Raw genomic sequence first — 102,061 nt, forward strand, 5'->3', positions numbered from 1 at the left:
CCAGTTTGATTTGCACTTCTATTAATTTGCTGTTTTGGATTCCACATGCCATGTTTGTTGTATTTTTGGAAGAGAAATATGTTTTGTTTTGAGATTGTCCTGCATTCCTGCCTTGCGTCCACTTTTTTTTTTTTTTTTTGCCATCACAAACTTCGACGTGTGACATTATTATTATCATCATAAAGGAGAGATTTGCCTCTGCGTTTGAATGAGGGTGTCCCCCTGCGATGAAATGTTTTCAAAGCTTTATTGCCTCCTCCTCCTTCGAGAGTGGCTTAGTCATCTTTAACACCTCTGCAGTGCCTACGACGTGAACGCAAATGAACCGCCATTGCAGAATCTTAACTAACATCCTGGAAGGACAGTAAAAAAAAATAAAATAAATAAAAATACAGCTGTGAGTGGGCGCCGAGTGGGCTCGTTTAACATAAACTCCCTAGAAAAGTCAACTGTCACAAAGCCGTTTATTAAAAAAAAGTTTATTGTTGTCATTTCAGCCATATAAATACATTTAAACCACTTTATTAAAAAATAGGAGAAATAATTTACAATTCTAACAATGTGCTAAACGCAGTGATTCCCAAATGTAAAGAATGCTAATTTAAATGTAAAAGTATTTTTGACACTGATTTCAAAAATCCTATAGTGCGAGTTTTTTTTCTATCACATCAATGTTTTTGGAAATATCTTTGTTTTTAAGTTTGACCAATGAAATTTTGCCCAATACAAATTTTACAATGCAATGAAATTTATAGCTACAACATTTCTGGAAAAAAAAATCCACCTGTTTCTGAACCTAACCCCTAATTGATAAGTATTACTAAATATACTATTAGGATTCTGAAAGTCTGATGAACTAGAAAATAAATGAGGGCAGATTTGGAATCAGCGCAAAAAATTCATTTTAAAGTTGATTTACATCTGCGATTTAAAAAAAAAAATGTAAAAATGCGTTGACCGGTGTAATTAAATTAAATTTCAGTGCACTGTAGCATCCTGAATTAGAAGTTTTAAAAAAATGCTATATGCTAGCCTTGTTAGCCTGTCCAGACGTTTCCCATTTTGTGTTAGCATTAAGCTAGCACATGAACTTCTGTGGCTCTGTAGTTGTCTAAGTTTTATGTTACATTTGAAAGTAAACTTCAACTGGGGTCACTGTTGCGACATTTTCTGAAGGTAGTGTGCCGTGAAATATTTTCAAATGTAAAATATGGGTCTGGCTTAATAAAAGTTCGGAAAACGCTGCTCTATACAGCTCAATTCTAACAAGTAAATATAGACAGTATTTTTGCCTCCCATGGGAGGCGCTTCCAAAATCACTGATTTGCATTTGAAAACATTGACTTCGTTTACATATTACACACATTAAGGACGTGTCTTTAAAACAGAAGTGTCAAACTCAGGGGTTGTCGAACTTTATGTCTGGCGGGCCACAATGGGTTCTAAAATTTGACAGAGGGCTCGGATCAGGAGCGGATGGATGGAGTTTTTTAGTGACCTCACTTCATCGGAGAATAATAATACATTTAATTTTAAATGAAAGTGAACAAAAGCATGACAACAATATGTTTTTGAAAAACCACAGTATTTTGATAATAAAACGTTAACAAGGTTTATTCATATAATTTTTTCCAAGTTTAGCAGGCCGGATTAAAACGTTTAACGTGCTGCATGAGGCCCTCGGGCCGTAGTTTGCCCACACCTGGTCAAACTCAACAACCTCGGGGTCAGAACTGGCCGACCACGTCATTTTTTTTGGGGGGGGGGGGACGGCTGAGGTGGTCGAGTGAAGGTTCAACCGGAACGCAAGCGAAGCAATACTGTGCGTCTACAAATTTCTTCAATGCTTAAGATCTGCTCAAAATGTTGTTCTAATGAAATCTGGTTTGAAAATATTCCTGTTGCTTTTCATAAATTTCAAATTTTAGTCTCATCTGGCCTGTACTTTGCCGCTTTTAATGTGTTTTGTTTGTTTCATCATTTTAAAAGTTTGTGTCCTATTTTTTTTTTCAACCAATCAAGCAGAAAGATTTTGCTATCCAAACAAAGTTTGCATTTTGGTGGAAAACAGGCACCAAAAAAATAAAATAAAAAAATTCGCTTCATATTTCACAGACACTAAAAACATTTTAGAAACCAAATCGCTTCTTAAACTGAACAAAATTTTCATACGGCAAATCATTGGTTGTCACAAATTTTCATAACCTTTTATTTCAAATTCTATTTCTTTTCAAATAAATAAATAATTGTGTTAATTTAATAGCATCATTTTCCAAGTCATTTTTCATTTACTGTCACAATAATAAATTAGAATTGATGATTTGATTGGGGATGTTCGATACCACTTTTTGTCCGACTGATAACAAGTACCGATACCACTAAGATTCATGATACATCTCTTTTCAATTAACAAAACGATATCCAAATGTCAACAAAGACCTTTCGGTTTTTCGGACTCACATGATGATTCATCGAGTGTAGAATCAACTATTGGCAAGGAAGACTTATTCTTATGTCAGATTTTTTTTTTTGTCTTAAGTATCAGTGGCTGGTATCGGCATCCTCCACGAGAATCCATACTGAAATAATTTGTTTAACTGTGGCCTTTATAAACCTGACTGGGTTTTTCCCAGCGATACCGCCCCTCTAAGGGAAATCAATGTGGCCCATCATGAAACCAAGTTTGACACCCCTGCTTTAAAACATCTGACAAACTTTGTACAACCGCTTCAGTCTACCAGGGTCTCCACACGGATTTGGATCCATTTAAGGGCACACATCCCGACGCATCCTGCATCTCCAATTCTTCTGACGAAGAAACGTGACTTTGTTCCGACTCCTCGGAAGACGAAACCTGACTTTGCTCCGAGTCGGTGTCCTCCAGGTCTGAGCAGAGGTCGTCGCTGGAGGCGGAGGAAGAGGAAGGGGCCGGGGACACCAGCGAACCCGGCGGCAACGGGGCGGCGGAGGCCGGCAGTGAGCAGGAGCCGCCGTGGCGGTCTGCGTCCGAAAGCGTGGCCCTGAGGCGGTCCTGGCCGTGCAGGGGCATGCTCTCCAGAAGGTGATTGAGCAGATCGGACGCCACCGTGGGGTCCATCCCGGGGCAGCTGGACACAAAAGTGTGCACGTCGTGCATACATTGGATGTAACCAGCCGCAAATCGCTCGCACGCCTCTCGATTGACGGCGTCCACCTCTGGTAAAAAAACAGAAACAAAAAGGTTCATTGCTTGGAATGCTCTAGCATAGGAATGAGCAACTGCTGGCCCAATTTAAAAAAAAAAAAACGCTTTATTAAAAATGATTTTCCTCATATAAAAAACGTTTAAATATGACTTGGTCAACTATGCAATTAAACTAACAAAATACAAATGGAGAAGACTCGCAAGTGGCTGCTGTCAGCCGCAATTCACACTCGGGCGCTCTCAGGCACACTAATTGGTCGAACTGACTCCAGCTCCTTATGTCACTCACTAGGCCACGCCCCTTAAATGCACATATACAAAACACAAATACTGGAAAGCGCAAAGTAATTAGACTTTATAAAAACTGTTTATTTAGATTCTCTAGAGTTATGGTAAGAATGTAAAAATGTGTAACAGAAAATGGTGGACTTTTATTAGTGCCAGTTCATTTCATTGGTGGAAACTTTTTTGATACATTTGTAAATTGTGAAAAAAAAAATCATCCTATTTTCTTTTATTTTTAGCGATTTGAGTATTTGATATTTGTCTTGTGAAGCACTTTGTGTCCACTCGTGTCCACAATACATTTAAAACTAGGACATTATAATCCCGAAACCTTTCGAGTCAAGTGACCACAATTTAACTTATATTTTTGTGTATGTGTGCGTGTACAAAACAAAAAAAATTGTTAAAATGAGAACTCTGCGGTTTATATCACTCCTCACGGAAGGACGTGCAGCAGTGGTACACCTGTAGCCCCCGTGCCTATTTCGTGTATCAATGCGCTGACCATGGGAACTAGCTACCAACGCTGCATTTGATGGAACTGGGGAATAGGGAATTCTTATATAATTTTAGTGTACGCACATAAATGAAAACGACGACAGTCGAAATTCAGGTATAATTTTAGGCGAAATTCTACGTTTTCGACTTACCCCGATGTCGTCAAAACTTGAATATTCACGCCATCTTCTCGCAAGCCACCTGGTCGGTTGTATGTAAGTTTTTCACAATCCCAGGTGCTATTGAACGCAGCATTTAGACATTTTTTGGGGGGCAGTGGGTTACCAAGCTAGAGCGAGGCAGCAAACTCGACAAAAACGTGACAATTTACGACTATAATAGCACTACGAAATTTTAACACGACCCACTAACATATACTATCAACGGCACTACGTTTAGGTCTTTTTTTATTACCTTGATCCCGGTTTTGCAGGATGCTCTCCACCCGTTTGACCGTCATCTCCAGCACTTCGGCGTTTTCCATCTTCGAATGGAGCTGCGGCACGCGCACGCACACACATTAGTCACTTATAGCTCATTAAAAAGGGAATAGCTGACTTTTTAAGATGTGCTTCTTACCTCTGTATCCGCCATGAGAGCCCTGAGTTCATGTAAACTGTCGTTGATGCGAGCTCGTCGCTTCTTCTCGACCAGAGGTTTCCTCGTCTGGAAGCACATCATTGTTATTATTATTATTATTATTAGCGCCACCAAAATAACGATGACACTTAAAGTAAATCGTTTCCCCCCTATGATGTATTATTATTTTAAATATTACCTTTCTGTCAGATTTCAGTCCGCGAGTGCAGTGATCAGTCGGTTTGTGCTTGCGAGTGCGGGCCATTCCTGACAAAAAAAAAAAAAAAGACGAGAAACGTTGCAACTGTCTTTCGAAGCCCCCCAAAAGACGTTGGAGCTCCTCAATGGGGAGGCAGATGGCTCGGCCAGCAGACCTGGCTTCGTTTTAGTGCTGCCAATGGAGCGGGGGGTATGGGCTAGGTATATATGACGCCTGATTTCCATATGAATAGGGCGAAAAAAACACAAGGGGTGTTAATAAGAAGCCCCCCTGATGCCATGGTATGATTTTTTATTTTTTTTTTTGCGAATCTGTTCCCCTCAATTTACTCATTTGTACCCTGAATGTATTAATCTGTGGACAGTATAAAATGCTTCATGTAAAAAAATCATACTGTCAGAAAACTATGTGCAGTTGTGTTCATAATTCAAATCATCTCTATTTATGCCCCCTTCAACCTTGGAAAATATCAGAACAATTACCGCCGTATTTTGGATTTCATAGGCATGAAGACTTTTTTTTGATAGATGTTCACTATCGCTAAATGATAGAAAACTACGAGCAGCCTTAGAAAATTGGAATGCATTTTTTAAATTTGACAGTTTCTAATACATTTGAACATTACAAGATATCATTTTTTCTTTCTAATTTCTCACTCATGCACGAGATTTAAAACAATATCACCTGCGGTGCTTTTTAAAGGAAAAAAAATCTATTAAAAATTCCAGGCTTTAGCCACAATGAGTACAGTATAATTTCCTCATGGTTGTCACCACAGGTTTATTATTCATTTTATTTTCCTTTTTTTAAATTCCACTGACTGCAATGTATTTCATAAGCAAGCTAGTGTGAGCTGCTGTAATATTATGATATTTGATTGCATTAGAGATGCAAATCTGGCACGATTGATTTACTTTGAACAAAGCTGCATTTCCGGATGATGACGTTTGATCGCTAAACACGGAACACTACCATATCTGGCTTGGCTTTTCAAAACAAACGCTCACAGTGGCGTCAACTAAACCAACAACGTCTTTTAATGACTTTTACTGATTGAAGCAGTCGATTACTCTGAAAAAATCCTCTTAAAATCGTAAACAGTTGTGTTCCGCGTCGAATCAAGCGAGTTATGTCGACATAATGCTCTTATTTCGAATGCTACGGGATAGCTCGTCCATAATACGCACTCTTCTGCGTTCGTCAGTGACGTTATCGTGACGTCACGGAGTACCCGCCGATGGGTATAAAAGCTGAACCGGACTTCAGTTGTCAGCAAACTGAGCAAGTGTACCCCGAAGGAAGAGCACATCTAAACAAACAAACAAACAAACAAACAAACGGAACCCAACCTCAAACAACTCCTAACGTAGGCAGACCTGACAGAATATTCAAAATGGTGAGGATATCCTTCCACCCCAGCTCATCTGACAAGAGGGATAAAGATGCACAAGAAGTCACTTTCAGCGAGCTTGTAAGTTGCCTAATTTTTTCCCCCTCTTTGTCGAAGTGACTGATAATTGTTGTCTGCGTTTGGATGCAAAGTCAACATTCTACTTTTAATAACCATGTTAATAATGACTATAATAGTATTATTATTAATAATAATAATAAGAAGAAGGCATGTGAGATTTTTTTTTCTGATTAATATTTAGGCGAGAGTTGTCGAGAGTGATGACAACAGAGATGTATATTACTGTGATCATGATCAAGGGAAATAATGAATAAATAAATAAAAATGGACTAAATCTGGCTGTGGGGTTTGTTTTGGACATATTGTTTGTAGAGTTACCGATTAAAAGATAGTGGAAATTACTGATTAATTTTGAAATGGAGTTTATTATCCTCTGATGCGATATTTGTATTTGATTATGTTTCTTTTATACTGTGTACATTTTTTTCTTTGTATATAAAGGTTCATTTTATTCTTGATTTTTAGTCAAACATTTTTATTATAAAGCGTGACCGTGCTTTTAATTTGGCATTAACACCAGTTTTTGTTATTTTGTTGCTGTTTTTTTTTTTACTACCAAATAAGTCGTCATTAAAAATATTTTAATACAGTCTATGTGTTTGTGAATTGTATATAATGAAATTTGCTTCATGTATTCATTAGTGTTTATGGTTTTAATATTTATATTTAACTATATTATTTAATATATTATACATTTTTCCCCCTTAATTTCTGTCATGGAACCAATTAGTAATCTTATTTTTGGTTAAACAATATATAGTGTTATAGCATTCATCTTGTTTTCCAGGTTTCAAGTTTTCCTTTTCTTCGACATTTTTTTTCTTTTTGGAGAGCAAAAACTGTACCTTACTGAAAGGTTTTCGGCTGTCACTTCAGCCTTTGTCAGAACTGTTATTACACTTGCATTTTAAATTTTTGCTCTTAGCTAGAAAAAAAGTTTTTTGTCTGAAACCTGGTTAAAATATTTTCCAGTATCTCAGTACGGTACATCGTGTACATTTTGTATCGTTCATTCCTTGTAAAGACTTTGATGTCGAGCTCAGTGGGTGTGGCAAGTGTAAAGAATGTTTTGTCTAGTGACACTGCCTTACCTTTTCCTTTGAAATCCATACTAATAAAGTACTTCTGTGATCCCCGCTTATTATTGCACATACAAGAATCATACGAATCACACCAGTCCCGTGTGACGTGAAGGCGCTAAAAATATGACGACGCGCACGTCTCAGAATAGGCCTACTCCAAAAGGCCTTACGTCGGAGCATCCTCTTGCTCCGACGTTCGCTCCTCGCCATGGCAACGGTAGTACGCCGAAGATGGCGGATTGCCTGTGAGATAGTGGGCGAGCATCTGGCGAGTCTCAGCCCCCCCCACTCCACCCCGGTCTTACGTCTGTCAGATCTCTGACTCACGACTCGCCGACGCAATTCACTTGTCGGGACTTCCTGTTGAGTGGTGGTCCCCGGCTCCGTTAATGACTACAAAATGGAAATGTGCCATTTTCAACCAAGAATGCCAAAAAGTTTCATGAAGCTTCATTTATCCATCACGAGATTACTTAACAAAAAGACATTTTGGACAATTTTACATCCCTTCAATTTAAAGGGGAAGTGAAGTAAAAAAAATGTTCTTAGACCTCGAGTCTAAACACGGCATTGTGATTAAGATTGTACCTGTTGAATATGAATTAAGCAGCAAAATCCGTTTTAGGAAGCAGCCATTTTGCCACTTGTTGTCGACTGAAATAACTGTGCCGAAGGGCTCAGCCTGTGATGTCATTTTCAATCAACAGGAAGTGACAACATGTCCGCCGCGACATGGATAAAAACGAGTGGATTTTTCTGCTTAATAATTTTTTGGGCATATTATTGGAAAAAAAACATAGTTGACTTCTTGAAGCACCAAGTGAAACTCTCACGTAACATGTTGTTGAAATCGAGTTGGAAAACTCAACTCTTAACAAGTGCAGCAAAAATAAAAATATTTAACTGCGAATGGATGTTTTTAGAATTATTTAAACAATTAGTGAGTTATTGAAATGTCAATATTGACTTACCTGAGGTAACTGAGTTCTTTGGCAAATGTGCGTGTATTTGTCAATTCTGGAAGTATACATTCCGCCATAGCGAAGCACCTAAAGGCCATTTTGTCTGTGCAATAGGAACCGGACGAGGAGTCTAGGCCAAACCGGATCAAGAAGTATTTTTCAGTTCGCCTGTGCACCATCGTGATTTCCGTGCTGGTCATCGTCCTTGCGCTGATGCTTACCTCCATCTACACCTACCGCTACTACTACCCCGCTCAGGTACCTTTTGCATCACGACGTCCCTGCCTGCGTCCCTCCCGAGGGCCTACCAGGCCAACCTTGTTTGTTCATCACCAAGTGGCGTTTGGTGTCGCTAGCCATTTCCCTTTCTTATTGATGTTTTCCTTTTTAAGACAACCCAGTTGATGGACGACCTGCCACAGCCAACAGAAACCAGCTACATCCATTTGAATGTATGTCTCATCCATCCTTCCATTCTTGTATTCATCCAATCCATCCATCATCCCATCAATTGCAATCATCTTAATCTTCCATCCATCCACCACCCACCCGAACTCATCCAGCCAATCCATCCATCCATCCATCCATTGCAATCTTAAATCTTCTATTCATCCATCCACCATCCCATCAATTGCAATCATCTAAATCATCCATCCATCCATCCATCCATCCACCCACCATCCCATCAACCGCCACTTCTACCCTGCTCAGGTCCCTTTTGCATTACGACGTCCCTGCCTGCGTCCCATTCGAGGGCCTATAAAGGCCACCTTTGTTTGTTCATCACCAAGTGGCGTTTGGTGTCGCTGGCCATTTCCCTTTCTTATTGATGTTTTCCTTTTTAAGACAACCCAGTTGATGGACGACCTGCCACGGCCAACAGAAACCAGCGACATCCATTTGAGTGTATCTCTCATCCATCCTTCCATTCTTGTATTCATCCAATCAATCCATCCCATCGATTGCAATCATCTTAAATCTTCCGTCCGGCAGTCCATCCATCCATCCATCGCAATCATCTTAAATCTTCCATCCATCCATCCACCATCCCATCAACCGCCACTTCTACCCTGCTCAGGTACCTTTTGCATCACGACGTCCCTGCCTGCGTCCCATTCGAGGGCCTATAAAGGCCACCTTTGTTTGTTCATCACCAAGTGGCATTTGGTGTCGCTGGCCATTTTCCTTTATTAATGTTTTCCTTTTTAAGACAACCCAGTTGATGGACGACCTGCCACGGCCAACAGAAACCAGCTACATCCATTTGAGTGTATGTCTCATCCATCCTTTCATTCTTGTATTCATCCAATCCATCCATCCCATCGATTGCAATCATCTTAAATCTTCCGTCCGGCAGTCCATCCATCCATCCATCCATCGCAATCATCTTAAATCTTCCATCCATCCATCCATCCATCCATCCATCCATCCATCGCAATCATCTTAAATCTTCCATCCATCCATCCATCCATCCATCCATCCATCCATCGCAATCATCTTAAATCTTCCATCCATCCATCCATCCATCCACCATCCCATCAACCGCCACTTCTACCCTGCTCAGGTCCCTTTTGCATCACAACGTCCCTGCCTGCGTCCCATTCGAGGGCCTATAAAGGCCACCTTTGTTTGTTCATCACCAAGTAGCATTTGGTGTCGCTGGCCATTTTCCTTTATTAATGTTTTCCTTTTTAAGACAACCCAGTTGATGGACGACCTGCCACGGCCAACAGAAACCAGCTACATCCATTTGAGTGTATGTCTCATCCATCCTTCCATTCTTGTATTCATCCAATCCATCCATCATCCCATCAATTGCAATCATCTTAATCTTCCATCCATCCACCACCCACCCGAACTCATCCAGCCAATCCATCCATCCATCCATCCATTGCAATCTTAAATCTTCTATTCATCCATCCACCATCCCATCAATTGCAATCATCTAAATCATCCATCCATCCATCCATCCACCCACCATCCCATCAACCGCCACTTCTACCCTGCTCAGGTACCTTTTGCATCACGACGTCCCTGCCTGCGTCCCATTCGAGGGCCTATAAAGGCCACCTTTGTTTGTTCATCACCAAGTGGCATTTGGTGTCGCTGGCCATTTTCCTTTATTAATGTTTTCCTTTTTAAGACAACCCAGTTGATGGACGACCTGCCACGGCCAACAGAAACCAGCTACATCCATTTGAGTGTATGTCTCATCCATCCTTCCATTCTTGTATTCATCCAATCCATCCATCCCATCGATTGCAATCATCTTAAATCTTCCGTCCGGCAGTCCATCCATCCATCCATCGCAATCATCTTAAATCTTCCATCCATCCATCCATCCATCCAGCCATCATCCCATCAATTGCAATCTTAAATCTTTCATCCATCCACCCACCCATCCAAATCCATGCATACCGAAGGAAAAGCGTGATCTTATTTGGCGTAAGTTGCCATAGGCTGACTTTGGTGTGTGTGTGTGTGTGTGTGTGTGTGTTGTAGCAAACAAAGGATGTGTTCAAGTGCCACGTTCAGTACAGCCAACACAAAAAACAGATCCAGATCGACATGGAGGTGGCCATCTCCCTGGAACACAACTACCAGTACATCAAAATGTCCATGAATGAGTTTGGCAGCACCATTGACATCATCCACGACTTTGAAAATGTGAGCGCCCGCCCACCTCAGCAAGCTTATTCTTAGCGGCGTACATATTTCTGACATGCATCAAAATGTGTCTCAACAGAGCAAGACGGCTTATTTTGACGTCGAACAGGATCAGTGCTTCGTGACCCCGCTGAACACTGAAATGGTGAAGGCGCCACAGAGCCTTTGGGAATTGTTGATTTACACCAAGGTAAGACGGCGCGAGACGGCTCACGCGCAAAAGATGAGCCTCATGTGAAGATGCGTCGTTGCTGTTGGATGAATTTAAACTTCTGAATGCTGGTCATAAGACGAGTCAATGCATGCCGTTCGGCTCACTTGTTTTGGGAGTTTGGTCATGTGACGTTTGCGAGCTGAGCTAATGTGATGACATCATCGACAGCCGGTGGCAAAATGGCGGGATGAAAAGTGCTTGAAATGATTGCCTGATTAACCCGTTGCTAATCACGGACATCACGTTCCATATTTATATGAAACATTGCCATCTTTCAACACGAGTTTAAATATGACAACCCATTCATTTGACCTTTTTGTTGTTGCGCATGAAGAGGGAGATGTACTTACCGGATAAGTACAAACTCGAAGAGGTGATGCTGGTGGGCGACCAAATGACCAGCGACGGGCTGAGCCCTGCCATCCAAGCCTTGTGCCGCGGCATGGACATCTTTGAACTGCAGCGCTCAAGTGGATCAGGTGAGTGCCATAGCACACAACACGTGCGCCTTGTCAGGTTGGACTTGAATGATGGAGCACATTTTCATTTAGCTGGAAAATTGTATTTTTTTTTTTAATTCCTTAGGTAAGAAATTAATAAAAGTATGGAAAAAATTCAATTGCAGGGCACACAAAGACAGTCACACAGAATCACATTTAAAAAAAAATGGAGTCAGTAATTCTTTTTTTTAAAATTCCCTCTGTAATGTAACATTTTAAACAATTCAGATTGACTTTTTTTTAAATACAAAGTGTAAATTGTAGATTTCAAAAACACTATAAAAAGTCATAAAACTAAATTAAGTTTTAAAAAATAAATGTTTTTACACCTTAAATTCGCGGTTAAAAAATGTCTCAGCATCTGAATTTTTGGGGATTTTTTTTTCCTGAGATGTATTATTTACGTATGGTATATGTGAAGACTTATTTACACGTCCGCCTCGCAATTCAGTCGTGCAGGGGTTTAATTCTGGCTCGTACCCCGAGAGCAGGGACCAATTGTACCACTTAGTCACCGGCAATCTGAGCTGGGTGCATATGAAGTGAAAAAAAAAAAAACTCGCATGACTAAATGTAGATTTCCTGTTGTAATGATTTTGGCAGCCATATTTAGTTCTGACTGAGTGAGCGAGTGAGTGTGGGCGCAAGCCTGGGAACTCTTTGTGACTCAACTGGCAGCAAAAGTGAGGAGGATGGAAGGAGGCATGAGTGTCTCTTGGCCTTTGATTAGCGTGACGGCTTTTTGAGGCTGATGCATCGCACTTCCTTCCACTGTTGCACAAATAAGGACTGAGGGGGAGGGGGCGGGGAAGACACCGCCGTCATCCTTTTTATCGATTTTCTGAAAACGCCTCAAAGCAAGAAAGCATAAGGAGATTTCTTGAAAAGTGTCATTATCTTGATAATTGCCTCGAGCAGTACTGAACGGGTCCAGTGATTGCGTTCCGATTAAGTGCCATTGCTTACTCACCCACAGGTTTGTGCTGATCCAATTCAAAATCCCTCATGTAGGCATGTGACGATAGATATCGTTATCTATCGCGATATTTGGGTGAGTGATATCAATAGAAAATGGTATTGAGACATTATGATCCCCAAAAAAAAAAATCAATGGAGCAGATTGGACCGATCACGGCCCACAAACTCCCTCCCATTGAGGAAATACACCCTGAGGCTTACGCATGCGCCGCTGGGCTAGCATGACTTAAAAAAAAAAAAAACTAAGGTGGACTTACCCAGCCGACTTGAGGAAACGTCCCTCAGTTGCATCACACGGGAGCTCCGGAGTAGAGAGGCTTGCTTGCTTAATAGTTAAGCCGATAACAAGCAACCCTCGCCGGACACGCACGGGACGAAACGGCCCGTCGCTCCAACACACGAGAGCTCCGTTGCAAGGGAGACCGGTGTGCATTGTACATTTTTAAAATAAAACAAATCGGAAGCCCTTTTGAGCCCTTTTCAGTTTTTTATGTTCAATAGTGTAATAATAATATAATAAGAATAATTAATAATAGTATAATAATAATGATAATGAAATAATAAAAAATGAAAACAAAATAATAATAAAAAATCAAAAAATAAAATAATATATTTTAAATTGTATCCAGTCAAAATTGTATCCAGTTAAAAAAAAAACCTTATTTGGGTTACTTGTCTCAGTTGATGTGTGTGACAATATTATGTTATTATTCTTATTTTTATTAATAATAATGATGATGATCATAATAATAATAATTCAATATATATCGATATCGACCATACATGCGTCACGATATAGTTTTCAGCCATGTTGCCCAGCCCCCTCATGGCAAAATCACAAAACTGGCAGATTCGGAAAGTCGGAACCCTTAATATGTGTGAATATGCCATACTGTATATACACTGAAAACCCGCCAAACCAAGTTTGTAACATTGTGTTGTGTTTTGTTTTGTAGCTCAGAGTAAATACAACTGCAAGGTCATTTGGCACTTTGAGAACCGTTACCTGGTGTCCACAAACATCTGCTGGCCTTGAGTAAAGAAAAACGACGCGGACATCGTAACTCTGACGACACTCCTAAACTGCACTTTAACCCTTGTCAAATTCAACTTTTCTTTTTTCTCGCCATTGCAACACGTTTGCAATAGTATGTGTGTAACAGCGCGGTTGGCAGAAGAACGGTTAGCGCATCTGCCTCACAGTTCGGGGCTGCGGCCTTCCTGTGTTGGAGTTTTGCATGTTCTCCACCGTGCTCGCGTGGGTTTACTCCGGGTACTCCGGTTTCCTCCCACATTTCCCAAAAAATGCAAATTAGGTGCGTGGATTCTTGCTTGTCTATACGCCCCACGATTGGCTGGCGACCGGTCTGGGGTGTCCCACTTCTCTCTCAAAGCAACCCTGGAGGATAGAAAACCAATGGAAATTTGATTTCAATCTCAATTGCAACACAAATGATTTATTTGGAATTTTACCGCTCAACTGCAATTTTGAATCTGATGGTTTGGTGAGTGCGTACACGTTTTTGACCGTATTTTTTTTTTCCAAGCACATCATGCTTTTTGACATTTTTATTTTTGTTTTTTAAGTGCAGTGTAGTGCTTACATAATATGGATTTACACATGAAAACCTGATGTGCCACAAAAAAAAACAAAAAAAAAAACGGCACATTCTGAATCTGCACAAAACTAAAAGTTTGAATTGGTTTTGGTCAACACACACCGGCAAAAAACTAAACAAAAAAAAAACATACCTCATGTAGTTTAGATGTTGACGTGTACAGTAAATGACCTTCGATTGTTACCAAGCAATATATGAATTACAGCAAATTTTCTACATTGAATCAGGTGTTACACGTGTATTTGAATGAGTGTGTTTAGTTCAACGGCTTTTAGACTGTAAGCAGCAGAAGAGCTTTAGAGCATCAGGAACCGTCTGAAGCTTGTTACTGATTTTACTGTTATTACAATTTTCAAATGTTTTGTAAAATTCCTTGACGGCATGTCTGAAATCACTTGTCTATTATCTTCCCATCGTGTTTTTTTTATTTAAAATTGTATCCAGTTTTAAAAAAAAACATTTGGGTTACTTGTCTCGTGTGAGAATATTTATGTATTTGACTGTACTTGCTGCTTTAATAAACTGTTCAACTTTATTTGTCTTGATTTTTGATAAGTTAAATTATTACAATTTTGTCGAAGTCTGTTGCCTCCCGTAGTGCGTGTGACTCGAGGTGAAAAAGCAAACGGGCAATTTACAGCCCCACTGCACAAGGAACCAATCAGACGGTGCTGTGGGCGGGTCAATCTGCTTCTGCAAGCAGGGCCACCAGCACAGCAGCAAGAGACGTGTACTGCAGCAAGCCAAAATAAACCAGCTTTTTATTTTTCGGCCTTGAAAGTTAAAAAAAAAAATGCCCGATGGCGATAATCGGCAAAATACCAAATATTGGCCCCGATAATCAAGAACTCCATACCTGGGAACTGTTTTAAAATGTGAAACCAAAGTACATACAAAGTCTTCTTTAAATCTGTAAAATGAGCAACGCTTTCTCCGTCGGGGGAATCCTGATATTAACACTCAATATTTGACGGAACAAGCAAAAATACACACTCACGCACACACACGCGTCCAAACACATTTTAGGAGGCTGTGAATTTCCTGAGCGTGATGACAACGAGCGCCAGGAGGACAGACGCTCCGAGAAAAACTGCGATGACGATGGCCGTGATGGCACCCGGTCCCAGGACACCTGCACACGCACACATGAGAATTGGTGAAGGTTGTTGTAGTTAAAAGCTCACAAAATAAAAAGTGAAAAATCATTTTAATGAAATACATTAAAAAATAAAAAGATAACTAACAGACTACATTTTGTGTTCATAAAATGAAAATTAACTATTATTTTTTTTAAATCTTGCCCTTTAAAAAATATACCATATATTCATAAAAATTTTTAAAAACCTGCAACCAAGCATTTCTGTGCCGCCATCTAGTAGCCAAAAGTAGAACTAGACCACAAACAAAAGTATCTTATAAGTGGACCCCCTGATTTTAGAAACTTTGACATCCGCACTTGACAAAACGCCACTTTTTTTTTTTTTTTTTTTTACCTTCCTCCTCATCCACGGCGAGGCCTTGCGTGGCGTCCTCATAGTCGAAGGTGAAGGCCTGCTCGGTCATGTGATGAAGGGGCTCCTTGGTGGTGGTTCCAGTGGGGGCCACGTCCGCTGGCATCTCTCCTGACATGATGTCTTGGTTGTCCCTGGGTGGGTCGACGGCCACTTCTGCAAAACAGCAAAAAATAAAAAATAAAAAAATAATAATTTGAAGGTGAGTTGATATAAAGCGTGATTATCGTTGGTCCGTTCGAGTGGTCCATAAGGGTCTTCTGTGTCCCCCAACGGCTGAGGAGCGGCAGTATAAAGAAGTCTTTGTAGGGAGGCAACATTTTGTCCGTTTGAGCTTCAGGTGGCCTCCTGACATGTTTTTTTTCAACGTTCCACTGAACCTCTCGGACTGGCAAAAAAAAGCTCGTTCAGTCTGGGCGATGAAGAGGTTAAGCAACATGAAAGCCTTGAAAGTGGACACACTGGACACTTCATTAGGTACACCGCCATGTTACCTAAAAGCAGTTATTCTCAATCTGTGCTCCCGTTTCTCTCAATTGGGTCAAAAATGATTTATTCACTGCAAATTTATGTACCTATGCCAGCAACAAATTTGTATTTTTATAGTGACGGACAGAACAATTAAATGCTCTTCCACTAGATGGCAGAATGTAGAACGTGTTCAACTAACCAGGGTAATATTTCACACTAAGTACAATTGCGAGTAAATTGTGACGACATCATCCTCATTTGAGTAAATAAATACTTCATGATTTTTTTTTTTGGAGGAACAACACCTCCGGCTTGTTTATCAATACTTACAACAATGCTTTTGAGTCAAAAGCAATTCAGTTAGAATTCATCACTCTAGCGCCACCTGCTGGATTTGGTATCGCCCAACTTGCCCCTAATGTCAAATGAATGAAAACGCACACAACTATAGAAACAAAGTTTGTCCACTCACGTACACAAGCCGATCCATTCACGCGCACTCAACACAGACCTACAAAACCATCCAAATATGTTGACGCTGGGTCTTGTTCAACATTGACTCTGTGGGCCTGAGAGGCTTTCACTGAACTCTTTGCACTTGTAAAAATAAATAAATAAATAATAATAAATAAAACGCTCGGTACTTAGGTCAACGTCCCAGTTATCAGAATGGGTGTGAAAATGAGTTTTGACTTTTTTGTTGACGTACATTTCAGTCTGCACTTTTTTTTTACTTTGATGTAACAATTTTAACGACCTGCTCAACGACTCACAAGAATACACGAAGGAAGCACGCGTTGCCTTACTGACACACTTGAACAATGTCATTTCTCGGATGCTGCGGAAGCTGGCTGCTGTAAGATGCGGTCGCCAAAAGGTCAGTAAAAGCCTACTAGAACATCAGAGCTTTATTTGGGGTGAATCCAACTTATTTTAAATGCTGACAACAATGTAACATGGGTTTCATACTTAATTGTTTTAAATAATTGTCTTAATTGTCTTAAATAATTGGATAAATCAGGACATGGCCACACCCCATTATAGGAGGGTGTGAGCACTTTTGCAACCACAATATATCAGTTCTACCCCCCCTTTCGAATGTAATGATTTGAAAAAAAGTTGGGGAATAATTGACGTTGGTCTCACATAAGTTCACAGAAACCTGCAATTGAACAGGGGTGTGTAGACTTTTAATAACAACTTTAAGGAGGACTTTTGCCACCTCTGATGGTAATTCAGCAGAAATGGATGCCAAGCGGCGTCTTTTTAGCTTGCTGAGTATTTGTGTTGACCCAGAAGTTTCCTGTCCCCGTAGCAGGACGGGAGGTTTTTGGAGGCGCGGGCCTCGGGCCAGAAGCGCCATCAATGAGGCGTTCAGGGCCCGCGTACAAAAGACGGCTTGTGCTTGCTGGGCCCGCGACCGGTAACAACCAGCCCGGCCCAAAGCAGAGAGCGGCCAGGTTCTGTTTGTCAAACAAACTTGTTGATGGAGCCGTTTGCTAAAGGCTGACTAACTGGAGAAGGCAACAAGCAACGACATGGACGCGTGTTTCCACGAAGGATCACAAGGGCAGATGTTCCACACTGGTTTAGGGAGAAGAAAAAAAAAAAAAGCTACGTGGGAGGTAGTCAAATGTAAATCTGATTCAGTGTTAATTGTTAATAATTAAGTGTTAATTAATCTGGTCCAGCTTCACTCTATTATGCTGTACTTTATGAAAACTTCGTTAATCGCGTGTGCCTACCTTGGCCACTAGGGGTCAGTACATGCAGACAAAAATGAAGCGTCACCACAACTCTCAGTGTTTCACAAAGCTGCAATAATATTGGCCCTTTTTCCACGCGGAGGATAAAGAATACATGCCAGTGAGTGTTGTTATATCAGTCTACATGTGCTGCGCTCGCGTTTGTGTTCAAATATATACCATCTATTTTTTTTTTTAGATCTATAAAATTTGATGTTAAAAAAAAGTTACTTACTCATTAGTCTTGCATCAGTTGAATTTTTAATTTTTGTTTCGGACAACTTCCGCTTGAATTTCTTTTCAGGAAGTCCGAATAGCCACCTGAAGTTGCTGTTAAAAGAAAGCAGCTTTTGGGGAGGCTATTTGGACATCCTGGAAAGAAATTAAAGCAGAAGCTGTCCAAAAAGTTGAATGGATGGATGCAAGACCCGCCAAGCTGCCATCAAATTAACTCATTACCAGTAAATAAAATGGATCTTTGACGTCTTTATCCGTCAATGGCAGTAAATGAGTTAAGAGGTCCAATGTTCAAATGGAACTTGACCTGTTGACATGTTTTGAAAATGAGAACTGCATAACAATTTGGAATTGAGCATTTGAACAAAAAAAATCTAATTTTCTTTTCCAAAAATTAACAAATACTTATCACTGGGAGGCATGTTTAAAAATATTCAAATTATTCTCCCAAATTTGTATTGATAAAAATCAAAGAAAAACAATTTTTTTTTTTTACCTGAGCGCACGAAAACCACCAAGAGGCTCATGAGGACCAGGACTCTGCAGGTGCTGCTGTGGACCATGGCGACGACGACGACGACGACAAAATCCTCGACCCGATCTGCCGTGATTCAAAGAAGCGGAGCGCAAAGGAAAAAGGATCTGAGGAGCCAAGGTGAAGGCTTCCGCGAGGTTCGGGTAAGAGCAGAGTTGAGTTTGGGAAGGCTGCAAGGGCGGGACTCGGCGTGTCTCCGACTGTCTGGACAGTGCCGACTTTGTGAGTTCATCTCAGTAGCGCCCACCCACTCCAAGCTCCTCCCGGCCACACAGGCGGCTGAGACGTAAACACGACGACCCCCGGCCGGCCTTGAACAGGTCACGTCACCGATGCTTACGATGATGGCCGCTGACACTTGCGGAATATCTGACAATTTTTGCTCAGAGGAAAAAAATCTTACAACTGATATTTGACTTTTAGGTGCACGATTGGGTCAGTTTGACCAAACCAAATCTTCAATTATTTCACTGTGTCGAGAATTGACAAGATTCACTTTTTCAGTTGAATATCTTTAAGAAATTAAGTTTCAGGCCAGATGGAAATTAGAGATGCAGCCGCATTTCATTTGCGTCCGAGCAGAACATGTCACAATTTTTTTTACATGAGTGGGCATTAATTTATATAGATTACATTGTGCGTCACGTCATTTTTTTTTTTTTTAAATCAGAGATGCAAGTTAACGTTTCAAGACTATTTTTATGCACTGGTTGCGAATGTGTCCTCATTTATTCTCTAGAACAGGGGTGGGCAAACTTTTTGATTGGCGAGCCACAATGGGTTCTAAAATTTGACAGAGGGGCTGGACCAGGAGCAGATGGATGGAGTGTTTTGGTCACCTTATTCCTATTTTGAGGGTAAAAATAATTTTTTCCCCCCTCAACTCGCATTAAAGAAAGCATCAATGGAAGTTAATAATATTTTTAAAAAATGACAAACAATGCCAACATTTGGAAGCACATCAGATTTCAGAGCACAGCAATAATAAAAAGTACAACTCCAGCAGATCATCTTCCATATATTATAATACAGATGCAAGTTGAAAGTTTATTTTATTAATTTTTTTTTTAAACAGCCTAGTATTTTACAAGAAATAGATAACTACTTGGGACTTAGAGCATGTCCTTAAAACAGGACATAAAGTAGGCACCGATCCTTGGGCTCAACTTTGCCGTGTCAATCCTCGAACAACCGGCATCATTTAGGGGTGGGGGCTGGGGGGCAAAAATAATGGAAGAATGCATCGTGATGAGGGGGGGGGGGCAAATTCAGAATCAATAAATAGAAGAATGGATATAATCTCGATAGCTTTCCCCAACAACACTTTTTTAGGGGGAAAAAGAAGAGGCCAAATTGCAAGATCATACTTCTGCTGGCTGCGGCAAAACACATTGATTGCATTTCCCTAGTCCGATTTGATGGAAGAAGAAAAGACCCCACAGCCTTAGATGACACTTGATTGGATTTTTTCTATGCTTTGGATTGATATTGCCAGATAAGTTCTGGGGATGAGTGAGGTCCAAAAAAAAAAAAAAAAAAGGATGAAACGTATGGCAGCCGCGGTTGCGTGAGGGTTGGGCTTCGAGTCAGTCCGTGGTGGTTTTGCTTGGCTGCGTTCCCTTAAAAATCCTCCACAGTCTCAATCTCCCCCATGTTCAGTCTCTCGGACGCTGCGTTAACAGAAAAACCTGCGGGCAGGAAAAAGCATGACAGAAGAGTTGAGACGTTTTCTCCACTTGTGACGAGCTGCGACGGGCGCTTACCTAGAAGGCTCGGATCTGCACGGACCATCTTCTGCTTCTTCTTCTTCTTCCCTGAGCTGACCGTCTCAAAGCGCTGCTGCTGCTGCTGCTGCTGCTGCAGATGTTGTTGTTGTTGTTGTTGCTTCTGTTGACCACTTGTGTGGTTGGCCTGGTAGAGCGTTGATGATCCCGTTCCACCCCATACAGAATCCTTGACGGGAACAAATATTATAACGTATTTACAGTCAAACACTGCAGGTTTGATTTGTTGACCATCTATTTTGATGTACTTTTTAAGTGGGCACCATAATGCCGATTTATTAAAAATTGACAACGGATGACCCGATCATTTTTTTTTTGTACCAGAGTCCGAGTCACCCGATTTTGAGGCTCTGCTAATAAAGAGTCTCAATTCCATACTTTGGCAATGTATTAAGGAGGAAAAAAAGAGCACATCCATATTGTTTTAAATTTTTTTATATGGCAAGTGGTTCAAACCAATTAAAACAAAGCGAAGCAAACAAAAAAAAATTTTTTTTTTGGAATAGGGCTCTCAAAATTACCATTCAAGGACGGCACAAAACTCCCTAACAAGAAAGTAACACAACGTGCAAAAACTAATTTTGTTCATTTTTACTGAGGTGCTGTTTGTCCTGCATAACATTCCAAATCCACCCCCCCAAAAAAAATTGCAGTCTAAGACAGTGGAAGCACAACTCAGAAATGTCTGCCATCTAATGGTGAGGGGTCATATTGCAACTTAAACTACATTTGACCCGAAAAAACTCCAATATTAAAACATCACACGTGTAACCTAGTATGCAAATTAAAGCATGTTTAGTATTTTGTCTATTTGTGAAGCCAATTTTTCCCCCACACAAAACTCTCGCTCACCTGCTGCTGTTTCAGGGCTTGCGGCCGGTTCTGCGGCGGTGACGTTTTATGTTGATTAGCGTTCTGTTTGGCACGCCGTTCCAGGAACTGCTTGGCAAAGTCGTTGGCCTCGGGCGTGTCGCCCAGGTAGGCCCTGACGTAGTCGTGCACCTCGTACGACGAGTCCACTTCTTTTAGGAACGACGCAAACGTGGGAACTGCGGCCAAAACGTGCGTGTAAGTGACGATTCCGCATCTGCGCCGCCCCATTTTTTTTTTTTTTTTGCACAACTATTTACCGTCCAGATTGTTGGCCGTGTTGAGACTGTGAAGCGTGCGCTCACACCACTGCATGAAGCCATCCTGTTGGCTCTTGTTGACCCCTTGGAACAATTTGAGCAGCTTCTCTTCCTCCTCCACCTTCTTGTTTGCTCGCCCACTCACGGAATTACTTGACATGTCCAAAGCAATATTGAAGACACAAAATAAGAGAAGAACGGGCATGACTCACATGTTAGCGTAATAGACAGTGGATTATAAAAGTTTACAAACTGCTGTTCAAATGCCATGTTTTGGAGATTACAAAAAAAATGAGACCAAGACAAATAATTTCAAAACTCATTCCACGATTACCGTGACAGAAAAAAAAAAATTGAGAGGATGAGCTTTGGTTTCATCTGATCATCTCGCAGGGTCCACCGAAACCAATTTTACTTTAGCTTAGAGTCACATCCAGTTTTTATTATCCATAAATTCTTTTAAAAAAAAATTTGCATTTGAATGGGGGTGTGCAAACTTTTGCTATCCACCGCCCACGGGCAAATTTTGGCCTCTCCGGCTCCTACCTGAGATTGGCATTGCCCTTGTTTTTCTGCGCATTTGCTTTCCTGGCGGGCGGAGGCGGCTGGACGGCCTCCTTCACAGCTTCGTCCCAGAAGCCCATGTTGGAGTTGTGCGTGTCGCCCCAGATGCTGCTCGAGTCCGACGCCCAGTTTGAGCAAGGTGTGATGTTCACGGAGCCCCATACGGAGTTGCTCAGAGATGTCTGGATGAGAACGAGACACTCTTTAAAAATAAATAAATAACAATTAGATGTTCTCCCGTACGACACGTTTTACGCACAGTTCTGTTCTGCTGCCGGGCCGGCTGGGTGAAGATGTGATTTTGCTGCTGCTGCTTCTGCTGCTGCTGCTTCTGCTGCTGTTGCTTCTGCTGCTGTTGTTGTTGCTGCGGCAGCGGCTGCTCCTTCCTCTGTATCATCTGCTGCGCTTCCTCCTTCTGAATCTCCAGCAGGGACTTTGTCGCAGGCGCTTGCTTGGCGGCGTGCCCCCACCCCGACAGCTTGGCCTGAGCCTGCTGGGCCTGCTGCAGGGCCTGGTGCTGCTGCAGCTTCAGGAGCTCCTGATGCTGACGTTGTTGCTACAAAAAAAAAAAAAAAAGGTGGGCGGGGGGGGGTTGGGGGGTGTTAAAATAAAACCAATAAAAAGTGATGGGGATGGTTTTACCTCTTCTAGTGCTTGTCTTTCTCGTTCTTCTTCCAGTTTCTGGATCTCAGCTAGTGACAAGGCGTTCTGGTTCTTGTTGCTCGTGTTGGCAGATTGGTGACCCCACTTCGATGACTGGGGGAGCTAGAGACAGGCAAGAGTCGGCTGAAGGTGACAAATGCTTTAATCCAGCCTACTCAGCATTTATTTCATCATATGGGCACCTTTTTAGAAATAAGTCCAAAATTTCAAATACATTTTACAATTTGGATTTCATTAACTTTTTTTTTTCCTACCTCATCTACAAATGACCTGCTCACCTGTCCACCATTAATAATGTTGTGTACTTTTTATTTTTCATTTCCAGTGCATCAAGACTGCCGCTGTTGAGTGAGGCTAGCTCGTACAGAAAGGATGGGTGAATATAGAAATTAAAAATGCTAAAAAGAATAAATGTATAAAAAAAAATGTGGCCCTTGAGGTCAAGCGTTTGCCCATTCCTGTTCTAAATGAGCAATATTTTTTTGGTGTAAATGACACATCTCCTTTCTGACTATTCCACACAGAATTTGGCAGCACAAGTCTTGAATTTTCAGAGACAATTTTCTTTGTGCTCATACAGTATAAGGATAAACTTCACAATTTTGATTTCTATTTTTTTGTTTTAACCAAATGGCCTGTCCATGAGCTAAGGAACATCATCTGCCTTTTGCAGCCACCCAGTAAACCGTTCAGAATTTGGACAGTACCCAAACCCTGGAATGTTCCTACTCCGATCTTTGAGGTCTACCGATTGAGCGAGACTAAAAAATGACTTCACATCTTTGCTACTTAATAAGGACTTTGGCAACAACAAAACGTACCTTTTGGGTTTGTATTTGTTGCCGTACTACTTTCTGCACTGCTTACTGTCGCGCAAACACACTTCACCTTCATTTGTGCAAGCTGCTGCTGCTGTTGCAGTCTCCTGAGCGCCTCCTGTTGCTGTTGCCTCTGTCTCTGCAGCTCCTGCTGTCTCTGCGCCTCCTGTTCCCTCCTCTTTTGCTCCTCTTGCTGTTGTTGAGCTGCGGCGGCCGCAGCTGCAGCCGCCGCCGCAGCCGCCGCCGCCTCGGCAGCAGCCGCCGCCACCGCCGCCGCCTCCTCTGCTCGCTTCTCTTCCTCTCGCCTCCTTAATGCCTCCAGCTCCTCTTGTTTTCTGCGCTCCTCTTCCTGTTTAACGTCAGACGTGGCAGGTGAGTGAACAAGCCCGCTCGCACATTGAGCAATGCGAACCAACGAGATGCGACTGCGAACAAATTACAGGCGGCGACACTACAAAATGCAGCGACAATAAAAAATTTGCAACCTCTGGCGTTTTGAATGTGAAAAGTTTTGAAGCGACTTGCACATTACTCAGAAAATATTACAAATACTCTGCTTTAGCGTTGAATTTGAGGACAAACCTAAAATGCACTAAACTTTACAGGCGAGTTCGATTTGACGTCTATCATTTTCAAATACACATTCAATGTGCATTTTTTGCACAACTTGCTCTTCTCTAAAAAAGAGCTGAACGGTGTGAAACGGGAGCTTGAGCCATCAGATTTTTTTTCAAGGACTCCCTTCGCTCCTCGTCAGGGAACAGCGAGTTGTGCGCAAAGAGATGCAACACTGAACAGTCGCACAAGTGCATTCGAAAAGCTTTGACAAGGCGAGCGGCTGGCTTGACCTGTTTGCGAAGGAACTCCTCCCTTTTCTTCCTCTCCTCCTCCTCTCTTCTCCTCTCCTCAAGTCTTCGCAGGGCTTCCTCCTGCGCCAGTCTCTCCTCCTCCTCCTTTTGTCTCCGATGCGCCTCCTCCTGTTCTCTCTGTCGTCGAAGAGCTTCCTCCTACAGACGCACGCCATTGGTTGTCGGTCTTATCAACACCCCGATCAAATGTTTTGTGGTCAATCTCAGAAAAAAAAAAAAAAAAGCTTAATCACTCAACCTGTTTTTGCCTGGCCAGCTCCTCCTCCTCCAGGCGCTTGCGCTCCTCCTCTTGACGAGCCCGCAGAGCCTCCTCCAGACGCTTCCTCTCTTCTTCTTCCCTTTTGGCTCTCATTTCAGCTTCGCACCTCTCCAGTTCCAACTGGCGGATAAGACGAGAGGAGAACAAGTGTTGTCTGAAAGTTTGACGGTAGTAATTGTTACACAGTTGCGACTTTCGTTTTTTGTTTGCAGGCAAATCATTCCATACGCAAAAGTCATTTTGTGCGCCATTTAAATGACTTGCGTGCATCAATCACTTGGAAGTTTTGGCTATTTGCGGTAGGGCTCACTCTCGGTCACACATGAATAGTAGAGTACTGTCATCTGAAGCTCAGAAGTGAGAATACAAATCACCTTTGCAGCTTTTGATTTCTCTAACTGCTGCATCTGCTCGATGGTCGGCGCCTTTGCCATGGAATCTATGGGCAAGTCCCACACACTGTTGCCATCCCATGCTGTTGAGACAGCAAAAAATAAAATAAAATTGTGACACCAACTGGTAAACGACTGTTTTCATACTTCAGTGAGATTGACTCACTGCTTGGCGGCGCTGGCGGGAGGTTTGGTGTGCAAGAAACCTGAGGGGACGGGTTCTGCATTTCCCATACAGAACCCGTGTCGGGTACAGATAGGGAACGCGTAACAGGAGGTAGAAGGCTCTCCGAAGTTCTGCAAAAATGGATGAAAACAGGAGATTGTTGCGACAGAGTGACGTGAGAGTTATGCTAGCGCAAATGTTGAAGCGGGGGCGAACCTTATCTTGAGAGCCTGGTATTGCTGTTGAAGCAGGTTGAGCTGCTGTTGGTGTTGCTGCTGCTGTTGAAGAGGAGCCGAGCTCAGCACTGCCGCCTTCTGCTGGGCCAAGGCCTGAGCATACTGCTGCCTAAAAGGCCACAGCAAAGACACGTCACCCTTTAATACAAAGCTGTACGTGCTACTCTTATTTTCGTCTACCATTACTGATTATGCAATCTCCTTCTCGGATTCTGTTTCATCTGTCTTGCTTGAACGAGATCGCCATTTTTTTTTTTTTACATTTACTTGGGTCAATACACTGAAGTAGCAGTACTCTCTTACATGTACAATTTTTGTCTCCTCTACCCACACCTGCGGCTAGTATTGGTTATTAACTCATTCACTACCAGCCGAGTTAAAAAAAAAAAAAAAAAAATTGGTCTTTGACGTATTTAGCCGTCAATGGTAGTGAATGAGTTCATCGACTAGCAGAATAATTATTGCTGTCTGACAGGAGGACCTTACCTTAAGAGGTATTGATATTGAAGTTGCTGTAACTGGTAAAGGTTGAGCGCAGTGAGCTCCTGTTGCCTCTTCAACCTCTCTTGATCGGCGTCACCCTGCATCAGCATCATACACGCGGTGGTTAACAATCTAAAAGGAGATCTCAGTATCTAGGTGTGTCTCGAACGCAATACACAAATACGATGAGAAATACAATACAGAGAAATTTTGCAAAAATCTGGCAAAAATCAAAACTTGAAGAAATAATGGAAAGAAGAAATAAATGGATGATGATAAAAATCGACCAACTGCAAAGCAGATTTTGACAGAAAGAGGACAAAAGTAATAGCATATTGAACTCTTCGAAAGTTTGTGAAATCAGTTTTAAGATCCACATTTGTTTGTATATTCTCCGAGAAATTTCAATCACTTTTCTGCATGAAGCCTATTTGACTTGTTTTGATGAGCACACATAATTACACAGTAATTAACATGTGAAATCATCCTGTGCTGTGGTATTTAAAACCCAGCCCATTTGTGAACACGCACCTGTAGAGGTGGAGGCGCTGGGCCCGGCGTGAACGGGACTCTCCCCCAAATTTTCATCATCTCCCCCAAGGCCTGGAAGATGTCATCGCAGCCTCTCTTAACCAGGAGAGACATGGTGAAGTAACCTGCCTGGAACCATTCTGCCATCTCCTGGTTGCTGAATGGTCCTGGAGACCCAAAAAAAATACAGGAGGATGTTCAAGCTGGCTCTCGTGTGCATCGTTCTTATCACGTCCTGCATTTGCTTACCCTGTATCTCCCCTTGTGGGTCTTTGTAAAACCACTTGAGTGCAGCCTTGTGAGTGAGCGGCAGCCCTGCAGGTTTGGGCTTTTCAGAGGTTTTTGCTGTAATTCTGTCGTCGTCCACCACGCCATCCTGGAGGTAAGCCACCATCTTCTCTGCCTCCTAGGAGATAGAGTCAGTGAGCTTTCAGGCCAATGTTGAACAGAGAGTGCCATCTACAGGAGTCCAAAAATACTACAACTGCTTCATGAAGCAGATTTGAAGCTTCGTTTAGCCATCACTAGCGCACACACGTCACAAAAACGATACGGACGAACAGACAGAACTCCATCTAAAATTGAGGAGCCCTCGGACAGGATTACATTAATTACCTGCTCAAAGTGCTTCAATCCCTCATCTTCATCCGTGTCCTGTGGTACGATGGTGGGCCTGGTTATTGGTGCTAACAAACTTGAAGAAAAGGGCAGGGCGTTGTTCAGAGCCACAAGAACCTCCATGGGCTTCTGCATGGCGGACGAATGTGTGCGACCGTCTGGGAGGAACAGACAAACACCATGCGGCACTCTCAGTATTTTTTTTTTTAACAATTCTGTACAGTCAAGCTCAAGAAGAAACGTCACCTGTGAGGTTGGAGGAAATCCGGGACAGGGGTATTGACATGCTGTTGGACAACGGGACATGCAGGGGAACTTGGCAGGGTTCTGGCGGTCGCTCCAGGGGAGGTTGCCTGTCGGCCGGCCTCTCGGATTCCTCCGTTCGGTTGGGATGGCTCGGCGACACGCACTTGGGAGTCGTCTGCGCCTCCGGGATTGACGGGACGGTCGGTGAGGGGACAGATGGCGCCTCTTCGGACACTCTGCTCACCCCCGTAAATACTAAGAGTAGAGAGAGATGACATTGTAAACAGGAGCGTAAACGCCACTTGTTCTTGTTGTGGTCCAGATTGCCGCAATTTGATCCCAAACAAAAAGACACGCACGGGCTCTCTCGGTTTCTTTCTCTCATGGTGTGCTGGGCACAGTAATGGGCTTTGAAGCAACACTCGCTCTTGCTTGGTTGATTAAGTGGGCCACTCGCTTTTTGTCTGCGGGTTTCACTCAAATGTTTTCACTTTCCATTTGGCTATGCTCGCTCAACTAAAGCTCTTGCAGCAGTTACCAGTGAAAATGTTTCTTCGCATATTTCAGCTGGCGACCCCGCACGCAGATTCTACTGGGTGTGACAATGAGACAAGCTCAATTTGAAAGGGTCCAACCTTTCCGGTCAGAATCTTGCTTGGCCCCCGTTTCTGTTTCTTTGGTCTCCTTGCGTTGGCTGTCTTCCTCCTCTAAGGCTTCCTCACACTCTTCCAAGGGTTTAAAATCCAACTCTGCCTCCTCCAGGATGGGCTCTTTGGAGGCTTGCTGCTAAGGCGACAGAAGGTTACACTCGCCGTGGAAAACGAACGCAAAGATAATCCATTCATAGAAAGCCGCTGATCTGGACAGAAGGTCCCCGCTTGCCTTGAGTGAGAGAAAGGCCCCCGATGAGTCGAAAGTGCCCGCCTCCTCGTCCGCATCCTCCAGACACCACTCCGGCAGAGCGTCCCTGTCGTCGTCCAGGCTGCCACTGCCCGAACGCGTCCTCCTGTAGCTTCGTTCGTCTTCTCGCGAGTCAAACGGGACGCGGCGCCGCTGCTCCGGATGCCACACTGAACTCCGAGGCCCATCTAAGCGTAAAGGCAAAGGCGTCAAAACGGATCGCCGCAGGTCAGTGGGGTCGCAAGTCACTGCCTCAATGGAATCCTTCCAGCCCCCCTCGTCAACGTCCTCACCGTTCTGATCGTCACGAGAGGTGCGCCAATTCTCACTCTCTGAGCGCGTGAAGTCATGTTTCCTCGACGGGCCCGCCCCAGCATTGTCGTAGCTGTTTCGAACTGCGAAAGAATGAGTCAATCGGGAAGCTGGTTAGAGGTGAGGCAAGTTCCTTTTCGTCAGGCATGGTCCGACTGAATGAAACAACTTACCATGATTCATCTGGAAATGTCCTGGGGCAGCATCTACATGGAAATAACGAAAAAGAAAATAGGTGTGTTGGTCACCATCAAGGTACAAAGGGATTATTTGAACAAGCGATTTCGACACTAACCTGGGTCGTTCCGTCCGGGCTTTTCAAACCTTCTATCACCTCTGTTGGGAAAAAAAAAAAAAAGATAAAAATTATTCAAAATGTAGTGACAGGTAAACGAAGCTTGAAATCTGCTTCATGAACCACTTGTAGTACTTTTGGACTCCTGTAGATGGCACTATCTGTTCAACATTGGCCTGAAAGCCATTTTTTTTAAAGCCTTTATTGAAACCAACAGTGCCATCTAGAGGACTCAAAAATACAACAACTGGTTCATGAAGTAAATTTGAAGCTTCATTTTCCCATCAGAAGCAGAATGTGTTTGCTAACTCACCAAGATGATAAATTATTAAACAGTGCATTCAACTTTTCTCATTTGTATGACTGCCTGTATGCGTTGTCCAAACTTGAAAGCACAAATCCATGTCAGTACCTTTCCTCCCAGCTCTGGGAGCGATGCATCTCCCTGACCCCGCGGCCAAAACCTTCCACATCATCAAAACTTCTTTGGTAAAACCCGCCGTCTCCTCTTCCCCGGCCTGAAAACAACCGTAGACTCAAGATTCATTCAAGAATAACGACATTACTGTGGAAATAAAATCAGTATTTCTGTATTGGAGGCACATCAATGCAATCAGAAGAGAGGCCAACGGAGCGCCACTTGTCTTGAATCGGTGGGAACCTTCAAACCAAAGGCATGTCAACTATTCGCAGTTGGCACAGGCGCGACTTTTAAAGTCACGTGGAAGGGAACTCTGCCGCAGCCGTAAAATTAGAAAGCAAATTAGGAAACGCTTACCTCTACCCCTTGAGGTACTTCGGCCTCGAGACACCCCCACGACCGGACCGCCTCCTCGCCGCAAGGCACTGTTTACAGACATGGAGAAATTTCTCTGCAAGAACAAACAAAAGGGGTAAGACCAATTGGCAAGATATTTTTTTTTTTATGCAACGTGTATATTATTGATGCTTTGATTTGTGCTTCATTCAGGAACAATCACAATTTTTTTTCAAACCGATGGGGAGGGACATGTCTGTACATGCGCTGAAGGAAAATTCTGGAGCTAAAACAGGACATAAAAGATGCATTGATTGGTTGGGACAGCAACATAGTTTTAACAGCACATGCAGGAAAACACTAGAAGTTATTATGTTAAAATGTCAGTGCCGTGCACAAGCTTGTCATCTGACAGAATCAATATTTTTATTTTGATATTTCATTCCTATTATAGCATCTAAGAGAAAGGAACTGGAAACGGTTTGGGTTTCCCAACGTCACCACAAATTGAAATGTAAGCTTGAGGATGTGATTTTTTTTTTTTTCCGTTGCGAACGGACACATTTCAGGACAGGCAGACCTACCTGTTCTTCCTCTGTAAAAGAAACAAGTGCCAGAGGCGGCAAAGGCTCCTCTTGACATATGGGCAGGAACTCCTTATCATGCAAGGCTATGGGGATCTAGCAGAAGATAACACAGAGATCTATATAAAAAAAAACCTATGAGTGTGAATGTGTTTTAAAAAGTTCAAGTGTGTTCAAAATATGTGGGAGGGGTAAACTATTGGGGTGAAATAACTTGGATGGTATTTCAATATTGCAAATTTGCAATAGCAGGTGGGCCTGGGTCGCATCTGATAAATGGGGGCTGATCGCGTTTGCAAAAGGTGACGTCGGCTGAGGATGTCGTGTTTACCTTGTTGTCTTTTACATAAAGTGCTAACATTTCTTCTCTTCCGTATCGATAGTCTGCAAGCTTGTACTTTGGCAACGCAGGCGAGAGAGGTGGCGAGGCAGCGGTGCTGCTGCTGCTTCCTCCGCCTCTGCTGCTTCCACCTCCAGACAGGGCACGGAGCCTGCGCGGAGCCAAAAGGTTTGTGAATGACTGAAAAGAAAAGCTGGAGGTGGCGCATCTTAACATTGAACACTACTTTCATAACAAACAAATTACGCATATTGATCCCAAATGTACTACTTTACCATTCTGGTCCAAAGTTAAGTGTCTGGGTCTCGGCCATTTTTCCTTGAAGGTCTATAAATGTAAAAAGAGAAAATGAATCAATCAAACGCTTTGACGCTTGAGTAAGGTTTTACCCTTGGTTGTCAAGAACAGGGAATGTTGTGTCACACTCAACCAAACTTTGTTTCACTTTAAAGATATTTTGTCAGCTGATTTCATATGTCTCAGCCCCCCCCCATGACAGAGCCCACACATCTCACTGACACACACACAACAAGTGTACAATTTCAATGCGCTAAAACTATTTTCGCTCTTGGAGTGTGGGCGACTATGTTTGACACCTGTAATTGACAAGAGAAATCGTCTTAACTTCAAGTACACGCCGGAGTGTGATAACACAAGGCAAGATAAGTCATCAAGTCGTTTTTTTTTTTTTTGCGTGTCCACTCAAGTTATCACATTTTGAAGGCATGCAAAATGAGGACAAAAATGGAAAGGGGGGGGGGTGCAACAGTCGACTCCCTATCCCACTCACCATATGGGAAGCCAGGATAAGCCACGTGTAAGTTGCTACTTAACGCAATAAGTCCGGTAGAAAGGTGACAAACAGAGATAACATGAGGGTGCACGGCGACGACAGTTTTTTTTTTTTTTGGGGGGGGGGGGGGGGGGGTTATGTGGACACGCCCGCTGTCCAGTCATGGTTGCATACATTTAAGGAAACGCTACACCATGAATGGCCGCCCAATAACAGCAAAGTTGCTCCGATCATAAAATCTCCAAGTGACACGTTTGGGAAAACCACCCAACTGGCCGAGTTCTACCCTGATAAAGTCCACCGAGTCATGAGTAAAAAACCACTCGGTGTCGGGGGTAGCGTGGTGACGCTGACATTACTTCACCAATGGTTCATTTAAATTCGTCACGTTAGCAACATTTCCAGTCGACGGCCCGTCAAGATAGTTAGTTTGCGTGTACGACAATGCTGAAGGCATCACTAAAGTATGCGTTGGGGTGAATTACTTCGATGACGATGTAGCTGTATGTTTTTTGGCATACACTTTGATGGCACACTACAGCTAACTCTTGCGTTAGCCGCCGTGCTAAAAAAAAAAAAGAAGCTAACTGCAGTTGGCCAAGTGCACACAGCGTTAAATCACAGCGGAGGAGATTCGAACAGCCGCGGTGATAAACACACACGTAACCACTCGCTCATCCACCTCGACATGTTGTCATCTACCGACGATCGTAACAATAACAATCGCGATATTGCCACCGCGGCGCAAGTTAATCCTCGAAAAGCACAAGCACTTGTGGCTAGCATGCTAACAGGTTAGCTCACTAGCTTTTTTTGGACGGAGGCCTCCCGGAGTAAACATGAAGGAGGCTTCGTTAACAGTCCCACTAAGAAGCAGCTTGATGTTGGCTTTACGACGTGGCACTTTACTTTCAGCAGTCTCGTGCTGGTAGGACTTTTAATTTTGGCTGTCTTACCTCTGCTTGATGTGACAGCGCAAGGTTTTGAATTCGAGTTGTGTGTGTGTAAGATCTCTCTCTCACTCGCTCTCTCACTCGCTCGATCTCTCTCTCTCTCACTCGCTCTCTCTCTATCCCTCCACCCCCCACGTTTTCTGAATCCCACTAGAGTTCTAGGTACGATACGTCCCACTGAAAATGATTGGCTGCTACATTTCGACAGAACACGCCTTATTCGCTACGCGCATGAAATATGACCATTCCAAATATACAGGGCGTGTCCTACGAAGATGCAGCAGCCAATCACACTGTAGCAGCGCGTGCCCTGTAGAGAACGCCAGTGGGATCCAAATTAACGCACCCCCCCGCTCTGCTACAAGATGGCTGCGTAGGGGGAGTCACATGATTTACAGATAAAAACCCGTACATGGCGTGAAAAGAAAATCTGCTCACCTCAGTACTACTACACGCGTGTGTATAGGAACTCTTCATTTATCACATGGCAACTATTATCACGTGGGATGAAATTAAAATTGAAGCTGATGTTACACGTGGAAAGGGCCTAGGTGTTGATTAGGCTACTGAAATGACGGGCGTTGTTTCAAATGTCCTGAGGAAGCAATGACCCGGATGAACGAGAATATTCACAAGTGTCACCCCAGATAGTTATGGTGGATTGTAGGCCTTATATACATTTAAATTACAGTATGCCTTGTACTAAAGTTTTTAACTGCTGTTGGCAACGCGGTGACACAACAGGCTCGTTGGTCTAGGGGTATGATTCTCGCTTAGGGTGCGAGAGGTCCCGGGTTCAAATCCCGGACGAGCCCACCTTTTTTTTTATGCAAGGACAATTAATCGTTTCTGACGCAATACAGCCATTTCTTAAATTTGGGCTAGAATAATTGTCAATTTAGGTAAAATTCCGGTATACGGATGGGTGCGTAAACTGTTACATGTTCTAGTCTGTTACGATCGTAAGCAAATGTAGTAGTAAAGTCATTAATCCAGTTGTATTAAAAAAATAAATAGTTGTATTAAAAAAATTTATCGGACGCAAATATAAACAAATTAAATAAAGAAAATCGTACGCAAGGGGGTAATGGGTCTGTCTTGTGTTGTTGCGCCGCGTGACGATGTACTCTTGCACCATCAGATAGTATTAAATGAAAGAGTGTTTTTTTTTCCATTACTACAGAAAAAAAGCTATGACCCCGACGTGATTTGAACACGCAACCTTCTGATCTGGAGTCAGACGCGCTACCGTTGCGCCACGAGGTCTTTCTTCACATTACAGTCTAATATTTTTTATATTATATTTTACATAACTGCGCACTAGTCATACGAGTGCCATCATAATATAATGTTCGGTTACGTTTCAGTTTTAGTTCGTGCGTTTATTATTCACCTTGTACTGTATATTGGGAGCCATTGCGTATACGTAGTCTTTACAGATGCAGTTACAATTTCTGTCCACTAAGTAGCAGTAATCCACACTAGTCGGTAGAGATCTGCGAAAAAGAGCATCAGGAGAAGAGTCACCATCTTTGTAAACAATGCGTTGAGAGAAGCTTGTACATTACACGAGACGAAAGTAACAACACAGTTCATTTCCTTACACAATATTTTTTACAAGGACTGCCGAATGTGATTTTCTTTTATACGGATTATGGTCATTTATTCAAAGTCGATTACTTCATAAGCGCTATAACGCCATGGTTGTGGGTTCAACCCCCATACTTGGCGTAACGGATGTAGCATTCATTTGAAAACCTTGATGTCTAGCTAAACGTCCCGGTGCTGATATCGTCGTTTTCCCTCTGTAAAACAATCAGCCCATTAGTACAACAACCGTGCCTCGCGTATACCTTTGAGTAGCTCGGTACTGTGGCGCACACACTGTTGGGACAATCAAAGCCATGGGTTGCGTCAGATATCTTCCTGGACTCGCGCACCATTATGATGGCATATAATTTTGCCTCACGTGTAATATGTCGCTCTCTTTTAACCTTTATGCAAAATGGGAGGAAAATGTAAGAAGACAAAAGCTTTGCGTTGGCCGGGAATCGAACCCGGGTCAACTGCTTGGAAGGCAGCTATGCTCACCACTATACCACCAACGCATGAAAGATTGCGTGGGAAACGTTCTTTATAATACTATACTTACGGCAGTCGCGTGACGATTTTTTAGAAGCAAATCCTAGAACCCTGACACACACTATTATTTTCCCTACAACAATACTTTTTTCACTGTCTCAAATCCGTGGTAGTCTTGTAGTTTGGGACACTCTTGTGCCAAAAGTGACAATGAGGTCCTACTACGCCCTCTGGTTGTCAACAAGGCGCTGGACGATTTGAAGCGGCTAAAGCGGTTATCGTTATTCCATTTAGGTGTATCATTCCATACTTTGCCTGATGAGTTAAGTTAAATTGTAACATTGCCATTGGGCCACGAATGGAAATGTGCACATATCATATCATTAATAATAATTTTTGAATACATGCCTATTGAGAAGCTCGGCTTTATGCTTTCCCATACTGACATCTCATAATAAGGACAAAAATGATCTCAATGTTTCAATGGCTTCATGGCTGCCTGTATCATGGCTCAACAACCTTTCTCTCTTTGGCCATTTTCACCATTGCCTCCTAAGCAGTAATGGAAATGTAAAATAACATTTAATAAATCATGTATTACACTTCCACGCCACCCGTGACCCAGTTGCACAAAGAATTGGGCTATAGCAGTTTTGATGCGGTTCAGCTGATGACTTATGCAGAGCAGGGCCTCTCTGCACAATCCAGCGGATCAGACACAACTGCCGGCTGCACTTGTCTTTGGACGGAGGCTTGACAGGTGCGGCCTAGTGCAAACACTAATGTCTTATTTTTAGTGTATGTGGCTTACAGGCTCACCATTCTCTGGTGTTATACGAACTGATGCTAAGAGATCAGAGTGATGACTTGACCAAGCAAAAGATAATTCAGCGTCTTGAATCTTAAGCACAACATGCACAAATTTGACTCTCTTCTGTGAAAATGAGGGAAATACAGCGTGCTATTATACTTGCAATTTTTGGTTCAGACTGTAGATAGAAGTGGTGAGTCAAATGTTAACAAATGTGAATGACAGTTTTAAAAAAGGCAAAGGAAAATCAATTACTAATAAGTTAATAATGCAAAATTTAGATTTACTTTCAGAAGTGTATTAAGGTAAGAATAGTTTTATTATTATTGTTATGTTTTGCAATGGTAATATTGCATTCTGAATATTTTTGGTAATTAATTTAAATGCATGAAACAGGCAGAAAGAAAAATATGAACTAATAACTAGCCTGTGTATTTTATGTTTGACGCTTTACACATGCTTTAAACCCTTTAAAACAAAAACTAAACAATAACAAAATGTTTAAAAATGTTATCATGGCCATGCTTGATGTGATTAGCTAGCCCACACATGGCAGATGAAAGCTTTTTTTTTTCTATCTGCTCCTGTCACATATGGAAAACAAAGCAAATGAACCACAATGACACTTCTGCGTGAAAAACAAAATGACTATGGGCATTATTTTGGATCCGTTTGTCTTTGACATGCTCAATAGTGCGATTGTGCAGGTTTTGAAATATAGTTAGTGTCTGTGTGCGGGTGTGCAAAGGAGCGTACATCACTGTGACTGGTCCAGCATGTGTTCTTTCAAGTATTTTAACCTCTGACTGATACAACATTTTGAGATTAGCAAAGGTTGTGACCAAAGGTCATGTGGAGAGTTCAGGAGGAGTTGAAAGAGCAGACTAAATCCAGATACTCATCATGGCCGGACTCCTGAAGCAGAGAATAAATGTGAATATCTCTCTTTTTTTTTTTTTTTTACATTGCAGTGTTGCTAACTAAATGTCATTAAAGGGGAAGTATTTTTGAAGTGTCTGTATTCAAGATGATTACAATGTTAAAATCATTCAATACGAATTTACAAACCAAATGACAATCAAACATGCGCTACCTCGGCCACTTAAAAGCAGAAATGTTATTGGACGGCTGAACGTGTGAGAGATTAAGAACCTTTATTTTTCAGGAGCTCTTCACTGCATCCTGTCTTAGTTCTATTGTGTTCTTTTCTTAGAGTTAAAAGGAAACTGCGACGTCTGTGTTTGGACCAGTGGCGAACAAGTGAGATAGCGTACACAGAAATCAAGCAGCGAGACAGGAAGAAACAGATGGTCTTCAACAAACATAGCACAGACACTGTTTGAAATTTCATCTGTCTCTCTTAGTATTTGGGGGGGGGGGTGAGTGTGTGTGCCCCTCTGTTCAGTGCTTAGAAGCAATCAAAACTTTGCTCAGATAATAGATCAACACATGCGTGCTCACTGGCTTCTCTGGATTTGTTCCAGTGGACCCTGGACTGTGCCACCTCCTGCCCGCCTATGAGGCCTCTCGGCTCACGATTGGAGAATAAGTCAGAAGCAGCTGGCACGGGCAATAAGAATTGAAAAAAAAAAAAAAAAGCAGTAGGTATCGTTTGAAGAGTGCAGCCGGGGAGTCTGAACATTTGTATTAAGGCTGAGCAATGAATCAAATTCAAATCAGCAGTCAGCAGTCAAATGCAATTTTCAAATCGCAAATGTTGGAAATTTGAAAGAAAAAAAAAGCATATTTTATGTGTTTATTTATAGTGTCGAGATAAATTCCGTGCTGAAGAAGTCCGGTCCACATGTTTGTTACCAAATAAAAAATACACTGGAAGAGGACTGTAAAGAAAAATTAGATATTCAATAGAAATCGCAATTTGGAGGGAAAAAAATCGGAATTGTTCTGGCCTAATTGTCACACAGATAATTGGCTTTGCAATTGATGTTTGGAATCAAGATACAATGCACTTTCTTCTAACAAATACCATTTCTTTAGAGGTTGTCAAATTGATTCAGAATAATGCCATTCCTTAAACCAGGACAAACGCAACTTCTAGTGGAATTTAATAAGCCTCTCTTGAGCTCTTCATATGAAGCCAAGCAACAAATGGCATCTTTTGGGGTTTTTTTGTTTTTCATTTCAAAAGTAATTAAATCCATTCCTGTTTACACAATGTATTTTGTATTTTCCTCCTCATACAAAGTAATTGCTATATGATTGCTGTCAAAATAAAAATATATAGCTGCTACCCTATAGTGTGCACGATAAAGACGTTAAAACTGTGGATTTTTCAGGTCGAAATATCTTCCAATAGGATCCCCTTGAAAGACTAACGTGCCTGTCCGCGCTCTGTTCGTGAAGAAATGTTTCAGTAACGATTGAGCGGGTAACTAAATATTCAAAAACAACATACGTAATCCCAGAGTACATTGCTCCACTGTCTGCATTACCTAATCCCAGAAAGCACCGCGGTGGGGGCGGGGCCACAGCCTGTTGTCAGAGCAACCCCCATGTCAGTAGATCGACCCCGCCCGACGAATGCGCTCTAGCCAATCAGAACGCTTAGAAATGACATCATTGTTATTTTCAGGGGAACTGCAGCTCAGAGGTGGATAAAGTTCGTCTCCACGTTGGAAGTGATCGAAAGTACTATCCCAAATCAGGCACTGTTTTCTCTCTTTAAGGAGGAGCATCAATCGAAAGAGGATTATTTTGGCGGACATTTTGTTGGCAGTGGCGAGGAAACGACGCCTTTTTTCTTTCTTTTTCCTTTTTTTTTTTACCCGACGATCGCGCGGTTCAAGAGAGACAAAAGTTTTCACGGGACGCGAAGTTGTCAAGTGATTTGAACTTCAACAAAAAGGCGGACTCTGTCACAAGGCCGAGAGATAGCAAGTCATATGTAAACAGTGGATTGTTTTCAAGGTGAGAAGTCATCTCGTAAAGTGACACAAACTTCATGTCCGGGAAAATGGAAGCGACGTTCTACGACGACGCCTTGAACGCGTCGAACCCTCACCACGACGGGGCAAGAGTGTACGGCTTCAACACAAAAGCCCTCAAACAATCCATGACTCTGAATCTAAACGACCCCCGAAACTTCAAACCCCAGCTGGGTTCCAAGGCCCTGGACATCCTCACGTCGCCCGATGTGGGTCTGCTAAAACTGGCCTCCCCGGAGCTGGAGCGGTTAATCATCCAGTCGTGCACGGGCCTGACGACCCCCACCCCGACGCAATTCGTCTGTCCCAAGAACATCACCGACGAGCAGGAGGGCTTCGCCGAGGGCTTCGCGAAGGCGCTGGCTGAGCTCCACTACCACCAGATGAGCGCCGCCCACTCTGAGGCGCCGCCGACCGCCGGCATGGCATCCGCCTCGGCCGCGTCCGATACCGGCGAGAACCCTTACAGCTGCACGGTGCGCCCCCCGGAGCCTCCGGAATACACTAACTTGGCCAATTTCAACCGGCCCGTACTGAGCTCCAACGACAGACCCCCATCCACCGCCTGCTACCCGGCGCCCCCACCCGCTCCCCACGTGGACCACCAGGCTGCGCTCTCCAGGCTCCGCGCCCTAAAAGAGGAGCCGCAGACTGTGCCCGAGATGCCCGGAGAGACGCCGCCGCTCTCCCCCATCGACATGGAGAGCCAGGAGCGTATCAAGGCGGAGAGGAAGCGAATGAGGAACCGGGTGGCCGCGTCCAAGTGCCGGAAACGGAAGCTGGAGAGGATATCTCGTCTGGAGGACAGGGTGAAAAACCTCAAGAGCCAGCACACGGAGTTGGTGTCGTCTGCCAACATCCTGCGGGACGAGCTGGCTCTGCTTAAACAAAAGGTCATGGACCACGTCAACAGCGGCTGTCAGCTCATCTTGACGCAGCAGCTCCAAGCTTTCTAGACTCCCTGCGGGGGTGCTGCATGACGGGACATGTCTTGGGGGACCAAATAACTCTGAGTGGCCGGAGGACGTCCAAATGATCGTCAGCTCAGGCGCTTTCTCCTTCCAGCTTTTCTGCAGAGACACTGATTTTTAATGATGAATGATGCAGAACCTGGGCCACACGCAAACAAAATATGACATCATATATGTTACAAACATCCTTTTAAGAGGGGTTCATAGACGCCATCCAGTATGTGGGAGCATCCGCAGACCCTTTACCAAGCCAATATGATGCTATGATGTCAAACAAGCTGCAATAAATAACACATTAGATGCACTTGTACAGAAACACTAACATGGTCTAACCTTTGACGCACTCAGGTGTGAAACGTTTACTGACTTTACCTGCCTTACTTACTCTTAATCCTCACATTGATGCAACTTTTGGGATGTAGGTCAGGTGTAACTAATGTTAGACATTGAATATTTCTACGCTGTTTTTGAGCACTTCACAATTGTACATATGACAAAATAAAATGTTGGACTTGACAATGCTTTTGTGCGTTCTTAACAAACAATAATCGCTAGTAGATTTGAGATGTTTGGATTAAGTGGGGCAGAAACCTTTTTTTAATTAACAATACTTTGTTCAAACATCTGTCATTAACAGTCATAAATGGGAGAAAAAACAAAAAGAAAAAATGCTAGTGGACTAAAAATTAAGAAATTGAAAACACTAAAATGAGATCACCAGGTATAGAAAAGATGTAAGTCTAATTCTTTTAAATCGAGAAAAAAACCAAAATCTTTACAATAAATTCTATGAGGCCCCAATAGACAAAATGGTATTCTGATTAATACTGTCTTTGTGTAATAGAAAATTATGCAGCAAAATCCACCAGTTTTATCCACAACAGAGGGTGGCCATTTTTCCACTTGCTGTCGACTGGAGATGACGTCACAGTCGCTCGGGTATTGACCATTCACGGCTCGTGTTTTCATTTTCAGTCCACAGCAAGTGGCCAAATGACTTGCCTGTGAGACTGATAAAAACAGGTAGATTTTCCTGCTTAATTCATGTTCCACAAATGCAAAAAACACCAGAATACCGTATTTTGCTAAGTGGGGGCACACAGAACAGAATAAACATTGTGGGGAAAAAAACATATTTTTCTTTTTCATGTTTCATAGCTAAACTTAAAAAAAACACTGAAAATAACTTCTATAGCGAAAGGTCAAAGTTACAGAAGATGTCACACAGGGCGTAGTATAGTTTAATAATTCAACTAAAAGGATCTCTCTGGGTAACAAGTGGGAAACAAAGTGAGTCACTTCCAGTACAGCGAAGGATTGGAAGTCGACGCAGGGACTGATTGGACGACCGCACACCGGAAGTGGGGGGCGGCATGCCATATTTGGTAAGAGGCTCTCGGCACAGTGAGATGACTCTTCTGAGTCACTGTCCCGTAGGAAGAAAATGGTGGGAAAACAAACTAACTTACTTTAGTTTAAGACAGAACGACTGTTGAGACATACAACGTAAACTGACCTTGATTGTATTTGTTGCAGATACAAAAAAATAGCTTTGTACAAAACAAATTTATATGCAAAATATTAACATGCACTGGCGCTGCACACACACCAGGCCAGCAACTGGGTCACGTAAATCAAACAATGTATACATTTTCAGAAAACTAGAAACATACATGGAGAAAAGACAAGGAGTGCAGCAGATTCTGGGCTCTTTTAAAGAACCACGTGCCAACACTTTTAGGACTGTGTTTGAGTGGCAGGTCATGAAAGGATAATTTGAACTGTGCTTTGGGTAAATTTGTTTGCACATGGATTTGGCTAATGAGCCTTATGTCGCAACACTTTTTATTTCAAAACTCAAACCCCCCCCTCCCCCAAGTACAGTACTTGGTTTTGTTCAAGTACACTGTAATGCCTGATGTTTCGATTTGGTTCAGTGTAATATACACTTGAATTGCGCCATAATTAGTACCTTTTATCTCGAGTCACTATGAAAAGGGTTCAGGAATAACATGACACTATTATTTAGTATCAACATTTGAAGGTTACATTTTGGACTTTTAAAATAGCACTCTGGAGATTATACTCATATTTCAGGTGGCATCAAAAGCGCGTGTGTCATCTACGGCGTGTGTGTCTTCGGCTCCAAAGCCCTGAAAAATAACTCTTCCCAGCCTCAGAAGAAGCTACTAAATTCTAAAAGTAAACACTTTCAACTCCAGTCTGCAATTGGTTTCCAAAAAAAAAAAAAAAAGCAGCGAGAGCACACTGAAAATCTGCCAGCACCAGGCTAATACACAGTCGCGTGTTCACCATCCAATTGCTTTGTTTCATCGTGGTCCATTGATCCTCTTTCTGTACAACACAAATTCGGTGGTATTATTTGGACACACTACTTCCCATCCATTTCCACCTGAGAGCTAAATTCATGTTCCACGTTTTATGCATCCTGAGTCCATGGACTGTATGTTGATCTCAGCTGATGAGCACACCGTCTTTGGTGGCAAGTCGCTGCCTGTGCACGTGGTCCTGCTCGAGTTCTTCATGGCTGGGGTGCCAAAGCCGCGACAGGATGCGCTCCATGTTTAGGGCATACATGGTGTGGGAGGGCATCACCCCGTGGTGAACCTGCAGCAGACAAATATTAAAAAAAATAAATAATAAATAATGTCATGCAAGTTGATTAATTACAGACCACGATTAATACTAATACCATAAAAAAAAAAAATCATGAACCGTAAAATCAATTTTGAAGCAACATTTAAGTCACGTTTGGCGATACTTGTTGTCTTCTATGTTTTTATATTTTATCATTTATATATATTTTTTTATATTATTTTTTGTGTTTTATAGATGAACACCGGATGCGTATATTACAGACGATAAGACTGCTTTCGCTTCTCTTGATACAGTAAGTTTGTCAACCGGCCATATACAGCAATACCAAACAGCATACTTCCACTTGTACCGCGGGATGAGACAGATAAGCACGCCGCCTCTGTTGCTAAAATACACTGAGCGTGTCATGCCATGTTGCCGTGAGCGGACGGGAGGTGTCATGGAAGCCGGGTCAAAATGTGCGCACACGGTCCTCTCGTTAGATGGCCGTGAACGTGGCAAAGTACACATTCAGTCTCGGATATTTACTCATTTATTGAGACAGGTAAGAGATTAAAAACGATGCGTGGCACCGACGGGATTCCATCCATTATTAAGGTCTTTTAAAACAATCTCCAATATCACATTCGTGCTGTGCACTATTTGTGTGTAATTATTATTATTATTATTTTTTATATTTAGATTTTAAATGCTGTACTTTTAATTAACATGGATGCAGGAGTCTGACCTGTAAGGCCTCCAGGAGGTCAAACATGGTGACGGGTGGGAGCGCCGTGTGGAGGCTGGGGGCAGAACAAGCTAACAAGTGAACGGCTTGCTGCTCTGCTTCATCCGGCGAGATTTGAGGCGGTGGGCCAGCGGGGAGAGAAGCACTTGGAAGGGGGCTGAGAAAAATAAACAAATGGATCAAATTACAGTGTTATACAAACCAAGATGAAGCGCATGGCTCCTACCATTCCGTGACGCTGTGATAGGCCGCAAGGCTGTTCTTCAAATAAGGCTGCGGTGTGACATCGCTGCCGAAGGCGTAAGGAAAATGGCCGTCCCGTAAGCGATACGCTTTCCTTCGGGAAATCACTGCAGTCAAAACGTCTTTCAAATGGTGCTGCAAATAAAGCCGAGAGGCAAATCAGGTGTTGCTCTCCCATTCGCATGAACAATATTTTCAGCAAATCATCGAACCAAATAGAGATGTTCCAATGCAACATGACAAAAAGTACATCTTACATTTCTCAAATACCAAGACTTGACACAGATTCTAGTAGTAATATACTGTATATACCGGACAGTTACAGTATCCCCTCTCAACTCACCTCCACGGCATAGTTCATTGCGCTGACTGCATCCTCCGTGATATTATCCAGGCCAAGCTCAAAGGCTGTCACCATCATGCGGGCTTCCAACTGACCCCGTGTGGGCAACAGCAAAGTGTGGGCGCTAAGTCTGAGTTCTTCATCCTCACCGACGGCCTCCCGTGGGCTGAATGGTTGTGCGGCGCTCAAAGGATTCTGAGGCTGGAAACGATGCTGAAGGACCAAACCGGATGCACACATATAGGTCACATAAGTAAACCAATGCGGTTATTCCGAAAAGTAATTCATCATATTTCTTGTATCACGCCAGTACGTAGTGGGGTGTAACTAAACATACCCAGGGTTTAAAAACGGATCACTCACGTCAAATTTCTGTCGAGAGGAACATTTCTTCTTTCCTTTAGGTTTGCCAGGTTTTGAAGCAGAGCCACCTTGCCATTGTAATTGCCCGGCGCCCTCTGGAGGAAAGAAAACAAATATAAATTGTGTTCCTCATTTTCCAACCTGAGGCAGTGGCGTCTCAACTGCCATGATACCCATTTCTTTCAGCTAACTACATATGATAGCAGCCAAAAGCTGCCCATCTAATGAACATTATGGCATAGAAATCAAATGTGAGTTGACATCACGGCAAATATGTTCATGTTGCATTAATACAGGTTGGTTTAAACCACGTTCCGTGCATATGTAGATCATATAGCCCCAACATAGCATTCCACAAATAAATAAATCATTAATTAAACTAACCAGGAGTGGAGACAATGATCTGGCAGCGAGTCAGAATTGCCAAGAGAAAGTCATTGTGAACATGGACTGCAAAGCGAGAGAATGAGAGGAGAGAGTTATTTTTGAAGAATTGCTTTGGTATTTTTATTTTTTTGTGTGTGTTGGTATAAAACACCATATTAATTAATAAGCAAACCATTTTCCTGTGCCAACAGGCGTCGTGCCTCAATATCAAACTCTTCTTTACTGATCTTCTGCTTGAACCACAGTTTCAAATTCGCCCAGTAACTGTATGAACAGCAAACAATCAACACACAACTTAACTTAACTCATCACATCAACACACAGTTTTGAACGACGCGATCAGACATATGAATGTAACAATTATCTTACTACTGTAGTTCTAGTTTACAGGACTGTAGACCTGTAACTGCAAAAATTATTATATTATCGGAATTTTACATTTCCAAACTGATCACTTTTGCATTTACCAGATTTATTTCACACCGGGTTATATCTCGTATAAAACACACGACGAATGAAGCAACGACGCCGACGTCAATGCAAAAGCTAGCCACACACACATTTATACACAGCTAAGGGAAGGGTTAAATGACTTCGAATTTCACAAACGACCCAAACAAATGCTCACAACACAAGAAGGAAAGTATCTACTCACTGTTTTACATTATCGCCAATTGCATCAGTTAAATTCTTCTTTGCTACTTCAAGCTCGCTAGCATGCGACGCCATAGCGCTCATGGAGCGATGCAATTACGTCATCACCCTGCGACCTTTTTAAAGAGGAAAACAAAAAACTTTATTGCCAAAATGTAGCCGTATTTTAAGAACGACTTTTACAATTCGGGGGCAAAATTGTTACCCCGAAGAAGTATTATAAATTTACGAATCACCTTTTCACGTTATTATTTCTAGTATATGACGAAGCAAACCCTTATATATTTATTTATTTATTTATTTATTCATTTATGTATTCAACATAAGTAGTCTGATCATGTTATCTTTACATTTAAATGTGATATGAGCAAAAAAATAAAAAATAAATAAAAAGACACGGAAAACGTATAAAACCAACAAACCACTAGATGGTAGCAAAAGCTCTGTTTTCTCTCTCTCTCTCTCTTTTTCTCTCTCCTACCTTTAATATTTTATCATCGGTTAGGCTTAAAAATTAGGTCGAAAATATGCTTTTAAAAATTATGATGTCTTATGTGCATATGCAATCTATGTTCTCTTGCGTTGATTCCATGTTTTGGATCTAATAAATGAATCTCTCACAGACCTCAATATTTCTTTGCATGCTTTCCTGATTTTGGTCTATATTATTTATGTTAACATTTTACGATTAAAAGTTACGTTAATTGGATGTATTTTGTCCCAATGTACAACATAAATATCAGTGGCGATGCTCACGGAAACTGTGTTCCAATATAATGGAACATTTAAATTATCTCCACAACACAATGTTTCTTGGCTGCCATCTTGTCCAGCTGTTGGAAAATATTATTTATGTTGTCGGTCAAATAGTTTTTGAGCTTTACTGCTAAACTAGATACGCAAAACAGGATTTATTATTCCCAGATGCTCCCCCAAAATATCATGTCAGAGACCACATCTTAGTTGTTCCAGTGGAAACAAAACCATTTGGAAAAATATAATTGGTCAAATATGTAATCCTGTCTAGCGAATAAAGAGTACAACATATTTGCAGATGTGTCAGCATGTGTTGATTATGTCTGTGTTGCATCTTGTCAATACATTTGATCCCACTATAAAACCTGTTTGTCTTCTTTTTAATAAGGAACAACTATTTGTGGGAAGGCAATTGGAAAAAAATAATCTATACAAATGTCCAACATTTTTGTTTGTTTACGGCTGAATTACTAAGCATGATGAATCCAAACTAACCACTTATTTTGTTATTTTTGCCTCTGCCGCAAGTGGTTTGTGGATTCCGTTGAATAAACAGTTGACTAACTAGCACGACGTGTTGTTTGGTGCTTGTAAAGCCTTCAATAATCCATCCATCCATCCATTATCCGCCGCTTATCCGGGGTCGGGTCGCGGAGGCAGCAGCTTCAGCAGGGAAGCCCAGACTTCCCGCTCCCCAGCCACATCTTCCAGCTCTGCCGGAGGCATGCCGAGGCGTTCCCAGGCCAGCCGGGAGACGTAGTCTCTCCAGCGTGTCCTGGGTCGTCCTCTGGGCCTCCTGCCGGTGGGACATGCCCGGAACACCTCCCCAGGGAGGCGTCCAGGAGGCATCCTAAACAGATGCCCGAGCCACCTCATCTGGCTCCTCTCTACGTGGAGGAGCAGCGGCTCGACACTGAGTCCCTCCCGGATGGCCGAGCTTCTCACCCTATCTCTAAGGGAGAGCCCAGACACCCTGCGGAGGAAACTCATTTCGGCCGCTTGTATCCGAGATCTTGTTCTTTCGGTCGCGACCCACAACTCGTGACCATAGGTCAATAATCTCTCACACAAACAGTGTAATGGAATTTCTAGCTCCCATAAAGCTTATTTTGTGATTGAGGGACTAATGCTGACTTTACAGTGATCTGAGTGTTTATGATGTGTTCAGGACAGAAAATACAATAAGCCAGCATGTCCTGTCATGTAACAATGCAAACTATGTGAACAACTTCTCACTCACAGACATGTTTCAGTATGGGCCTGCTGAACCTCGAGCGGCACGCTTCTCACGTCTGCAGTGGTCTTCTGTTTGTTTGATCTGCTTTGTATCCGTCGCTTGGTTAACGTATCCCGACAATTAAACAAACCCCACGTTAAAACAGTCTCATTTTTACAATCTCAGCACTGGCAACACGGAAAATCACTTGCACAAACTGAGAGTGGAAACTGCATCAGTCTGCGGCAGAGCTGAGCCTTCCCAGATCCTTTCAAATGGTTATCCATTTTAAACAAGTGTCTGTTCGGCTTTAAATAAAAAAAAAAAAAAAGGGCACATAGGAAAGAACATTCTTAGGTGGTTTAACTGCTTTGACTAGAGGCATAAATTAGTCGTGATGCTTATTTTCAGTGAAAACAGCTTCACATCCTGTCTGTTGATGATACAAACTTAGCGTTTTTAGACCAATGAGTCAAAGGCAGATGTCAATTCGCAATGCAGCACGGAGCCGTAAAGATCCTTCATAACGACTCTTCCTTGGGTGATGCCATTCCCGTGGTGGGAACACTGAAGTATCACTAAGTGAGCGCTCCTCACTTTTCCAAATTGCTGTTGGAAGGTCCTTGAAGATCCATAAAACAAAACCACGAGGGGGCAATTATTTTTTTTCGAGGACCTTCGGCGGCAGTTCTCACGATGACATTCTGTTGAGCAGCAATTTGGGGAAAACCGACATGAAATTAACATGAAAAAGAACTTTATGATCTCAAATCAGTTAAACCTAAATTATCCATGCCAAATTTTCAATTAAAGTGAATTTGAATTGTGTCTTTCAAAGGAAAATGGTGGAAATTAAGTCTTTTTGCCACTTTTATGAGTCACTTTCAGCCAGAGGATAAAAAAAAAAACAGGTTATGAATGACTTTACACTAATATGCACAAAATGAATAAAAAAAACACAATGTTGTGACGAGTAATATAAAAATATATTTAAAAAAAGTAATAAATTATTGTGGCTATGAGTCATACATGAACGAATGAATTGCCGTTTTCCATTTCCCCACAAAAATGTGTTAGCCCTCTGAACGAAATATTATTGCGAAATATATCTGTCTTCCATCGACTTGCTCCTGCAACAACAAGGATCGCACCACCACGAGTGTTGAACAGAATTCCTCATCTCAATAAAGTCAAGCACAGAATGTTCCACAACATTGCTCTGACAACTTTCTTTCCATGAAGACAATTTGTTTCTTCCACTCCATTTAATACAGCCATTCATCTGCACGATTCGCATCCACAAGATAAGCTCGGAATGTGCGTGTCATCTCAACGGAGAATAAAACACATGAACTGGAACTCCGTTTTAGAAAACGGCATAAATGGCAAGAGCTGATCACTAGAGTTCAAGCAGTTTGGCGTGGAAAGAATGTAAATGTCTGCGTATTTAAAAGGAGGCGAGCGAGCGAACGTGACTAACTTGGAAATCTGGCCTCATTCCATCCCAATACACCCCCCTGCTCTTTTTTCTCACTCCAAATGTGTTCCTCATTGTTTGTCGAAGGGCCTTGTAACTCTTAAAAGTCTGCAAAACAACACACAATTCCACCAATGCTACTCCGGGAGTCTCAACAAAACCAAATGGTTGATCCGAGTCAAATAAGCCACACATGTCCATATGTGAGAATGCACATCCTTTCCCTCAGGACACCGGGCCCTTTTCACTGTTATGATAAGTTAATTATTCATATAAATTATAGTTTGTGCTCTAAGTAGTTCAACATATCTCACAAAGGTCATATTAAGTGTTAAGAGTGGATTTCAGAGGGGGGGTGAGTCAAAGTAAAGCTCTAATTTCCAGTTTCCAGGAACTATGGCACATACACGTAGCAAAAATGTGTGTTTCCTACAAATGTTTATATTGGCGGTGAGGTAGGAAGAGCAGCATTAAGATTTGAATCCTTACGGCTGCTGTTTGGATGTCGCGGGGATAAGGGAAACAAAGGTTGGAGAATGAAACGTTGCAATATGGAGTTGCATAACATTAATTAAACTGCACCTGCAGTTCTTAAGTTTCCTTCACATATGTAATTATTGGTTAAAGTAACGATACATCTTATAAATACGCCCCAATAACCCTTTTTCTGTTTCTATCGTGATATACATGTACATTTAAACAGAGCAGTTCAATGTGGAGAAAAAAAAGGAGGGATCGCTAGTGATGGGAAAATGAAGCTTCAAATTTGCTTCATGAACCAGTTGTGGTATTTTTGAGTCCTCTAGATGGCACTGTTGGGTTAAATAAAGGGTTTAAAAAATGGCAAGTCAGCGAGCTTTCAGGCCAATGTTGAACAGAGAGTGCCATCTAGTGGAGTCCAAAAATACTACAACTGCTTCATGAAGCAGATTTCAAGCTTCGTTTACCCATCACTAGGGATCGCTATACACTACTGATGTTGATCTGAAGCCTCCTGCCAATGACGACTTTTGACGTCAAACTTTAAAAATGAGCTTCAAGTTTGGTGAGTGGACCAGCACAGTCCAACGTCTCATCATCCGTCAATGGGCCGAATCATCAGACGGACAGACTTCATGGAGTAGAAACCGCCGCCGTAGTCAGCCCAGAAGATCCCGTCCTGGAATTTGCTTCTGTAGACACCGCCGCTGTACCACACGCCGTTCAGATTGGCTTGGCCGCAAGCGTTGTACCACCAGCCTCCTTTGTGGAAATGGGCACAGTTACCTGCAATGGGGGAAGTCGGGGTGAGAAATAGTACGCAATTTGTGAAATTTTCTCTGCACTTGTAGTGTGGCACAATGGACCTTTCTTTGAGTTTTGGCCTCAACCGGTTACGACGTTGGAATGACCAAAAGAGCAGTTCGAATATAGGAACAAGGCTTTTTTTTAAATTTCGCAATTATTTTCTGTTACCCCCCAAATAGCAAGAAGAAAAAAAATCGGCCCCCCAACACCCACTCTCCGCCGCAACTATAAATAGCATTTTTGTTGCAAAACAAACCGACTCCGTAGAGTTAATACTCGCTGCGCACAATGAGAGCGCTACTGCCAACTACTGGAGAGGATGTGCAATTGCACTTAATTGTAATACGGCGGGGAAAAAAGCAGGTTCTCAGGCGGGCTTGTTTTTTTTTTTTTTGTTTTTTTTTTGACATCTTTGATCCTGTAATCCATCTTCGTTGTGTTGTACTAGCCCAGGCGAGGACAAACTGCGGCCCGGGGGCCACATGGGGCCTGTTAAACGTTTTAATCCGGCTACTGCTTCCGAGTGTCCTCTCAAATGTAGCGCGTACAAGTCCGGGAGATGCCATCCAAATATTCCAGTCTGCCGAGCATTTTCAACGTTTTCCATCCTACCGAAATGCCGTTGTTTACATTTGGCGCAGTGCATTGTGGGATATGTGACGTCAACCCCGGCAAGACTATTTTAGCGTCTTTAGAAACAGACGAGCAGATTAAGGTGAGCATTTTCCCGCGTACCTGAGAAGGCGTCCTTGTCTCGATCCAGAGTCGTGAACTGTTTGCCGTTGTGGCTACTGAGGGAGTCGCCGGCATTGCCCCGATAGGTGCCCAACCTGAGACGGTAGCCCTCGCTCTCGGGCTCGAGGTGGAAGCTACTGTACTGAGCGTACACCTTCTTGTCCATCCAGTCTTCCAGCTCCACCTGAAGCTTGTAGTCGCCCTGACGTCCCAGCTTGTAAATGCCTTCCAGACCGAGCCAGTACTCCCCATCCGTGTTGCCAAAGCCGCTCTGAGTGACAGGAAGAGTAAAAGGAAAGTTCTTACGCACTTAAAACTGCGTTAAAAGTAAGCCAAATTGAGTGAATGAGCAAATTCTTAAGTGTCAAACTCTGGCCTGCGGGCCAAATTTGGCCCACAGTGTCATTATATTTGGCCCGCCAGGCTATACCAAATGACTACTATATTATTTTACATTCTATATGATAATAGTAACATTCAAAATGATAATTGTAATTTTAAAAACTAAAAATTCTATTGGATTAATAAAACCACTTATAATAAAAAAAATCAATTAAAAAAAATCTGCATTTGTTTTTGAAAATTAAATTTTTTTAAAAATATTGTTTTTGAAAAAATTAAATGCTGGCCCGCGATTTTGTTTAAGTTTTTCATTTCGGCCCACTTTGTATTTGCGTTTGACACCCCTGAGCTAATCCTTTGCTGGGTCCAAAAGGGACCGAGCAGATGCTGGGTGATTTATTTGAGCATTGGGTTGAGGATTTGTCATGATTTTGACCCAACAATGAGTAACCTTGGGTTTACAACCATGGTTAAAAAATAACCCAATCTGCTCAACTCATTCACTGCCATTGACGGGTAAAGACGTCAAAGATCCCTTTTTTTATTATTATTTTTTTTTACTTGGCCGGTAGTGAATGAGTTAATATTCACAGCTACGGGTGAGTGTGTTTGGAAAACAACCAGAATTTTCATGTGTGTGTACGTTGTGTTCAAGAGTAGTTCCGAGCCACAGGAACTAATTAGGGCTAATCAGAAACAAATGTTAATGTGGTAATTTGTTTGTTGATTTATATCATGTTGATCATTTTTTTACGCACCCTCGCCACCCCAAAAACCGTTACCGCTTTTCACCATCAGCGAAAAAAGATATCCATTCAGCAACTCTCCCCATTTCCTTTTTATTCTTTACAAAATGTCCTCAAGTTTTCTGGCTGTGACACAGGAGGAACACAAGCTCTATTCTATTATTTCTGCGTGTAGAAGATGTGAAGAATTAATTTGGGGAAAATAACCGCCAGTTCTTTAAATGCGAGTCCAGTCAACCACGATGGACATCGTCAATCATAATCACGGACGGGAAAACTGGCTTGAACAATCTGGAAGTCTGGCGTTTGCCTCCACAATATTTGTACTCAGTGGAGACGTTTGAGGTTTATGATTTTGATGAATGATGGGGACTTACAGCGCCCCCCCCCCCCCCGCCCCCCCCCCCCTTGGGCTGCGTGTGTGTGACTGTTATGCCTTTGTGGGACAGCGCGGAGGCAAATCAACGTCAAAGAAAGAGCAATTTAACTCCCACTTTGACATTCTCATGTTGAATGAAACACCAAATGTCCAAGCAAGACTTGCAGCGGTGCTATACGACACCTATTCCTCACCGATCTTTGACGAAAGGGCCCATATGTAGCGGTATACGCGAAACCAACCCGCCATCCGTTCAGGAAGGCATCGCACTAGTAGCGGTTTTGGAAAGAAAACCCCGACAGATTGAGCTGTGGAACATATCTTTCCAGCAGGCCAGCTAAAGTTTCAACATGGAAATCTCAAAACGCAAAAGCCTGGGATGAATAACACCGCTGACGCTGCATTTTTGTTTTTTTTTTACAATAAAAACACAAGGATTCTGACCTATAGGAAATAGTCCGCCCCCACAAGGTTCCTGCGAGTCCCATAAAAGCAACACTGTTATGATATCTCCGGCTGAAGTAGTCTGAGGTTGAGGAAACACCAAACAGTGTCAGCGTAATCACCTTGTAATTTTCCCAGTTCCTGAAGAAGTTAACAGAGCCGTCTTTCCTGCTCAGAATCACGGTCCAGCCTCCGTTGTCCATATCCTGCTCACACCAGACTTGCAGGGACTTCTCGGCCTCGTCAGGTTTGATCAGATACATGCCGCTGGTCACGTGGCCGGCCTCTTGAGCCTCCAGACAGTCTCGGAATGGACCTGAAGGGTAAAAACAAGTCAAATGCTTGACAATGTCTTCTAAATCCATCGACCGTATATTTTGGACGCACTTTAAAGTCCCGAAGATCCCCCAAAACAAACGAGGCGCCTTGTCATGCAATGTGCCGAATGTATAGATTGAGCAACTCTCTCGACCATTGAGCCTGATCCCCTTGGGGCATTTCAGAGTGCACGTTAGCACACCCTGCTGGCCAAAGTCTGACACAGCTATGCCTTGAATTGAGTGTGACAAATACATTATGTGAATGCGTTTTTTGGTGATGGTGCAGGAGAAAGCTGGACAAAATGGCAGCTGTCCACGATGTCGTAGTCTGTTTGATCATTTATGTTATTGTAAGCAAGAAACATCACAGGGTTTAGACTGAAAAAAAAAAAAAAAAAAAAACACTGCCCAAAGGACACCACTCACGTTCCTCTAAACAGCCATGTGATTGGCTGAGGCTGACTGGCTCCCAAGAAGCCTCTTTTTTTGGTGTTATTTTTATTTCTTTCGTGGATATGAATGGCATGAGAGATGCATTTTGGATCAACATGCCATTAGCATTTGATCATGTCAGTCCAGTTTTTAAGACTTGGGTCGAATCCATCCGAAGTCAGCGATTGTGACCACGAGCAGCTTTAGTGGTTCACAAAAGAAGAGAAATCAATATTTTTGGGAAGGGAAAAAAAAATGAATCGGTTTCCACAATGGGCCATCTTAAAGGCATCCGAGCACGCCGGCTTTCCAGAAGAACCATCCGTCTTCGATATAGCGGCTTCCCCCTCACTAAACTGAAATCGTATACTAATCTGTTGGAGTAACATAAACAAGATGTGATCTTGGGCTTTTGCGAATTAGGCCACGTGTAATTTGTTCATCTGCAGCGATTACACGACACCGTCTCGTTTACGTTTTGGATTTTCTTTTCGATTGTATATCTCATTTGCGGCTTACGTAGGATCATTCTGAAGATTTTCACTCCGAATCCCACTGAATGAGGATTGTCATGTTTTTTTTTTTTTTGACGATTCATGCAAAAACATTGCTTTTTTTTTTTTGGACATCTGGTCGAGCAGCTTGCCGGAGTAATAGTTGCGGGAAAGCAAAGACTAATTAGGTCACTTTATTAATTAGTTCGCCTCAGTCCTTCCTCAACTACCGTATACACTATGTCTGTTTTTCATCAAGACGATTCCTGTAGCTCGGGATTTTCAATTACAATCATGTGCGTTACAGTCAACAGGAAAATAAACCCGGTGCGACTAATGATACAATAGCAACGTAAAGATTGAGAAAGAGTGTGTTGACTTCTCTTCATGGCGTAGGTTGTGAAATATTAAGAAGTGGATTTGGTATAACAGAGGCACTTAGTGGTTTGAAGGCGATCATGGCAGTCTGGGTTGGGTCCATGTCTGCAGTGCAGTGGAACCCAGTAGGATCATTTCCATATACAGCTGCACAGAAACCTTACACACGTTATTATTCTTGGGTGAGGGGGAGCGAAATGTGCAAGGAATTTCTGTTGATGAGCAAAATGGAGCTGGCGAGATTTTCTTTGCTTTGCTTTAAGTCCCCAGCCTCACTTGAGACATTACAACATTTTTTTTTCATTTCCATACGGGTCTTTTAGACTTTGTGTTGAGCAAGGACTCCGACTGCAGCTGAATTTGCAGATCTTTAACCTTTGAAAAGGGGGCCAGTGGACCACCTGCAGCTGAACTCAAAGTGAGTGTGTAACATTTTCTTACGGTTGACCTGCAAAGTTGTGAATGCACTGCAAATGAATGAATAAACCCAGAGAAATGCTCGGTTCAGTTCAATAAGGGGCAATCATAATGCGTAAAAGACTGACGGACTGACCAAATGACGATTGTTTGTTCGGTTTAGGGCTGTCACACTTAAATCGTTAACGCCGGAGATTAATTTTAAAATGTTTAACACATTTACAGATTTTTTACTTCCCCAAAAAATTTGCATACTTTGCAAAGCCAAATTCAAATTAGCTGTACATCAGCTCAGAACAAAACACCATGCTAGAACCCATCCCAGCTAACTTCGGGCAGTCGGCGGGGATTTTATATTAATTCCAACATAGTTCTAGTAAATATCTGTTGCAAGCTTCACCAAAAGAAAAGTGTGATTAACAGCAATTAATTCCGGGAATTTTTGCAATTAATCAGTGATAAAATTGAATATATATTTATTATATTGATTTATTCATTATTCATTTGCAGTACTGAGTTCTTTCATGATGTTAAATAAATAACATTTCCAGAGTGTACGGCGCACCCGCATTAAAACCGCAGCAGCTCTTTTTTGAATAAAAAAATAAAATAAATAAAAGATTTACAAGCCGCTGTTTTCTATACTGGAAAAAAAATCATCATTTACTGCATGTACAGAACGATTTTTTACTATGAATGCACATAAAGGTGGTGCCTTTTAACACGGCAACAACTTTGCTAATTAAAACAGAAGACCCAAGAGAAAAAAAAAATCGAGATTTATTTTGCATATTTTCTGAACTATAGAGCGCCCCCAGTGGTGAAAGAAAGAAATCCACAGAAAAGCCGCACCGCTGTATTAGCCGCATGGTTCAAAATCGAGGTAAAAAGTAGCGCCTTATAGTCCGGAAAATACGGTACAAATCACATTGCACAGTGCGCCGTTCTACATCGAATTAAATCGTTCCACTTTCAAATGATCCGTCCTTGAATCGTATCCAGACAGCTGCAAATGATAACGATCATTTTTCTCATTTCTGCTTTCATCCTCACTCACCTTCAGCACTAAAATTCGTCTGAGGGGGTTTCTGGACCTCCAGGGTGCTTCCCGTTGGTGACGGCCCCGATCGAGAGCCCCTCTCTCGGGCAAAGCTTCCGCTATTATCCCCTCGGATCTCGTTGGTGAAACGCGGGACGTTAACGGGAATGTTCTCAGGCACCACGTGCACCATCGGCGGGCCAAGAGGTGGCGGCTCTTGTCTGCGATCCTGCATCTTCATACAACTTTCTTCCAGAGCTCCTATCACCACCGACTGGTTGTTCACCATGGCTGAGAGGGCGGCGTATTTGGCTTCCAGTTCCTTGTAACGGGACGACAGCCGCAGCGACTCAGCGGTGGCGTTCAAGATGCGCGTCTCCAACTGAGCCAGCTCCAGAGAGTTATCTCGCTTCCTGATGATCTCGTGCAGCAGCTGCATATAGAGCTGGGTCACCCTGGAGTTCATGTTCCTGCTCTCTTTCCTCAGCAGCTTCATCTCGTTCACCAGGTTCCCGTCCACATCCACCACCAGTTTCAGAGTCTCCATCTCACGCCTTTGCTTTGACAGAAGGTCGCGCACCGCCGCCACGTCGAGGCGAGTCACTCGGTCTTTCTCCGGGACTGGACCTCTGGCTGCGCAGATGGGACCTGTGATCTTCTGCTCGGGAACCAGGAAGGTGTAGGAGCACCTGCTGTTTTCTCCATTGGCCTCCGGAGCTCTCCGTGCCCGGGAGAGGATTGGATTTGTGACGAGGGCTTCACTCTTGCTCCAGAGGCACAGACCAAACAAAGTAAACAAGCTCCACATTCCAGGTCCCATTCTTTCGCTCTTGACTTATCACCATAAACGACGATTTCTGTGAAGACAAAGAGAAGAGAAGATATTTTGTGTCAAGGTTTTATCACCTTATTGTGAGGAAATTCCACCCTGTCGCTCACATGTTTCTAATTTTTGTGCGTCACCGAGCCCCAAGGACTCGAGTTGCTATTTATAACATTCTCAGAAGCATTTCAACTGATTCCTTTTTCATAAATGGCCTTTTATTTTCCTAAACCAGCTGGGTACTTTCCAAATACAACTCATTAGTGGTTTCGCTTTAGTCAACCAGTTGTTTTCCACTTACACTGTTCACATAAAAAAGTGCAAAAAATCATACGTTTCTTTTTTGACAAATGTATTGTAGCTTCTTTAAAAGACCACGTCAGAATTCCATTCAGTTCTCGACTTTTATTTCTTACAGAAAACAGCTCTGTTGGCCGTAACCGATCAAAAACCGGGCAACTCACTCCGCCGTTTTTAACGGATCTCTCTCTCTCTCTCTCTCTCTCTCTCTCTCTCTCTCTCTCTCTCTCTCTCTCTCTCTCTCTCTCTCTCTCTCTCTCTCTCTCTCTCTCTCTCTCTCTCTCTCTCTCTCTCTCCCTCTCTTTCTCTCTCTCTCGCTCGCACACACCTCCAGTCCAGTGAGTTACACGATGCATTCACAGAAATCGGACACAACACAACTCAGAGAAACTCAAACGTCAACACGAGAACAGTCAACCCAATTCGTTACAATATTTTACGCACTGAAAATAATTGCAAAGGCAGTTATGTGAAACTCCAATTCCAGCTCATATGGTAAAACCTTCAGTCGGTGTAATTAAAAAGCACCATGGAAACGCAGACCCTCTGGTTCATTTGTGGTTACGCTCGAGACATCACAACCACCCACCTAGCAAAAATTGTCAAGATTCATAGTTTCTTTGCATTTGCTTGTGGGCTCTCTTTAATTATAGCCCTCGCCACGTCGGTTTCAGGTGTCCGGGTGCGTGCAAGGGCTGGGATCTGAGCGTCAATTTACCTGCGATGAGAATTAGCATGCTGACGGAAAATAAAAGTCAGTCTCTTGTGGATTCACGCAGTAAAAGGAACACTCGCACCCCGTTCAATGTGTGTTATTCCATCTTGGCTGACACTAATAAAAAAAAATCGGAATTTGTGTAAGAAATTGAGGAAATTGATGGGTTTTAGAAGAAGCGGGAGGAGGAGGAACGACTGATTTATGAGCGCTGCATTATTGAGTCAATGTTTGGCAGGAGCGCGTGTGTTCTTTGGTTCTTATTGCTTTTGACGGGCTATCAAATGGAGAAGAAGCGGGTGACGTTCAACTATGTGAAAGTAAAAGCTGTTTTCCCTCCAATAAGCAGGCTTGGCTCGGAAAGTAGGGCTAATGGGCCGCCAGCTTTGCGCTGATCTTGGCACGACGGGCCGCATCCATCCAGAAGGCCGTCTGCTTGTCTATATGGCCAACGTGATAAAGGGCACGCTAAAAAAAGGGGCTGGATTGTTTTCCTAACCTATTTGCTGAGGATTTTTTTAGAGCATTGGGTTACTTCAGCCCAAGGTTGGGTTCATTATTTTGACCCAGTAGATTGGATTCAAGCTTGGATTCGAAGATGTATCGTTATTGAAGCTAAAGTTCACTCTGTTGACAGCACAAACTGTCCAACAAGTATTTTTGTTTTTAGCGGACACAAATTCAGAAATCTCTCTCCTTCCTTCTTTGCTCTTTATCAACATGTGAATCGTCGATCTGCTGAACGTGATGATGTCACGCAATACGCCCTTTCTCACGAACACGGTTAACTGCCACTGCCCCGTGGTGGCTGAGAAAGTTGCCGCTTTCAAAAACGCTGCACATGGAAGTGAATACATTCTACACATGAATGCTTTCCGATTTTATGAACATCACTGTAATCTGATTACTTGGCTGGTAAAAGTAACACGTTCGATTAGCCATTACTTAAAATCGAGTAATGAGTGCTTTTAACCCGTCAGTTTTAAGAATATAAAGGCATCGAAGAAACACCGCACAACCTACTTCTCAGTGGCGCTCCAAACAAGTCCGACAAAGAGTAACAACAAATGCCCAAAAGGGAGAAATAAATGAGCTCAAGACTCAGACAAGAAAGTTTGGTCGGATCATTCCTGTGGTCACCGCTTGATGTGTGTGCGTACTGATGAGTCTGCACCACACTTAATGGGAGAGATCCCAAAGCATTACAGAAGCTCAAACTGCAGCTCAGGAAGAAATAATACTCCTTTTGTCAGCGTCACTGGAAAAATATGCTCTCCTTCATGTCAAGATTTTGTGTGTGGTTTAAATCACAACAACTTAGTCACAGAAGGAAAGTGTCCACGCACGTACAGACATTTTAAACAAGTCCCCGTGGCTGTCACATATGGTAAACAATAATCTGCTTGTTGTACGGGATTATAAACAATCCCAGTCGAAGGAAAAGACACTTTCTGGAAAATGGGCCATGTGTCAGAGCTCAGAAACGCCTTGGCACTGTCAGTCCGATAATTTCACCCGCAGGGTACTTTTTCCCCCTGTCTTTCTGCAATCATCATTCGGCCGCCCGTCTGCCCGAGTTCCGAATATGAATCTGACAGGAGCGACGATGGGCTGTGGATCTCATCGGGACGTCTTTTGACCTCCACGCCCTCTTCGCTGTCATTCACGCCGGCGAGGCCTTTCACGGAGCCAGCTGCCTTCCGTTCTCGCGGCGAGACCTTTTCGCGCCATATCAATCCAGCCATTGCAAATAAACATGCCAAACTTTACAGAGGTGGCTTCTTCTGACCACTGGCTGACAAATGTTGATGAGCCTGAGTCGGTTCCAGCAAACATATGGCACAAAATATTACTTTCCAGAGAATCCTGGTTTTCACATCAAACTTTCTTGAGGTTATTGACCGTGCCAATTATCCCACAGTTTTTTTTTTTTTAACTTGGAACAGACAGATTTAATCAGTCTGTTTGGATCCTGAGGGATGACATTTGAGCTTTGTACATACTGTTTATGATGAGGAGGTCTGCAAGCAGACATGCAGAAAGAATGTCAAAAATAAATATAAAGCCGCTTCCTCAAAAAGAGGCTCCTGACTTTTGACGTTTATGTAAAAAAAAAATGTCTCGCACACTTAACTCATTGACTCCCATTGACGGCTAAATACGTCAAAGATCCATTTTTTTTTTTTTTTTACTCTGCTGGTAGTGACTGAGTTCAATGACGTCTTACCTCTCTCGGTTGTCGCTTGATGCAGGTTGAAGGATGCAGGCCGCTGTCTTAGCTGCGTTGAGTTGTCATAGCCTCCATGATCTCCTCACGCTCCCTGAGTCTTTGCTCTCATTGACAATGAAGGCCCGCTTCCAGTCGAGCCGGCGCGGTGGGAGAACACCAGAGGGTGGTCCATGCGCAAAAAGAGGGAGGCTGATGCTTTGGTTTTTCTCAGTAGTCGCAGGAAAGAGGAGGCTCGGCCCTGCCTTCTCGCACTGATGTCATGTCGAGTTTTTAGAGCACGAGCCACTCCTCCTTATAAAAAAAAAAAAGAAAAAGTTTGCCCACAATTAGAAAAAGGTGAATACAGTTTTTTTTCATCCTTTCCTCTTTCTTCCTTTTTTTTTTTTTTTGCACAATTCTAACCAACGTGAATGTTGACAGTCCGGTAGCTTGAGGATGATGATCAGACGTATGTTTCGGATTTATTCTCACCATAAGCGACATGTTTGCGCATCTTGTGGTGGCCCAAAATGCTTTTATGGCGGGATTCAAGCGAGAACGACTCCCCTTGAGATAAATGTTTTGAAACTTTGATGCATGGGGAAGCTCGGCATGAGGCGACGTATTTAACCATGTGGGAGGACAGCTTTTTCACGACAGGATGTTTTTATTTTGGTAGTGTGTGAGTGCACGGAGCGTGGGTGCTTGTGCGTGACCCACAAAGGGGATTCGTTTGTTTATGTGTGTGAGTGATTGGGAATAATCCTCACTTGTTGAATGGATAAATGTTTGACGTGAAGTAAAAGCAAATAAAAGTGTGTGTGTTTATGTTTGACCATATGCATTGAAAAAATATGAGGCTGTTCGAGCGGGATGTGAGACAGTGCTTGGGGAAAAAATGGTGGACGTTCAGCAGAATTTTTCATTCGGCGTACGTGTATACTAAATCGCGATCCAATACAAAAGGTCAAAAAGCATGTCTTAAATTCTAATTTTGTTCAAACACAACCCTCAGAGCAATTTAGCCATTAGCCCAGCCGTGGGCAAACTACGGCCCGGGGGCCACATGCGGCCCATTAAATGTTTTAATCCGGCCCGCCGAACTTGAAAACAATTAAGTGAATAAACCTTTTTAATGTTTTATTTTCTAAATATTGTGTTTTTTCAAAGACATATATTGTTGTAATGCTTTTGTTCACTTTCATTTCAAATTAAATGTATTTTTTTGTCCAATCAGGTGAAGTTACCAAAACACTCCATCCGTCTGCTCCTAGCCCGGCCCCTATGTCAAATTTTAAAACCCATTGAGCCCTGTCAATCAAAAAGTTTGCCCACCCCTGCTTTAGCCTCTTCCTAAAATTAGTTTATTAAAATTTATGTATTCATTTTTAATGTGTTTATCTCATCATGTAATCGGTTAATTGAAGCTTTGTAAACAATACAAAAAGCAGTACAATAAACCACCTAAGAAATCAATAATTAATTTGATCGTTAATTATAATTGCATTCATTATCATCAAAATATAAAACGATAATGAATAATTTTATTGCGGATAGCGCAGCTGGTGGACAATTGTTAATTCTTGTAAATAAATGACAGATCACATTGTTTTGCTGCACGAGAGGAAATTTATTTGATAAATGCAGAATTGATACAACGGAGCTGCTTGAATTCGGACGCTATCCCACTAACAAAAAAAAAAAATTGAATAATTTCGAAGTTTGATTGCATATTCAGAAAAAAACAAATCGCAAGGGTACAACCATTGGTCCCCCTTGTGGTGAAACTTGATCAATACTTTCCCCACAATTTATGAGAGGTATTGTCCCTTGTTTTTATTCAACACGTACGCACGTGTGCAAATCCAGGTGCGGGAAAGAATGTCGCCAAGTGCTAAAAATAGTCTGAAGCGACTGAGAAGCTCACTGCGTGACGTCACGCCAACCGACCAACAGGCAACACTCGCCCGGCTGACCTTTGACGATCAGACGTGTCGCCACTTCTTCAGCTCATTTATTTATTTTTTTTTTTTTACCACTTCTCTCTGTTTCATACGTTCGTGGTGGATCACAATGACGCCTGCCGATGTAAACAAACGCAAATAACGTCGTTGCCCATTAGCGTGTTGTTGTTGTTTTCTAATCTCGTGCGGATTTTTTTTTTACTCCTGCGGCATGGTGAGTTTGCCCATGCCACTGTTTGATTTTGTTCATGTAAGCAACATTTGTTTTGTGCACTCGAATTTGCAGAGATGTGCGGGATTATGTGATTGAAGTGAGCTTTACTGCTGCACTTGAGTTCTTGTCCTGGGGATAAAATTAGCCTGGTGCTGCATCTTTAGTGATCTTGTGTCATTGTACTGTGAGTGAGTTGTCGATTCAGATCATAAAATACACACACACGTTTTAGACATGGAGCGGAGGCCGCTGGAGAAAAAATGGAAACAAAAAAAAATTAAATTAAGTTGCCGCCGTCGAGTGGAAGCGCATTAAATTGTTCTTCCGGTCACGATACATAGCTGGCAGAGATAGAAAAATTAAATGCATTATTTGTAGTTTATGATGAATATGTTTTGGACTGATTAATTATTCACGACCAGCTAAGTAAAAAAAAAAAAAATTGGAACTTTGACGTCGTTAGCCGTCAATGGAAGTAAATGAGGAGAAACTGGATAATCTCTTCGGGCACGCTACGCAGTAGTTGTGGTTCTCAAGTGTTGTCACTCTGGGACCAGCATTTGAACGAACATTTACAAAATGACCAAAGAATAATTATATATCAAACAGTAAATAAAGTTACATTGTATTATATATTATATTTTGTAATTACAATGTTATTACTACAAAATTATTTAAAGTAGTCTGGAAATATAAAACGAATGAAGCGTAAAAACTGTGCATGCTTTCTTGTACCACTTATTTTGTTTGGCTTTCTGTGCGTCGTTCGTATAACCTCATAATACTCGGTAGCGTCGTACAACCGAGTTCACGCCTTTATTTTTTGCTTTGCAGCCCACCAAAAATTTGGTCCAAGCCTACTAGTTGAAAATCACTGATCTGCAACCATTCAGGATAGGGAATTTGCACCCTGACAACACACAAAACATCTGGTTTCATTTTTGGACGTTTTGCGCACGTCATAATGTAAACAAATAGTAGTCGCTACAGCGGGGAGTTCCTGTAATTTGTGTTGTGCAGGTTTCTATTCTCGACAGAGATTTTACAGTTTTCATTGGGGAGAATATGACCAAAAAATAAATAAATAATAAATCAGGTTGCAGTGTTGGTCCCACACCAAAATGTTGCTTTGAGCAATATCCCGGCATTCAAAATCTAATTTCATCCTTTGAGATTGCGCAGGTGTACCCGTGTGGCTGTTTATTCCCGCACATGTTGCATGACACTTGCACTTGCCTCAGGACTGGGACGGCCCCCAGACGCTGTGTGAGCTGTGCTTGGCTCAGGTGTGCTGCAGCCTGGATGAGCTGTGCAGCAAGCGAACAGATGGCTCTCTGCTCCTCGGCTCGGCGGCGCTCTTCCCTCAGCAGGTCGCTGACCAGCTTCTGCACAAGATGGCCTCAAAAGGTCAGTCTGGAGCAGTCCAATGACGACAACCGAGTTGTTGTGCATTCATTTATACAGTACTGTAGTGACGGGTAAACGGAGCTTCAAATCTGCTTCATGAAGCAGTTGTAATATTTTTGGACTCCTGTAGATGGCACTCTCTGTTCAACATTGGCCCGAAAGATCACTGTCTTGCCATTTTTTTAAACCCTTTATTTAAACCAACAGTGCCAAATTTGGCCCGCAGGCCAGAGTTTGACACCAATGAAGCACATTTACTAACCTTCTTTATGAAATGTGCCATATAAATAAAATTGCCTTGCCTTAAGTAAGCACATTTTATTTACTAACCAGAAACAGGCCACTTAAAATGAATCAGCGGTCTGGATCCGGCCCCCGGGCCTTGAGTTTCATACCCACGCTCTAAATAGATTGGAAACATTCTCACGCTTTTTGCTTATCTAGGAATACTGAATGACCAAACCATTGGGATTTTCCGGGATCACAAAGAGCTGCGTTTGAGCCGAGCCTGCATGCGGCGCTGTCTGGTGTCTGCGGAAGCTTTCCGACTGGCCATCTGCCCTCACCGGCTTCAAGAACTGGATGCATCCTGGACTGCTGGCGACATCAGCGCCGCTAAAATCATCTCCAGCTTGGCATCCAACCCCAAGTGCACATCCAGCCTGCACAAATTATCCCTGACCGGCCTGCGTCTGGACTGGGCCTCGCTGGAAGAAGACGGCGTCGGCGTCCGCTCTCTGACAGGCCTGCGGACGCTCAACCTGGCCAGCACCGACCTGACTGACGTCGTCTTAGAAGACGTCTGCACTCTCCCGCAGCTGGAGACCTTGGACATCTCCTGCACTGCCATATCGGACCTCACGCCACTCCTTCGATGTAAGCGGACGCTCCGATGTTTGATTGCCCATCGCCTTCGGCGCCTGGCGATGACGTCGGCAAGTTTGCTGTCCGTGCTCGGTCAGCTTCGCGCTGTGAGACATTTGGACTTCTCCGATGACCATTTGACAGCGGAAGAGGGCGAGTGGAGTGACGGAGATTCACTTGTGCGGCTTCTGCGGGCCGGGCCGGAGGTTCTACCCTCTTTGGTTTCTTTGGACGTGTCAGGCAGGAGGAGAATCAGTGAGGCAGCTGTCAGTGCCTTTGTGGAGGCGAGGACGGAGCTGGTCTTCTTAGGTCTGCTCGCTACTGGAGTTAGCTCCTGTGGTGGATTGTTGTCGCAAAAAAAAATCAAAGTAAGAATGTGCTGCCTCACTTTTTAATTTTTTTTATTTTTTTTAATTGAATAGATTCATATGCTTCACCATGGCGCGTCATTCTGCTCGGTGCATTTCCTGTTTGACTGACAACGCTGGTGTGCGTGTGTTTAGGTCACCGGGGAGGCTAATGAGAAGCAGTTGTGTGAGGCCCTGAGAAGGTACAGAGACAGAGAGTGCTTCACCCGAGAGGCCCTCTTCCATCTCTACAATTTTACCACCGACTCGCACAAACCACAACCAGAATTGCTGGAGGTGATGTAGTCCCCCCGTTCGTTCCCGTCGCTTTCTGCTCGGGCCACTCGAAGTCAACATAGCTCACCGTATGAGTCATTTTTGTGAACGTCACCTGAGGCCATTTTGATTATTAGCCGGCCACAATCTGAACACCTGCCCATTTTGTTTTGCTAAATATAGAGATTGAGACTGCCGACACCATTTTACATTCCGCGATTGATGGCCGATTCGTTCATATCTAAAAAGTACAATGACACAAAAGTCTCACAATTCTTCACAATTCTAAATGTTGCTTTTTATTTGAGTCGGTATTTTAAATGTGTTGGGCAAGCTTGGCATTTCTGCGCATTTGACTGAGGATGGTATGATAAACAATGACTTCTCAGCCATGTGCTTTGCTTTGCGCCAAAGTAAAGATTTTGATTGACATTGACTGTAAGAATGAAACGTGCTTTACCCAAAACGATCTTTTCAGATTATGTATTTAGATCAATTGTTCGTAAAAAAAAGCATAGTTAACATAAATGAATTGTGGCAAAGTATCAAAGGATTTGAGAAAACTGCATCAATGTGAAAATGACATTTTTGTTGCTCTGCCCTTCCACCTGAATTTTCGAACCACTTTTTGCTGTTACGATCCACTTGAATTGCGTCTAAGTGGTGCAGTACCCAAACAGACCAGCAGATGGTGCTGCACCTAGGGCTACAGTGGATGGCATGGCCGAGCACAGCAGATGGACGCTTTTAGAATTGTTTGGCCCTGGTAGAGGATTTATTATCCTCACTTTGGATCTCGTACAGCGACTATCTGTCTTCAGATGGTCCTCACATGCTTACCCGCAGGCAGTCAAACGTGAGAACGCAGTTGAAATGAATCAGCCAGTTGCTGATTGTGCTGTTGTATATCTTGTAGCTGGTGCTGAAGGCCATGCAGAGTCATCCTGCATGTCTGCACGTCCACCTGGTGGCCACGGCGTGTGTGTTCAATCTCACCACTCAGGATCAAGCCGAGGCCATGTCTGTGGGGCTGCTCTGCTCCACCGTCACCCAGCTGCTGCACAGCATGAAGACCTTCCATGAACATACGCAGGTGGCGCTTTCTGTCTGTCTCTTTCGGTCCGTCCGCCTGCCTGTGGAGCCACAAGCCCACATAAAGTAAAAAAAAAAAATAAAAAATTGGACTTGTGGAGACGACACATAATTAGACTAGTGGTCCGCAACCACTGGTCCGCGGGGCCGTACTGGACTGCAGGCCGTTTAGATCCAGGCCGCACATATAGATTAAAAATGTATAGAAATAAATAAATAAATAAATGAATAAATTAAAAAAAAAAAAAAAAAATATATATATATATATATATATATATATATATATATATATATATATATATATATATATATATATATATATATATATATATAATTTTTATAGTACATTTATATTTATTTATATTATTTCATTATTCTTCTCGAACTAAAATAACCTTTGTCACAACTACATCACTGGTTGTGTTTCTTTATATTTCAGGTCCAAAAGAATTGTCTCCTGGCACTCTGCAGTGACTATATCCTTCAGGACGTCCCCTTTGACACGTCAGTTTATTTTCATTCCTTTCCATGAAAATATTTGGAGCTCATGGATGCACGGTAGCCCAGATAATCTCAGCAATCTTTGGCCTTTATAGACTGCTTTTCCAGATGTATGATTAGAGCGCAGGAAATGTCCTCACGGCTTGTGTGCATATTTTTGCCGGTGTATTTGTGTTGCTCATGCGTGCTGTGATTACGGTGCAGGTATTTAGCGGCCACGCTGGTGATTAACTGGCTGAGCAGCCATGAGGATCCCACTCTTCAGAGGATGGCTGTCGCTGTCATCTCCATTCTGGTGGCCAAGGTCAAGTGAGACATTAGCGTACGGTAGAAACACATTCGAGCACCTGTCGCTTCCTGACTCCTGTTTGGAGCTCTTCAAACGACAGTACATCAGACAACTGCAGGCTTGAACTCATCCCAGTTAAACTGACCAATTCCCCTGTGGGATCAAAGAAGAGCTTATTTTGTTCTTGTAGAAGTTAGTCGGCTAACGGTCAACAAATTCTTACTGCAATTTTAAATTTGAAATGCGAGTTAACTTTTGTAGATGAATATGTAAGATTGTGATGTGTTATGTAAGGGTTAAGTTCAGCGACAGATGGATTTTTTTTTTCTCTGAAACGTCGTAGCTATAAATTACAAATCAAATCAAAAATTGGATCAAACTTAAAAAACAAAAAAAAAATGAAAATATCTCAAAACCTTGACGTGCAAGGGAAAAAAAGTAAATATATTTATTAAATTAGTTGCAAAAATATGTTTAAGGAAAGTGTAATGAAACCATTAAAATATATTTATTTCATTTTTGCAGTTATCCACAGCGGAAGTTGCAAAGCTTGGCGAGGATGTCTTCATAATGAAAGTATGTTTGCACTTTTAGTGGATTTTAAAAATCTCCACGCACGCCTATTCAAATGACAAAAAAAAAAAAAAAACATTAAAAAATTAATTAATTAATTAATTTGACCTGTTTGAGAGGGGTAGAAAAAATAAACAACTGACATAATTTTCTTTCGGCCAATGAAGTTGTACACGTTAATATTTCACATTAATGATGGAACATGTTTGGAAATGTTTTTCCTTGGTCTCGTTTTTTTTTTTTTTTTTTTTTACATTTTCCACACAAAGAGGGCATTGAAACAAGGGTGTGTAGACTTTTTATATCCACTCTAGTTCTCTCTTTTCTCTCACCTGCTTGATTTCCATTCACCTACTGCATCAAGGCGTTGACCCGTGCGCTCGTCCTTCTCAGCTCGCTGCACCTGAACATCCTTTCTTCTTTATAAATCTAAAAACAATGAAAATACTATTTTGATGACAAAATATTCCCTGTACAATTCCCACCAGTGTTGTATTTTTTTTTTCTTCCCAACAGCAGTTGTTGGCTATCGTACAGCAAAGGGCCATGTTCGGAGTGGTCGACTCCACTCTGAAATTTGCTCTGAGAGCTTTGTGGAACCTGACAGACGAAATGCCCGTAGCGGCCCGCAACTTCATCGAGTGTAACGGTTTGGAGTTGTACGAAGAAGTTCTGGAGGTAGAGATGCCGGAACGCACAATGCAACCTACAAACTGCAAATGACAAACACAAATTTAAATTTTGTTGAGACCTTTACTTTAAGTATTTAGTCAACTGACATTCTGGTTATTGTTTATATACACACATTTTTTTTTATGTTGTTTGAAAAAAAATTACTATTAGGTGTTCTTCCAATGCGCAGAATTAAATTTTATTTAAAACAACCATCCTTCTATCTCTCTCTCTCTCTCGCAAACATTTGAGCCTTGACTCGCAAGAACACTCATTCATGCTTTTTTTTGTTTGTTTTGCAGTCCTACTACAATGAATCTTCTATTCAGCAGAAAGTTCTCGGGCTCCTGGTGGGTTCAGCTTGAATTGCGATACGACTTCAAAATGTGGCTGATGTGACTCCATGTCATCTATTTCCATTACGTCTTTAAAAAGTTTTGCCACTATGTTACAGAACAACATAGCGGAGGTGGAGGAGTTGCAAACGGCGCTTATGGAGGGAGACCTGTTGGAGCACATCCTCAGCCTCCTGAAGGACACCGACATAGAAATGGGGGTCCGCTACTTTGCTGGGGGGGTTCTTGCTCACATCACCTCCAGACCAGAGGCTTGGATCCTGGATGAAAAGCTGCGCAGCACCATATTAAGGCAATTGGTGTGTGAATCACAAATGTTTTACTAAATAGAATGAAGAAAAAGCTAGCTCTTACCAATTATTTTGGTTTCTTCATAGCATGTGTCCATTGCAGCGTGGACTCAACTGGATAAAGAAATGGTGTTTTACAGGTGGGACAGACTTATTCTGTTATTTTGAACACGGACATTAGTCAAATGGGGAGCAAGCTATCCATCTATCTAGCAAGCTAGCCATCTGTTTAGCTTGCTATTTCGCTAACTATCTAGCTAGCTAGCTATCTGTTTAGCTTGCTATTTCGCTAACTATCTCGCTATCTTTCTAGCTAGCACTCTAGCTATATAGCTAGATAGCTAGCTAGATAGCTATCTAGCTAGACATTTATCTAGCTAGCTATCTAGCTAGCTAGCTAATTAAAAGCTGCATTTTGAAACATTTCATACAGCTAGTCTCACAAATTAAGCTAGCATATCTTTTATATGGTTAGTACATATCTATCAAACTGGCTAAGCTAACTAGCATCTTTCTAACGAGCTAAATTAACCGGCATCTGTCTGTCTATCTAATCCACTTAAAAAATAACTGACCCAACTTTAGGTTGTTTTGTATCAAAACAACCCGACTTTCTGGGTTATTTTTCGAGTTTGGTGCGGCTAATCAAAATGGATTTTCCCTATTCTTTCTGTTATCTCAACAGAAACTTGCTTTCTTATGTAATCCTCCTCATACAGTTTTTGCGTGAGATGTCATTGGATTTTGGAGCTGTACCAAATGGTTGATGTCACCTCTGTCTTTACGTTTAGGTCATTCCGCCCCTTTTGCCACCTGCTTCAGACACATCAACCCACGGGAGTGCAACTTTGGGCTGTGTGGGCCATTCATTTTGTCATCACGCATAACGGTAGGTTTCTTCTTGCTGGATGAACTGACTTCGTTTTTCTCCACATTCACGCCTCAGGGCTCTTCTTACACGTCCGCATGAGATAGATACGGATTCACATGAGGAATATTTCCGAGGTGGGCGGTTGTCAGTCAATGCGAACCTCTCTCACCCGCCCTTTCGTTTCTCGCTCCATCCTCCTCTCAGCTTCACAATACAGCTGGATGCTGGAGCGAGAAGGCGTGACTGAACTTCTGAAGGCTCTGGCTGCTCATCCCGACACACACTCCATCATTCGGGGACTATCGCAGAGCATCTTGCTTATGCTTGAGCGCCCGGGGCCCATCAACAAGCAGGCAGAACCTCACAGCTCTTAGCAGAATTGTTTGCTTTTATTTTCCACGAGGGGCTTGTGAATGCGTGCTGAGATTTTGCAAGATGCAATCAAACCAAAGCATAAATAGTTCATGTGAATCCGCATTTTATACAGCGAGAGAGAGCGAGCGAGAGAGAGAGAGAGAGAGATAGAAGGATGGCTGTTTTATTTAAGTATTGGATAAACTGTATGATAGATATATAACTATTTGTGCAATCATTTTGATAAATTGTTTTGTTTCGAATAAATAAACACGGTGAGTGGTTCTTGCCTGTGCGCACAAGTGGCCACTAGAGGGTGCTTGAGTGCTTTGGCTTCACAGGGCTGATGGTGCGAAATTGACGTCAGTCAAATCTCAAGTTAACTCAATGTTATTTATATGGAAGCTCAACAAAAGTGCTCTACATAAAATAATCAGAGGTATAGAACATATATAACATTAATAATATAATTCATAAATAGCATAAAAATAGTAAACACAATAAAAAAAAACTTATACATTGCAGAATCTCATGCAAAGTGTTTAAAAAACAGAAAAATTGTGCCGGTTAAAATTAAATTAATTTATTAAATTAATAAATTAAAATTAGAATTTGAACAAAGAGCTGATATTTTTCCATCCCCTGTAAGAAACTTCATTTACTGTTCTCATTGTTCTTTTTAAAATAATAAATAATGGATCGATATAAGAAAAATAAGCAATGTCTGTTTCACTTAAAAGAATACCGCAAGAGGTTAACATCATTTAATTTTTATACAACTTGTGACTTTTCCAAGTTATATAAAGTTAATAACTTAAATATATAAGTTTCTAAATATGTTGTTTCATTCTCACATTTGATTTCCTTGTCGTTTATTATTAATTGTGTGTCATTGAATGGGCAATTTGCAAAGATGATGTATTTATTTATTTTTTTCAATCGACAATTAATTTACTTAAATTAAACCATTCTTTCAAAATGTTTGACTCTTTTTCCACCATACTAAATAATTCTTCCAAATCATAAGACGGAATATTTCTGTCATCTGATCGGATCATTCACATAAATTCAAAACAACAGAGGGCTTAACATCGACCCCTGAGGAAGGCCAAAGGTCACGGTTTGGAGCTGTGACCAATAAAAAAAAAATTTTTTTTTTTAAATTCTCAAATTGGATTAATTAACATGAAATTGCAGTTCTGACTTGTCAACTCACAGCTAACTTGAAGATGCAAGTCATCTTTAAATATAAAATTTCACGTTTGCATTCACTTTCACACTCCAAATTCCGATTGAACCAAATCCACTTAATATGTTAACTAAAGAGCTTTGGGCCGATTTCCTCCTTTGGCTTTCTGCTTCTCCATTTGCACTGTTTAAGCTGGCTTAGCCGGCTGCTGACGTCACGCTCGTATCACTCTGATCATCTCGCTCTCTATTGTGCACAATCATGCTTCCCAAAAGTGGCAATATTCTCTTTTCAAACGGGAGGATGAAGCCAGAAATAGACATGTCACAAGAAAACTGCCCAAAATATCTGGAGGAAAAAAATAAACAAAGCCTAACGGGAGGCTAAAAAGAGACCAGCTGCAGATAAGAGGGATAAAGTGAGGGAAAAGATATTTAAGAGCATTTCAGGCTTGGGCACTTTGAATAAAAATATAACGGGGATAATTTTCCGAGTCCATGCGTCTGTCCTGGTCCCATCGAATTGCAGCTTACAGATTTTCATTATCTCGCTCGTGCAGATGCCTCTGTTGGATCGGCATTACAGTACATGCGAACCTGTCTGGGCACAAACCGATGCCCATTCTTGCCATTGTTGCTGCGCAGCGAACATATTGTATATTTCCCAGTGCACAGACGGACGCATCCAAAATCCTTTGAAATGACTTTGGGCCGGGGCACCGAGCCGGCAGGCTTGTGTGCGGATATGGCAATGAATCAGCAGCAGCATCAGCACTTCCTGTTTGTCCGTCAATCATCAGCCAGAGGACAGCTACTCATAACCGGCACTGCAAAATACAGCGCAAGAGCGAAATCAATATACAGGCCTTCTCCGCTGGCCCAAACGCAAGTGATAAGAAAATGAAGCTTCAAATTTGCTTCATGAACCAGTTGTTGTATTTTTTAGTCCTCTTGGTTTAAATAAAGGGTTTATATATATACATATAGTATATATATATATATAATTATTTTTTTAATATATTTTTTTTATTTTATATATTTTTTTCTTTTTAGATTTTAGTGACGTCTCTAATTTTCCATCATCTGATTTGTTCAGCTAAACATTTCTGGTTGGACAAGTGGTTCAGGCAAGGACGATTAAAAATACATTTTCAAGGTGACCTTTTTAAGAAAAATGTGACTTTTTAAGTCCAGGTCAACCAACACCGTTTCCTGGCTGGCTCGTTGGAACTTAAATGGATTTTTGGAGCACTTTAAGAGCAATCTCTCGGAGCGCTAGAGCTAGCTTGCGCAGCCAGGCGGGATCAAAGAAAGTAGGTCTTCTGTTTCTGCATCGGAATCTCTGGTGAGAATTATGTATTTTGTTTCACATTTTTAGTTTGAAAAATAACAGATTGCGAACTGCACTGTTGTGTTTGGGAGTTATTTGGAGATGATGTATTGGAAGCTAAAGCTAACTTAAGCTAACTGTGTTCCTTGCTTTCGGAATGATGTTCAAATTTGTAAAAGGCCTCTGTCTTTTCTTTAACACCATTTTAGCATTTTTGTAGATTATTTTTCAACCTAATGTTTTTTTTTTTTTTTTTTAAGAGATTAGGTTACTTAAATCTCTCAGAGGCCCATAGCTTGAACTCACCACCCGCCACTGGAACAAGTGCTAAAAACTGATGCGACTGTATTATATAACAATAAAAATAGAAACAAACTGCGGCTTTAGTGTGACTAAAGTAAATACTTTTAAGTTGAATCCAGAAGGCCTCATCATACACAGTTGGCATGTTTGCCAGTTTCTGCCTAAGCATTTTATGTAACTTGGGCTCATGCTAATTTCATGCTGTCATGTCGTTGCAGCAGTGATTATAAGTGACTTAGTTCTTTTTATTTATTTATTTTTTTGCAACCGGAATGCAGGCTCCCACTTCCTCATCCCCCCCATGTCTAAATTTGTAAGTCATTTTGCTCCTCCATGAGAAGGATTTTCTTCCTATTTGGTGAGTGTGTGCGTGAAGTCGATGAGATGGCCTATTACGGCGCGTTAGAGACGCTCATACTTGATGTCACATCTCCCGTCAGCTGCCGACGTGGCGACTATTGCGCCTTGACTTCGGTAGAGCCGCACGATTGTGCGGAAGCAGAAAGAGCCACAGGCCGGGAAATTTATGGGGGGGGGGGGGTTCTTTTACACTAAAGTATGCGAAATTAATCCAAGAGCGATGCAAAAATAAATTTGTCTTCACAAAATAAAGACCAACAATTGCATGTACATATTTATTTAAGAAAAAAAAGCAGTGAAGTGCATTTTATGTGAATGAAGGTGGACTCAAGCCAAAATTACAACAAAACATGACCTCCTTGTTTCCGTCCAGTTACAGTAAATATTCTTGCGCATGAGAAAGAGCTGACACGTGTTCATTCCTGAGTTTCTCCCGTCACCTACATAAAAAAAAAAAAAGAAAAAGAAAAACACAATCTTCACAGCCACTTGCTCATGAAAAACACTTGAATAAAAAGTGCATATGTTGAATGTTGCTTTGTTTGTTCAGTGAGCGCCAGAAAGTCTGACAGCAGTGAGCTGAAACCGGAGAACCTTGCCGCCACAAAGTCACGATGTAACTTAATCATTGCGCTTATTTTTCAAATAGCTTTCTAGTGGGTCCGTAAAGATCAAGCTGCTATTTAACAGTGCCACTTAATCACTGTTAGGTAGTGATGAGAAAATGAAGTTTCAAATTTGCTTCATGAATCAGTTGTTGTATTTTTGAGTCCTCTAGATGGCACTGTTGGTTTGAATAAAGTGTTTTAAAAAATGGTAAGTCAGTGAGCTTTCAGGCCAATGTAGAACAGAGAGCGCCCTCTACAGGAGTCCAAAAATACTACAACTAGTTCATGAAGCAGATTTGAAGCTTCGTTTACCCATTACTGTTAGGTACTGAGGAGAAGTACTAGAAGGGTCATTAACTAGTAGGCCGAACAATAGCTATTTGCTCCATCCTGAAAAAAAAAAAATAAAAATTTAAAAAATTTAAAAAAAAAATAAATAAATAAATGGAAAAAAAAAAGAAAAGAGATTGCTGTCTTCAACACTCGTTTACGGTCATACCGGCTTGCGGGGATTCAGATTCAAATTCTTAAACATGCTAATTTAGACTTGCCAAGCGCACGTGAGTCTGTCGACAAAAATAGGGCCCACCGTCCTCACAGTTATCTTGACTGACCACTTGACCCAATCCAACCGCACATAAATAAATAATGCTTTTTCATAAACGGGCACTGCTGTGTCCATTTCGCGAGTTCCACGCCGAAGGACATCCGCATCGTCCCGGAAGCAGACGGGAGGCACTGTGAGAATCCAAAAAGGTGAAGCGGACCTCCTAAACAGTGTGTTTTAACAAAGCGTTCTCATTTTCACTCCTGGCCCGCGCGCTCCGCCCCGACTCGGCGGCCGCTCCGTCTTCCTCGTCCAGTTCCAGCTGCTCATCTTGCTTCTTGATGTAGCGCTCGTACAGCACCATGATGACCCCCATGACCCAAGCCAACACGGTGCCGGCGGCGAAGATGACAAAGCCTATGATGACGAAGAAAACATAGTCCCAGGAGCCTAAAGTGTGGTGGCACAACGTCCGTAGTTCGATGCCCACTTCGCCCAGACGACGGCCCCGCAGGTCGTCTGGAGAACCGCACACGGTCTGGCCTTCATCTGTTACACACGCGATAAAAATGCATCAGACAGCAGAATTGCAGTAGATGAGGTGGAACATGACAAGAACATAAAACATCGAATGCAGGGGTGGGCAAACTTGATTGGCGGGCCACAATGGGTTCTAAAATTTGACAGAGGGGCCGGACCAGGAGCAGATGGATGGAGTGTTTTGGTCACCTCACCTCATCGGAGAAAAAAAAATACATTTAATTTGAAATGAAAGTGATTAAAAGCATTAAAACAATCTTTGAAAAGCCACACTATTTTGAAAATAAACCGGTTTATTCATTACATTTTTTTCAAGTTCGGCGGGCCGGATTAAAACATTTAACGGGCCACATGTGGCCTCCGGGCCGTTGCTTACCCACACCTGATCTAATGGATGGATGTCATTCTCTCCATTAACACATTCACTACCAGCCGAGTAAAAAAAAATAATATTTGACGACTTTAGCCGTCATTGGCACTAAATGAGTTCATTAATGTATTAATGTATACAAAGACCTGAAGACTACAGTTGACTACAGTTGCCACGCAGCATCAACGTGACTTTCAGCACAGTTTGATTTTGAACACTCGCAACGATCTCCGAGCAAAGAAATATTACTTTGGCGGAAAATGTTCTGGTGAACCATAAATAGCAATCCCGGAGGCTTTCAAGTTCAAGCGAAGAGCTCGATAAATAATTCAAAGGCTTACGTATTGTTTTGCACGGAACATGTTCGATCGTGTGCAGCGGCGACACGTGCTTAGCACGGGTGCCGTCGTCCTAACAGGAAGCCAAACACGGTCCCCATGTAACACTATCTTCATGCGGCATTCAATTACCAAGAATGAAAACACACTCAGGTTGAATTATTCAAATCCTCTTTCCTCACCACAGGCTTCTCCAAAGCAGAAAAGTAAGGGGGAAAACTTGAAGTGAGAGCTTGCAGAAAGCTAGCTGCTCATCAAAGTCAAATTCCTCGGTTTTCAATTTTTTCAAAAGCTTGACAGTCAATTTTACGAACGTCTGTTTGCATCGGCAGCGCCTCAGAAGAGAAGCCTCTTTTTGAGAAAATAATCCTTAATGCTTATTTTTTTTCTTTCATTCGGCATGAAATGGGAAAAACATACAATAATACTTATTAATGGATTTTTTTTTATGCTGGGGGGGTGGGGGGCGCATGTAAACTTGGTGTAATTGCACATCCACTCCAGTAGTGGGCAGTGGCGCTCTCATTGCCCATTGTGCGCAGTCCGTATTAACTCTAACGGTGTAGGTTTGTTTTGCAACAAAAATGCTAGAATTTGTCGTCGTGGCGGCGAACGGGTGGTGGGGGGGGGCGCTAATTGTTTTCTCCTTGCTAGGCGGGGCGTCACAGAAAATAATTGAGCAGCACTGCAATAGCCAATCAGATCACTAGTTGGTGACAGTAAGACGGACCTTTCAGGAGAAGCTAGCTTTCGTGATCATCCAACGCCCAGTCGGGTGGATAGGTCGCCTCATTGCTGCTTGAACCAAGCAGGCCCATTCCCTCATCATAACGCCTTCCTATCATCCACATCTGTCCTTCCTTGCACAATTTTTCCACATCCGCAAACGTGTTTGACAGTGAAAAAGGAAACCCTCCTGGCTGTATACCATCATCCCCTCCACACACACACAAAAAAAAAAAACCGGCATCAAAACGTGAGGGCTTTCCCTTTCTGCTTCCCCCATCCTCGCTCGGCTCTATTTCGAGACGCCCCCCCCCCCCCTTACGTAACAGCTGAGGGAGCTGCTAATCTAACCAAGGAGGACGACACAGAGGAGAATCTGTTGGTTCCTTCCTCGAGCTTTCCTTCTCTCCCGCGCCTCCTAAATCGAAGAGACAGGCCAGTCGTGTTGCGTCACCCAGGTGCGACATCACAAGAGCCGCGGCGCTCGCAACGCAGGTGTCTCTCCGAACAAGCCCCCCCCAGGAAATGATCTTTCGAAAGCTGCTTTGAGAGACAAAATAGAAATAAAGAGGCGTCGTTCTCCTTCCTTGCTGGCAGCGTTCACGGTCGGAGACTCGAGTCCAAATGAAGTGAGACAAAAGGCAGTGAGCTGCATGGAAATTGGGCAGATCTTTCAGGACTCCCTTTTTGGACTTGGCCTAAGCTGCGGGGTTTGGTTTGGATACGAGTAAGCATGTGTGGGAGAGAGAGAGAAGCAGCGGATGCCTTTTTAGCGTGAGCGCGGCATCTGCATGATAACGCCGCTCTCAGAATTATGACTGGCTTCTTTGCTCACTAAAAATAGCGTCTGCCCTTTCACACAGTCGCACATGCACAGTAGTTTCAAATCGTACGGATGACAATTAATCGAGTTCAAATCGACATCGCGATGCAATGGGGTGTAATTATCAAATTGCGAAGGCTGCAATTTTTGGTGCTTCATTTTTTTTTTTTTTTTTTTATTTAATTCGTTTATTTGTGCAGTGTTCCCTTGCTACTTTGCGGTTCTGGTATGGTGCCTTCACTCTGTCGCAGGAGATTCATTTATGAACAAAATTAAAAAACAAAAACGAAAAAAACAAAACAATTTGTGACGAGAACTAAAAAGAAAAAAACTATTTGTGACCAGCACAAAAAAAATAAAAAAAATTGTGACCAGAACTAAAAAATTAAATAAAATTTAAAAAATTGTGACCAGAACGAAGAAAAAATAAAATAAAATTAAAAAAAATTGTGACCAGAACTAAAAAAATATAAAATAAAAACAATTTGTGACCAGAACTAAAAAAAAAAAAAAAAAGAACAAAAAAAAAAAATTGGTGACCAGAACTTCTCCTCCTCCGGGTTTACCTGGTTCGCTATTTTTCAAAGTCTATCAAATCAGTTATAGCGAAAACTCCTATTGAAGTTTAACTTTGTCGATAAATAACCAGTTTTTTTTTATATGAATTGGTTTCTCAATGACCAAAACATTTATGTATAAAAAACCTGATATTGATTATCGTGTTTGTAAAAATGGGACGAGGACATTGAAAAAAATAATCACGTAATAAATCATAATACTGAGGGAGAAAAAAAAACATCGCTCAGCCCAGTCAAATAAGACGAATTTGATGACAAAACTAATCAAGTATCATGATGTGACGCAAAAGCGAATCAGCTGAACCGAACACGCATCGATTAAGAGACGGAACATTGATTCTTGGTAACGCAGCCTGCAAACACGAATTAATGAGCACAATTGCGACGCTCACGTGGCCTCCCTGCCCGGGCACCTGCTTTTATCCGGCCTCCTGTTTTTCTGAAACCAAGTCATCATGCTCCACTTGCAGCACCTGCATCTCTTTTGCAGTGACGTCGCAGAGCTCAGCAAGCTGCACGCGGTGGACTTGTTTGTGGCGGGTAAACGGACGCCGTTGCACAAGCAAATAAAAAACATTGAGCACGCGCACGCCGTCGGATCCAGTATGACGGTTCTGTTGTGATTGTGAAGTCAAACGTTGCGGACAAACTACTCAAAAATGATTTACTCCCATGTCAGTTTTTAGTGGGTCACCACTATTGTGAGGCCTCAGGCAGATTTACTGACGATATATTTTTTTCTTAATTTATATTCAATTGTTTGTTTTTCAATTCTGGGCGAGGCACTACGTTTCTGATCTGCTTGGTTTTGTCAAATAATTTTTCAAAGAGGGACTGGGACTGGTGTTTACTTTACTTGACAAGTTTTCATTCTCAGGGTTAATGCAACGCAGGTCAACGATTCAAACCATACAAGCACTGCACTCATCATTTTGTGCAATGGATCGATAAATCGCGATAGCACGAGCGTCCAATATTTGCAATTATCGTAATCGATGCAAATAGAATTGATGATTTCGTGGAATGTCTTGAACTCACTTGACGGGTTTTTTTAGACGTGGTCGGTATGTTTAGCAGGTCGACTTCAGTGTGGCATTTGTGTTTGTGTTAATGCACTTCAAACGCTTTGGTCACCATATTTAGTTACAGTACGTGAGAAGGGTAAAAACGATCACACCTATATATATATATATATATTTATATATATATATATATAGCGAGTGTCACCTTGAAATTTGAAGCTCTCCAAGTGGACCCACAGACAGAGCTCCTCGCTGCCGCACTCACAGCTCCACGGGTTGCCACTGAGGCCCACCGAGCGCAAGGCGGGCAGTGAGATGAGGGAGCTGATGTTCAGCCCCGTCAAGTTGTTCCGGCTCACGTCGAGCACCTGAAGGGCCAGGTTTTCCGCAAAGGCGTCCTGGTGGATCTCAAACAGGAACGGGTTATCCGTCATCCTCAGCATGATCAAACTGTCCAGGGGGGCGAAGGTTCTGTCCTCGATCCGGGTGAGGATGTTGAAGGAGAGGTCAAGGTAGGCCAACTTCCTGAGATTCCCAAATGTGGACTGGGAGATCTCCGTTAAGGAATTGTTGCTGCAGTCCAGGTAGACGAGATCCGAGAGGTAGTTGAGCGCGAGTGGCGGCAGCTCCGCGATCAAGTTGTTGGAGATGATGAGCTGTCTTGTGGCCAGTGGAAGGTCCTCGGGGAAGCTGCTCAGGTGCTGCCCGGCGCATTGGACCACCAGCTGCTCGTCACACACGCACTGGTCGGGGCAGCCCGGCGACAGCAGCGGGGACGCGATCGCCCCCGCGCAAATCAGGAGCGCAACGACGATCACGAGCGCGCTTGGCTGCGGGGCAAGACGCATGACACCGCCGAGGGCTTCATCCAGCCCGCTCGGAGCGACCCTGCACGCGCGCTTACATTCTTCATGGACCTCCCGCAGACGCGTCGTAATAGCGCGAGGATTTTTTTTTTTCCACAGAGGTCAGTGGAGACTGTCGCCCTTGGCGCTTCTCTTGCGCGTAATGTTTCAGCTCATCCTGTCAGCTGGTTCTGATCCCGATCCAGCGCGCATCCGATGAGCTCACGCTGGTTGTCATACCTCGTGGATTTATGACGGGACTGGGTTTCCTTCGCGCTCCCACTGAGCGCGCTCACGACGTGTTATGGTGCTGCTCTGCTGGTGCTGTGCGCGGTCACTTCTCATGTTTGGCATGTGGCATTCTCTCGCCTTCCCAAAGCCAAACTCCAGTGAGAAGGGGGGGGGGGGGTTGAAGCAACCAAAATATTCCGTGTAATCCAATGCTTTTGCATGTGCTTGCTCGCATGACCTATTTGCTCCGTGCAGGCTTCCCCGCGTGCGTGGCGCGCGCGCATGTGTGTGCCAGATGCTCACGTTGATTGATCATGAAACATGCATGATTGTGGGTGCGTGTGTGTTTGAGTGCTGTTGCCTCAGGTGTGTGACGAAATACGAGGCAGCGTCACATGACCGACCTAAAAAAAAACAAAAAAAACAAGAGCCTCACACGTGCTTTGAGCCACAATTGCTGGTGAAATTAAACACGGATAAGAATAGAAGGACAATGTCTTTTAATTGGTCCCCAAATTAAACTACAGAATTTATTTACTATATTATGCATCTTTGTTTATCTCCAGCATGGATGGGCATCTTAAATAAAAGATGGGCTACATTTTTTTCCATTCGCGTTCACATGGTCACATCACATATAGAGGGGAACCGGATATGGACGAGAAACAAATAATAGAAAAAGTCAAATATGGAAATAAAATCACATAATCTTATTTACAATACGTGACAAAAAATATTTCATTGATATTTGGTAGGCTTGGTAGAATACTCTTTTTTCTGCATTGTGTCAAATGTAATTTTCACTTCAACAGGACCTTAAGGAGCCTAGTCTGGTCAACATGCTCTGATCTTTGGTGATGTTCACATTTTCCCTCCCAAATAGACAAGACTTCCATTGGGTGTTAAATATTGACTCCAAAAATAATCTTTCCTGACATTTAGCTCCTGGCTGCACTTTCACCAATCCAAAGTGAGCATACGTGGCTTGCAAGCAGATGATGGGATATGGGATGGGACAGGGTGGTCTCACTTGTTCTCCTCACCCAGTCTGAATCTATTCTTGGTTCCATGTGTAGGTGTTCAAGTGCTGAATCAGACTCAACATTGTGAAGGAGGAGGGGTGGGGTGGTGATGAGGAAGAGGGGAGACAGATGTGCTGCTGAAAGACCCTCAGAAAACCTCAAAGCTTGTGTACGCAGAGCATGCTTTACTTTTTCACTTTCATCCATGCACCGACAGGAAGTGAAGGAGTGCTGACCAGTTTGGTCTTATGGACATGGAACAGTCGAGTAAATTGACGCAAACGCAGTTGTTTGGCGTCAACTGTTCAGTGACGTTATGGGGACATCTAGTGGCCAATGCTTGTAGTAGCATCATGGAAGCACTCATTGCAGCACCAGCACAGGACTGGAAAACATCGGATACAATAAACGGATTAATTATTTCATCGCAGTGCCTTCCTCGCACCTATTTCAGGCGGGCTTCAGCTTCTTGAAATAGTCCCAAGCCCCCTAAATAAATTTATTTTTTAAAATATAAATATACAGATATACATAAATGTAAGTTCACCCGATTTGGGTAGTCAGGTTACATATTCAGCCGGTAATAATTATGGCAGGCAATCAAAGAATTATAATGTACAGCGTGTGTTGTGCTACAGCTCAGGAAATTGTCGGCCACGCCCATCGCTTGCACGTGTTACGTCATCACTAACGCATGCGGAAGAAAGTCCGACCAACTTGATTCGTGTGCTGCGTGTGTATTTTGTATTCGCAACGTCTGCACTTATCGCCGTGTTTTATCTCCAAGGTAAATGCTTTTGTCATTTATAATCAGCATAAGTATCCAAGTTTCCGTTTTCTGTTGTGTTTACGGTGTAATGGCGCTGCGTGTCCTCGTTTGACCTTTTTTTTTTTAAGGACATGTTCGTTCTCTTGTGTTGCGTTCACGTCTTTTTGGACAAAAAAGGGGCAATCTTTCCGATTTTATGCAAAAATATTTGAATGCAGTGGGAGGATAGGATTGAAGTAGCCGAAGTCATTTTATATCGCTATACGAGTCGTCTTCGAGTTTACGACCGTAGGGATATACTTTTTGCGTCGTTTGTTTCATATTTACGGCATTACGTTGTTTTCTCACAAATATTTTCCCAACTTCGCTGCTGCTTTAGTGTTGCTTAGTGATAGACAGTCTGCCCAAATTAGAGTCACGGGCTATTTTTATGGTAAACCGCGGACTACTATTCGGGACTATGTATCGATGAGTAATACTGCAGATGATTGCATCACGCAAAACCAAAAAAAAACAATTCACCTAACTACTGCATGGCAATCTTACAATTACAAACATTTGTCCTTGATTCTACCAAAAGTTTTTTTCCTCTCCCTCTCAGGTTGTCAAGATGGTTGTTTTGTCCAAGGAGTACGGCTATGTCGTGCTTACAGGTGTTGCCAGTATAATCATGGTGGGACACTTGGCAGTTCAAGTTGGCAAAGCTCGCAAGAAGTACAACGTGCCGGTGAGCTGAACGTCAAGACGGTTGACGTCTTGTGGTGGAAAAAATAATCTTTAGACAAGCTGCGGCGTGCCTGGAAACTCCTTTTAGTGTGTTTACACGTTATGAACACGACACAAACGCACAAAGTATGTCTTGTTTTTCCAGTACCCGAAGATGTACAGTGATGACAGCGAAGAGGGCAACATTTTCAACTGTGTGCAGCGTGCACACCAAAACACGTGAGTGCAAAAAAATGACGGGACATGCTTTTCTAGCTTGCAGGAGGTAAAAATTGGTATTTTTTTTAAAATAGGTACAGTAAAAATCGAATTGAATTGAGATATATTTTTTACCTCAGTTTGGGTTTGCAAGTGACACAAATTTGTATATTTAGATGTGTGAAAACAATGTTTTTTTTCTTTTTTTTTTTGTTGTCTTCATCAAAACGTGGAGCAGTCTGGAGGTGTACCCCGCCTTCCTTTTCTGTCTGGTTGTCGGTGGCTTGCATTGTCCTGTGAGTTGATCTCTATCACTTGACAAGTAACACACCTTGTTCCAAACACGTGTTGCTGTCAGACAAACTATAATTTGGTGTGCGTCTGCTTCCAGCGTCTCACCAGCGGACTGGGAGCTGTGTGGATCATAAGCCGCGAGGTTTACGCGCATGGCTATTCAACAGGAGGTGAGATGGTGTTTAATGAAATGATTTTTTTTTTTCAATTCAGCGGCACTTGGGTCATTGATTTAAAAAAAAAAAAAAAATCTCAATCAGATCCTCAAAAAAGAATGCGGGGAGCTTTCGGGAACGTGGCGCTGCTCGGGATGATTCTGACCACCGCCAGCTTCGGACACCACTTGATTGGCTGGACGCGGCCGTGTTTGGGGTCTTGGTGCGACATGAAGAAATGTTAAGAGACCCGCAGGATGGGAGTGGCTATGCAAATGTATACATTTAGACAGACAAGTTCACCTTTGCCATATTTCTCACGTGTGTTTTGCAGTCAGAAACATGAAATTCACCACAAGTGACCTGACTTGTTCGCCGTGTCTAGCGTGTCCTCACGTGGAATTGCAGATAGGGTGTGGCCTACTATTGGCACTCCCATACTATATTTCCTTTTTTTTTTTTTTTTTCTCAATAAATGCAACACATGGTTTCATTCATTGTCATGAGCATGTTTTTTTCCATGAGTGCAAGTGCCTCGTTATTAGTTTTTATTTTTTTACATTAATGTATTGGATTTGTTGGAGGGAAAGAATTTTTTTTTTTTTTTTTTTTGCATTTCGTTAATGGTCAAAGTCCACATGGCATATCTTGACAGGTGAGTTTGTTACTCCAAACCAACAGCTCACAGACAAAAGAACCACTCCCTTTTTTGACGGATGACAATGATAACATTATTTCAATCAAATTTGTGAATCAATTAAGACAATATTATTTCAATATTTTGTTTAGCGATGTGCAGCCGTGAGATTTATTCAAGTAAATTGAAGCCTTGGGAAATATGGTGCACTTTTCGAATGAACCAACAGAGGGCAGCAGAGTAATCCTCGTGTGTGCTCGATGCAGGAACGGACGTTTGAGTTTTTTTTTATTTCGAACTTAAAAAAATAAAAGAAAAAGGAAAAAATGTTTAGACTGGATAAAATAGGGAAATAATGGTCATAAGCCATCCAATTGTGAGATCATCGGATCCTTTCAAGACATAATTATGATCATCACAGACACGCTCACCCACGCACGCGTACACAGCGGTGAGAGGACTCCCACCTCCAACCTGTGATGAACCGGTAAGGAAAAAAACCAACATCACTCCAAATCGAAAAGCCGATTTCATCGCATCCCTTTGCAGAAAGCCATTTTAAAGTGCATCGGGTTGCATTTTCGCTTCTGTTGTGACCGGAGCTTGTTTCCGTTACGTGATACGTGACTGGACGTGATCTGGGCTAAAAATATCCCGGGGGGGGGAGGAGGCACATGGGTGGGATCTTATGTAGACACACACGCGCGCGCACGCATTCAACAAAGACAAAAAGGCAGCCACTTGTTTAGTCACACTGCCGATTCAAACTCGACTTCCACGTTCACTTGATACTCGCCACTCGGGACAACGTGGAACAATTTGAAAGCTTCAGCACTAGGCGGCTGATTCCTTCATTTGCATACCCGCACATGAGCCAATCAGAAGCGAGTGCGTGAGAGGCGCGCCTGTTCTATGTTATGCGACTCGCGCTCAACACGCATGACCGCAGTTTTTTATTTATTTTTTGGGGTTGTTATTTTAAATCTCTCCGAAAGTGGATCTTGTGCTCGATATACTCCTTCGTCACTCATTGATGACGCCAGATTGTTTCCGGTGAGGCTGATTTGAAGTCCGTCCGTCAAGAGGTCAGCGTGGTCACGTGTCACTGTGGACAGCTGACAGACACTCTTCGGTGTCCTTCGGCTGCCTGCTTTCGCGCACTTTACAGGACTCTGTGTGCTTTTCAACTGCTTTTTTTTTTTTTTTTTTAAATCACAGGTAAGCCCGAATGGATATTCAGAGGCAACATGGGTTGAACTTCATGTTGCACCCGACAGAGCGTGCAAGCAACACTGCCGACGTGCACGAGTTGACCGTGGACAATGTGGAGGCGGTGAGTTGGGTGCATTTTTTTTTTAAATTTTGACTCATAATTCTGTTAGACTGCATTGCACATAAACATAAAAAGAAAAAAAACTTTTCCAAAGGATTAAACGCAAACGCGTCGTACTTAAAAGTTAAATATAACTGAACTCTACTCAACTGACATGCACTGTATTGCATTAAAAAAAAGTTTTTAGACACCATCATATCCGCACAGTTGGAATATTTAATTCAGTGATTCTTTTGGGTGCCACTAGAGGGAGTCTACGTATCACTGTTTGTGACCCAAGCGCAATCTGATTGGATATTTAGTAAGACAACTGCGATGAATTTGAACTACAAACTGATACATCTTTAACTACATAATGCCGGTGTTAATATTTCAAGTCTTTCTACTGATCTTTCAAAAATAATTATTTTGACATGGCGAAACCATAAATAGAATGACATATAAGGCATTAGTATTGACATGAAGTTAGAAGTTGTGGTGGTTTTGGGCCAGAACGCAATTTAAATCAAAATGTAGTTTCAGTGCATGTGACACTTAATATCGTCGACGGTTCAGTCATTTCTCTTTTATGTGCCGGTAATAGAAAACACATCAATGAAAAAAAAATGTAAGATTATGCTTCATGACTGTTTAGTTTACAAATATTTCACTATTAAACAAAAGCAGTTTAAAGAGACAGTGTGGGGCGATAAGGCCCAGGAAACATTTTTGTAATGTGATACAAACAATAAGCATATGCTGCCCTAATAATAGCCACCACGGCGTGCTTCGAATTAGTAACCATGACAACAATTTTTTTTTTTAGCCTTTTCAAACAAGTGCACCTTCAATATGAATATTCATGCGATTTGAACCCGCAAGTGACAACCACCCCACACCTCCCACCCCGACTTGTCTTCCAGGCTCTCTGCCAACTGTATTTCGAGCCAGACATGGAGCGCAAGAATGCGGCCCAAAAGTGGCTGACCCAAGCTCAGGCGTCTGACCAGGCGTGGCACTTCTGCTGGGCCTTGCTACGCCCTGACAAGGTCTGCTGATTAGTAGCAAGTCATTTTGGGGTTGCACATCAAAATAGGACACAAAAAGTTCAAAAGTCTTACAACAATTCAGGACAGAGCACGTTTTGTTTGAAACGACTCATATTTCAATTGAGCAAAAGTATTGGGAGGACGTGAGGGATTATTTCGATAGTTGTCTTTTAGATTGAATGCTTAAGTATCGGGAGGTGGAATGGAAGGGTAGCGTGCATTTCAACTCCTGAAGAGGAGAAGGTGGAAAGAAACCACCAGAAACAAGCAAGAACTGAAAAAAAGCTGCAGAAAAAATTTGGAAAAGCATTTCCAGTTCCAATACTTTTGGAGGAGGCAGAATGTGTTTACTACACAAGCTAACTCAATGTGCTACACATAGTTACAAAACAACATTTATAACATTTCAAGGCACAACATGAAAAAAAGGCAAAAAAATTTTAGAGGTTTAAAAAAACTGAAGAACTTAAGACATTTCAAGGCAGAGTCAAGAAATAAAAACTAAAAAAAACTTTTTGCCAAGTTAAAAAAAAAAAATGGATCTTTGACGTCTTTAGCCGTCAATGGCAGTTAATCATAGGTATGGTGGGGGGGGGGGCAAAGTTTTCAATTTATATTCATAAGCATTTATATTGGGGCAAATTTCACTTCTTTTGGCATCTTATTCCATTTGCTTGCAGCATAACATCGAAATGCCGATGCACCATGTTTGCTTTCAACTCAAATCTGCTGACCTCAGAACCCTTCAGAGTTCACACGATTATTTTTGTGCGGTCCACAGCTCCCAGAAGTCCAGTTCTTTGGCGCCAGCACGCTCCACACCAAAATCTCCTCTCACTGGAGCGACCTGCCTGCAGACCAGCATGAGCACCTGAGAGCGCAGCTCCTTTCCCACATTTTGCACTTCTCCTCCGGCCCCAAAATGGTCCTCACAAGGCTTTGTGTCGCACTTGCCTCGATGGCCCTCAACTTAATTCCCCATGTGTGGTCACAGCCGGTTGCTGACATGGTGCAAGCCTTCCAACCTCAGAGCCTTGAAGGCGCCAAGGTGACGCAGGACCCTCAGATGCATTGTCTGGCTCTGCTGGAGCTCCTGCTTGTCCTTCCAGAGGAGTTCCAGAGCAGCCGGCTGGCGCAGAGCCGCCGCGGCCAGCTGAGGGACGCCCTGGCCGGGGAGTGGAGCGCCGTGCGTCCGCTACTGCGTCAGCTGCTGCAAAGCCAGGACTCGTCAAGCCAGGTGAAGGAGAAAGTGCTCCGCTGCTTGGCCAGCTGGTTGGGACTGGACGTGCCACTCGGGGAGACTCAGGAACTGGTACAGGATTGTTTTGCGACTTTATCCAATCCGGAGTTGTTTGACACAGCTGTGGAGACGATTGTCAGTGTCATCTCACAACCTGACTGCCAGAGGTAAATGCTGCTTATGCAGTCACTGTGACTTAGCGTGTAGTTGTGGTGGCATCGTGTGTGTGTGTGTTAGTGTGTGTGCGTGCGTGCGTACAGTGTTGGCACAGTTACCTTGAAAAACTAACTTGGTTATTTAAATGAAAGTTTTTTTTTACTGTACTGATTACTTGATTTTAAAAGTAACTGAGTTAGATTACAAGTTAGTTTATCAGTTACATTTCACATGCCACCAACCCTTCTTGACAATTGGTTTTGGGATGTTAAAGAATAAAGTTTTTTTTTTTTTTAGTTTGACACAAAATGAATACAACCGGTTTTGACTTACCATAAATAACTATTTTTAGTTTAAAAAGTAAAAAAAAAAAAAAAAAAACAAGACTATGGATTTCTCTTAACATGAAACTTGTTTTTAGAGAATAAAATAAAAGTTGTCACAGACATCACTTAACCATGTTTTTTTTCAAGGCCTAATATTTTTAACTATTACCATTGTCCTTGCAAAATTTAACATTTAAAATGTCTCTTGTTTATGAATACAATTATTATATTTACATTTATATTATTAAACAAATTCAATCCTTTTAGGTCTTTTTCTTGAAGCTTGAATGTGCTGCAATTTGTATGTTTATTTTTTTTTTATTTTTATAGGACCTACTAGCTGCATTTTTGAAACTAGATGACACTTTGTCAATAGCAAAGTTGCAATGCATCTTAATATTTTCTTTAGCTGGCACCAGCTCAAAACAGTGACCGTATTTCCAGCTTGAAAACACAAATCTATATATTCTTAGCGCGTTTGTTTATCCAGGTACAGCAATGCTCTGATGAGTCTAATGCCACTGGTGTTGGGTCTCCAAGATCAGCTGAAGACGGCAGCTCAAGACGGGCACATGGAGACCTCACATGGGATCTGCCGTATTGCCGTCGCTATGGGTGAAACTCACTCCAGGTGCGCTCACAAAACCACTTTGATTGCTGGTGCCATATTTTGGTAGACAGGCGCATGTGCGCTCGGCGTAAAAACCGACAAGACTTTTTACGACACAACCCGACGCCACTGACAATTTGGTGACTTAAAGTAGCCTAGAATTTAGACTGGCTAAAAGCAGGTCTAAGTTGTGGCGCAGGTGGAGTCATGCAATTTTGGTGGATTTGATCAAGGCATAGTTAGACAGATTCTGCGCTGAGCTGATATGTATGGGTGATGTCATCGTTTTACATTAAAAAATGTCTTCATCATCAGGTTTCTTTTTTTTTTTGCTTTTAAATTTGACCTGAAAAAGCTTGTGCAATATGGAATTTAACAAGCATTGTAAAAAACTGAAGAAAAAAAAACAAACAAACCAGTAATTCAGGAATATTTCTAAATATATTACATATTACATTGTCATTACACTATATTATGTCAATTAATTTGATGAGCGACGAATCATGTTATGTGTATGACAGAGTGTTGCTGGAGCAGGTGGAGCACTGGCAGCAGTATCTGGCCTTGGTCAACATGATTCTGTTCTGTACTGGGATTCCTGGCCAGTACCCAATCAGTGAGACAACCAGCTCCCTCACACTCACGTTCTGGTACACCCTACAGGTGGGGACCAAATTTGAAATCTGCAAACCTTGCACGGGAGTTGCATGGTTGTTGTGTTTCTGTTCAGGATGACATCATGTCTTTTGAGGAGGACAAGCAGGCCATTTATCTGCAAATCTACAGGCCCATTTACTTCCAGTTGGTGGAAGTGTTACTACACAAATCCCGCTACCCTTCCCAGGATGAGTACACGTCGTGGAATTGCGATGACAAGGAGCAGTTCCGAATTTACAGGTGACATGGAAGAAATGAAGCATTTTACGTGTGGCGGTTTCCTCGTCTTGTCATTTACACCACATCAACAAGGCAGCACTTTCAAAGTTTTAAAATAGTTTCAAACATTTAAGAAAACAAAACTTGGTTATACCTTCCAGAGTGGACATCTCGGACACATTGATGTACGTCTACGAAATGTTGGGAGCCGAGCTGCTCAGCAACCTTTACGACCGCCTGGGCAGGCAGTTGATGGACCCCCGGCAGTCAGCACAATGGCAGGTAGCACAACCACTTGTTGTGTGCTAGACGTTCAACTCTCAATTCGAGATATTAAAAGCCTCTGCACACAAATCCGACGTCGGCCATGCCGTCTGTTTGGCGTCGCACGCCACGTCGTAAAGTCGGAGCCGTCTTTGGGACGTCAACATGTACAATTGGGTGAATCAAAATCAGTCCCCTGGACAAGAAAATGGAAAAGCTGTGAAATTTGAAGCTATTCCTCATCAACCTCGCTCTCAATTTTCACATCACCGCTATGGCCATAACGGCGGGCAGGACAGAAGAGGGCGAAGACCAAGTAATCATTCTCAATCACGAAAGACCGCCGTTATTCGACATCACCGCCAAAGGCTGCCCATTGACTAGCGCCGCCGATGGCGTGGAGGGGGTACTACTTCTCACGCATGCGCAGAAGCTTCGGAGTAGTTGGCGCCTATGTCGGCTTTAGTTCTCGACTGTAGAACCATCCACCAAATCTCCTCTCAATAAATTAACTCATCAGAAATTTGCCATCTAAGTAAAAAGAAGTTTTGGGTAAAGTTTAAGTATGCCAAAACTTGTTTTCTGTTCCCTCTGGTCCATGTTGTAATACTCTACATTCCCCTTTCAAGGAAACGGAAGCTTTGCTGTTTGGCTTCCAGTCAATAGCCGAGACCATCGATGTGAACTACTCGGATGTCATCCCAGGTCTGATTGGCCTCATCCCCACCATCAACATCACTAACGTCATGCTGGCTGACACAGTCATGTACACGATAGGTGAGTAAAACCTGATGATTCATTTAAGTCTTAATATAGCAAATAAATAAATAAATAAAATACTGGATTTGATTTGACTACAGTAACTCAGATAATTGAGTTTTACTTAATAATGACGCCTGAAAATTAATATGAGTAAAATGCTACATGCATTTTCAAAAACACAACTTGTATTTTCGGAGGCCAAAATTATTGTCAACTCTGTTAGTTCAGACAACAAAGCTTGCAAGTTGTTTGGGACATTAATACTTTTTTTTTTTTTTTTTTTATGAAATGCAAGAAAGCCAATTTTCGTAATTGCAATATTTTTTTGTTGAGTTGCCCGACTTAAAATTGTGTCGAAGTTTGCTGCTTTAAAATTTTTTCACCAACCTTTTTTTTTTTTTAATTTTTTTTTCAAAACAAATCCTACTTCCTTACTTTACTTACTACCATTTTACAAATGTAAGTTCTACCAATTTAAGTTCAGTTAACAGTAAACATTTTTTCCCCCACAAACTTCTCCTGATCCATTTGACGGTTGTCATCCAAGCACATTTCCTTTGTGTGTACTTTTTGCGCCAATGTCGCCAAGGATCCCTGGCCGAGTGGCTGGCGGACCACCCGGTGATGCTCGGCGGCATGCTACCCATGGTGCTCCAAGGTCTTGCGAGGCCCGAGCTGTCCGTGTCCAGCGTTTCCACTCTCAAGAGGATCTGCAGGGAATGTCGACACGACCTCGGGTCCTACGCTCAGGACATTCTCACCGTGTCCCAGGTCGTGCGCACAAAATCGAACCGTTGAGCAAATGGCAAGTCATAATAACACGTCTAACTCGATAGGAAGTGCTGGTTAAAGATATCCATAAGGTGAGTGAACTGTGAGCGAAAGGTCATTGTCGCGAAGGTGAGGAAAAGGTGTGATTTGATTTCCTGGTTGTGCAGAGCAGGCAGTGCATGTGGCTGATGCAGGCGTTGGGCTTCCTGCTGTCCGCTCTGCCGGCTGAGGAGATCTTGGCAAAACTGCACGCGCTCGTCAGCCCTCACATCCAGCAGCTGGACACTTTGGCAAAACAAGCGGTAGGGTAAAAATAGAAAACGTGTCGATGGGCAGAGATTACGACCCCGTTTTTATATATTTTTTTTAACTCAATATTGTCATTACGATTGCTGAAAGTCTCTTTGTGTGCAGGCTGATCGTGCCCATAAACAATCAATTATTCACATCCTGGGAATGTTGTCCAGCCTCGTCACCGCTCTGGACATTAACCGACACGCAGACGGCTTCGAGGGAGCGGCCCAAAGTCAAACCGCACACAACCCGGTAAGATCAGCTCAGGCACGTGTTTGTTGTGAATCCTAAAAAGACACGAGATTGGACGAGAAATTGAATGGCACCACTGGCGCCGCAACTTAGACCGGCCTTTAGCTCGTCTATCCATCCATCCATCATTCTCTGAGCCACTTTTCCTTCTCAGTGTCGTGGGCATGCTGGAGCCGATCCCAGCTATCTTCGGTAGTGATGGGTAAACGAAGCTTGAAATCTGCTTCATGAAGCAGTTGTAGTACTTTTGGACTCCAGTAGATGGCGCTCTCTGTTCAACATTGGCCTGAAAGCTCACTGACTTACTATTTTTTTAAACCCTTGATTTAAACCAACAGTGCCATCTAGAGGACTCAAAAATATAACAACTGCTTCATGAAGCAAATTTGAAGCTTCATTTTCCCATCACTAATCTTCGGGCAGCAGAAAACAAACACACCTCGGATGAATTTCGAGTGCCGCCGCAGCAGAAGGACGAAATAGCCACACGAGGGGTTGCAGGGCGCTGTGCAAGGCGGTTGTCGTGATTAAGGATATCAAACAAGTGCTCAAATGGCTTTATATTCGTTTCAACTTATTTTTCTCGTGTTTAGGTTGTGCTTGTACTCCAGCAAGTGTACACGTTGATGCAAAACATCCTCAGCAAATGGCTCGAGGATGCCGAGGTGGTGGAGGTAAGAAGGACTTTCACAATATTAGGTAACCTGCACCTGCACAATCTCGTGGGATCCAATGGAAGAGAGAATTATTTATTTATTTATTTATTTAACATGTTGCAGGCAGTTTGCGGAGTATTTGACAAGTCCATTCGAACTCTTCTATGCGATTTCGGGCCCTTGGTGGCTCAGTTGAGTGAGACGCTAAGCCAGATTTACAGCAGCTTCCCGCAAGCCTCGGCGTTGGACTTGGCGACTCAGGTATCCGCCGTTTTTTTTTTTATACATCAGGTATATAATCGAAGGAAATGCCGACAAGTCCGCTCCGCTCTCCTTTAGATGGTTCACATCTTTGCTGCAGAGGAACAACACGTCTCGTCCATTCAAACCCTGTTGAAAGTTCTGACTTCTTCCACGCTGACGATATTTCAGCAAGGTAATTTTTTTATTTTCTTTTTAAATAAGTGACAGTCGCTTTTAATACAAATTGTAATTTTTGTAGGCATCAGGGATCATCCTGATGTCGCAGAGTCCTTCATGCAGCTTCACGCTCAGGTTGGTTGAAAATATTTGAAAACGGGACACGTTTGCTGCATCGATCACTTTGAAAGTTTTGCCTGAAAATTTTCTCTGTCTAGATTCTTAAAAGAAAACCCGATTTCTACCTCGAATCTGATCATCTGGATGTGAATGCGCTCTTTTACTGTGGTGAGTCACTTTCACGTTCGTACGTCGTTATTTCCTGCGAAAGCATCAAAACCTAAAAGTCATCTTGACCTGAAATATTTTTTTTTTTTCAGTTTCAATCCATAACTGATTTTCTTTGTCATGCTTAGGAATCGTGTCACTTAAATTCCCTGAATCATCCACAGTAAAAGCTGCCAGCATCTTCTTTGTAAGCAAAAATAAGACAACGTTAAATGTTCATTGAACCCCCAAAGTCGAATGTCATGAAAATCATGTAAAGTGAACGAACGATTTTAACGGTCATCCTTATAAAATCAGGTTGTGTAATCATTTTTAGGTATTTGTTTCAGATTCATATACGACTCTTTTACGATACGATCTTGACAACAATTTTTCCATAAAATACGAATTCGACTCCACTTGGTAGTTTTGCTGCATTTGACTTTAGTGGTTCAGCTCAATCTTATTTGAGCTAAACAGCTTAAAAAAAATGTGTCTTATTTCCGTCCTTTTGCAACAGAGCGAATTATTGCTTCGATGTAAAGACGTGTCGCCCCTCGGCGAGGTGCTGCAGAGGGATGGAAAGCTCCTTACAGAGACCATCCTGCACGTCAGTCTGATTTTACCTTTGAAAAAAAAAAAAAAAAAAAATCACGTTAAACAATTCTCAGAAGCGTTTAAATCATGGCTATCAAATTTTTTAAATGACCATGATCTCAATCACGTTGTTGGCTCTCAGGCGGTTGGCGGTGGATCTCCTCGCAGTCTGACAGATTATTTCTCCGAGGTGCTGCTGAGTCTGAGCAGACACTGTCCGGTTCTGCTGTCCCGGTGGCTCAAAGAAGTCGTGCAGTCGCCAGGATTCCCCTCGGAACACATCTCCACGGAGCAGAAACACAACTTTACGGAGCAGCTTCTCAGGTGAACCAGAAATGTGCTCAATGAAGCGGCACGTTTTTGAGGTCCATGCTGATTCAGAGTAAAATTACGATTACCGATTAATCGGTTGAGTACTTAAAAAAAAAAAGTGAAATGACTAAATTATCATTTTTTTTGGCTTAATATTTTCAACAAAAATATCTGAATTACAGGCAGAATGTTTCAGAGTTTTACAATAATTTTGTCCGTAAATCCTGCTGTTGCATTAGAGAGAAAAATCTGCAAAAATTATGGCAGATTTTATTTTTTTGTTTGTTAGTGTAAAAAAAAAAAAAAAACACACAAAAAAAAACAGCCAATTAAAATAGCAGAGCAACTACGATAATCAGTGCCTAACGCATGTTTTTCAAATCTTGTAATATTGATCACGTATGACTGGCTCAAACTAAGATTAAACAAATAATTTTTACAAAATCAAAATACTTCTTTCTCCAAGGGAGCCAAGCAACAAACGTCGCGTGAAGGAGCTGGTGAAGGAGTTCTCGCTACTTTGCCGAGGACTGCAGGGGTCGGGACGCTGCCATTACTAGCCCACGTAAGAGATACACTGAGCACAAAGAAAGCAAAAAAAAAATAATAAATAAAAAAATCAAACACTCGGACTTAACAGTGGAAACTTGTTCACTAATAACGACAAGTGTGGATGTCGTCATGACAATGCTGCTCGGAGCAAAAATAAAACATGAAATGCCAAGTTGTCATTGTTCATCAAGTGATGTGCTATTGTTTGTCATTTATTGCTTGGCACTCTTGAAACTTTACTCATTCACTACCGGGCCGAGTTAAAAAAAAAAAGGGGGGGGGGTTTGACGTCTTTAGCCGTCAATGGCAGTAAATGAGTTAAACTGGGGAATAATTAAAAAAAAAAAAAATAATATGTTGCTAAGTGGCAATTTGTGTGTGAGGTGAGAGGTGTGTGCAGCTCCCAATAGGTCTGTACTAATCAATAGCTGCAAACCGAAAGCCATTATAGTCGGAACAAAGAGGATTGGCTTTTCCCACCATGGGCATACCGTTTGAAGTTCTATTTCATTTTAGGGTGTTTTTTTGTTTTTTTCTCCAAAGTTTGTAACAATTCCATCTTAGTGTTTTATTTACATACGTATTTCAAGAAAACAGGGATCCTATAACTCAAAAACTTGATGTGGCAGATAAAGGATTCCTTTAACAAAGACACAAAGTCAGACTGCGAAATATTTTAAAAATGTATCATGTTAGTTTTTGAACATATATATATATATATATTTTTTTTTTTTTTTTTTGCTAATGTATCATAAAATAAAACCAACAAAAAAAGTCATGATTAAGAAGCCTACTTTTTTTTTTTTTTTAAAGGCATGACATCACTGATGGGGGGACGGGGGGGGGGGGGCTTTACGAAGGGGTCGTTCTGAGTGCACACTGTTGTAAAAAAACAAAAAAAAAAACAACAACAAACAACAAAGAGTTGCGGTGGCAAAGTGCTGCAGGTCCACCATCTTGTGGGAAGTGCTCCTCTATCGGATTCGTGTGAAAAGATTCAGCACAGACTTTGACTCCTGTTGACAACACACACACACACACACACACACACACACACACACACGTTTCATGTGATTTGATATTGCCTGACAAGATGATCACGTGACCTGACAAGGACCGACCTTGGTGCAGCGCGTTTTGCTGAAGATGTTCCAAAAGCGGAGCGTCTCATCCCCCGCACCCGTGACGATGGCCTCGCCGTCAGGGGACACGGCCTGAGAAATTTTTTTTTTTTTAAATTCATGATGAAAAACATGATGACGATGACGACGACGATGATGATGTCATACCAGGTATAGTACTCTGTACGAGTGTCCGGTCAGCTTTGCCACCTGTGTCAGCGACGGGTACTTCCACACCAAGATCTGGTTCTGAGAGTAGCCATGAGTGCTCACCTTGGACAGAAGAACGGACACAGAAAGATATTTACCACATTTTTATTTGTACTGTCTCAAACAGGAGAGAATTCTACGCATGTGGAAAAATATTGAGGAAATGACTCCACACAGATGGTAAGATTGTAAAAAAAAAAAAAAAAAATGAAAGTAACTAATAATATGAAATGTATGACATTTTGGAAGTACCACACCTAACAAGTAAAATGTGTTGTAGTTTTCCAACACTGCATTTGTAGTTGAAATAATGAGTGACGACAAATGGACGGATGTGACCCACATTTAATTAAGCGGTTCGACTTGAGTGGAGGACAACAAAAGACGGATTGATAAACTCATTTTATAATTTTGTGATGAACGGAAAAACAAAAATATCGATATCTCTAAAAGTAGAGATCATTCAAAGAAACATAACAACAAACAAAATATGTTCAGCACTTTATTTATTGATTTATTTTTTTACACTGGTACCGAGAAAAAAAATGCAAATTTTATGCTAGGTTCACACCAAATCCGCTGCGAGGGTTTCCGGCAGCCCGATTGAATTGAAGTCAATGAAGTAAGAGCGAGCGGATGCGATTGCGTGCGGGCGACACAAATGATGCGCTTGGAGCGATGGGACGCAAAAGCAAAGGACAGTAAATTTTTAAAAAATGATTTCCTTTTTTTATATATATATATATTTCTTAAACAGCTGTTGAACTTTACTGAGATGTCGCCAAACGCCAGCGAATCTGACGGATTTGGTGTGAACGGGACATAAACGTCCGTGTCGCTCACCAGTTCATTGGCGTGCTTGGACCACGCCAGGTTGCACACTTGTGAGCCGGTGTCGGTGCTCTGCAGCGCCTGACCCGTCAGCGTGTTCCAGAAGCGCAGACAGCGGTCGGCCGTGCCGCCTCCGGACGCCAGCAGCCCGTGCTGGTGAGGCGACCAGGTGATGGCCTTCACCGCGGCCAGGTGGTCGCTGTACTGCTGCACCGGGAGCAGGCTGGAGCTGTTCCACACCAGCAACTGACAACGGATACCAACGTGCGAGGTCAAGCACACGCCGTCGTGACGGAATTCGCATTCCTTTACCTTGTTGTCGTTGCCACCGGACGCGAGATGCTGATGGTCAGGTGACCATTTGAGACCGCACACTTCCTGTCTGTGTCCCTGCAACCTTCGCTCAGCAGACGGCGGCGTTCGGATGTCCCGTTGTAAGATTACTCTGTCGCGACTTCCGGATGACAGCTGCTCGCCGTTCCACGCCAGGGCACCTTGGACGCAAACGAGAAGTCGTCATGGGGCGCTGAGGTAATAAAGCGTTCTTAATCTTAACCAGTGGAGGGGCGGCGGGGCGGCGTAACTAACCCACACGAGCGGAGTGGCCCTCCAAACTGGTCAGCTTTCGCCCACCTGCTGCGTCCCAGATCTGAACATAACCTTTGTGGGTCCCAACTGCAACCAGACTCCCCTGAGAGAAAACAATTTGAAGACCACTCAGACAACTATTTTGATTTATAATGTCATAAAAAATTGGAATTTTGTGGGGAGAAAAAAAATCTCATTAACTGCCATTGACGGCTAAAGACGTCAAAGACCCTTTTTTTCTTTTTTAATTACTCATCTGGTAGTGAATGAGTTAATTTAGGCACTAGAGGTATTGGAACTTGCACTAGTATTAATTGGTCCAGACAAAAATGGGATTGACAATCCCAAATTATAATCCTCGCTCATTTAGGATACAACTCTTACATTGCATCTTGTAAGAAGTGTCCCTAATTTTTTGGATGTTTCCCTTGCCAACTTGCAAGGTTGTTTTGGCTAATATCTTAACAAACAATGTGCGGTAGTGTTGAATAAATCTGTGAAATATAATTGACCGATCACTAGTGATGGGTAAACGAAGCTTCAAATCTGCTTCATGAAGCAGTTGTAGTATTTTTGGACTCCTGTAGATGGCGCTCTCTGCTCAACATTGGCCTGAAAGCTCACTGACTTGCCATTTTTTAAACCCTTTATTTAAACCAACAGTGCCATCTAGAGGACCGAAAAATACAACAACTGGTTCATGAGGCAAATTTGAAGCTTCATTTTCCCAGCACTACCGATCACCATGATTGTGACACAAAAGACTCATCGTTTCATTTGGCTCACCCTCTCGTTCCAGCACACGGAAGTCACAGAATCGCCGTCCACCGAAAGGTCGCACAACCGTGTCACCTGTGAGCGCAAAGGAGAGTTTGCGCAATGTTCGACATCAACAGTGGCCTGATGGCCCGGGGCCACCGCGTGACTGGGTCGGGCTACCCGAAATTCACTGACGCTGCCCCGACTGGGCCACCGGCACAATTTTTAAATATCGTCCAATCATTTGGTAAATGTCACATTTTTTCACAAATGCATACCTAGGTGTCATTTCTAAAACTTTTGAGACAATCAGCACCGCATGTGACGCGTGCTATGACCTGGCTGGTGCAGGCGCTCCACAGGTAGACGCAAGCTCCCAAACCGACGCTGAGCAAGTTGCCCGCCGACCAGTCGACCAGGTTGAGGTAGAAGTCATCCTGCAGCTCCGGCGCGTCCAGCACCTTGAAGGGGATCTTTGAGATCTTGCGGGCCGGTTTACGAGGCGAGCGGAGCAGCTTGTGACTACGAGCGGGACGGAGGAATGGAGGTTTGTGGCAAAACACGAGCGTCATTTCAGCGAGGGAGACGTAACTTACCTCTTGTTAGTAAGCGGAGAAAGAGAGTAGGGGGAGACTTCAGTATCGCTGTCAAAAGGCGCTCTCTTCGTGTGGATGGCGTACTGCGGGTAGATGAGACGCAGAATCATCTCGTTCGGCTCATGAAATAAAAGATCGTTAGCGTTTTTAATTCTCATCATCGTACCCGAAAGAGGCTGTGTGAGCCGTGAGAGTAGACAGCATGTCGCCTTTCGTCTGCGTGCAGCTCCGACACAGACTCTATGCCCGCGCCCAGCAATTCGTTCCTCAACAGGGCGGCATACGCCACCGTATCTGTTAGCAATCAAAAAACAAACTTGTGAGACATCATCAAGGTACCGACGAGGATTACGGACCTTTGCCTGAATCCGAATTGGCATCTTTTGCTTGACGGTTCTGGCTCGGGGATCGACAGTTCTCCTGAGCAGAGAAGGAAGACACGTGTCAGCAGGTGTCGGATCACTTGAGCGCGCGTGACTCCGTCAGTAAGACGTAAACGGCTCACGTTGGCGTAGTGGAAGTTGATGTTCCAGTTGCTTCCGGCGCGGGTGGGGATGAAGCGGTCTCCTGACTTCACACTGATGGGGCTGCAGGTCACACTGCCACACTGGGCAGAGGTGAGCCATATTGAAAAGAGAATGATTGTTGAAAAATATGCACACGCGCAACACAAACTTGAAACACACTTCATTAAGTCCACCTGTACAATTTAAATCTATTACAAGACCTTCAAAAAATAGTAAAAATTGAAGAAGAAAAAAAACTGCCTACACATACTGATGATCTTAACAATCATCTTTGACGGTCACCGTCTGAGAGATATTATTTTGATAATAGTGCACTTTAAGGCTGGGCGATGATGGAGAAAAAAAATCTTTTTTTTTTCTGGGGGGGGCGGATAATGAAATCACGACGTACATGAAATATTGCCTTCCCACCCGCGACTCACCCTGGTCAGCCGGGCCTCAGCGGGCAAGTTCTGCAGGTTGATTTGTCTCAGAAGACGCCTCTCGTACTCTTGGTCCATGTTAAGTGGGCTTACGGACGGGCACCCAGGCCCCTTCTGCTGCCCTCCCCTCCCCAGTTTAAATCCCCGCTCCTTTCCGGTGAGGGAATCCACGCGGAACCCCCATCTGGAAATGAAACCCCGTTCTCACGGTCAAAGCGTCTTCGCAAGCGCACGTCGTCATTTTCTGTTACATTTAGTCGGAAAAGAGACAAATATCACTATCATGGTGCGCTATTGGCAGCCGTGGCATTAACATGCAGCAACGACATCAATTTCAGTGGCAACATCACGTCATTTGGAGCCTCTTACCGCACTGACAATGCGCTCAGGTCACGTGATTCCCTCTCATGTTCAGTAAGCGTCGATGTCGCCCAACCTAAGCGTGAGAAGTCCGTTCGAGTGCCGTCGCACTGCTGGTGTTTACGTTCGCAACAAAAATGGCGACGGAATCAGCTGGAAGCCAACATTCTTTGGCTGACTTCCTTCGAGCGACACGGTAGCGACTCCTATCGGCGTAACTCGGCTCCTGGTCGCCGTGGTGTCGACAGATTAAGAGGGCGATTCTCCCACATGGCCACAAGATGGCAGTGTTGTCCTGCCAAAAACAAACAAACGCTCTATCTGCTTCTGTACTGTCGACCCTCGCATAAATCTTCACCGTTCGCGACTCGCAGATTAAAAAAAGGATTTTTTTTTTCAGTTTCAATTTATTTCTTCCATTTTCTGTGTAAATCGTATCTTGAATGTTTATCAGCCTTTTTAAAGATATATTTTTGTGGTTTGTAAAAAGAAAAAAAAAATCCCCCTTCCGCAATTGCACCTGCAATATACATCGATTTTTGCAGTTCGCAGGCCAGCTTGGCCCTCTTGCCCCTCGAATAGCGGGGGTCGAGTGTACTAAGCTAATATCCGAAATATATTACGATTCAATCTAAACTAGTTGTAGGCAAACTTTTTTCATTTGAATGCTACATTTTGGTATTTAAAGCAGACACAGGTCATATGTAGATGAAGTTAAGAGAAAAAGTAATTTTCATCCATCCCCTCCTTAGCTTTCTGTGATGGCATCATGTTTTTTTTCCGGTTGTTTTTTCTGTTGCTCAGATTACTGGCACAGACGTTCGCTTTTGACAGTGAAATGGATAACGCGTTGCTGTCGAATAGCAGACTAGCTATTATGTTTCGTTCAATTACTCAAAGACGCCCCTCTGAGAAAGACAAGCAAACCGCTCTACTGCTGCTGTAATAGGGCTTTAATGGCAGTGACCGTCATGGTCGAGCAGCCGTGCGGCATTTCTGGTGGCCATCGGATCCGCACGTAGGCCAGTCTGCCACACTGCCCTTTGACACAAAGCCACACACCCAACCTATATTTACAGAACATGTTAGCAAAGTACTGTCATCGGGGCGGACGTCGAGTATGGATATACTCAGATTGCCTTTTCTGGGTCAATGGGAGACAAAGACCAGGACGGTGACAAAAGTAATCACATGCGACACTCCGTATCGTTCCAGTAATAGAGACCAGGCCAGTGGGCGCTCAGGAAGTTGGGTCAGTGCAGTGAAGTTTTGAGACTCACAGGAATTCACAACAACAAAACAAGTGGCTAATCATATCACTGACATCACCTCGGTGAAACGGACAAAAAAAGGAGTTTTTTGTTATGGTAGGCGGTCTGTGTTTTTCCTAGCGATAGTGCTTGTGAGACCAACTGGGTTTTTACTGTAAAACACAATCATAATCTTGAATCACATCAGCTCAACATGTTGTTTGTCAGATTTTTATCGGAAACCAGTATTTTTTTTTATTATTCACTGAGACATGAATGCTTGCATTGTTTACAAATATTGAATTTGTGTTTTGTTTTGTTTTTTCACTCAATTTAAACAGGCTACTTGTTTTGGGATTAAAACGATTTTTTTAAAAGAGTCTTTCTTGACTTTACTATTTTTTCAATAAAATATAAAAAAATACTATTTTTTTTAGTTGACATGGATTATGTATTAATGTGCATTGTTTATGAATATAACAGTCACACAATATGGTGGGACTTTCTTTTTAAGATTGAATGTGTTATGCCCGACAGTAAAATGTACTGTACATCATTGGTCAATTTTATGGGTTTTTTTTCTTCTTCTTTTATAAACACATAAATACATTATTTTGTGCTTGAAATTTTCTCCCCTTGTCCATCGAGATGTACAAGCCTCATCTGGGCTTTTTTTCTGTCACAAGCAGTGTCGCACACTCCACAACAGACAGTCTCTACATCACTTGTTGAACATCTCCTCCCACACGCTTTCCCATTTTCGACACTCGACGGAGTCAAAAGAGTCGCTCCTTCCCTTCCCTAGCAATGCGTGTGAGTCCAATTTGAAAGAGGCCCTTTCGCTTGCTGTGTCTGAATGAAATTATGATAATTGTGGGTGCTTCGAAAAGGTGCGGTGAAAATGTGTTTGGGTCGACCTAAAAAAATAAATAAATAAATAAAAATAACTCACATCGATGTCGAAAGGGCTCTGCGGGGAATCAACATTTCATCAGGCTTCCCCCTCACCCTGCCGCATTTTTTCATCCGCCATGACAGTCTGTCTTGTGTGTGTTTCCAAGCAAGCATGTGCCTTGCTATCATCATCGTTAGCAAGCATAGCCAAGCCGCGTTTGTGTTTTCTCCGTAAGATGTCTTCATGCTCTCGTGCGATGCCACAGGGATGTTCCCTTGACTGTCCGAACGATTCCCGAGCTGACTGCGCCATGTCTAAAGAGCCCCGGGGTCACTCGGTACAAATGACACGCTGGTTCCATGTCCTTAAATTCATCACGAGGAAATGTGATTTGACACACCGCAAAGAATATACCCACAGACTGACGATTGTCTTTCGTCGGGTTTCAAATTCTGTTCTCACGGGTTGAAATAAACGAAATGTGACTGTGTTGGGTATTTTTGTGCGTCACACACTTAATGACTCCGATTAGCTGGGAAAAAGAAACGGCTGCTCGAAAAAATATGATTTAATTTAAATCTATTACGGAAAGGTCAGATGAAAATCGTCTGGAAAAGTTCTCAGGCACTTGCCGCTGGATTGTGCAATATACAGTTATGCCTCGTTTATCGCGGGAATTACCGTCCAAACATAACCCGTGATAAGTGAAATCCGTGAAGTAGACAGCTCTATTATTTTTTATTATTGTTTTACAATGCATTTGATATGATGCATTGTTGTGATTTGTTTGCGCGTATAGATGGGAAGTTGTGGTCCTACAGTGCCCCCTAGTGGCATTACTGTGTTCGCTTTAAGCGTGTTATTTCTTCTCTTTCTTTTTTTGTTTTTCAACTTCCGGGTTGCTTCACTTTGAGACGTGTGCTCATTTGGTGACAGAGCAGCGGTAAAAAAAAGCCATCTATATTAACACACACGAGATATAGAGCATTAATTTATTTGAT

At 42.6% G+C, this 102,061-nt stretch overlaps 12 protein-coding genes, 1 long non-coding RNA gene and 3 other non-coding genes across 24 annotated transcripts; 6 read left to right on the plus strand and 10 right to left on the minus strand.

Moving 5' to 3' along the window:
- Window positions 1-450: 450 nt before the first annotated feature.
- Window positions 451-4,973, minus strand: hes6 (hes family bHLH transcription factor 6). Its single transcript, XM_088311135.1, has 4 exons — window positions 4,746-4,973; window positions 4,547-4,633; window positions 4,382-4,463; window positions 451-3,195 (listed from the first exon to the last, which is right to left on the minus strand). The coding sequence occupies exons 1-4, from the start codon at window positions 4,809-4,811 to the stop codon at window positions 2,735-2,737; spliced, it is 696 nt and encodes a 231-aa protein (XP_088167261.1). The 5' UTR covers window positions 4,812-4,973; the 3' UTR covers window positions 451-2,734.
- Window positions 4,974-5,711: 738 nt separating this feature from the next.
- LOC148326299 (integral membrane protein 2C-like) lies at window positions 5,712-14,794 on the plus strand. Of its 2 annotated transcripts, XM_088311898.1 has the most exons (7): window positions 5,712-6,237; window positions 8,396-8,539; window positions 8,674-8,733; window positions 10,784-10,948; window positions 11,028-11,138; window positions 11,497-11,641; window positions 13,597-14,794. In XM_088311898.1, exons 1-7 carry the CDS (start codon window positions 6,004-6,006, stop codon window positions 13,674-13,676), a joined length of 939 nt encoding a protein of 312 aa, XP_088168024.1. In that variant the 5' UTR covers window positions 5,712-6,003; the 3' UTR covers window positions 13,677-14,794. The 2 variants fall into 2 exon arrangements, with proteins under 2 accessions (XP_088168024.1, XP_088168025.1); XM_088311899.1 differs by lacking the exon at window positions 8,674-8,733 and having other exon boundaries at window positions 5,729-6,237.
- On the minus strand, window positions 14,033-18,910 carry snorc (secondary ossification center associated regulator of chondrocyte maturation). Its single transcript, XM_088311900.1, has 3 exons — window positions 18,720-18,910; window positions 15,753-15,926; window positions 14,033-15,391 (listed from the first exon to the last, which is right to left on the minus strand). The coding sequence occupies exons 1-3, from the start codon at window positions 18,784-18,786 to the stop codon at window positions 15,282-15,284; spliced, it is 351 nt and encodes a 116-aa protein (XP_088168026.1). The 5' UTR covers window positions 18,787-18,910; the 3' UTR covers window positions 14,033-15,281.
- Window positions 18,911-19,765: 855 nt separating this feature from the next.
- On the minus strand, window positions 19,766-32,560 carry gigyf2 (GRB10 interacting GYF protein 2). Of its 3 annotated transcripts, none has more exons than XM_088311632.1 (29): window positions 32,455-32,560; window positions 30,981-31,032; window positions 30,697-30,856; window positions 30,366-30,461; window positions 29,803-29,896; window positions 29,437-29,542; window positions 29,025-29,065; window positions 28,903-28,935; window positions 28,711-28,812; window positions 28,400-28,605; window positions 28,153-28,300; window positions 27,518-27,772; window positions 27,269-27,429; window positions 26,903-27,059; window positions 26,654-26,820; window positions 26,126-26,220; window positions 25,620-25,748; window positions 25,404-25,534; window positions 25,220-25,320; window positions 24,825-24,965; window positions 24,566-24,724; window positions 23,788-24,066; window positions 22,879-23,001; window positions 22,496-22,792; window positions 22,219-22,418; window positions 21,673-21,824; window positions 21,395-21,591; window positions 20,522-20,711; window positions 19,766-20,446 (listed from the first exon to the last, which is right to left on the minus strand). In XM_088311632.1, exons 2-29 carry the CDS (start codon window positions 31,016-31,018, stop codon window positions 20,379-20,381), a joined length of 4,026 nt encoding a protein of 1,341 aa, XP_088167758.1. In that variant the 5' UTR covers window positions 31,019-31,032; window positions 32,455-32,560; the 3' UTR covers window positions 19,766-20,378. The 3 variants fall into 3 exon arrangements, with proteins under 3 accessions (XP_088167758.1, XP_088167757.1, XP_088167759.1); XM_088311631.1 differs by lacking the exon at window positions 32,455-32,560 and adding an exon at window positions 32,303-32,428; XM_088311633.1 differs by lacking the exon at window positions 32,455-32,560 and adding an exon at window positions 31,496-31,592.
- A 634-nt stretch (window positions 32,561-33,194) lies between these two features.
- On the plus strand, window positions 33,195-33,266 carry trnap-agg (transfer RNA proline (anticodon AGG)). The gene has a single exon. It is a non-coding gene; the product is annotated as a tRNA-Pro (tRNA).
- A 379-nt stretch (window positions 33,267-33,645) lies between these two features.
- trnaw-cca (transfer RNA tryptophan (anticodon CCA)) lies at window positions 33,646-33,717 on the minus strand. Its single transcript has one exon. It is a non-coding gene; the product is annotated as a tRNA-Trp (tRNA).
- Window positions 33,718-34,487: 770 nt separating this feature from the next.
- On the minus strand, window positions 34,488-34,559 carry trnag-ucc (transfer RNA glycine (anticodon UCC)). Its single transcript has one exon. It is a non-coding gene; the product is annotated as a tRNA-Gly (tRNA).
- A 3,357-nt stretch (window positions 34,560-37,916) lies between these two features.
- Window positions 37,917-39,779, plus strand: LOC148326305 (transcription factor Jun-like). The gene has a single exon (XM_088312153.1). It carries the CDS (start codon window positions 38,307-38,309, stop codon window positions 39,243-39,245), a length of 939 nt encoding a protein of 312 aa, XP_088168279.1. The 5' UTR covers window positions 37,917-38,306; the 3' UTR covers window positions 39,246-39,779.
- Window positions 39,780-40,767: 988 nt separating this feature from the next.
- tada1 (transcriptional adaptor 1) lies at window positions 40,768-44,725 on the minus strand. The gene is made up of 8 exons (XM_088310224.1): window positions 44,598-44,725; window positions 44,115-44,206; window positions 43,940-44,005; window positions 43,556-43,650; window positions 43,193-43,405; window positions 42,833-42,984; window positions 42,607-42,763; window positions 40,768-41,888 (listed from the first exon to the last, which is right to left on the minus strand). The coding sequence occupies exons 1-8, from the start codon at window positions 44,678-44,680 to the stop codon at window positions 41,736-41,738; spliced, it is 1,011 nt and encodes a 336-aa protein (XP_088166350.1). The 5' UTR covers window positions 44,681-44,725; the 3' UTR covers window positions 40,768-41,735.
- Window positions 44,726-47,196: 2,471 nt separating this feature from the next.
- Window positions 47,197-59,301, minus strand: LOC148326307 (angiopoietin-related protein 1-like). 4 transcript variants are annotated; one of them, XM_088312147.1, is made up of 5 exons: window positions 59,124-59,301; window positions 55,077-55,915; window positions 52,101-52,294; window positions 50,068-50,338; window positions 47,197-49,311 (listed from the first exon to the last, which is right to left on the minus strand). In XM_088312147.1, the coding sequence occupies exons 2-5, from the start codon at window positions 55,876-55,878 to the stop codon at window positions 49,121-49,123; spliced, it is 1,458 nt and encodes a 485-aa protein (XP_088168273.1). In that variant the 5' UTR covers window positions 55,879-55,915; window positions 59,124-59,301; the 3' UTR covers window positions 47,197-49,120. The 4 variants fall into 4 exon arrangements, with proteins under 4 accessions (XP_088168273.1, XP_088168274.1, XP_088168276.1 ...); XM_088312148.1 differs by lacking the exon at window positions 59,124-59,301 and adding an exon at window positions 56,183-56,279; XM_088312150.1 differs by lacking the exon at window positions 59,124-59,301 and adding an exon at window positions 56,216-56,270.
- A 1,789-nt stretch (window positions 59,302-61,090) lies between these two features.
- LOC148326308 (protein zyg-11 homolog) lies at window positions 61,091-70,063 on the plus strand. 2 transcript variants are annotated; one of them, XM_088312140.1, is made up of 14 exons: window positions 61,091-61,283; window positions 62,525-62,690; window positions 63,135-63,922; window positions 64,058-64,198; window positions 65,094-65,270; window positions 65,709-65,773; window positions 65,975-66,074; window positions 66,585-66,635; window positions 67,149-67,310; window positions 67,607-67,654; window positions 67,759-67,959; window positions 68,038-68,090; window positions 68,742-68,839; window positions 69,026-70,063. In XM_088312140.1, the coding sequence occupies exons 1-14, from the start codon at window positions 61,281-61,283 to the stop codon at window positions 69,193-69,195; spliced, it is 2,223 nt and encodes a 740-aa protein (XP_088168266.1). In that variant the 5' UTR covers window positions 61,091-61,280; the 3' UTR covers window positions 69,196-70,063. The 2 variants fall into 2 exon arrangements, with proteins under 2 accessions (XP_088168266.1, XP_088168267.1); XM_088312141.1 differs by lacking the exon at window positions 66,585-66,635.
- Window positions 70,064-72,637: 2,574 nt separating this feature from the next.
- LOC148326309 (leucine-rich repeat-containing protein 52-like) lies at window positions 72,638-79,088 on the minus strand. Its single transcript, XM_088312152.1, has 2 exons — window positions 78,114-79,088; window positions 72,638-74,060 (listed from the first exon to the last, which is right to left on the minus strand). The coding sequence occupies exons 1-2, from the start codon at window positions 78,754-78,756 to the stop codon at window positions 73,735-73,737; spliced, it is 969 nt and encodes a 322-aa protein (XP_088168278.1). The 5' UTR covers window positions 78,757-79,088; the 3' UTR covers window positions 72,638-73,734.
- A 1,541-nt stretch (window positions 79,089-80,629) lies between these two features.
- On the plus strand, window positions 80,630-82,641 carry mgst3a (microsomal glutathione S-transferase 3a). Its single transcript, XM_088312154.1, has 6 exons — window positions 80,630-80,793; window positions 81,377-81,502; window positions 81,647-81,720; window positions 81,938-81,995; window positions 82,091-82,163; window positions 82,254-82,641. Exons 2-6 carry the CDS (start codon window positions 81,386-81,388, stop codon window positions 82,391-82,393), a joined length of 462 nt encoding a protein of 153 aa, XP_088168280.1. The 5' UTR covers window positions 80,630-80,793; window positions 81,377-81,385; the 3' UTR covers window positions 82,394-82,641.
- A 1,149-nt stretch (window positions 82,642-83,790) lies between these two features.
- On the plus strand, window positions 83,791-93,762 carry LOC148326311 (importin-13-like). Its single transcript, XM_088312158.1, has 21 exons — window positions 83,791-84,118; window positions 85,021-85,146; window positions 85,928-86,553; window positions 87,359-87,499; window positions 88,000-88,141; window positions 88,209-88,375; window positions 88,516-88,636; window positions 89,248-89,395; window positions 89,970-90,151; window positions 90,217-90,243; window positions 90,319-90,453; window positions 90,566-90,697; window positions 91,291-91,371; window positions 91,477-91,614; window positions 91,693-91,789; window positions 91,856-91,908; window positions 91,992-92,061; window positions 92,190-92,248; window positions 92,561-92,650; window positions 92,780-92,961; window positions 93,416-93,762. The coding sequence occupies exons 1-21, from the start codon at window positions 84,014-84,016 to the stop codon at window positions 93,507-93,509; spliced, it is 2,916 nt and encodes a 971-aa protein (XP_088168284.1). The 5' UTR covers window positions 83,791-84,013; the 3' UTR covers window positions 93,510-93,762.
- Window positions 84,732-88,975, minus strand: LOC148326312 (uncharacterized). The gene is made up of 2 exons (XR_015846241.1): window positions 88,509-88,975; window positions 84,732-86,507 (listed from the first exon to the last, which is right to left on the minus strand). It is a non-coding gene; the product is annotated as an uncharacterized LOC148326312 (long non-coding RNA).
- Window positions 93,675-99,099, minus strand: fzr1b (fizzy/cell division cycle 20 related 1b). 2 transcript variants are annotated; one of them, XM_088312145.1, is made up of 14 exons: window positions 98,925-99,099; window positions 98,556-98,739; window positions 98,112-98,213; window positions 97,963-98,026; window positions 97,773-97,900; window positions 97,607-97,689; window positions 97,349-97,532; window positions 97,038-97,103; window positions 96,252-96,354; window positions 95,976-96,157; window positions 95,676-95,909; window positions 94,791-94,895; window positions 94,623-94,715; window positions 93,675-94,517 (listed from the first exon to the last, which is right to left on the minus strand). In XM_088312145.1, exons 2-14 carry the CDS (start codon window positions 98,631-98,633, stop codon window positions 94,476-94,478), a joined length of 1,464 nt encoding a protein of 487 aa, XP_088168271.1. In that variant the 5' UTR covers window positions 98,634-98,739; window positions 98,925-99,099; the 3' UTR covers window positions 93,675-94,475. The 2 variants fall into 2 exon arrangements, with proteins under 2 accessions (XP_088168271.1, XP_088168272.1); XM_088312146.1 differs by having other exon boundaries at window positions 98,556-98,799.
- Window positions 99,100-102,061: the final 2,962 nt, after the last annotated feature.

This window comes from Idiotropiscis lumnitzeri, chromosome 12 (assembly GCF_059441095.1).
Source record: "Idiotropiscis lumnitzeri isolate Australia: NSW breed Sydney's pygmy pipehorse chromosome 12, RoL_Ilum_1.0, whole genome shotgun sequence".
Lineage (NCBI taxonomy): Eukaryota > Metazoa > Chordata > Actinopteri > Syngnathiformes > Syngnathidae > Idiotropiscis > Idiotropiscis lumnitzeri.

What these genes read in the sequence shown, in the direction of transcription:
- hes6 (XM_088311135.1), bottom strand. Translation starts at nt 4,811, where the DNA reads ATGGCCCGCACTCGCAAGCACAAACCGACTGATCACTGCACTCGCGGA. An exon ending in CTCTCATGGCGGATACAGAG is followed by an intron (nt 4,464 to 4,546) that starts GTAAGAAGCACA and finishes CGCGTGCCGCAG; the next exon opens with CTCCATTCGAAGATGGAAAA. An exon ending in CCTGCAAAACCGGGATCAAG is followed by an intron (nt 3,196 to 4,381) that starts GTAATAAAAAAA and finishes TTTTTTTACCAG; the next exon opens with AGGTGGACGCCGTCAATCGA.
- LOC148326299 (XM_088311898.1), top strand. Translation starts at nt 6,004, where the DNA reads ATGGGTATAAAAGCTGAACCGGACTTCAGTTGTCAGCAAACTGAGCAA. An exon ending in TCATCCACGACTTTGAAAAT is followed by an intron (nt 10,949 to 11,027) that starts GTGAGCGCCCGC and finishes GTGTCTCAACAG; the next exon opens with AGCAAGACGGCTTATTTTGA. An exon ending in AATTGTTGATTTACACCAAG is followed by an intron (nt 11,139 to 11,496) that starts GTAAGACGGCGC and finishes TTGCGCATGAAG; the next exon opens with AGGGAGATGTACTTACCGGA.
- snorc (XM_088311900.1), bottom strand. Translation starts at nt 18,786, where the DNA reads ATGGTCCACAGCAGCACCTGCAGAGTCCTGGTCCTCATGAGCCTCTTG. An exon ending in GGTGGTTTTCGTGCGCTCAG is followed by an intron (nt 15,927 to 18,719) that starts GTAAAAAAAAAA and finishes GCTGTTTTGCAG; the next exon opens with AAGTGGCCGTCGACCCACCC. An exon ending in CGCCGTGGATGAGGAGGAAG is followed by an intron (nt 15,392 to 15,752) that starts GTAAAAAAAAAA and finishes GTGCGTGTGCAG; the next exon opens with GTGTCCTGGGACCGGGTGCC.
- gigyf2 (XM_088311631.1), bottom strand. Translation starts at nt 32,339, where the DNA reads ATGTTTACTCCGGGAGGCCTCCGTCCAAAAAAAGCTA. An exon ending in TCCCAGAGCTGGGAGGAAAG is followed by an intron (nt 29,066 to 29,436) that starts GTACTGACATGG and finishes TTTTCCCAACAG; the next exon opens with AGGTGATAGAAGGTTTGAAA. An exon ending in GCCCGGACGGAACGACCCAG is followed by an intron (nt 28,936 to 29,024) that starts GTTAGTGTCGAA and finishes ATTTCCATGTAG; the next exon opens with ATGCTGCCCCAGGACATTTC.
- LOC148326305 (XM_088312153.1), top strand. Translation starts at nt 38,307, where the DNA reads ATGTCCGGGAAAATGGAAGCGACGTTCTACGACGACGCCTTGAACGCG.
- tada1 (XM_088310224.1), bottom strand. Translation starts at nt 44,680, where the DNA reads ATGAGCGCTATGGCGTCGCATGCTAGCGAGCTTGAAGTAGCAAAGAAG. An exon ending in ATTGGCGATAATGTAAAACA is followed by an intron (nt 44,207 to 44,597) that starts GTGAGTAGATAC and finishes CTGTTCATACAG; the next exon opens with TTACTGGGCGAATTTGAAAC. An exon ending in GATCATTGTCTCCACTCCTG is followed by an intron (nt 43,651 to 43,939) that starts GTTAGTTTAATT and finishes TCTTTCCTCCAG; the next exon opens with AGGGCGCCGGGCAATTACAA.
- LOC148326307 (XM_088312147.1), bottom strand. Translation starts at nt 55,878, where the DNA reads ATGGGACCTGGAATGTGGAGCTTGTTTACTTTGTTTGGTCTGTGCCTC. An exon ending in GGAACTGGGAAAATTACAAG is followed by an intron (nt 50,339 to 52,100) that starts GTGATTACGCTG and finishes CCTGTCACTCAG; the next exon opens with AGCGGCTTTGGCAACACGGA. An exon ending in AGACAAGGACGCCTTCTCAG is followed by an intron (nt 49,312 to 50,067) that starts GTACGCGGGAAA and finishes CCCCCATTGCAG; the next exon opens with GTAACTGTGCCCATTTCCAC.
- LOC148326308 (XM_088312140.1), top strand. An exon ending in TCTCCATTCTGGTGGCCAAG is followed by an intron (nt 66,075 to 66,584) that starts GTCAAGTGAGAC and finishes TCATTTTTGCAG; the next exon opens with TTATCCACAGCGGAAGTTGC. An exon ending in AGAAAGTTCTCGGGCTCCTG is followed by an intron (nt 67,655 to 67,758) that starts GTGGGTTCAGCT and finishes ACTATGTTACAG; the next exon opens with AACAACATAGCGGAGGTGGA.
- LOC148326309 (XM_088312152.1), bottom strand. Translation starts at nt 78,756, where the DNA reads ATGCGTCTTGCCCCGCAGCCAAGCGCGCTCGTGATCGTCGTTGCGCTC. An exon ending in GGAGAGCTTCAAATTTCAAG is followed by an intron (nt 74,061 to 78,113) that starts GTGACACTCGCT and finishes CGTGTGTAACAG; the next exon opens with ATGAAGGCCAGACCGTGTGC.
- mgst3a (XM_088312154.1), top strand. Translation starts at nt 81,386, where the DNA reads ATGGTTGTTTTGTCCAAGGAGTACGGCTATGTCGTGCTTACAGGTGTT. An exon ending in GCAAGAAGTACAACGTGCCG is followed by an intron (nt 81,503 to 81,646) that starts GTGAGCTGAACG and finishes TTGTTTTTCCAG; the next exon opens with TACCCGAAGATGTACAGTGA. An exon ending in CAGCGTGCACACCAAAACAC is followed by an intron (nt 81,721 to 81,937) that starts GTGAGTGCAAAA and finishes AACGTGGAGCAG; the next exon opens with TCTGGAGGTGTACCCCGCCT.
- LOC148326311 (XM_088312158.1), top strand. Translation starts at nt 84,014, where the DNA reads ATGGATATTCAGAGGCAACATGGGTTGAACTTCATGTTGCACCCGACA. An exon ending in CCGTGGACAATGTGGAGGCG is followed by an intron (nt 84,119 to 85,020) that starts GTGAGTTGGGTG and finishes CTTGTCTTCCAG; the next exon opens with GCTCTCTGCCAACTGTATTT. An exon ending in GAGCAGTTCCGAATTTACAG is followed by an intron (nt 88,376 to 88,515) that starts GTGACATGGAAG and finishes TATACCTTCCAG; the next exon opens with AGTGGACATCTCGGACACAT.
- fzr1b (XM_088312145.1), bottom strand. Translation starts at nt 98,633, where the DNA reads ATGGACCAAGAGTACGAGAGGCGTCTTCTGAGACAAATCAACCTGCAG. An exon ending in CTGAGGCCCGGCTGACCAGG is followed by an intron (nt 98,214 to 98,555) that starts GTGAGTCGCGGG and finishes ACCTCTGCCCAG; the next exon opens with TGTGGCAGTGTGACCTGCAG. An exon ending in GCAAAACGCGCTGCACCAAG is followed by an intron (nt 94,518 to 94,622) that starts GTCGGTCCTTGT and finishes TGTTGTCAACAG; the next exon opens with GAGTCAAAGTCTGTGCTGAA.